The 109,862-nt window shown below is 49.1% G+C and overlaps 2 protein-coding genes across 2 annotated transcripts; both read left to right on the top strand.

Annotated features, from left to right (window-relative positions):
• The first annotated feature begins 2,609 nt into the window (after positions 1-2,609).
• LOC115651467 lies at positions 2,610-8,353 on the top strand. The gene is made up of 3 exons (XM_030562554.1): positions 2,610-2,961; positions 6,160-6,465; positions 8,165-8,353. Exons 1-3 carry the CDS (start codon positions 2,649-2,651, stop codon positions 8,200-8,202), a joined length of 657 nt encoding a protein of 218 aa, XP_030418414.1. The 5' UTR covers positions 2,610-2,648; the 3' UTR covers positions 8,203-8,353.
• Positions 8,354-12,942: 4,589 nt separating this feature from the next.
• LOC115651392 lies at positions 12,943-105,594 on the top strand. Its single transcript, XM_030562322.1, has 21 exons — positions 12,943-13,041; positions 19,196-19,298; positions 20,274-20,598; positions 29,493-29,726; positions 30,631-30,879; positions 35,648-35,815; positions 43,713-43,880; positions 58,345-58,512; positions 66,297-66,506; positions 67,411-67,659; positions 70,355-70,468; positions 83,691-83,744; positions 89,072-89,154; positions 89,505-89,569; positions 90,244-90,476; positions 96,705-96,964; positions 98,832-98,957; positions 101,037-101,178; positions 102,495-102,533; positions 103,934-104,222; positions 104,824-105,594. The coding sequence occupies exons 3-21, from the start codon at positions 20,316-20,318 to the stop codon at positions 104,924-104,926; spliced, it is 3,237 nt and encodes a 1,078-aa protein (XP_030418182.1). The 5' UTR covers positions 12,943-13,041; positions 19,196-19,298; positions 20,274-20,315; the 3' UTR covers positions 104,927-105,594.
• Positions 105,595-109,862: the final 4,268 nt, after the last annotated feature.

Raw genomic sequence — 109,862 nt, 5'->3', positions numbered from 1 at the left:
CTCCCTAGGGAACCCATTCCAGTGCTTCACCCCCCGCCCCCATCTATGTTCTCTTGATTGCAATCCTTGTGGCTCAGGACTCCAGCTGGGAGTGGGCATTCCTGTGCAGCTTGGGGCTGGAGGGAGACACAGCACAAGGCGGTGTTCCTCATCTTCCTTCGCTGGCTAGCCCCTGCCACCCAGCCAGGGGCAGGAGGGTGCAGGGGGAGCTCGTGGCAGCTCGAGCCGGTGGCAGCTAGAAGCCCCAGACAGCAGCAAAGAAAACAACAAGCCTCACCCATGCCCCTCTCCCCTGCCCCATACTAGCCACCCACTGAGCCCCCCATGGCCCTGCTTAAATCCTTCCTAGGACCCTGCGTGAGATCTGAACAAACACTGGGATAGGCATCTGGCACCATGGGCCAGCAGTGACCTCACGGCAGGTCCAGCCTTGGCCATGTGTGGAATTTGCCCCGACACGCAGCCCCGTTCTCCTGGCTGGAGCTGCCCCACCAAATAGAGATGTCAGACTATGTCTGCAGATAACACATAATTGAATGGTATCTGGGTATAAAACTGCAGTTCCCGCCTACAGAGACGGCACAGGCTGTAGACAAAGGTGCTCTATTCTATAGGTATTGTCTGCATTCCTCACGTGGCCAAGGTTGCTGTCTGCCATAAATAACTTTATTCGATTAACAGGTTTTTCTGTTATTTGATGAGCCCTTCTGTTAAAATGGTCCTAGTTACACACACAGTAAATGGAAATGATTGTGTATGTTTACACAGCAGCTCCTCTCAGCGCTGTCACTCGAACATTGAGGAATCATGAATCAGGCCAACAAATTATCTGATTGACTTTAAAATATTATTTCACCATAAAATAATACTTGGTTTTGTTTTTGTTTTTTAAATTTCCATTTTGGTTTCTGAGTCTCCAGGATACTTTCAGGTCAATTGTCAGGCTTGTATCTGTACTTATGAGGTCTAGGAACTTACTTTTCTGAAGTGAAAGCTGCAGTTCTTGCATACTGACATGACGCCAGGAACTGGGGCTTTAAGAAGGACACCAAATATAGTGATTTTCCTAATACAGTTGTGACAGTTGGCAACACCGCCTAACTTCAGAAAAATGTTGGCATTGGCTGTTTGCATGAGAAGATCTGTGCAAATGCACAGACATAATGGAGCTCTCCTATCTAGTATTTCCGTGCTCAGAAAGGGAGAATGTTCTTTGTCCCCGTTGGCTTCTCTCATTACTATCAGCGTTCTTCTAACAAACGTTTTGGAATACGAGGGAGGTAAACAAAAGGAGGGATTTAGATGACCAGCAAGTCACACTTCTGGGTGTTGTTAAATATTATATATTTGCTTCTCTATTTGCATTGCTGCCACAATCGCTAAAGCTCTGACCAAGCTATGAGCAGATACCTGCTGTTCGTGGAATTAATTCCCATTTCTCAACTCCTACTCTGGCAAACTCCCACTGACATCAGGGGAAGTTTTGCCTCAATGAGGACTGAGTAAAAATTGAGTCGAGCTGAGGATTGGCCCAAGCTTTTTCATTCTAGGTTAATTTCAGATCGATTGTAATAAAGAGCAGGGCCTCCTTTCTGTTCTCTGTTGGTGATCACATCTGGCTCCCAAGTTGTCTGTCTGACCTGTTGGCATCTCTGAAGGACAGAGATAAGTCAATACGGATCTGAAATTAACAGTTTCTCAAACCAGGAAGTGCAGTAACTTCAGGGAAACTGCTTTGCAGTTTTTATTCTGCTATTCCTGGAAGTGATTTAGTGAGAATGGAATTTCAGCATCTGGAAAGATTGTTCCTCGCCCTGACACGTAACACCAAAAGTAGATCAACACTCTAGTAACTTGCTTTTAACCATTTGGAGACATTCTCATCTAGCCTAACTGCACCAGGCATGCCTGAGATTGTAGTTCCTCTGCTGTCCTACCCATGTGTGCCTGATCACACCTGCCATGTGGCATAACTCTGATCAGATGAGTAGATGCTGTATGCAGTTGCAGGGGTAATGCCACCTCCCCCCACTCATCCCCCATTTCCCTCCCCCAGTCTCTGCCAATGGTGTTATATTAGTGATTAAAATGCCAGGTTTTGGGAAGACAAAAATAATATAGAAAACAGGAAAAATGTAGTCAGGAAAGTCCTCAGACCAGACCCTTTGGCCCAGATTGACCAAGGTATGCTGGTCATGACTCTCATGGATTTCAATGGGTACTAGGTGCTTCAGTATTGGGGGGGGGGGGCTTGGATTATTTCAGGGATGGTTTATTAAGAAGCAACACAACTCATTATTAGTGGTGACCCCTAGGAGCCCTAGTTACAGTCCAGGACCCCGTTGTGCTGGGTGCTGTTCATTATTGGTTAGTCGTATTATGGTAGCACGAGGAGCCTCAGGCATGGCCCAGGACCCCAGTGTGTGAGGTGCTGGACGCTTTTTATTAGTTGTACCTGATATTAAGAGATGGTCAGTTAAGGCACTGGATGGGACTGGGGGAGATGGGGAGAGGGCAGGAAATGCCGCAGAGCAGAGAGTCAGAGTGACTGTGGAGTGTATTGTGGGCCCCTCCCATTTCTTGTAATCACTTTCTCAGTTGCTCTTTGACAGCACAGAAGCTGTTTCTTGCTTCTGCTTTTTGCTCCCATGGCAGCTAGCACAGGAGTCGTCTGTGAAGGCAGCATGCCCAAGACAGTGAGGGATCACCTGCTCTCTACCCTGGCTAACCTGGGAGAAGCTCAGCTGAAGAATTTCAAATCTAAACTCAATGAAATCCCACTGCAGAACAGTTATGATAACATCCCGAAGGGCATGCTGGAGAAAGCACATCCCATCGAGCTCACTGACAAGATGATCCAGAGTTACCGGGAGACCTATGCAGTGGTGGTGGCTGTGGACGTGCTGAGAGCCATCAACGAGAGCCAGCTGGCATCAAGGCTTGCTACAAACACGAAAATCGGTAGGGAAAGAACCAGGGAGGGGAGATGAGCCCAGGGCCAGCACTTCCATTTAGGCGGCCTAGGCAATCACCTAGGGCGCCAGGATTATTGGTGGGCAGCATTTTGCCGGAGGGGCTGGCAGGCGGCTCCGGTGGAGCTGCCGCAGTCTTGCCTGTGGACGGTCGGCTGCTCGCGCGGCTCCGGTGGACCTCCCGCAGGCACCACTGCGGCAGCTCCACCGGAGCCACGGGACAAGCGCGCGGGGCGGCGAAATTGCCGTGCACCTAGGGCGCTAAAACTCCTAGCGCCGGTCCTGGATGAGCCCCCTGCATCTCCTTCCCTGCAACCTCCGTGGCTGCTCTTCCTGACCTGCAGGAACCTAGCATATCTGTTCCCTGCTCCTGCCCAGAGCAGCTATGGGAAGTTCAGTAGCAGGGGGACTCCTTAAATAGCCCAGGATCAGGGGCAGTGAGTTGTATGGGCCCGTGGTGCCTGTGCTCCACCAAAATGAGAGCATGGGGACCTGGCTCCACCAAAGTTCAGGGTTGGGTCGCTTCCTGCCTGCCCTCTTTGCTTTCCGGAAGGTGCTGGAAGCCGCCAGCACATTCCGGGGGGGGGGCGGTAGTCAGGGCTGGCTTTAGGAAGTGCAGGGCCTAATTCGAATATTTTCGGCTGGGACCCGGCAGGGATGACTTAAAAAAAAAGCCTTTCATTTCTTAGCAACCAGTTCCCTATAAAAAGTTCTGTTTTAAGGAATGTGCCACAGTATGTATTTTTTGTACGTCCGTATTTTCCTCCTGGATGGTGATTTAAGAACCAAAAAGCCTGACATGTCTGGGAAAATACAGATTTATGTTAACCTTGTCTAAAGTTCTTTTTAAAAAAGATGGACTGAACTAGAACTGAGCTCCATTTCACATGTGTGGGTCCCCGCCACTCCCTGGGAGTGTGCTAGGGTGACCGGATGTCCTGATTTTGGGGTTTTTTCTTATATAGGGTCTTATTATCCCCCACCCCCGTCCTGATTTTTCACACTTGCTATCTGATCACCCTAGAGTGTGCCCATGTGTGGGTCCCAATTGCTCCCTGCCCCCCTCATTGAAGCAGGTGTGCAAGGTTACTGCCCTGGGAACTGCAGGGCACCAGTGGACATGGGGCTGATTGGAGGCAGGACAGGGGCTGACTGGAGGTAGGGTCTGGCTGCAGGCAGGGCAAGGGGTGTGGGGTGGTCTGGCTGGTTTTAGGCAGGGCCACAGGGGGGTGCGACATGGGTTGGTTGGAGACAGGGCAGGGGGTGCGGGGCTCGCTGCGCGGCAGGGGGTGAGGCAGGGGGTGGCTGGAGATGGGCTGGCTGCGGGCAGGGGGTGCAGGGCTGGCTGCAGACAGGGGCTTGTGCGGGGCTTGTGCGGGGCTGGCTGCGGGCAGGGCAGGGGGTGTGGGGCTGGCTGCAGACAGAGGCTGGCTGGAGACAGGGCAGGGGGTGCAGCAGGGGCTGGCTGCAGGCAGGGGGTGCAGGTACAGGGGGCTATTTAAAGGACCAGGGCTGCAGAGGCAGCTGGAGCCCCATCCCTTTAAATAGCCCCCGGAGCCCCCTGCTACCCCAGGACACTGGGGGCTCTGGGTGCAGGTATAGGGGGTACAGCCCACCCTGTACGGTGAGTACTCCCTCCTCCTCCCTCCCCCACCAGGGTAGCAGCAGCAGCCCAGGGCTCAGGGGCTATTTAAAGGGCCGAGGGCTCCCCTTCTTCTACCGCCCCAGCCCTTTAAATAGCCACTGGAGCCCTGGAGAAGTGGTGGGGCTCCAGCGGCTATTTAAAGGGCTGGGGCAGTAGAAGCAATGGGAGTCCTGGACTTTTTAAATAGCCCTCAGAGCCCCACAGCCCTACTCCAAGGCTCCAGCAGTGGGGCTGTGGTGGCAATTTAAAGGGCCTGGGGCTCCAGCCTCTGCTGGGAGCCCCAGACCCTTTAAATTGCCTCCTGGGGAAGCTGGGCCACCCCGGTGCAGCACACTGGCTCTTGCTGGTACACTGTACTGGGGCTTGGGTGTGGGGCCCTCTTAGTGGCGGGGCCTGATTCAGGGGAATTGGTTGAATTGGCCTAAAGCTGGCCCTGGGGGTGGTGTGGTGTGGTGTGTCCGCGCACTGCCCCCACCCCGAGCACCGACTCTGCAAACTGCACCCAATGGGAGCTGCAGGGATGGTGACTGCGGGCAGCGGCATGCAGAGACCCCTCCAGCCATCCGCCTAGGAGCTGCTGTCAGAGGGGGGTGCAGGTTGCTTTTGGGAGCCGCCTGAGGTAAGCGCTGCATTGCTCACCCTCTCCTGCACCCCAACCCCTTGCCCTAGCCCAGACCCTGCCCCCAAACTCTCAGAGCCCATCCCCCACCCCTACTCCCGCCCCCCAACCCCCTGCCCTAACCCGCACCACGCACCTGCTTCTGCACTCCAACCTCCTTCCCCAGCACAGACCCTGCACCAAACTCCATCCAGGATCCTGACCCCTTCCCACTCCCGCACTCAAACTCCCTCCCAGAGCCTTAGGCCTGTTCTGGGCACCACCAAAAATTGTACAAACCTGCGGCCCTTGCCCAGGATTTATGCCTTCAATCACTTTTGTGTGTTCACCTACTATGCTCGTCAGCTGCAGCACTTTCATTGTCACCCCTCCCCCCTTCCTCACCGATTCCTCCTCACACTCATCAGTCTGGGGTGTGTTTGCTGACTGGGGGCTGGACTGGAACAGGCATGGGCCGGGGGACATTGTCAACAGGGAGGAAGTAGGGGCCTGCCACTGCCTGCCATGGTCTGTTAGTTAATCAGAGGCATCTGCCCTGGGCAACCAGAAAGGTGCATGAATGAGAATGAACAGTGGTCCCCATCCTCTTTACGCAGAGCCAGGGTGTGTCAGGTCACACCACAATGAGAGGGGGAGCATCCGGCATGCTAGATCATGTTCAGGAATAGCAGACTAAAAACTGGAAAACATTTCTGGATACTTTTTATTAATTGTGCCTAGTGTTAAGGGATGGTTTTGTGGCTAAGGTACTGGATGGGACTGGGGGAGACAGGAGAGAGAGCAGAAAATGCCACAGAGCAGAGAGTCAGAGTGACTGTGGAGTGTATTGTGGGCCCCTCCCATTTCCTGTAATAATCACTTTCTCAGTTGCTCTTTGACAGCACAGAAGCTGTTTCCTGACTTGCTCTCTGCTCCCCTGGCAGCTAGCACAGGAGTCGTCTGTGAAGGCAGCATGCCCAAGACAGTGAGGGATCACCTGCTCTCTACCCTGGCTAACCTGGGAGAAGCTCAGCTGAAGAATTTCAAATCTAAACTCAATGAAATCCCACTGCAGGATGGATATGATAACATCCCGAAGGGCGTGCTGGAGAAAGCAGATCCCATTGAGCTCACTGACAAGATGATCCGGAGTTACAAGGAGACCTATGCAGTGGTGGTGGCTGTGGACGTGCTGAGAGCCATCAACGAGATCCAGCTGGCATCAAGGCTTGCTACAAACACGGGAATTGGTAGGGAAAGAACCAGGGAGGGGAGATGAGCCCCCTTCTCCTTCCCTCCCTGGCTGCTCTTACTGACCTGCAGGAACCTAGCGAATCTGTCCCCCGCTCCTGTCCAGAGCAGCTATGGGAAGTTCAGTAGCAGGGGGACTCCTTAAATAGCCCAGGATTTATATCGCCAATAACTTTTGTGTGTTCACCTACTGTGTTCTTCAACTGCAGCACTTTCATTGTCACCCCTCCCCCCTTCCTCACTGATACCTCTTCACACTCTTAAGTCTGGGGTCTGTTTGCTGACTGGGGACTGGACTGGAACAGGCATGGGCCGGGGGACAACAGGGAGGGAGTAGGGGCCTGCCACTGCCTGCCATGGTCTGTTAGTTACTCAGAGGCATCTTCCCTGGGCACCTACAGGGGTGGACACAGCACCCAGAAAGGTGCATGAATAAGAGTGGATAACGGTCTCCATCCCCTTTGCATAGACTCTGGGTGTGGCTCACCACAGCACGACGAGCAAGGAGCATCCGGCATTTGGGACAGACTGGGCCTTTTTTTTCTGGAAAATTTCCCACGGCAGCTAATAGTGCAGCAACTGATTCAGTGTTTTCCACAGTGGGGACAATTTCAGAGGAAACGCCAGTATCAGCAGGGTCCCTGAGGCACAATCTGTCCCCAAACTCTACATGGAGCAATGTGGCTCTGCAGATGCTCTATTCAGCCCAAGGGCTCTGTCCCATTCTGGGGTGCAATTCAGCCCAATGGGGGCTGTGTCACCTCCTGCCCTGCAACCTTGGGTGCCTCTCAGTGCTTTGCTGCTGTAACTCCCAGCCTGGGCTGCCTGCAAAGAGCCTGCAAGTCACACCCTGAGTGGCTGTGTGTAGCTACTGCCCACCAGCAACACTTCAGTCACACTCTCTGGCTTCCGCCAGCCTTGATTACCACTTGCAGAGTGACCCCCAACACATGCCCAGTCCTGGATTCTCCCAAAGGACGTGTGTTTTGCACTGTCCAGGTATTAGAGGTCCATTGATCTTGTAAGGGATTAATATCCAAGAGTTTGGCACTTGAATTGGCGTTACCAAGCAATTCATTTTACACACAACCATGAATTAGTTTTGAGTAAAGAATGAAATACGTTTATTTAAGTACAAAGAGACAGATATTAAGTGAGAAATGGTTACAAGAGAAATAAAGATAAAACACTTTCCAGTAGCTAAAACTTAATATGCCAGGCTTGGTTCAAGGTACAGTTCCTACCACAAGTTCCCAGCAAGATTGCTGACCAAATTTTCAGGTCAGGATTCCACACACCCCGGTCATAGGGCATGAGTTTGTGTGTGTGTGTGTGTGTGTGTGTGTGTGTGTGTGTGTGAGTGAGAGAGAGAGAGAGAGAGAGAGAGAGAGAGAGAGAGAGTCTTTGCTCCTCACTTTTATAGTCCTGTCCTGCTTTGAAATGCATTTCCTGAGGGTTACTCCTAGATACGGTCTGTAAAAGCAACACCCTTTAGCAAAAAGGGATTTGATTACAACATTATTTCTGCTCTATACTCTGAACTCTATATATTTGGCTCTGTTTTCTTACAGCAAATGTGGAGAAGCTGCCATTTCTTGTGTATGAGCTATAATATGCAGATCAGCAAGCTAGTTCACGAAATTCTTTCATCCTACTATTCTGAACATAGTTCTTCTAACTCCTTTTTCTCTGTCTCAGGTTCTGAAAGCTCCTCAAGCAATGGCGACCTCAAATAATTTCTTTGCGTTAAGATGGGCTTCGTTACCTGCAATACTCTGTGACTCAACAGCTACTTTCAACTTGGTTCCTATTGTCAGTTACTGAGTTAAATTCCTCTCCAGGAATTTATTTATGATTTACTCATACAATAAGAACAACAATTCATTCCCCGCCCCTGCCCCCGCATTCAAGTGATTTGTAACCCAACCGCAGTCTATCACCTGGGCAACACAGCTCTGTTTGCTGGATACTTAGGTAGATTAGGTGTGAATGTAAATATAATCTGGCCCTGAAGCCTTTCCCCCTAGCCCCAGCTCATCGCTAGCTGTCAGGGAGAGCTCATTTAGACTTTGCTTACAAATCATCATTTGAAATTATGATGTTGGCCAACATCACCAAAATGAATGCACTGACATTGTCATAAAAAAACAGCTGTATAAGGAAGCTAGTCTATGTTCATACTTTTCAAATCTATTATGCTTTTTCAGATACACATAGTTTATCATACACTGCATATGTTTTTAAAGTGTATTAATGTTTCAGTTTCAATTCAAATTTCCAAACAATCACTAAATTAGCATGTAAATAGTTCACAAAACTGAGGCCGGGGGGGAATTCAAGGGGGATATACAGCCCCATAGAGGGATGTAGGGAAATCCCTGTTGGAACATCAGCTCTGAGCCCAAGAAACAAGCACCAACTGGTGGGATCGCATTATAATGCAGGCTTGGGATGATGAGCACTGGCTGCAGAATGTTTGGATGCACAAGCCCACATGCCTGGATGTGTGTGTCAAACCCGCCCCAGCCATACATAGCAGGGACACCAGCATGAGTGCTGCACTGACCAGGAAGAAGCAAGTGTTGATTGCACTGTGGAAAGTTGCAATGCCAGATTGCTACCAATCAGCCAGAGGTCTGGTCTACACCACAGTGTTGGGTTGATGTAAGGTAACTTACGTCAACCTAACTCTGTAAGCATCTGCACTAAAATGTTCCTCCCACCGATGTAATTCACCCACTACACCGACCTAACTCCACCTCTGTGAGAGGCATAGCGCTTAAATCTGTTGTTAGGTCGATGCAGTGTCAGTGTAGACACTGCATTGCTTACAACTACTGTTGCTGCCTTTCAGAAACCATCCCCCAATGCCCCACATTGGCAGTTAAATTGGTACAAGCGCTCCTGGTGAGGACGTGCACCGCTGACACCAGAAGCGAAGTGTGGACGTTTAAAGCCAATTCAATGACTGCAGTGGCTGAATGCTGACATTACTTAGTTTGACATAAGTTTGTAGTGCAGACTTGCCCAGAATATCTCAACTAAATACAAGCTGGAATAGATTGTTTATCATAAGTAGTTCAACTGGAATGATCTCCTATCATAGGAGTTAAGGGGCCTGTTAACGTCTCTCAAGTTATGTGACAACAAAACAGTGTTAGTGGGTTTCAGACTGTTGTCTCTTTACAACTTTCCTAAGTTACAGTAAAACTGTATAAGAGTTGACGATTGTGATAGCCCCAAAGCTGTGAGGACACTTTCTGACAGGCTGCAAGAAAAATGTAGTCAGCTCACTCATAATTCTGTGATGTTGTGTCTCTGCACGTGAGCAGAATGCAGGACTATCAATACCCCAGAAACATCCATGCGTGCTATGCCTTTTTTCCTGACAGTTTTTGTTATGGGCATGTTGCTCCGTTTATTCACCTGATAGCTGAGCAAATCAGGTCTCCAGGGACCTGCGGGTCCCTGACTCCAACTACACCAGGCTTTTCTGTAGGACTATATGGAGGAAAGTCTGAGGGCGGAGTGACTATTGGGGGAATAGAGTGTACAGTTGTTCTAGATAATGGCTACCAGGTCACTGTCATCTTCAAACCCTTTTAACAGCAACATCTGCCCCTGCAAACCCTAGCTGGATTGTTCGTATGTGGGTTAGGAGAGGACCAGTACCCATACCTGAGATGTGTGGGTCACATTTTGAGGTTGTGATAAATGAGGGGGGGTAGCACCCTTGTGTAACTCTCTAAGGTGCCATAAGGACTCTTCATTGTTTGTGCTAACAATGTAGCATCCTGACATTGATACTTCAGCCCAAGTGACCTGTGGGTTGGATTCATTGTAGTGGGACATGGGACATGTGGAGGCTAATTTAAACTCTATTTCCTTACGGTTCGCCTTCCATATACTTCTATGCTGGTGCGACTACCGACCATTACAGTTCATCAACTCATCAGGGAGGCATAGGCAGCAATGCACTTGTCCTGTTGCCTTGACTGAGAAAGGTTCTGATCAAAGCGAGCATAGATTTCAGCCAGCTCCTGGGGTAATATCTCATTGGAGATGAAAGGATTTGTCCACCAGCACAAACATCCCTTCTACCATCATTGCTTGAAGATGTACCACTATCTCCTGCTCCACACCATTGCTCAAGATTGAGAGCCGTAACTGAGCTGTTGGTAAAGTGCTCACATGACGTAGGATGATTATAACTGTTGCTACTGAGGATCGCAAACTCAGATAACTCTTAGTGGGAAAGCAAAGAGTTCTATTGAAAAACTGATGTGGTGTTTTTGGTGAGGTGAGTAGCTTTTTAGAGGTTCAGGCTTCTCCCATGAACAAACAAATGAAGCAGCCTAGCAAAATAAACAAACCTACCCTGCTATTTACATTAGGACGATAACTGATGTTGAGTACTGCAGGTGACAGGAGGTTGTATAAACAAGTATCACACAGATCTATCAGTCCCAGAGCTTTTGGCTCAGCTCTGCACATGGCCAGCCCAGTCACACACCCTAGTTTCATCTGACTTCTCTCACTCAGCACAAAACCAAATGCACACAAGATCACAGTTCGAAAGATGAGAGTTTCAGTTGATGAACCTGCTAGATAATAGCTGCTTATGGAAATACATCAGGGGAGTATACCAGACAGATTAAATTAATCAAGCCTTTGGACAATTTACAACGAGAATACAGAAAGTTTATAAATTGAGATTCTGCAGAGAAGTACAGGGAATTAAGAGCCAGGATTTACACTGATGTGCTGTGTAACCTTGGGCAAGTCACATCACCTTGTGCGCCTCCAGTTTCTCTTCTCAACTTTTAACTCCTTCTGGTCCAGAGGTAGCAAAGTGTGACCAAGGGGGTACCTCTGTTGCAATTTTCTGTGAATGTGACAGAGCATCAACTCCAGAACACAGCATGAGAAAGTTCAGAGGTAGCGAAGTTTTATGAATGATTGATGCCCTTTCACAATTTGTTACTATTGTGAAATCTCCATTGTAAAAGTGGACACAACTATAGAGAGGTATTTTTCAGAATATAAAACCTTTATTATTGTAACAAGATATATAAACAAGAACATTTTAATTTTCATTTCAACAATTTTTAAAAACCAAGCATCTGAACATATTCATAGTTAACACAGTTTTTCTTTACTGAAATGTACGGTAATGTTACTGTTCTCTACTTCTCATTTATATTTCAGCTGTGTTATAGGAAGAAAGCCAAAATACTTCTCTTAACAAAATCATTATACAATGTACAGTTTAGTTAAATATCTGAACTATGCACACTTGTTGCTCCTGTAGTCTTTCTTCTCATCAGTTAGGTTTTCTTCATCGGTTCCCTCTGGAAGGCAGGGAACATGTGACCACCTCTTACAAGAGTGACACTGGACCTTTGCTACGTAATAGGTGAGAAGATGAAATCACAAAACTAACAACAGTACAAATAATTTTAATTAAATGGTAAAACTTACAAAATAATATTCCTTGAACATATAATCATTCCTTAGGATACGAAATACTTGCTCCTGTGGAATTATTACAAGAATCCTGATCCTTAGGTTATTATGTTGGGTCAATAGGCAACTGGCTACATCTTTGGCCATGAGTTTTGTTCTTGTACTGCAAATAATCATATTCTCCTTACTTATCTGCTCCAACATATGGTGTATGTTTCTCATACCATTTTGTGTTTCTTACCACCATGCCATTTTTATTTTATTTTTTGCAAATCACATCATTGCAGTATAAGCAGTAATCCTCCATGCTGTCTGAAAAAAAAATCAATTACATTTAGTCAAATGATGATTGTGACCAAAACTGTAAATAGACATCTTGATTTATTCATTAGTGTCAATTACTCAAAAAATTAATTGGTTTGCAAATACTTTTTCTTTTTGAGGGTCATATTTTAAATTATATTTGGAGCCCCAGTCTATGTTTCTCCAAATTTTGGTTTACAGCTGGTGGATATAATGATATCCAAATAGATTTAACTGCTTTATCAATAGCAACCATTCACTCTGGCCACATTTTTAACAGTACTTAAAGATATTATTCATACAGATTCATGATTAAAGAACCAAATCTGTGACATCTTAATACACCTACAATGGGATAACTTTGTGACATGACTTTATTCCACCCTTTCTGTTATCTTCCCATATACTATGGCTCACTAAGTATATGTAATAAAGTTATTACCTGACTCTTTCATTAAAATAATTGCTATGTTTCTTCTAAACATACTTAGATCCTCCTGTGTGATTTCTATAGTACTGATGTCTTTATGCTATAAATATGTTTCTGCAAACTAATAACACTTCTGTAGCAAGGAGGCATGGCCCCACTCAGAAGTGGATGAGGAGGGAACGTCGTAAGCCACCAGGTGGGCGGGACCAAGAGGGTTGTGGTCCACATGCTGGAAGCAGAGGGGCGGAACGGGAAGGGAATATAAAAAAACAGCCCAGCAGCTCAGTTGGGAGGGAGCAACCGGATGAGACAGACATTTCTTCCCTGCTGCTGGACTGGAGCACCAAGGAGAATCACTGTTGCCCCAAGGACGAAGGTGAGATTCCAGGGAGCCCTGATGCTCTTAACGTGGAGGAACTGCTACCACTACCCTTGGAGTGTATCCCAGGGAGTCTGAGGATGACCCCTGGCCACAGGACATCCGAGGGGGAGAGTAGGAAGCAGCCCAGAAGAACCAGGCAATGGTCTGGTGGAGAGCGAGCCTGAAACAAGGTCAGCGTGTTGTGGGTGGGTCTCCACTGACCTACTGGTGGACCACTCTGCCACTGTCAGGGCCTGGGTTGGGATACAGTGGAGTTGGGCAGCCTGCGTCCCCCCTGCCACCTCACCCCAGGGGTGGCAGCACTCTGCCTCCTTCGGCTCACCCCTACCTGAGCCCCATAGACTGGGCTGGGGCTACAGCTCTGCCTGCAGGCCAGAGCTTTAACTGCTTGTTGCCTCGGCCTGGTGAATAGACTGCTGCAACTCTGCCTGATTGCTGGTTGCTGCCCCTCCCTGCTTAACATCTGGGCTGACAGCCTGCTACCACTTTCCCTGGCTACAGGCCAGAGCCCAGATTGTGTACTTCCTGCCCTGCTTGAAGGACAGGCCCCTTGAGAACAGTTCATTTCCCCTCCTTTTTCCCTGCTCAGAAAAGGCTTTAGCAGACCCAAACTGCGAGGAGGCATGCCACACCCCCACCACCTGGCTCTGATATAGAGAGACGGCCTGCCAGTCTACAACTTATCATTAGAAAAAACATGCCTCATTAACAATCAATATTGAACATTTGGCATTGAATACCTTTAGGACAGTGGTTCCCAAACTGGGGTTTGGGAACCCCTGGGGGGTTGCAAAATGTTACAGGGGGTTCTCGGGGGGGGGGGAATCCCCTAATGGTGGACAGAGCTGTCCCTAGGGACCCTGGGCAGCACAGGGCCAGCAGCCCGGAGCCCCTGGACTTCCAAGAGCTGAGCAGATCAAAGCCAGCATATCTATCACACTGAAGAGATTTAAACTTCACGACTCCTTATAAGAAATGGAAAGGGAGGTGGATATTTTTTGCTGTTTTTAAAATGAAATAGGCAGCTAGTCTTGTTTTTAAAATTATTATGAAGAACAAGTTGAAGCTTTGTTGTAACATGAGTTGTTTGCGTGGACTGCTCAAGCCCTGAATGCTTGTGTAGGAGGAACTCTGTGAGTTGGCTTCTTAGATACCTTTATGCTGTTTCACATCTGATACTCCGTAATTAAACATAGGAGCCTTGTCTTAGAACAGGCTTATTCAAAGTGATACAAGCTATGAAAGTGAGATCTTGGAAGAGTGGTGCCGTTTTCATAATGTAATAAAAATACTGTAATGATAATAAATAGTGTGTAATAAGCATGTCATAAAAACAAATGTTCTATTTCCAAGATCGCTGCTTTTATAATTTATACTCAGGTAAAGGAGAAATTCCCTGGAAATATTTGTTTTTAGGAGGAGGTTCATGAGACTTGACATTTTAGTGAAAGGGTCTCACAAGTTGTTAACGTTTGGGAACCGCTGCTTTAGGTTTAGTGGTCCACAGTTGTACCCACTACTTTGTCTCTTGTGTTCCACTATTTTGGTTTTCCAATTTGCTGTGAGTTTTCCAGTTCCTTGGTTGATGAAAGACCTGAAATTTAAAGGGAGGCCAGTAGCCGAATGTATAAGAGGATTTTGCTTTTTCTTTCAATTTCTGTAGGTGTTTTGTTACTCTTTCTTTTTCTACTTCCAATGACAATGTTCATATATATATCTCCACTTGGTTTCTTATTATGTGTATCTGAGTCTTATGCTTATATATATCTCTTGATCTGCTGTGGCCAGTATTGCCACTAACACCCTATGACTCATGCAAAATGCTAATATTTTCTGCCCACTTTCAATGAAGTAGTTAGCCAGGCTCAAATTGCACAAGTTCACTCAATGTCCATTATTAAGCACCGTCAGCACAAGTGTATGCTGTTTCCATTTCTCTTTGTCTCTATCTGGAAGATACCCTCGTTGTTACAGTTTTTTTAAAACAATTTTCACAACACTATATGTGAACTCTGAAAATAAGTGTCTAAAAAATCACCTCCAGTTCCTTAGGAATTTGCTTTCATATGTCATCTCATTACCCAATTTTTTGGTTTCCATTAATGTTATCTGGGAGTGTACATGCATAAATATAGGTTGTTGGTAATATGATAATTTCAACAATTTTATAATGATTTTTCTAAACATTGCATGCGGATAACATTTGTAATGTTTCACTACCCCTAGAGAAAATCATGTTGTCAATTCCTTGAATACAACAGTGCAGCCTGTATTCTTTACATTTACAGTGCCAACAGAATAACACAGTCTTTGCACTTGCATTTTATTTTCTAAACTGCAGTCCTCAGAATTTCAAGGCTTCTATTACAATTCCATTTTCATGTATTAAAGTTATTAAAACCCCGCAATACAGGAAATTGTATCACTGGTACACAGCTGTATTTGAATCTTATGTATAAATTAAGTGCAGACAATCCCAAAGTATACCAATGGAAAACATCTTAGCACAATAACCCAATGATTTGGTGCATTGAAAGGAAGCAATAATATATTACTTTGCAGAATTCCACTCTGTGATCATTGAAAAAAGAACTGAAAATGTAGTTATACTTGCCTGTGAAGTAAAGCAGTCAATGTGGATTATATTGTTTTCCTAGTTTCGGGACATGCTTACTTTTACACATTCCCCAACATAGCATTGTTTTTGCTGTTTAAGACTGCGCTTAACTGCCTTCCTGAAAATGGGATTTGCCCATGTTGGACATGAAAGCCTGTCAACATTTACCTTCTCCAGTTTCATTTGTCTTGGTCTTCTTGACAGAGGAATCAATCCAGTCACCTTCCATGTTTACAGCTATTTCAATTACCTCATCACCTAGCCATCTTCCTAGCATCAGGTCACGAAATGCAGTGTCATACAGACCCATTTTTCTTACTTTGGTGTCCACGCTCCATGTAACCTTGTGGGTTTGTACAAATTTTGCTAGAAAAAAAATGTGACGCATATTATATGCATGGTAACACAATTACCTATTCCTCTGTTTGACCATCATGAATGCTGCCATTCTAACATGGAAACTTTTAACATGCTTCACAAATGGAAATATGTTAACGAATTGTTTAAAAACAAATATGTGATAAGCAATAGCTTTTGAGAAACCGTTCTTTGTCTTCCCCATCCTCCATAAACACGGCATTAACATGGCTTGGATCTCTGCTTGCAACTTCTGCCACTAGACATTTCTCGTCTTCTGCACCTGTCATGATATAAACCCCCACTCTGAACCTTAGCGTCCAAAAGATGGGGTACCAGCATGCATTCCTCTAAGCTTAATTACCAGCTTAGAACTTGTAGCGCTGCCACCAACCAGGAATTCCAGTGCCTGGTACACTCCGGTCCCCCCCCCAAAACCTTGCCCAGGAACCCCCAAGACCCAGACCCTCTGGATCTTAACACAAGGAAAGTAAACCCTTTCCCTCACCATTGCCTCTCCCAGACTTCCCCTCCCTGGGTTACCCTGGAAGATTACTGTGATTCAAACTCCTTGACTCTAAAGACAGAGAGGAAAATTCACCTTTCCCCCTCCTTCTCTCTCCCCCTCCCAGACTCTCCCTGAGAGAGAAAGTAATCCTAATACAGAGAGAAATTAGCTTTTCTCTCCCCCTTCCCTCCTTTCTCCCCATCAATTCCCTGGTGAATCCAGACCCAGTCCCCTGGGATCTCACCAGAATAAAAAAAAATTAGGTTCTTAAACAAGAAAAGCTTTTAATTAAAGAGAGAAAAACAGTAACAATTATCTTTGTAAATTTAAGATGGAATATGTTACAGGGTCTTTCAGCTATAGACACTGGGAATATCCTCCCAGCCTAAGTGTACAAGTACAAAGTAAAATCCTTTCAGCAAGATACAAATTTGAACTCCTCCCAGCCAAATACACATTTGCAAATAAAGAAAACAAACATAAGCCTAACTCGCCTTATCTACCTAGTGCTTACTATTCTGGACATATAAGAGCCTGTATGGGAGAGATTGGAGAGAAACCTGGTTGCATGTCTGGTCCCTCTGAGAACCCAGAGTGAACAACAACAAAACACTAACAGCACACACACAAACTAACAGCACACACACAAACTTCCCTCCCTCAAGATTTGAAAGTATCCTGTCCCCTGACTGGCCCTCTGGTCAGGTGACAGCCAGGCTCACTGAGCTTGTTAACCCTTTACAGGCAAAAGAGACATGAAGTACTTCTGTTCTATTAACCCTTAACTATCTGTTTATGACAGCGCCTTCCACCTTTATCATTTTGCTGTCATCAGGCTTGTGAGATACATCGCTTCCCATTTCTCCTACCTCTTCTGGGGCGACTGTTCTCCCAGTATCTCTCACTGCAGTTTCTATTTCCATGTTTTCCTGCAATCTGTTTTCAGTGTCTAATGTTGGAGGCTCTTTAAATAGTTTTAAGTGGGAGATACTGTACATAAATCCTTGAAGTTTCCCCGAGATGGTTGCCAATGTAACTCTTTCCCCCTCAATAGTGGAGACTTTGTATGGTTCACGGTATGTAGGTTGCAGCAGCCCTCTCTTTATTGTTTTCCTTCTTGCATTCAGTAACATGACACTGTCCCTGGCCTTCAATATTATTTTCCCCATGTTTACAAGTCTTAGTTTTGGCATCCTCTATTTGTTGTTTATCTTGTGCTTTAGAAATATTACTAATAGCCAGGTCAATGTCAGCATCATTTCAATAATTCAAATTTATGCTGTACTCTTTGTAGTATTCTTTACCGAGTTCCTCAAAATTTGGTGGCTTTGTAAACAAATGGAGAAGGAGTTGTACTTGCAAAATGAACAATCACAAATAACATATGCACCTGAAAGCTGATGGTTTTTAAAGACACTTACCCTGCAATTATCTGAGACTAGGTCTGGGAATGTTGCTTCAAAGTCATACAGTAGTCAAAAGGGTGACATTTTGGTAGTTATGTTTGGTTTCGATCACAAAGAAAATGTCACCAAGAAATTCATCCCAATCACTCCCAGTGTCATCAACCAACTTCTGCAATGGTCTGTAACAAATGGTGATGGATTATTGAAGGGGCTATCTTTACTGAGATAAATTATATGGAATCCAAAAGGCATAAGGAAAAGGCCATCCTAGTGCATTAACAGGCACTGCATTCATTGCGAATTAAAGGCCATATTATGTAGCAATGATAAAAACAGATAATGATAAACAATTATCTTTGACTCTCTCTTTATAAGATTTCTTAAGTTTTTAAAGGAAGTGAAAGAGACTTGTTATCATGTATATGCAGTCCACACTGGAAGGAAGGTAAAAAAAATTTCTGAAGAAATTTAGTAGATGTCTCAAAGTCCAAAATTCATCTTTATGCTTGTCAAGGTGGTATTCAGATTTAATTTCTTTCTCACTTTCTGGCAATGCAGACATCATGAAACCTAGCTTAGATGGAATAATAAGATGACAAATTCTTTCATGAAAATATTACTTCAAGGGAAGGGATTGTACATTTTACAGCAAAGATATAATTATTATTCTTTGCAATGTAAATATAAATTTTGCATTTAAAATGTAAATGACATATTGTAGGATTTAGTTTTATTCCAGTACAGACCCAATTGGCGATGGTTTTTGTCATCCCAGGCCAGCAGTATCTTGTGCTCAGGGCCATTGTCAGTTTGACTGTTCCTTGATGTCCACCCCATAGACTGTCATGATACTGTTCAACGAGTTGTAGGGCTTGTTTCATGGTGTGCATGACAACGGTTCTTTCTTTGGCAGAATGGAAAAGTGCCCCCTCTGATAATCAGAGAAGATGGGGATGTGATGCTGACATCACCTGCTGCACTTAAGCCATGATCAGATATTTTCAAAGTCATAGATTCATTATAAGGCATATGCATATGAAAGATATCTGAATGCAGAATGGGTAATCATGCCTTTGGTAAGGTGGAGTGGGGCGGGATCAATATCTGACTATAAGTAGATGTTGAAAAAAAATAAACTAAAAGTAATTGCTCAATGAACATAAATGGACTGTTTGTAGGATATCCTGGATGACATACTTAGGAAAGAAAAATACATTTTAGGCTTTTCTGGTAATATTCCATTTCATACACTTTTGTCAGGTAACTGAGAAATACATTGCTACAGCGCCTACATATGTAGGCAAAGGAGATTTTTCTTGGAAATGTGAAGAAAACTGTGATCCTAATCCTGGTCCCAGAGAAAGTAAATTTAACACTTCAAATAATCCCCATGTTGGAGGATCAGGACCATCATGTACATGCTGAAGATTCCCTTGTGTTATGTGTCTTTATTACAGGAGAAAAAGAACCTTCCAAAGAAAAGTTTGCAGCGAATTGACACAGGTTATTATTGCTTTACTCATTCCTTCAGGAGATGTGTTATGTCTCTTATTTGTACCTTTAAGAATGGAGCCCTGGGAAGCCCATGCTGAGAGGTACTGTCTGAGGGGAAACAACCAAAAAAAACCCCTCTGCACCTCTCTCATTTTTGCAAACACTGGTGTCTCAGTCCACCAAGGTAATTTGCTCCCTCTGCCCCTGCCTGTGCCAGGATTTTGCCCTCTGTCACCCTCTGCAGCGCCTCACCCCTGGGTTTAACCGCAGCTCTTTCTTCCCATTCCTGATTTTGCCCCTCAGCCCCTATCCTAACCCAGGCTCCAGAGTGACACTTTCCCCCAATCCTAGTGAATTCCCACCCTCTGCTCAGACCCTGGCCACCCCCCTCCGATTGGCTCCCTTTGCCATATTATTAACGCTTGTAAAACTCAGTCTGCAGCAGGGCCAGCTTTGGCCTTTTTTTTTTTTTTTTTGCTACCTCAAGCAAAAGAAGAAAAAAAAAGGGCAGCCATGTTGTCCTAAGATTGGCTGGAATGCTGCCCCATAGAATCTGTCGCCCCAAGCAGGAGCTGGCTCGGCTGGTGCCTGGAGCCGGCACTGGTCCGCAGATTCTCATGCCAAGTGACGGGAGGGTGAAAGGCAGTGGTGTTAGCAGATGTTACTGAGCCTGCTCAGCTCCTGTGCATGCTGGCTGCACCCTAAGTAGCAAATTCATGCATTTTCCAGCTGTTGCTGGGCATGCTCAGACCACTCCAGCAAACCAGGAGCGGAACTGAGCAATGTGTAATTTCCTGCTGCTGGTTTCTGTCTCAGATGCAACAGCCGTTCTCTGTCTCTGCAGTTCCTGTCTCTTTGAAGAACCATCGCAAGTGGCACTGGCAGCATGGAGCAGGCCGAGAGTGAACTGCTGGCGACCCTGAAAGAGCTGGGAGAAAGGGAGCTGCAGAGGTTCAAGGACAAATTGAGTGAAATCCTGCCAAAGAAGGGATACCAACTTCTCCCCTCTGGGAGACTAAAAGATGCCGATCCCCCAGCCCTCACGGACCTCCTCCTCCTCTTCTATGGGACGGACTATGGGGCGGAGGTGACTGCAGAGGTGCTGAGAGCCATCGACCAGGGAGTCCTAGCAAAGAGAATTAAGAAACTCATTAAAGCACTGAGAGATGGTAAGGAATGACCGAGGGAGACTGGCCCCCAGTCTGTTTCTTTCCCTGCAGCCTCGCTGTTACAGGTGGGATACTAGCTAGAGCTGTCTGCAGTGCTGTTGTCACCCTGTTGGTGCCAGGGCATTAGAGACACAAGGGTGGGGGATCCCCCCTCAGCCTAAGGGGAGGATCTACAGGACCTCAAAAACTCAAGGGATTTTGGGGGACAACTAATAAAAGAACAGGAACAGGAGTGTGGTCAAAGGGTCATAAGAAGGGGGCCTGACGGGGACACCAAGCAGAGAACCCCGGACAGTGCCCACTGCTCCTCGAAGGCATCAAGGGAGCCAGTGGACACCGCCCAGAGGAACTCCACCCGGATACGTGAATGGACTAAGGACTGGAAACAAGCCCCACAGTCACCGGAGTCTCCATCGGCCAACCTCCCCTCCCTGGTCGCGTGGATGGCCTTTTTCGCCAGGGCGAGGAGGAGGTTGACCAGGAGGTCCCGGGACTTCGTGGGGCCCCGGATAGGGAGTGCGTACAGAAGGAGGTGAGGGGAAAAGTGCAACCAGAAACGTAAGAGGATGGCTGTGAGGAGCCGGTGTAGGGGCTGCAACCTGGCGCACTCTAAGTAAACGTGCGCCAGGGTCTCCCTCACGCCGCAGAAGGGGCAGGTGTCCGGGACAGGGGTAAACCGCGCCAAGTACACGCCCGTGCTCACGGCCCCATGGAGGAGCCGCCAACTGATATCCCCAGTGGGCCTTGGGACGAGGGTGGAGTAGAGGCTGGCCCACCGGGGCTCCTCACCCTCCAGAGGTGGCAGGAGGTCCTGCCACTACGTATCGGGGTGGGACACGAGGGTGAGGAAGTGAAGGGTGCGGAGCACGAGCGTGTAGAGCTGTTTCTTTGGCGCGGTTTGGAAATGGACCGGCTGCAGGTCGTGCAGCCGGCTTGCGGAGAAGGGGCGGGGGGCCGGTCGGGCCTATGGGGCAGAGGCCCGATGAAAAGGTCCGGAGGGCTTGGGGTGGGGGGTGGGTGGGGCGTGCCCTCCCGCAGGACCCGGTCGAGGTAGGCCCGAGCAGAGGGCAGCAAAGCGGCCTCCACCTCCTGGAGTACGCGCCGGGGAGTGCAAGGTCTGGAGAGCCCCATGCGGTGAGCGAGCGTCAGGGGATCCAGCCAGCCTCCCCGGTCATAGTCCAGGAGGTCTCCGACCCTGGTAGCTTCTGCCAAGGGTGGGTGTAGCAGGGTCACCAGCCACTCCAGCCCAGAAGGGGTTGGAAAAGCCCTGCTGAGGGCTGGGGCTGGGCAAGGTAAAACCCTGGCTGATTGGGGGAAGTGGCTGCAACTGGGACCATGCCCCAAACTGAGCAATAAGGCCTTATAAGAAGGCCAGGGAAGCCAGAAGGATCAGTCTTTGCCTGTGGAGGGAGATGGGCCTGGCTGCAGGGAGTGAGACACAGGGTACCTGAGTGGAGCAGGGCTGGGGAAAGGCTGGGGAGCTCCAGCCTGGAAAGCGGCCAACAGGTCCTGGGGGTTGCAGACGGCAGCCCAGCCCAGGCTAGGCTGGGCAGCAGGTCCAAACCCAGCCTTGCCAGTGATGAGTGGCTGATACTGCAGTCTGCCCCAGGGTGTGGGGCTAGACGATGACTGGCAGTAGCCTGATACTGAAGCAAGATGTGAATAAGGGTTGGGGGTTCCCCAGGGAAGGGGAGACCCTAAGACTAAGGGGTTACTGCCAGGGGGCAGCACCCCAGGTAAATGGGGCACTGGGGTCCAGGGAGGGGCACGGGGGGGCCAGAGGACAGGCAGATCACCGGCCTGCAGAGGGCGCTCCGGGGCTGGAATGAGCTAATTCCCAGAAGTCACCAGCAGGAGACCATGTGGGGGTGAGTCTGCACCTCTGCAGTGGGGGTGAGGTAATATCTTTTATTGGACCAACTTCTGCTGTTGAGAGAGACCAGCCTTTGAGCTGCATGGAGCTGTTCTTCAGCCCACAGCTCTGTGGAGCTTGAAAGCTTGGCTCACTTAGTTGGCAGCAGAATTTGTCCAATAAAAGATATTAACTCACCCACCTTGTCTCTGTCATTAGCTAGAGCAATGGTGTGTGTTTGTGGGGAGGGGGGGAACACCCTCTCAGCAAAAGAGGTCCTGGGGGAGGGAGGGCAAAAAGAAACCAGGATCCTGTGGGTCCCACAGGACCTGCTACTATACTAGCAGGAGCGGGATAAAACTGGAGTGGGTATTGCAGGGCGGGACTAAAAGAATAGCCTTCCTGTGCTGCAAACAACATGAACTCCCCAATCGGCAGCTGCTGCCTGGGAACTGCCTTCAGCAGTGACACAGGAGTAAGGGGTTTTTTTCAGTTTACAAGTAAAGGGGGGAGGGGACAAATTCCGTGAATAGTAAATGTGGGGGACGGCTCCCAAACCTTCCTGGTTTACCTACCACCCTCTCAAAAACTGGTGGGTGAAGTGCCACATGCAGATTTCTCCTTTTTGTGAACATTTGCAATCTTAACAGGCTGAATTTAAGTATCAACAGATCCCTAATAAAGTAAGTTTTGATTGTGGCCGGTCGAGTTCTGCCTGGGGAAAGGTTTCAGAGTGGCAGCCGTGTTAGTTTGTGTCAGCAAAAACAACAAGGAATCCTTGTGGCACCTTAGAGACTAACAAATTTATTTGGGCATAAGCTTTAGTGGGCTAGAACCCACTTCGTCAGATGCATGGAGTGGAAAATACAGGAGCAGGTATAAATACATAAAAAGATGGGAGTTGCCTTACCAAGTGTGAGGTCAGTCTAAGGAGACAATTCAATTAACAGTAGGATACCAAGGGAGGAAAATTAACTGTTTTGCAGTGGTAATGAGAGTGGGGAGAGTTAGAAGAGCAGGGAGTTTGGTCGGGGAACTCCAGGGGGACAGTTAAGAGTGGACATTTTTGAGCTGGTCAGGAATTTTGTTTTTGTTTTAAATAGGGAAATGTCAACTTCACAAAACTGAAATTGTCAGGAGCTGATTGATTCTGATAAAACTTTCCTCAGGGCAGGCTTGTCAGGTCCAGCCTGGGATTTCTGCACCGAGAGAGACCCAGCCTAGAATAGCCAGCTGGTCAAGGCACCCACCTGAATCAGGCAGAGTAGGGACTTAAACATGAGCCTCCCCCTTCCCCGGTGAGTGGCCTGACCAGCTGGGTTGCTCTCTCTCTCCCATCCCCCCGGTTTGTGCTGAAACCCCTTGAAATGTCTCAGTTCATTCTGATGCAGAACAGGAAACTTTTGAAACCACAGAAACAGTTTCCAGCCCAGCACTAAGGAAGTGAGACTAGGGGTATGGCTATATTTGGAATTTCAAAGCGCTGCCCCGGCAGCGCTGCGGGACCGCAGCAGAGCTTTGAAGTGTGAGTGTAGTCAGAGTGGCAGCACTGGGAGAGAGCTCTCCCAGCGCTGCATGTAAACCACATCCCATACGGGTGTAGCGTGTGCAGCTCTCAGCGCTGTCGCCCTGATTACACTGATGCTTTACAGCCCTGTATTTTGCAGAGTTCAGGGGGGTGTTTTTTCACACCCCTGAGCGCGAAAGTTGCAGCGCTGTAAAGTGTGAGTGTAGCCAAGGCCTGAGGGAGGTGATAGCGGCTGGAGGGCAGAGGGGGCTCTGGCGTGTGTGTGAGTGGGGGAAGGGCAGGGCGGGCTCAGAGGAGAGAGAGAGAGAGAGGTGGGGCGTTTTGGCTGGAATTGGGGTCTTTATTGGGGAACGAGGCAAGTTAGAGCTCCAAATCACCCTTCTTTCAAGACTTCAATTTCCGGGTTCCCCTCAGATTCCCTCTCAGCCAGCGAGATCTGCCAGTCCCACTGCTGCCCCGGCCTCTCTGTAGAGTCTTTCCCACAGATCTGCTCCTACTCTGCTCTCACAATTTCTCCCTCTTGGGTATGGCTACACTTGCTGCTGCGGGAGCGCTCCCGCGGCAGCACTTTGAAGTGCGAGTGTGGTCACAGCACCAGCACTAGGAGAGCTGCAGGTACTCCACTTCCCCATGGGGATTAGCTTACAGTGCTGGAAACCGCACTCCCAGCGCTGGGGCACTGTTTTCACTGGTGCTTTGCAGTGCTGTAACTTGCTGCGCTCAGGGGGGTGTTTTTTCACACCCCCGAGCGAGAAAGTTGAAGCGCTGTAGAGCGCCAGAGTAGTCAAGGCCTCAGTTGAGGAACCCCACAGCTCTCCTCCATGGGGCAGTGTGTGATTCAAGCAGGCTGCCTCTCTGCCCTCTCTCCTTTAACCTCTCAGTGGGGAAATTGCAGTAGATTTCTCTCTGCTTTGGGGAAAGAAGCTGCAGTGATTTACAGAAGGGTGGAGGGGAGCTAACTCCTGTCCCCACTCCATTTGTATCTCACTCACAAAGGCACCTTTAATTCAATCAATTTAGCACGTGCTAAGTACACCTTGCCTTGGCTTGACTAGAACTTCAGCAGGCATTGGTTAGATGGAGCTAGCTAACGTGCTCTAACACACCTTTAATTCCTAGTGAAGACAGGGCCAGTGGGAGGGGAAAGAACAGAACCTCCATCTCAGGGATCCCTAACAAAGAAACCCTCCCCTCCCATTCCCAGCTCGGCAATCTCCTGGGCCCTTTCATGGGCAGAACCAGCAAAAGAGACAGGAAAACAAACACACATTCCCAGAAGATGCATTGCTCTTGCACGTTACTTCTCTGCACATTTTGATCCCTGTAATAGAGCGCTCATCTGGAGCGTGGTGTGCAGTACTGCTCACCCCTTGTCAAGAGGGAGGTTGCAGACTTCAAGGGGCTTCAGAGAAAGGTGATAGGAATGATCAAGGTTCTGGAAGACTGGACAGGGACTGTTCACCTTACAGAGGTGACTTGTTCACTCTACAGAACAAAGAAGGGGATAGAGAAGAATGATCAGGGGTGTCTGTTCTCCCTCTGTCACATCTGCTACTGTGGGATTCTCACATCTTCCTCTGCAGCATCTGGTCCTTTCCACTCCTAGAGACAGGACACTGGACTTGTAGGACCTAGGGTCTAATCTTGTCTGGCCATTTCTGTGTTCCCAGAGCTTGGCATCTGTTGGTTGACATATGTTTGAGTGATTGCATGTGCCCATACCACAACAAGTATGTGTGTGCCCAATGCACAGTTTTTGCTGAAGACTTTTTTTCCCCTCACTGGTACCCATCGGGGTGGAACGAATGCCCTCTGGCACCTCACACAACTATGTGCAGGTATAAAGGGCAATATTGGTCCAGGGTCTGAACATCCTTCCGGTTCAGACAGCACCATTGACAGACGCTACCCCACTATTTGGCCATTGATTATGTCCATTCTACTCTGCGCGGAAGTCAATCACGATGGACCGTTGGGTCTTACAGGTCCATACAACTGGGCTATGCTATCCCCCTTCTCTCCTCCCCACCTACCTTATCGCTTACCCCATCCCTCTTCAGGGGCCATTCTCACTAGCATCTGCTGCGAAAGGAAGTGAACCATCTTCTCCAGCTTGGTGCTGTGGAAACTGTATCTCTGCAACACAGGGGAAAAAGTTTCCATTCCCACTACTTTTTGACCCAGAACTAAAATGGAGGATAATGTCCCATTCTCAACCTCAGGAAACACAACAAATTTGTCCGATCCCAGAGGTTCAAGATGGTCACTCTAGGCACGATTTTTCTTGGCTGGAACAGGGGGACTGGTTTTCAGGCCTCGACCTACAGAACTAAACTGGGAGGAGTGGTAGATATAGTGGAGAGTAGAGATAGGATACAGAGGGACCTAGACAAATTAGAGGATTGGGCCAAAAGAAATCTGATGAGATTCAACAAGGAGAAGTGAAGAGTCCTGCACTTAGGATGGAAGAATCCCATGCACTGCTACAGACTAGGGACCAAGTGGCTAGGCAGTAGTTCTGCAGAAAAGGACCTACGGTTACAGTGGACGAGAAGCTGGATATGAGTCAACAGTGTGTCCTAGTTGCCAAGAAGGCTAACGGCATTTTGGGCTGTATAAATAGGGGCATTGCCAGCAGATTGAGGGATGTGATCATTCCCCTCTATTCGACATTGGTGAGGCCTCATCTGGAGTACTGTGTCCAATTTTGGGTCCCACACTACAAGAAGGATGTGGAAAAATTAGAAAGAGTCCAGGGGAGGGCAACAAAAATGATTAGGGGGCTGGAGCACATGATTTATGAGGAGAGGCTGAGGGAACTGTGATTGTTTAGTCTGCTGAAGAGAAGAATGAGGGGGGATTTGATAGCTGCTTTTAACTACTTGAAAGGGGGTTCCAAAGAGGATGGATCTAGGTTGTTCTCAGTGGTACCAGATGACAGAACAAGGAGTAAGTAGGGGAGGTTCAGGTTGGATATTAGGAAAAACTTTTTCACTAGGAGGGTGGTGAAGCACTGGAATGGGTTACCTAGAGAGGTGTTGGAACTGCCTTCTTTAGAAGTTTTTAAGGTCAGGCTTGACAAGCCCTGGCTGGGATGATTTAGCTGGGGATTGGTCCTGCTTTGAGCAGGGGGTTGGACTAGATGACTTCCTGAGGTCCCTTCCAACCCTGATATTCTATGACATGTACTTTCACATTACCATACATCCCACTCACAGATGATTCCTCCTTTTCATGGTAGGCAATGACCACTATCAATACAGGGTGCTCCCTTTTGGTCTATCTACTTCACCCAGGATCTTCTCCAAGACCCTCACAGTTGTCACAGCACACCTTCGGAAACAAGGAATAATGATTTTTCCATACTTCAACGATTGTCTCCTGAAAAGACCTACACAGATCGCTGCCTGCATGGTTTTCCATAAAGACAAAATTTACCTTCACTCTCACCCAAAATTCCTTACTAAGGTGGTTCCAATTTTCATCAAGCAATTTACTTACCTACTTTCTTTCCAAAGCTCATAAACATAAAAATGAGGAAACGTTCCATATTTCAATATTGGAAGAGCTTTTGCATTTTACCTTGATCTAACCAAGCCACTAAGATCTACCTCGCAACTATACCCTGTGGTTGCAGATAGAATGAAGGGCAGTCCAGTGTCCTCGCAAAGAATCTCTTCTTCAATTTCCTCTTGCATTTTTTCATGCTATCACTTGGCTAATGTGACTCCTCTGAGTAAGGTATTTGCTCAGGCAACCTGGACTCATGCATCTTCTGCAGTCTGTCTCGCTCATGCTTGGACATCTGTAAGGTGGCAGTTTGGTCATTAGTCCATACATTCACTCTCATTATGCCATCTCTCAGCAGTCCAGGGATGATGCCAGAATTAGTTGTGTGATTCTCCAATCCCTGTCCAAGTAGCCTCCAAGCGCACCTCCAGTTTGAACTGCTTGTCCATTCCACTACATGTGACTCACATGTGCAGTCACTCAAAGAAGAAATGGTTACTAACCGAGTCATACCTGTTGTTCTTTGAGATGTGTTGCCTATGGCCATTCCACAACCTGCCCTCCTTCCCCGCTCTACACTCATCCCTCCGGGAAGAAGTAACTGAGGGAGTAGGGGGTGGCTCTTCCCTTTGTACCCGTACATAGTGGTGTGAGGCTGCAGAGGGTGCTCGTGCTATCCTGACAGGTACCGCTGAGGGAAAGAATCTTTGACAGCTGAATGCCCATAAACCTACAGTGGAATGGACGTGTGCAACACACCTCCAAGAACAACAGTTATGAGAACATTAGTAACCTTTCATCTTTCTGCTTCTCTCCTTTCATTCCCTTTATTCTGTCTTTCCCTGTGCTATGTTCTTTCCCTCCTACCCCATCTTTTTAGGTGTTGGCAGAGCACAAGTCACTTAGTATCTCAGCATTATCAGATTCTCTCTCCTCATCCCCAGTAATGAATCCCTGATTCCCAGACCTTTGTTCCAATCCAACCTTGATCTTTCCCTCTCTCTGCACTCACCCCTCTATCCCCATCTATTCACCCTACCAAATACCTACACACCACTTCCTCAATCCCCCACGTTCCTACTGCCCTCCTCAGCCAAATGCCACACACATCTCACCCCCAACACAGACCCTGTTCCCAGCATGTCCTTCTATGTGATCAGGAGCTGGGGGAGTGACGGTGACTCCTCAATGCATAATCCATCCCCAAACCCTGCTCAGATCTCCAGCTAAACAGCAGCAAAAGCAACCAAAAAAGGTGAGGGTGAGGATGGTCCAGGAAACAGAGGGGGTTCCTCTGGGGGGCAAGGATCTTAGACCCCAGACTTGAGGTTCCCTGTGTCTTCATAGCCAGCCCAAAACTGAAACCAAAACCCCTCCAGCAGGCTCTCTCCCCCTCTGTCTGTCCCCTTTTTCCGGTTTCCTGGGCAAAGGTATCGCCTTACCCCACCTCCTTCCTGGCTCAGGTTACAGGCTCAGGTACCTTCCCTCAATTAAAGTCATCCCCTGCTCTCCCGTCCTCCATGCAGACAGTCCCAGTAAAACTAGATGACATTCCCAGGTCAATCCGCCCCACTCCCTATTGCGTCACAACTCCCTTAAAAGTGTGCATGCCTGCCTAATTCTGTGTGTGTTTGTGTGTATATGTGTCTCCTCACTGCTTTGTGCCCAGCCACCAGGAGGAGGTAGTGCTGCAGCCTCTGGTCTTCCTCCTCCCCTGCAGGATCTGATCCCGGCCACATCAAAACAGCCAGCACCAGCAGCTAGGGGAGGGAAACAGACAATGGTTTGGTCCAGATAAGCATTAAGTGGGGATTCACAACAGGAGGAGGACACTTTAGAGGAAAAATTCTTTTAATTGTTTCCTCCCCAGCCACAGAGGAGGCAGAGTTGGGGGGAAAGCGTGATAAGTTGGGAGGATGTGACTACCCCATCCATTGCCCTGTGCCACAAAACACATGTTCCCTAAAATCATTAGTTCAGGATTTATTTTTAATGACTCCTCAGAGAAACATTACTTCAAGCGGCAGCTGCAGCAGCATGACTACGCAAGAGGAGGTGTCATGTATGCGAAATACACACTGAACAATGAGCAGTACCAGACAATCAGAGCTGAGAAAACCAACCAGGAGAAGATGCGAAAGCTGTACCAGCTGGTGCCAAGCTGGGATGAATGGCAGAAGGACCACCTCTACCAGGCACTGAAGGAAACAAACAGAGAGCTGGTTGAAGAACTGGAGGGTAAACAAATGACATCAGGGAAATTCGCTTCCCATGCTCCCCATCATGAACCCTGATCCCATCCCAAAGGGGACACTAGATCACCTCTCTGGCTGTTTATCCCTCGCCCAGCACTGCAGCATCAGAGCTGGGCACGGATTATTAAGTCACCCTCACGACAATATAATGTGCAGTGAGTCTGTGGGAGCGTTTGCCCCCACGTCTGAGATTATTTGGTGCTGTTGGGTCCATTCCAGACAGAGCCGGCTCTGGTTGCACAGTGCAGAGCTGGGCTGCACATTGCCTATTGGCTGGATCTCAGTTCCGCTCCCCTTCCCATCCATAGGAGCTACACACCCACTCCTGACTGGGGGATTGGGTCCCTGGGGGTTGCTTTGGCTTGTTATGTAGGTTGGAGTATTTGTAACCTGCCGTCAGATTCTAACCCCCCCAGAATATAGGAGGGGTGAAGTTTGGCCCAGGCCAAAACCCCAGATCCAATCTCTTTAACCAAAGAGGACGGGTCTGAATTAAATCAGGCAGTGAGGGGTGGAACTAGAGTAAGTGGTGGGGTTGTATTTACCTTCCCCCTCCTCTCTACCTGGGACCACCTACCTTCTTTGTTGGATAAGTGACATTTGCCCCCATCCCTGCTCATGTCTCTTTCAGGGTCTGGATTCCTTGTGGTGATGAAGCAGGTGAGGGGAGAGAAGGAACTCTCTCTGTCCCAGAGAGAGGGGCAGGGCCCATCCAGGGGTGGGGAATCACAGAATTGCTCTTCATGTGATCCTGGGGGACAATTCACCCTGGAGACGTTTTCAGGGGCAGGGAGGAGGTGGAGCCAAGGCCCTGCATGCCCCCCTCTACTCTGTGGAGCACTAAAATCAGCAATTGCCATTTATTTTAATGAAATGTCTCTCTCCAGAGGAACACTTTGTTGACCGGCACCGAGAGAAGCTGATCCAGCAAGTCTCAGAAGTGGACAGAGTCCTGAAGCTACTTCGGGGGCACACGCTAACCCCTGAGCAATACCAGAGCATCAGCACTGGGAGACCCAATGTGGAGAAAATGCAGAAGCTGTACGAGCTGGTGCCGAGCTGGCGGAAGGAGCGAAAGGACCGGCTCTACCGGGTACTGTGGATAACAAACAGCGCCCTTGTTGATGAGTGTGCAGGTAGATAATTATAATCTCTTTCCTCAAGGCAGAGTTTTCAAACTGTAGGGCACATTTCCTGCCTTCCCTCGCCTTGGGAGGGTGTGAAGGAACATTTGGGGCATGAGTGGCAACGCCAGGTGGCTAATGCCAGCCCCACACTGACTCACCTCAGTGGGGACACCCAACCTGTGGGTTAGTGTCAAAATCCACCATGACTGCACCGATTTCTGCCCCCCAGCAGCCTCCCCGTCCAGCGCTGGCCACCCTGAGAACCCGACATGGGAGGAGCAGGCATTGACCCTGCCATAGCAGCTGCAGTTACCCTTCTCTACTGGAGAGCCACCAGGGACTCTGCAAGTGGAAAGTGGTACCACAGGTCTAGTCACTGTCCTGCCACCAGAGCCCCTTACCCACCCCGGCCCATCACTGCAGATCCAGGGCACAGAGCCCTGTCCTCTGCTGGGAAGAGCCTGTGCAGGGCAAGCAGATGGGGCTGCGCTCAAGGGACGGGGACAGCAACAAACTGTGTTCCACAGGGCGCCCGTGCTCAGTGGGTGCAGCTGTCTGCTCCCCTCCTGACCCTGGCCTTTCAGCTCAGCTGAACACAGTGGTGGGTGGGGGACAGGCAGGGATGTGAGTCCAGGCACCCAAGACCACCCTAACCACTGCAGGGAGGAGAAGGCTTCCTCAACTGCCATATGGTGAGTACTCGCCCCTGGCAGGTACCAGACACCCCTTGTGGGTACAGGGCACCCCTGTCCCCTTAGAAAAAGGGGGGCATGCATGTGACTTGACTCTCCAGAAGGTGGTTCATCATAAAGTTTGGGTATCTCTACACTAGAGAGTTGCAGGCTAGTGTGCTGTAGGTTTACACCGGTTTGCCACACATTAACTGGCCATCTGGACAAGCCCGTTAACATGTGTATTGGCCCACAGCAGCCAAAGGTCCTTCTTCCCTCACCATACAAATGGGCCACTGTATTTGCTCTTTATTCCCAACTACAGTTCCACGGCAGTCGATTCATGATTCCTGTCCTAGATTCCTTTCACTTCCTGTCCTAGATTCCTTTGTGCAGTGTCGCTGCCTGACTGTTTGTCAGCTGCCACGTCCCATCCCAGAAGTGGCTGCATTTCAGCACTAGGTTAAAAGCAATTCTGTGGGTGGGTGGGTGGCAGGGGACAATAGATATTGGGCCAGATGGGCCCATGAGTCTGAGCTGGGGTGGCAGGGAGCAGGTGGGGTCCCAGGCTAGACAGGCCATAGATCTGATCCAGTTCTCATCCTCGCTCCCCAGGGCTTTATATCTATTAACTGTGTCCATGGGTGAATCCATGACAAAGGGGGCAGGATCCATTTTCCTCACTGCCCTGTGCAGAGTTCAGCAGCTTTCACTCTCACTGGGCTATGAGGAGATCCAGGGTTCTGGACTGTAGGTGACTTGTCCTCTCTCACTCGTGCTCCATGAGGAACCAGGGCCCCGTGTGTCAGGCCTCCAAGGCTCACACTATGCTCCTGAGTGAGGGCAGCCAAAGCACCAGGCAGCTGGTGGGCTGGACACCACCACAGAGATTGCAATGCCCCATCCCCTCCTCTCTCCATCTCTGCATAGGCTCAACTTACTGGGGCCATGCAGGGGCAGCAGCATCGTTGCCCCCATGGCAGTGAGCTCCTGTGTCTTTAGCCAGGTCTTGAGGACTGGAAGGGACTTGGTCTGAGCTTAACCAATGGCTCTGATGAATTGCTGGGGAGAGCCTGTGAGGGGCACTAGGACAGATCATGGTCCCCCAAGGAGAGCCTCAGTCCTAGGGCAGCCAGTCCCACCTCAGGCTCTGGGCATCCCCATCTAAGGCGCGAATTCCCCCACCCACCGAGGAAGTGGCTGGAGGGGCCCCACCCTGTAGACAGGAATGTCCGACCCCCACGCATCCCCAGCAATTTCCCCCATCCCTAGGCCAGCTCTTCCCAGTGCCTGGATGCCAGCAGAATCTGCCTTCCAGACGTCAAACCCTGGATGGTTTTTCCTCTCCTGTGATTGGCTGCTTGCCTCTCCCCCACCTGCCAGTTACAATCCTCTGTGCAATCCCTGCTGACCTTATTCTCTCGGATTGGCTGTTTGCTCCACCCCATCCCTCCATCACAGCCATGTCTCCACTGCTGAGTTCACTCCCTTTGCCCCCCCACCCCCGGCTCCTTTTCCTTTGCTGTTACATCCCTCCTCCCTTCCTCACCTTTTCTCACTCCCTCGCTCCAGTGGACCCATTCGTTCCTGCCGTCCCCCCGCATGCATGCCCCTGCCTTGTCTCTTCCTACCACTGCTCCACCTCTTCCCCCGAGCCCTGACCCTGCTTGCTCCTGTCTGCCTGCTTCCTCCCCTCCCCTCTTGCTCATACCTAAGGCAGGAAAAAACTGAGGTGTTGTGTGTGTGTGTGTGTGTGTGTGTGTGTGTGTGTGTGTGTGTGTGTGTGTGTGTGTGTGTGTGTTGTGCAGGGGAGTATAGTGTATGTAACCCTTCTGCCCCTCTGAGTTGGCAGCAACAAGGGCCGGGTTCAGTATCCAGGGGTTCTGTTTCAATAACCCAATGCCAAACCAGCTCGAGCCCCCACCCAGTGACCTGGGAAAATCTTACACACACCCCTAGGCTCCTCAAAGAGGCAATGCTTCCCCTCTCGCAAGCACAGAGTCTCGGTGTAGCAGAAAAGGTTTAATACATGAGATAAACAACAAACACTAAATTGGGAAAAACACCTCAACTAGAGTTCATAGACCCAACCGTGAGCAAAGACCCACCCCAGGAAATTGGGCTGTTTCCTCTTTCCTGGGCTCTTGAGTCCAGCAACCCCTCAAATCACCCACAGTCCCAAAAGTCCCACAATCCCAAAAGTCTCTGTCCTGGGTCAGTGCAGCCCCAAAGTTCGAGAGTTTATCTGCAGAGGTGCCCCCCCCCCCAGCCTGGGTAGAAAGGGGCACCTTACGTGGTCCAGGGCCAACTGCCCTGCTTCTCCGTGGGTTCTGCTCCCACCTTCTCCACAAACTGCTCCGCTTTACCGGCCACTCCACTCTGCTCCTCCAGCCGTCCTTACAAACTGCTCTGCTCCACCAGCTGCTCTGCTCCACCAGCTGTACTGTGGGCTGCTCCAGTTGTCCCTGCAAACTGCTCGGCTCAGTGCGCTCTGTGGGCCGCTCCACCCGTCTCACAGCTACTCTGCTCTGCCAGCCGCTTTGCTCCACCAGCTGTCCCGTGATCCGCTCCAGTCATCCACACAAACTGCTCCACTCCACCAGCCGCTCTGTTCCACAGTATGGCTTTGGGCTCCCCCCTAGTTAGCACAGTACTCAGTGCTCTCAGCTCAATAATTTCAGCTCTTTAGTGATTTTCAGCTCATAGTAGGGGAGCCCCAGTGCTAGTGCACCATTAGCCAAAGTGATTTCAGCTCAGTAACCTGTACCTAGAGTCTTGAGGGAATAAAAAAAACCAACTCTGACATTCCACAGTGGAGAGAGGAGGGGGTGGAATTGGTGATTCTGGCTCCACAAGGAGACTGCACCACCAGACACAGACACCTGTCCCCAGCCTCTCTCAATTCTCTGCATTTTGGAACCCATGTCCCTTGTCTAGCAAGTACCACCCAACTGAGGGTGAGCAATTTGTCACCAAGCAGTCCCACAGCTCGGCAGTCTGGGATAGGGTAGGCGTGCCTATGCAAATACACTCTCTGAAGTTCTTTCCACTAGATGTCAGGGTAGAGCTTATCCTGACACTGCTTACATGTAGGAAGGGATGGACAGGGGGTGAGTGCTAGACAGCCACGTAACCTGATTCTAGCCCCTTCAGAATTTGGGAGGCAGGATGGAGTTTGACCCAGGCCAAAACCTCAGATCAAATCTTTTTTACCAAAGAGAGCAGGGGTGTGAATTAATTCAGGCAGTGATAGGTGGTGTCTAGAGTGCGTAGTGGGGTTGCATGTACCTGCCCCCTACTCTCCACCCTTGAGCTCCTACCATCTTCGCTGGGTGAGCAGCATTTCTCCCCATCCCTGCTCATTTCTCTAACAAGGTCTGCATTCCTACTGCTGAAGAAGCAGGTAAGGGGAGAGAAGGGACTCTGGATCCCAGAGAGAGGAGCAAGGCCTGCCCAGCAGTGGGGAATCGCAGAAGTGTAGGACTGAAAGGGAGCTCATCATCATCTATCATCTAGTGCAGTTCCCTGTACTCAAGGCAGGACTAAGTCATAACTGGACCATCCCTGGCAGGTGTTCGTCTAACCAAAATATGGGAGCTGGATTGAGGGGCTCCCATGGGCTGGGAGAGGAGGCCAGCAAGATCCCAGGGTGTGGGATGGCCCCTGACAGGAGGAAGATCATCCCCCCAATTAGGCCCCTTGGTACTAAGATCTTTTCTGTTCCAGTGAGTCAGCCCTTGCGTGCTCTCTCTCCCACTTGCTCTCTCTTGCAGGTGCCAGTACCCCAGCACAGGAGCTGTCCTCCAGCACCAGCCCTGGAGCTACACATGAGTTATAAATCAGCCAGCGGGATTAACCCTTAGTGAATCACACTGGGGCTGTGCAGGGGAGGAGGCTGCACCATGCACATGGACATTGGGTCAGCACATCCCCCTGCTTGTCGGGAAGGGAGGGTGAGTCGAGGCACAGTTTGTCTAGGAGCTCCCCCTAGGCAGGGCAGCTTTGCCCCACCCCAGCTCAGGGCTCTGGCTAAACAGCCCTAGGTAGAAGCTGAAGGAGCCTTGCAGCCAAACCCAGTGTTTAAGTGGGTGTTTTTCTGTCCCTAGGCTCAGAGGAACATTTTGTGGAGCGGAATCGGGAGCAGCTGATTCAATGCGCCTCTTCAGTTGACACAACCCTGGATATGCTGAAGCAGGGCTATAACACATTGTTCACGAAGCAGCCAGACTCGCTGGTGCACTCACCATATGAAAGATCCACTGAAGAGCTAGAAGGTAAAATCAAATAGAGGAAAATAACTTCCCACTGCACTCCAGGAGGCTGCACCCCAAACCCTTCACACAAGGGTCCCTAGCTAGGGGTTGCCAACTCCCCCGGACCAGACGCCATTTTGTGGCAATGGTGTCCCCATTTTCAGCAATGGCGCCTGGTCCGGGAGCGTTGGCAACCCGATCACTATCTCTGCTCTAAGCTTTTACCCCACTTGCTGGGGCTGAACACTGTTTTTTAAGCAGCTGGGTGGTGCCAGAGCAGGAGCTGCAGCTTTAACTCTTCAGTGACCAAACTAGTGACTCTGAAAATATCCTGAGACTTCATGAATTCCAGTGAGCCCTTCTCTGCTGCTATTGTATTAAGTGGAAGGTGTCTGGATGCTATGGCGATGGGGGGGCAGGATGAAACTGATGACAGCAGAGATCAGCAGAGCCGCCCTGTGTCAGGTTAAGTAGAATTGGGTGGAGCAGAGAGAAAGTCGCTTCCCGACACCTGCGTGGGGTTCATAGGGGAAACAGCCACTCTGCTAAGCCCCTCGCTGTTGGCACAGCTGATGGCAAAGCAACAGGAGATCAGGTCCGATCTCCATCCTCAGCTCTTCCTACTCTGGTTCTGACACCCTTGGGCCTGCTTCATCTGTGGACTGAGTCCCTGCAAAGATGGCACAGGGAGCAGTGGGCTAGAAGGAAGGGATCTCGGGCATAGGCTCTGACTCGGTGGGTGCTCTGGGGCTGTTTGGCAGTGCAGCAAGCTCCAGGAGGGAGGGAGGAGGAGCGGGAACGTGGCACGCTCAGGAGAGGAGACAGAGAAGAAACAGAGCTGGGGCGGGGATTTGGGGAAGGAGTCGGAATATGGGCATGGAGGTGGCGGAGTTGGGGCAGGGACTTTGGGGAAGGGGTTGTAATGAGGGCGGAGCACAGGTCAAGTTGGGTTTGGGTGGGGGGCAGACAGGGGTCAGGCACCAACCAGCACAAGCAGAAGGCGGCGCCTATAATCTGGGGTTCAAATCCAGCTTGCAGGCTGTATGTTGGACACCACTGCTCTGTGCCCTTCTGATCCAGTGAGTGATGCGATCCAGAGTCCTGTTCTGATTCCCAACTGCCAAAACCTGCTGCCTTCATTTCTTGCTTTAAATTTGTGCAGTGATAGTAAATGTTTTTCATGCTCCACCCCAGAGGCAGCAGCATTTCAGTGCAGAGCAGGTAATCTCATCTGTACAGCTTGGAAAGTGATTGGAGATTGCTCTGGGTGAAAGGCACCAGAGGGATGTTTTGTTTTGAAGAACTAGATTATGTCCCTGCTGGTTGTGTGTGTTTGAGGGGAGGGGGGAAATGGAGGGGGGGGGGCCGGACACACATAGGAGTCTTGTCCCTTGTGTGCCCTGTCAAGGACTGGGGATGGGTACAGCCCCAGCACTCCAGGGAGCTGAGGGGCAGCTTTCGGTGTGACCCTGGGGGACAATTCACCCTGTCAGGGTTTTTAAGGAGTGGGGAAGAGGTGGAGCCAGGACTTGCTACCACCCACTGGCCTGTGGAGCACTAAAATCAGGAACTACAATTTATTTTTACAAAGTCACTTTCCCCAGAGCAGAGATTTTTCAAAATGTGGAGCAGCCCCTTCCCCCACTCACCTAGTGGGCCACACAGTTGGCTGGTCAATTCAACATCCACCGTGACTGTTCCCATTTCTGCGCCTGGCAGCCTCTGCGCCCAGCATTGGCCACTCTGAAAACCCGAGGGAGGAGGGGCCAAGGGACAGGTATTGTCCCGCACTAACAGCTGCAACAGCCACCACCTCTATTGGGGAGGCCACCAGGGACTCTGCAAGTGGAAAGCTGCGCACAGGGCTAGTGACTGTCCTGCCACCAGATCCCTTTGCCGACCCCGGCCCTCCCACAGCTCCAGGGCACAGAGCCCAGTCCTCTGCTGGAAAGAGCCTGCACAGGACAAGCATACGGGGCTTCACTTAAGGGCTGGGGTCAGCAGGGAACTGTTCAGCAGCTGTCTGCTCCCCTCCTGACCCAGGCCTTTCAGCTTAGCGGTTTGTTTCCCATGTGCACAGGGGCAGGTGGGGGGACAGTCAGGGAGCTGAGTGTAGACAGCCGAGACGGCCCTACCACTGCAGGGTCCAGTTGCCTTCCTCTAATGCAACACGGTAAGTACCTTCACCCAGCAAGTATCAGGTACCTCTTGTGGGTACAGAGCACCCCTTGCTCCTGCCACCTTAGAAAAAGATGGTGGTGGAATGGGGGGTGGGGTGGAATTTGCAAGCAACATGAATCTCCAGAGAGGCTTAGCAAAAAAAAAAAAAAGTTCGGGAACCTCTGAGTTGGAGAGTTGCAGGCTAGTGTGGTGTAGGTTTATACCCATTTGCCAGGCACCAACAGGCCATCTAGACAAGCCCTTTAACATGTGCATTGCCCCATGGCAGCCAAAGGTGCTTCTTCTCTCACCATACAAATATGGCCAGTATATTTGCTCTTTATTCATGACAAGCCCAGTTTGATAGAAGTAATGAGGATTGTGCTCAGCCTCAAAAACTGGTTGTTTCACACTTGGCTTTCGCTCCATGACCTAATTTCCTTTTGTGCAGTGTTGCTGCCTGGCTGTTAACCAGCTGCCTCGTCCCATCCCAGACTTGGCTGCATTTCAGCACTGGATCAAAAGCAAGAGTGTGTGGCAGGGGTGGGGGGAATAGATACTGGGCTAGATCGGCCCATGAGTCTGATGTGGGGTGGCAGGCAGCAGGTGGGATCTCAGATTCGATGGGCCTATTGATCTGATCCAGTTCTCATCCTAGCTTCCCAGGGGGGTGTATCTATTAACTGTGTCCATAACAGAGGGGGCAGGATCCCTTTTCCCCACTGCCTGTGCATAGCTCAGCAGCTGTCACTCGCAATGGGCTATGAAGGGATCCAGCCAATGGGGGACTCTGGGGTGTGGGTGAATTGCTGTCTCTCATTTGCTCTCTGGGCTCAAGGAAGAACCACGGCCCCATGTCTTAGGCCTCTAAGGCTCACACTATGTTCCCAGGTGAGGGCAGCCAAGGCACTGGGCAAGCTGCTGGGCTGGACACCACACCAGAGATTTCAATGCCCCATCCCCTGCTCTCTCCATCTCTGCATAGGCCCAACTTACTGGGGCCATGCAGGGGCAGCAGCATCACTGCCCCCATGGCAGTGAGCTCCTGTGTCATTAGCCAGGTGTTGAGGACTGGAAGGGACTTGGTCTGAGCTTAACCAATGGCTCTGATGAATTGCTGGGGAGAGCCAGCTGGGGGTGCTGGGATAGACTGTGTTTCCCTAAGGACAACCTCAGTCTTAGGGCATCTGGTTTCTCCAACTACCTCGGCTCTGGGGATCTCCATCTTGGACCCTGTTTTCCCCCTCCTGCCCTGGAAGTGGCTGGAGAGGGTGAGGCCCAGCTGGGCACCACACTCCGGAGACAGGAACAGATGCTCCATCTGCATCTCCAGCCATTTCCCCTATCCTCAGGCCAGCTGTCCCCAATGCCTGGAGGTCAGCAGAATCTGCCTGCTACAATTCAAACCCTGGATGTTCTTTCCTCTCCTCTGATTGGCTGTTTGCCTTTCCTTCTCAGCCAATCACCGTCCACCCCACCTCCTGCTGCCAATCTTATTCTCCCTGCCAATTGGCTATTTGCCCCACCCCATCCCCTCATCACATTCTTGCCCCCACTGCTGAGTTCTCTCTCTCTTTGTGCCCCCCCATGCTCCTTTTCTTTAGCTGTTACATCCCTCCTCCTTTCCTCACATTTTCTCGCTCCCCTACTCTCATGGACCCATCCGTCCTGCCATACCCCCCTCATCAATCTCTGATAATTGTAGCTCCCAAGAGATACTCATCCACCACACGTTTTTCTTGTGTAACACAATGTCTACATGAACATAGGGTGACCAAATGTCCCGGTTTTATAGGGACAGTGCCGATATTTGGAGCTTTGTCTAATATAGGTGCCAGTTACCTCCTCACCCTTGTCCCGATTTTTCACACTTGCTGTCTGGTCACCCTACATGAACACTTAGTTTGCAGCAAGCTGGGATGTAAATCTACCCTGCACTACCCTGCAGTGCACGATGTGTCCATGTGGACCCTGCTGCTGTGCACTAAAAGTCCCCTAGTGTTCAGTAGCAGTATCCACAATGACACTCAATGTGGGGAAGATTTAAACCCTGGCTTGCTGTGAACTAAATATTTGTGTAGGCAAGTCTCAAACTAGAACTTGGTTAGTGTTTTTCAGATTTCAAAATTTTAATTTCAAAATTTACTCCCAATTTTAATGAGAGAAATTGTGGGAAATGTTTTTTTTTTAAGTATGGACTAGCAAAAAATATCAAGAAAAAAACAAACCTCTTTTTAAAACTTTTTAATTTTTTAACCAAGTTATTACTATTAGAACTGTGAAAGCACCTACTGGTGCCCAATTGGAAATTGGTCACTATAAAGCTGGTGGAAATGTGTCAGATTCCAAAAGTTTTGAAGTTTATTCAGGAATCTGGAGGAAAATTGGACCATTTTTGCCATTTTATTCTCCTGTTTTTTGACTGGCTGAATTCAGTCTGGATGTTTCGTACTTGATGCCTTTGGAAAGATGTTGCTCCAAAGAGATACAGGAAGTGCTTCTAAATAATAGGAAAGCCCTCCACTAGGAGAACTTACCTGGCAAAATGGAAAATTTTCTCCATCTGGTTCCTGAAACAACAAGGTTGGCTATTAGTTCAATCAGGGTTCATCTAGCGGCTATCTTGGCTTTCCACCCTGCTGTGGGTAGAACACTCCTACTTTCCCATCCCAACGTCTGTCAGGTTTTTAACAGATCTGGGCAGGTCATACCCACAGGTAAAGGACACAATTCTTCCGTGGGGCTTGAATGTATTACTAGAAATCTGATGGATCCCCCTTTGAGCCGCTGGTGTCCTGTTTGCTGCTAAACCTGTGTATGAAAGTGGCCTGTATGATAGTGATTATTTCAGCCAGGAGAGTTGGGGAATTATGGGCTCTGATATCTGAACCTATCTACATGGTTTTCTATAAAGACAAAGTTTACCTTCAGCCTCACCCAAAATTCCTTACTAAAGTTGTTTCCAATTTTCATATTACTCAAGCAGTTTACTTACCTGCTTTCTTTCTAAAGCCTCATAAACATAATGATGAGGAATATTTGGATTTTGGGAGAGCTTAGGGGTTTTACCTTGATCTAACTAAGACATTTTGATCGACCTTGCAACCGCTCATTGCTGTTGAAGGCACAATGAAGAGCAGTCCAATGTCTTCCTGTCATAACATTTTTTCCCAGATCTGGACCTTAGCATCCAATTTATGGGTGTTAGCATGAAACCTCCAAACTTAATTACCAGCTTGGATCTGATAATGCTGCCACCAATCAGGAATTTGTGGGGTCCTCATACCCTCTGGTCCTCTCAAAACCTTCCTCCCCCTCCAGGTATTCCCTCCCTGGGCTCCTGGAGAATATACAGACTCGAGCTCCGTGAATCTAAACAAAGGGATTCCCCCCTCCCTGCTTCCAGTCCTGGAACCACAAGGTCCAATCTCTCCCCCCCCTTCACCCAGAGGGTATGCAAAGTCAGGCTAATAAATCTAACACAAAGAGACTTTCCCCCCTGACTTCTTCCTCCCACCAATTCCCTGGTGAGCTGCAGACTTAATTCCCTGGAGTCCCCACTAAAGAAAAACTCCAACATGTCTTAACAAGAAAGCTTTATATAAAAAGAAAGAAAAGGACATAAAAATGGTCTCTATATTAAGGTGACAAATACAGGGTCAATTGCTTAAAAGAAAAAAATGAATAAACAGCCTTATCCAAAAAGAATACAATTTAACATTCCAGCAACTACACACATGTAAATACAAAAAAGCAATATAAACCTATTGTCTTACTATCCTTGTACTTACAACTTGGAAACAGAAGATTAGAAAGCTTGGAGATAGAGAGAGAGATCACTCTCAGAGGTGAGAGGGTCACCGAACCAAGACAAAGAACAAAGAACTCACACCCAAAACTTCCCTCCACCCAGATTTGAAAAATCTTGTTTCCTGATTGGTCCTCTGGTCAGGTGTTTCAGATTACTGTTGTTACCCTTTTACAGGTAAAAGAACATTAACCCTTAGCTATCTGTTTATGACAGTTCCCAAGGAATCTGTTCTTTGATTTCAGCTAGCATTTTTTCATGCTACCACTTGGCTAATGTGACTCCCCTGAGTAGGGCATTAGCTCAAGCAACCAGGTCTCATGCAGCTTCTGAAGCCTCTCACTCATGTGCCTATCTTGGACATCTGTAAGGTGGCAGCTTCGTCATAAGTCCGTATGTTCATTTCTCATTATGACATCTCTCAGCAATCCAGAGACGATGCCAAATTTGGTCGTGTGATTCTCCAATCCCTGTTCAAGTAGACTCCAAGCTCACATACAGTTTGAACTGCTTGTGAATCACCTACAGTGGAATGGACATTTACTGTCACTCGAGGAAGAAGAAATGGTTACTAACCGACTTGTACCTGTTGATCTTTGAGATGTGTTGCCCATAGCCATTCCACAATCTGCCCTCCTTCCCCTCTCTACAGGAATCTATCCAGAAAAGAGTAACTGAGAGAGGTTGGGGGCAACTCCACCCTTTGTACCTGCACATAGTAGTGTGAGACTACGGAGGGTGCTCATGCTATCCTGATGGGTACCCCTGAGGAAAGAATTTCTGACAGATGTGTACCGGATGCACATAAACCTACAGGCAGGAAAAAACTGAGGTGTAGTGTGTGTGTGTGTGTGTGTGTGTGTGTGTGTGTGTGTGTGTGTGTGTGTGTGTGTGTGTGTGTGTGTGTGTGTGTGTTGTGCAGGGGAGTATAGTGTAGGAAGGGATGGATAGGGGGTGAGTGCTAGACAGCCACGTAACCTGATTCTAGTCCCTTCAGAATTTGGGAGGCAGGATGGAGTTTGACCCAGGCCAAAACCTCAGATCAAATCTTTTTTACCAAAGAGAGCAGGGGTGTGAATTAATTCAGGCAGTGATAGGTGGTGTCTAGAGTGCGTGGTGAGGTTGCATGTACCTGCCCCCTGCAATGCACCCTTGAGCTCCTACCATCTTCGCTGGGTGAGCAGCATTTCTCCCCATCCCTGCTCATTTCTCTAACAAGGTCTGCATTCCTCCTGCTGAAGAAGCAGGTAAGGGGAGAGAAGGGACTCTGGATCCCAGAGAGTGGAGCAAGGCCTGCCCAGCAGTGGGGAATCGCAGAAGTGTAGGACTGAAAGGGAGCTCATCATCATCTATCATCTAGTGCAGTTCCCTGTACTCAAGGCAGGACTAAGTCATAACTGGACCATCCCTGGCAGGTGTTCGTCTAACCAAAATATGGGAGCTGGATTGAGGGGCTTCCATGGGCTGGGAGAGGAGGCCAGCAAGATCCCAGGGTGTGGGGTGGCCCCTGACAGGAGGAAGATCATCCCCCCAATTTGGCCCCTTGGTACTAAGATCCCTTCTGTTCCAGTGAGTCAGCCCTTGCGTGCTCTCTCTCCCACTTGCTCTCTCTTGCAGGTGCCAGTACCCCAGCACAGGAGCTGTCCTCCAGCACCAGCCCTGGAGCTACACATGAGTTATAAATCAGCTAGCGGGATTAACCCTTAGTGAATCACACTGGGGCTGTGCAGGGGAGGAGGCTGCACCATGCACATGGACATTGGGTCAGCACATCCCCCTGCTTGTCGGGAAGGGAGGGTGAGTCGAGGCACAGTTTGTCCAGGAGCTCCCCCTAGGCAGGGCAGCTTTGCCCCACCCCAGCTCAGGGCTCTGGCTAAACAGCCCTAGGTAGAAGCTGAAGGAGCCTTGCAACCAAACCCAGTGTTTAAGTGGGTGTTTTTCTGTCCCTAGGCTCAGAGGAACATTCTGTGGAGCGGAATCGGGAGCAGCTGATTCAACGCACCTCTTCACTTGGCATAGCCCTGGATATGCTGAAGTGGGGCTATAACACATGGTTCACGAAGCAGCCAGACTCGCTGGTGCACTCACCATATGAAAACCCCACTGAAGAGCTAGGAGGTAAAATCAAATAGGGGAAAATAACTTCCCACTGCACTCCAGGAGGCTGCACCCCAAACCCCTGACACAAGGGTCCCTAGCTAGGGGTTGCCAACTCCCCCGGACCAGACGCCATTTTGTGGCAATGGTGTCCCCATTTTCAGCAATGGCGTCCGGTCCGGGAGCGTTGGCAACCCAATCACTATCTCTGCTCTAGGCTTTTACCCCACTTGCTGGGGCTGGACACTCTTTTTTAAGCAGCTGGGTGGTGCCAGAGCAGGAGCTGCAGCTTTAACTCTTCAGTGACCAAACTAGTGACTCTGAAAATATCCTGAGACTTCATGAATTCCAGTGAGCCGTTCTCTGCTGCTATTGTATTAAGGGGAAGGTGTCTGGATGCTATGGCGATGGGGGTGCAGGATGAAACTGATGACAGCAGAGATCAGCAGAGCTGCCCTGTGTCAGGTTAAGTAGAAGGGGGTGGGGCAGAGAGAAAGCCGCTTCCTGACACCTGCGTGGGGTCCATAGGGGAAACAGCCACTCTGCTAAGCCCCTCGCTGTTGGCACAGCTGATGGCAAAGCAATTGGAGATCAAGTCCGAGCTTCACCCTCAGCTCTTCCTACTCTGGTTCTGACACCCTTTGGCCTGCTTCACCTGTGGACTGAGTCCCTGCAAAGATGGCAGAGGGAGCAGTGGGCTAGAAGGAAGGGATCTCGAGCATAGGCTCTGACTCAGTGGGTGCTCTGGGGCTGTTTGGCAGTGTAGCAAGCTCCAGGAGGGAGGGAGGGAGGGAGGAGGAGCGGGAACGAGGCACGCTCAGGAGAGGAGACAGAGAAGAAGCAGAGCTGGGGCAGCGATTTGGGGAAGGAGTCGGAATATGGGCATGGAGGTGGCGGAGTTGGGGCAGGGACTTTGGGGAAGGGGTTGTTATGAGGGCGGAGCACGGGTGAAGTTGAGGTCGGGCGGGGGTGTGATGCAGGAAGGACTGTCTGTGTGGGGAGTGGGAGAGCAGGGGAGGACTTTAGGGGATGGACGATGCCAGGGCCTGTAACCTGAGCTAGGTAAGGGAGGGGAAAGATCAACATCTTTGCCTGGGAAGGGGACAAAGGAAGGGAGTGGCAGGAGGGAAGCAGTTTGAGTTTGGGCTTAGGGCTGTGTGGGCGGAATTCAGGGTATGCTATCTAGGATCCAAGCACCCTGAAAGCCCAGAAGGACTCGGTGGAGGGGTCCTGACTGTGCCTGCAAGCCCTGCTGTAACCTGTGTTCCTGTTGTCCAATAAACCTTCTGTTTTACTGGCTGGCTAAGTGTCACTGTGGGTCCCAGGAAGAGGGGTGCAGGGCCGGACTCCCCCACACTCCGTGACAACTGGTGGCAGCGCTGGGATATACTGCACCCCGTGGACGGCGCTTCCTGCAGTAAGTGACTGGGGAGCAGTAAAACGAAGGGGTGATTAACCCCTGGGAGTGTGTGTCCAGTGAGAAGGACTTTGCAGTAACAGGGTCCCCCAGGGGATTGCAGCGAGAGGTCCCGGGGTGGAAGAGTCTGCAGCTCAACCCTGGCAGAGAGGTGGTGACCTCAAGAAGGGCTGGTGCGCTAGGGGTCCCCCTGGAAACTGTGGGGAGCAGCGAGCACCCTGGCCTGTGAGTGGGCAGCAGGAAGATGTATGCCAAGCGGCGCAAGTGTGACCTGGTGGAGCTGTGCAAGCAGAGGGGGCTGCGCTCGGGGAGGCTCAGCAAGGACCAGCTGATTGCCCAGCTGGAGCAGGGAGACTGCATGAATGAACGGAGCCCTGTCTCTGAGGGAAGCAGCCGGGCAGATGCAACGCAGGCACCAGTGTCTGTCCCCGCTGGGAGTGGTCAGCCGGCGGATGAGGGCTTCCCGAGACCCCCCCCTTCCTAGGCCTAGGGGATGGGCAGGGAAGAGCCCAGTGCATACCGAGGGCACCGTGACACCCCCGGCCAGCAGGGGATCCTCCCGGCGAAGCTCACCCCCCAGCAGGGGATCCTTCCGGCGACGCTCGGCATCCGTGGAGCGGATGCGGCTGGAATATGAAAGGGAGCTGAGACGGGAGGAGCTCGATTTAAAGAGGCAAGAGCTGGAAGAGAAGGTGAAACAACGTAAACATGAGCGGGAGGAGAAGGAGAAACAGCGTAAACATGAGCTGGACCTGGCCCAGCTGAGGAGAAGTGAGGCCCCAGCTGCGGTGAGTGAGGGGGGACCCAAGCCTACAAAGAGCTTTGATAAGCACTTGCTGTCCCGGCGTAAGGAGGGGGAGGACATAGATACCTTCCTGACGGCCTTTGAGAATGCCTGCGAGCTGCACAGGGTTGACCCTGCAGATAGGATCACAGTTCTCACCCTCTTACTGGACTCCACAGCTGTGGAGGTGTACAGCCGACTGAAAGGGGCGGAGGCAGGGGACTACGAACTGTTCAAACAGGCCCTGCTCCGCGAGTTTGGGCTGACTCCTGAGATGTACCGGAAAAAGTTCCGGAGCCAGCGTAAAACCCGTGAGGTCACATACCTACAACTGGTCAACCGGGCGCAGGGGTATGCCCGCAAGTGGACAGCTGGGGCCCAAACTAAAGAGGACCTGCTTGACCTATTCATACTGGAGCACCTGTACGAGCAGTGCCCGTCCGACTTGAGGCTGTGGTTGATGGACCAGAAGCCGGAGAACCCACAGCACGCAGGCCAGCTGGCCGACCAGTTGTGGACAGTCAGGCAGGGGATGGCAGGGAGGAGTCTCGAAGGAGCAGGCCTGCTTCAACGCAGAGAGAGAGTCATCATGCGACCTCCCAAAGGGGGCCTATGGAGAACCCCCCCAAAAGGGGAACATCCAGCGGCAGGTCCCTCCGACCCACTCAAGGGGACCCACAAGACATGGGCTGCTATCGCTGTGGCCAACGAGGTCACATACGGGCCCAGTGCCCCAAGCTCAGGGACAGACCAAGCAGACCCAACCCACAGAGGGTGGACTGGGTAAAAACACAATCGGAGGAGGGGCTACATTCCCAGGGAAGGGGGGCTGGCAACATACCACTTGTGGATGCTCCAGGCTCCGGGTTTTTGATTTACCGGGTGGGCGCGGGGCTGCCCCTCCGGAAAGAGTGCATTGTTTCCCTGGAAGTGGATGGGAGGAAGGTCACTGGGTACTGGGACACGGGCGCAGAGGTGACGCTGGCCCGGCCCGAGGTAGTGGCCTCAGATCGGATGATGCCCGACACCTACCTGACCCTGATAGGCCTGGGCGGGATCCCATTCAAGGTGCCCGTGGCAAGGGTACACCTGAAATGGGGGGCCAAGGAGGGCCCCAAGGATGTGGGGGTACACCGATATTTGCCCACTGACGTGTTAATGGGAGGGGACCTCGAGGACTGGCCTAGTAACACCCAGAGTGCCCTGGTCGTGACTCATAGTCAGAGTCGGCAAAGGGCACTGCACCCCGACAACGGGGAAGGTACTCGACCCGAGGTGCAGGACCCTAACCCAGGGAGCGGGAAACACCCAGGGGCACGGTTCAGAGAGGCTGTGGCCTCAGACCCAGCCAGCAAGAGAGGGCCGGTCCCCATCCCTGTCCCAGCTGCTGAGTTCCAGGCCGAGTTACAGAAAGATCCCTCCTTGCGGAAGCACCGGGACCGGTCTGACCTTAGTGTGGTACAGACCATGAGGAGAGGTTGCAAGGAGAGGTTCCTGTGGGAGAAGGGGTTCCTGTACCGAGAATGGGCTCCCCCAGGGGAAGTAGAGTCATGGGGGATCAGGAGGCAGCTGGTGGTTCCCCAGAAGTTTCGTCACAAGCTGCTGTACCTGGCCCATGACATCTCTCTTGCAGGGCACCAGGGAATCCGGCGCACCAGGCAGAGGCTGCTACAGAACTTTTACTGGCCTGGGGTCTTTACCCATGTCCGACAGTACTGCCAATCCTATGACCCCTGCCAAAGGGTGGGGAAGGCCCGGGACAAGGGGAAAGCGGCTTTGAGGCCTTTACCCACCATAGAAGAACCTTTCCAGAAGGTGGCCATGGACATAGTGGGACCCCTCAGCAAGAAGACCCGGTCGGGGAAGAAATACATCCTGGTGGTGGTGGATTTTGCCACTCGCTACCCCGAGGCGGTGGCCTTGTCCTCTATCGAAGCAGACACAGTGGCACATGCGCTGCTGACAATTTTCAGCCGGGTGAGGTTCCCCAAGGAGGTCTTAACGGACCAGGGGTCCAACTTCATGTCGGCCCTGCTCCGGTCCTTATGGCAGAAATGTGGGGTCAAGCACAACTGGACCTCAGCGTATCACCCCCAGTCCAATGGGCTGGTAGAAAGGTTTAACGGAACGCTGAAGATGATGCTAAAAACATTTATGAACCAGCACCCGCAGGATTGGGACAAGTACTTACCTCACCTGCTGTTCGCGTACAGGGAGGTACCCCAGGAATCTACCGGGTTTTCACCTTTCGAACTGTTGTATGGAAGGCGGGTAAGGGGGCCCCTAGACCTGATGAGGGACGAATGGGAGGGGAAGGCCACTCCCGAGGGAGAGTCGGTGGTGGAGTATGTCCTGACCTTCCAGGAAAGATTGGCCGAGCTCATGGGCCTGGCCAGGGAGAATCTGGCCCGAGCCCAGAGGAGGCAGAAGGTCTGGTATGACCGCACGGCACGGGCCCGTGCCTGCGCCACCAGAGATCAGGTGATGGTTCTCATCCCCGTGAGGAGAAACAAACTCCAGGCCGCCTGGGAAGGGCCCTTCAAGGTTATCAAGCAACTGAATGAGGTAAACTATGTGGTGGAGCTGTCAAACTGGGCACATCACCGTCGGGTGTTGTCATAAACAGATAGCTAAGGGTTAATGTCTCTTACACCTGGAAAGAAGTGTCGTGGAAATTGACCACCAGTCAGTTGAGTTGATCAGACAGCCTGAGGCTCCTTTATTGATTAATCATAGATTACAAGCATATATGCAGGGAGAGACGACAGGACCTCTAGCAAGAGGGAAGTCGCTCTACCTTACAGCAATAATACCTGGGTTTATAAAGCTTAAAACCGCAAATTACCATATGAGCTTATACATCCGAGGATACCATATTTGGTTAATACAATGACATTTTTTAACCATTTGCAAAAACTTTTACCATTACTATACCGGTTATGAACTAATTTGCAAGCCTGCTTTTTGCAACTTCCCCTTTATACGGGTTTTTGTTAATGTCAGGACTTTGACACCTGGTTTTCGCCTACTTGCAGTGTCAGCAGCTATGTTCTTAAGCAAATTTGAGGAACTTGGGCCCAAAATGCATGTTCGGCCAAGTTTATTAGAGGTTATTTTTCTGTGTGCTCAAGCTGCTTGATAAACTATAGTAGCCTAGCAGTTGTTAGTTTATTTGGCAGTGATGGATGGGGTTTTTAAGGGACTTTATGTCAGGTTAACCCCTTATAGCAGCATTCTGTGATTTAGCAGCATTAAGTAACATAATAGTAGTGTATAATATAGTAAAATCAGAAAGTGAGCCTCAGGAGGGTTAGTATAAAATCAATGTTTTTACTTTTGCTATATGTTAGTGTGATTGAGGCCTAAGGCCTTGATGTGATTATTAACTTGATTAAGACCCGGCCTTTGGGCCTGGGGTCGGCTTTCTTTATCAGAAGTAATCTGAAACACTTGACCGGAGGACCAATCAGGAAACAAGACTTTTTCAAATCTGGGTGGAGGGTTTTTTGTGTGTGAGTCCTTTGTTCTTTGTCTTCTGCCTGTACTCTCTCGGCTATGAGAAGTGATTTTTCTATTTCCTGCTTTCTAATCTTCTGTTTCCAAGTTGTGAGTACAAAAATGGTTTGTTGTTTTGTATTTACATGTCTGTAGTTGCTGGAGTGCTTTGAATTGTATTCTTTTTGAATAAGGCTGTTTATTCAATATTCTTTTAAGCAAATGACCCTGTATTTGTCACCTTAATACAGAGAGACCATTTTTATGTATTTTTCTTTCTTTTTATATAAAGCTGTCTTTTAAGACCTGTTGGATTTTTTCTTTGGTGGGAACTCCAGGGAATTGAGTCTGCAGCTCACTAGGGAACTGGTGGGAGGAAGAGGTCGGGGGGAAATCTGTGTGTGTTGGATTTGCTAGCCTGGCTTTGCATTCCCTCTGGGTAAAGAGGGAAGTGCTTGTGTTTCCAGGACTGGAAATAGAGAGGATGGGCTCCCTCTGTTTAGATTCACGGAGTTCGCTTCTGTGTATCTCTCCAGGAACACCTGGAGGGGGGAAGGGAAAAGGTTTATTTCCCTTTGTTGTGAGACTCAAGGGATTTGGGTCTTGGGGTCCCCAGGGAAGGTTTTTTGGGGGACCAGAGTGCCCCAAAACACTCTAATTTTTTGGGTGGTGGCAGCTTTACCAGGTCCAAGCTGGTAACTAAGCTTGGAGGTTTTCATGCTAACCCCCATATTTTGGACGCTAAGGTCCAAATCTGGGACTAGGTTATGATAGGTGTACCATGTGAACATGATGAAACCATACTATGACAGGGGGAATGTGATGTTGGCCCTGTGTGGACATTGGGAGGGGCAGGGAGATGACCCCTTAGTGGATCTATTCCCTGGGACAAAAGCTGGTTCCCCCCCTGGAGGCAATTCCCCTCTCTGATCAACTGACCCCAGGCCAGCACGCTGAGATCAGGGGGGTGCTGCATCTATACCGACCGCTATTTTCCAACCAGCGTGGACGCACTAATTTGACTATCCACCGGGTGGAGACCGGGACACATCCCCCTATAAGATGCTCCCCTTTTCGGGTCACTGGTAAAACTGCCCAGGATCTTGAAAGAGAGGTCAGGGACATGCTGGCTTTGGGGGTGATCCAGCCGTCTTCCAGCCCTTGGGCCTCGCCAGTGGTGCTGGTCCCCAAGAAAGATGAGTCAATCCAGTTCTGTGTGGACTATTGAAAGCTCAGTGCCATCACTGTATCTGATGCCTACCCTATGCCCAGGCCTGACGAGCTCCTAGACAAGCTGGGAGTTGCTTGGTACCTCACCACTATGGATCTTACCAAGCGCTACTGGCAAGTGCCGCTGGATGCAGATGCCAGGCTGAAATCGGCCTTTATCACCCCTCTGGGGCTCTACAAGTTTCTGACCCTGCCCTTCGGCCTCAAGAGAGCACCGGCCACCTTCCAGCGCCTGGTGGATCAGCTACTGAGGGGGATGGAGAGTTTTGCCGTGGCGTATATTGACAACATCTGCGTCTTCAGCCAGACCTAGGAGGACCACATGTCCCAGGTTAAACAAGTCCTGGACCGACTCCGAAAGGCTGGGTTAACCGTAAAGGCTGAGAAGTGCAAGGTGGGGATGGCTGAAGTATCTTACCTGGGCCATCGGGTGGGGAGTGGCTGCCTGAAGCCGAAACCAGCCAAGGTGGAGGTGATTAGAGACTGGCCTGCTCCCCAAAACAAAAAGCAGGTCCAGGCCTTTATTGGGATGGTGGGGTACTATCGAAGGTTCGTGCCCCACTTTAGTGCCATAGCCGGCCCCCCATCACTGAACTGTGCAAAAAGGGGAAGCCAGACAAGGTGATCTGGACTGAGCAGTGCCAGGAGGCTTTCCGGGCGCTGAAGGAGGCTCTGGTTAGTGGCCCAGTTCTGGCAAACCCAGATTTTGACAAACCCTTCATGGTGTTCACCGATGCCTCAGACACGGGACTGGGGGCGGTGTTAATGCAGGAGGATGAAAAGGGGGAGAGACATCCCATCGTGTACCTGAGTAAGAAGCTGCTATCCCGGGAACAAAGCTACGGGGCCATCGAGAAGGAATGCCTGGCCATGGTGTGGGCCCTTAAGAAACTAGAGCCATATCTCTTTGGACGACACTTCACCGTGTACACCGACCACTCTCCCCTGACCTGGCTGCACCAGATGAAAGGAGCCAACGCCAAGCTCCTGAGGTGGAGCCTGCTCCTGCAGGACTATGACATGGACGTGGTCCATGTGAAGGGAAGTGCCAACCTGACAACGGATGCGTTGTCCCGGAGAGGGGGCCCTGAACTTCCCCAGGTCACTGGGCAGAGTGACCCTGCTCAGTTCAGTCTCGAAGGGGGGAGAGATGTGATGCAGTAGGGACTGTCTGTGTGGGGAGTGGGAGAGCAGGGGAGGACTTTAGGGGATGGAAAATGCCAGGGCCTGTAACCTGAGCTAGGTAAGGGAGGGGAAAGGTCAATACCTTTGCCTGGGAAGGGGACAAAGGAAGGGAGTGGCAGGAGGGAAGCAGTTTGAGTTTGGGCTTGGGGCTGTGTGGGCGGAATTCAGGGTATCCTAGCTAGGATCCAAGCACCCCGAAAGCCCAGAAGGACTCGGGGGAGGGGTCCTGACTGTGCCTGCAAGCTCTGCTGTAACCTGTGTTCCTGTTGTCCAATAAACCTTCTGTTTTACTGGCTGGCTAAGAGTCACCGTGGGTCCCAGGAAGAGGGGTGCAGGGCCAGACTCCCCCACACTCCGTGACAGGGGGGCAGACAGGGGTCAGGCACCCACCAGCACGAGCAGAAGACGGCGCCTATGATCTGGGGTTCAAATCCAGCTTGCAGGCTGTATGTTGGACACCACTGCTCTGTGCCCTTCTGATCCAGCGAGTGATTCAATCCAGAGTCCTGTTCTGATTCCCAACTGCCAAAACCTGCTGCCTTCATTTCTTGCTTTAAATTTGTGAAGTGATAGTAAATGTTTTTCATGCTCCACCCCAGAGGCAGCAGCATTTCAGTGCAGAGCAGGTGATCTCATCTGTACAGCTTGGAAAGTGCTTGGGGATTGCTCTGGGTGAAAGGCACCAGAGGGATGTTTTGTTTTGAAGAACTAGATTGTGTCCCTGCTGGTTGTGTGTATTTGGGGGGAGGGGGGAAATGGGGGGGGGGCGGACACACATAGGAGTCTTGTCCCTTGTGTGCCATGTGCAAGGACTGGGGATAGGTACAGCCCCAGCATTCCAGGGAGCAGAGGGGCAGCTTTCAGTGTGACCGTGGAGGACAATTCACCCTGTCAGGGTTTCTAAGGGGTGGGGAGGAGGTGGAGCCAGGACTTGCGTACCACCCAGTGGCCTGTGGAGCACTAAAATCAGGAATTGCAATTTATTTTTAAAAAGTTACTTTCCTCAGAGCAGAGATTTTCAAACTGTGGAGCAGCCCCCCGCCCCACTCTCCTCAGCGGGCCACACAGTTGGCTGGTCAATGTCAACATCCACCGCGACTGTTCCCATTTCTGCTCCTGGCAGCCTCTGCGCCCAGCGCTGGCCACTCTGAAAACCCGAGGGAAGAGGGGCCATGAGACAGTTATTGTCCCACACTAGCAGCGGCAACAGCCACCACCTCTATTGGGGAGGCCACCAGGGACTCTGCAAGTGGAAAGCTGCGCACAGGGTTAGTTACTGTCCTGCCACCAGATCCCTTTGCCGACCCCGGCCCTCCCACAGCTCCAGGGCACAGAGCCCAGTCCTCTGCTGGAAAGAGCCTGCACAGGACAAGAAAACGGGGCTTCACTTCAGGGCTGGGGTCAGCAGGTAACTGTTCAGCAGCTGTCTGCTCCTTTCCTGACCCAGGTCTTTCAGCTAAGCAGTTTGTATCCCATGTGCACAGGGGCAGGTAGGGGGGACAGTCAGGGAGCTGAGTGTAGACAGCCGAGACGGTCCTACCACTGCAGGGTCCAGTTGCCTTCCTCTAGTGCAACACGGTAAGTACCATCCCCCAGCAAGTACCAGATATCTCTTGTGGGTACAGAACACTCCTGTCCCCTGTCACCTTAGAAAAAGGTGGTGGTGGAGTGGGGGGTGGGGTGGAATTTGCAAGCAACATGAATCTCCAGAGGAGCTTAGCAAAAAAAAAAAAGTTTGGGAGCATCTGAGTTGGAGAGTTGCAAGCTAGTGTGGTGTAGATTTATACCCATTTGCCAGGCACCAACAGGCCATCTAGACAAGCCCTTTAACATGTGCATTGCCCCATGGCAGCCAAAGGTGCTTCTTCCCTCACCATACAAATGGGGCCAGTATATTTGCTCTTTATTCATGACAAGCCCAGTTTGATAGAAGTAATGAGGATTGTGCTCAGCCTCAAAAACTGGTTGTTTCACACTTGGCTTTCACTCCATGACCTAATTTCCTTTTGTGCAGTGTTGCTGCCTGGCTGTTAACCAGCTGCCTTGTCCCATCCCAGACTAGGCTGCATTTCAGCACTGGATCAAAAGCAAGTGTGTGTGTGGCAGGGGTGGGGGGAATAGATACTGGACTAGATGGGGCCATGAGTCTGATGTGGGGTGGCAGGCAGCAGGTGGGATCTCAGATTCGATGGGCCTATTGATCTGATCCAGTTCTCATCCTAGCTTCCCAGGGGGGTGTATCTATTAACTGTGTCCAGAACAGAGGGGGCAGGATCCCTTTTCCCCACTGCCCCGTGCAGAGCTCAGCAGCTGTCACTCGCAATGGGCTATGAAGGGATCCAGCCAATGGGGGACTCTGGGGTGTCGGTGAATTGCTGTCTCTCACTTGCTCTCTGGGCTCAGGGAAGAACCACGGCCCCATGTCTCAGGCTTCCAAGGCTCACACTATGTCCCCAGGTGAGGGCAGCCAAGGCGCTGGGCAAGCTGCTGGGCTGGACACCACACCAGAGATTTCAATGCCCCATCCCCTGTTCTCTCCATCTCTGCATAGGCCAAACTTACTGGGGCCATGCAGGGGCAGCAGCATCACTGCCCCCATGGCAGTGAGCTCCTGTGTCTTTTAGCCAGGTCTTGAGGACTGGAAGGGACTTGGTCTGAGCTTAACCAATGGCTCTGATGAATTGCTGGGGAGAGCCAGTTGGGGGCGCTGGGATAGACTGTGGTTCCCTAAGGACAACCTCAGTCTTAGGGCATCTGGTTTCTCCAACTACGTCGGCTCTGGGGATCTCCATCTTGGACCCTATTTTCCTCCTCCTGCCCTGGAAGTGGCTGGAGAGGGTGAGGCCCAGCTGGGCACCCTACTCCGGAGAGAGGAACAGATGCTCCATCTGCATCTCCAGCCATTTCTCCTATCCTCAGGCCAGCTGTCCCCAATGCCTGGAGATCAGCAGAATCTGCCTGCTACAATTCAAACCCTGGATGTTCTTTCCTCTCCTCTGATTGGCTGTTTGCCTTTCCTTCTCAGCCAATCACCATCCATCCCACCTCCTGCTGCCAATCTTATTCTCCCTGCCAATTGGCTATTTGCCCCATCCTATCCCGTCATCACATTCTTGCCCCACTGCTGAGTTCTCTCTCTCTTTGTGGCCCCCCCATGCTCCCTTTCTTTAGCTGTTACATCCCTCCTCCTTTCCTCACATTTTCTCGCTCCCCTACTCTCATGGACCCATCCGTCCTGCCATACCCCCCTCATAAATCTCTGATAATTGTAGCTCCCAAGAGATACCCATCCACCACACGTTTTTCTTGGCGAACACTATGTCTACATGAACATAGGGTGACCAAATGTCCCGATTTTATAGGGACAGTCCCGATATTTGGAGCTTTGTCTTGTACAGGTGCCAATTACCTCCTCACCCCGGTCCCGATTTTTCACACTTGCTGTCTGGTCACCCTACATGAACACTTAGTTTGCAGCAAGCTGGGATGTAAATCTACCCTGCAGTACCCTGCAGTGCACGATGTGTCCATGTGGACCCTGCTGCTGTGCACTAAAAGTCCCCTAGTGTTCAGTAGCAGTATCCTCAATGACACTCAATGTGGGGAAGATTTAAACCCTGGCTTGCTGTGAACTAAATGTTTGTGTAGGCAAGTCTCAAACTAGAACTTGGTTAGTGTTTTTCAGATTTCAAAATTTTAATTTCAAAATTTACTCCCAATTTTAATGAGAGAAATTGTGGGAAATGCTTTTTTTTTAAGTATGGACTAGCAAAAAATATCAAGAAAAAACCAAACCTCTTTTTAACCAAATTATTACTATTAGAATTGTGAAAGCACCTGCAGGTGCCCTATCGGAGATTGGTCACTATAAAGCTGGTGGAAATGTGTCAGATTCCAACAGTTTTGAATTTTATTCAGGAATCTGGAGGTAAATTGGACTATTTTTGCCATTTTATTCTCCTGTTTTTTGACTGCCTGAATTCAGTCTGGATGCTTCGTACTTAATGCCTTTGGAAAGATGTTGCTCGAAAGAGGTACAGGAAGTGCTTCTAAATAGTAGAAAAGTCTTCCACTAGGAGAACTTACCTGGCAAAATGGAAAAATTTCTCCATCTGGTTCCTGAAACAACAAGGTTGGCTGTTAGTTCCATCAGGGTTCATCTAGCAGCTATCTTGGCTTTCCACCCTGCTGTGGGTACAACCCTCCTGCTTTTTCCATCCCAAGGTCTATGAGGTTTTTAACAGATCTGGGCAGGTCAGACCCACAGGTAAAGGACACAATTCTTCCGTGGGGCTTGAATGTATTACTAGAAATCTGATGGATCCTCCTTTGAGCCGCTGGTGTCCTGTTTGCTGCTAAACTTGTGTATGAAAGTGGCCTGTATGATAGTGATTATTTCAGCCAGGAGATTATGGGCTCTGATATCTGAACCTACCTACATGGTTTTCTATAAAGATAAAGTTTACCTTCAGCCTCGCCCAAAATTCCTTACTACAATAGTTTCCAATTTTCATATTAATCAAGCAGTTTACTTACCTGCTTTCTTTCTAAAGCCTCATAAACATAATGATGAGGGATATTTGGATTTTGGGAGAGCTTAGGGGTTTTACCTTGATCTAACTAAGACATTTTGATCAACCTTGCAACCGCTCATTGCAGTTGAAGGCACAATGAAGAGCAGTCCAATGTCTTCCCAAGGAATCTGTTCTTTGATTTCAGCTAGCATTTTTTCATGCTACCACTTGGCTAATGTGACTCCCCTGAGTAGGGTGTTAGCTCAAGCAACCAGGTCTCATGCAGCTTCTGAAGCCTCTCACTCATGTGCCTATCTTGGACACCTGTAAGGTGGCAGCTTCGTCATAAATCCGTATGTTCATTTCTCACTATGACATCTCTCAGCAATCCAGAGACGATGCCAGATTTGGTCGTGTGATTCTCCAGTCCCTGTTCAAGTAGACTCCAAGCTCACATACAGTTTGAACTGCTTGTGAGTTACCTACAGCGGAATGGACATGTACTGTCACTCGAGGAAGAAGAAATGGTTACTAACCGACTTGTACCTGTTGATCTTTGAGATGTGTTGCCCATAGCCATTCCACAATCTGCCCTCCTTCCCCTCTCTACAGGAATCTATCCAGAAAAGAGTAACTGAGAGAGGTTGGGGGCAACTCCACCCTTTGTACCTGCACATAGTAGTGTGAGACTACGGAGGGTGCTCATGCTATCCTGATGGGTACCCCTGAGGAAAGAATTTCTGACAGATGTGTACCGGATGCACATAAACCTACAGGCAGGAAAAAACTGAGGTGTAGTGTGTGTGTGTGTGTGTGTGTGTGTGTTGTGCAGGGGAGTATAGTGTAGGAAGGGATGGATAGGGGGTGAGTGCTAGACAGCCATGTAACCTGATTCTAGTGCCTTCAGAATTTGGGAGGCATGATGGAGTTTGACCCAGGCCAAAATCTCAGATCAAATCTTTTTTACCAAAGAGAGCAGGGGTGTGAATTAATTCAGGCAGTGATAGGTGGTGTCTAGAGTGCGTAGTGGGGTTGCATGTACCTGCCCCCTGCAATGCACCCTTGAGCTCCTACCATCTTTGCTGGATGAGCAACATTTTTCCCCATCCCTGCTCATTTCTCTAACAAGGTCTGCATTCCTCCCACTGAAGAAGCAGGTAAGGGGAGAGAAGGGACTCTTGATCCCAGAGAGAGGAGCAAGGCCTGCCCAGCAGTGGGGAATCGCAGAAGTGTAGGACTGAAAGGGAGCTCATCATCATCTATCATCTAGTGCAGTTCCCTGTACTCAAGACAGGACTAAGTCATAACTGGACCATCCCTGGCAGGTGTTCGTCTAACCAAAATATGGGAGCTGGATTGAGGGGCTCCCATGGGCTGGGAGAGGAGGCCAGCAAGATCCCAGGGTGTGGGGTGGCCCCTGACAGGAGGAAGATCATCCCCCCAATTTGGCCCCTTGGTACTAAGATCTCTTCTGTTCCAGTGAGTCAGCCCTTGCGTGCTCTCTCTCCCACTTGCTCTCTCTTGCAGGTGCCAGTACCCCAGCACAGGAGCTGTCCTCCAGCACCAGCCCTGGAGCCACACATGAGTTATAAATCAGCTAGCGGGATTAACCCTTAGTGAATCACACTGGGGCTGTGCAGGGGAGGAGGCTGCACCATGCACATGGACATTGGGTCAGCACATCCACCTGCTTGTCGGGAAGGGAGGGTGAGTCGAGGCACAGTTTGTCCAGGAGCTCCCCCTAGGCAGGGCAGCTTTGCCCCACCGCAGCTCAGGGCTCTGGCTAAACAGCCCTAGGTAGAAGCTGAAGGAGCCTTGCAACCAAACCCAGTGTTTAAGTGGGTGTTTTTCTGTCCCTAGGCCCAGAGGAACATTCTGTGGAGCGGAATCGGGAGCAGCTGATTCAAAGCACCTCTTCACTTGGCATAGCCCTGGATATGCTGAAGTGGGGCTATAACACATGGTTCACGAAGCAGCCAGACTCACTGGTGCACTCACCATATGAAAACCCCACTGAAGAGCTAGGAGGTAAAATCAAATAGAGGAAAATAACTTCCCACTGCACTCCAGGAGGCTGCACCCGAAACCCCTCACACAAGGGTCCCTAGCTAGGGGTTGCCAACTCCCCCGGACCAGACGCCATTTTGTGGCAATGGTGTCCCCATTTTCAGCAATGGCGTTCGGTCCGGGAGCGTTGGCAACCAGATCACTATCTCTGCTCTAGTCTTTTACCCCACTTGCTGGGGCTGGACACTCTTTTTTAACAGCTGGGTGGTGCCAGAGCAGGAGCTGCAGCTTTAACTCTTCAATGATCAAACTAGTGACTCTGAAAATATCCTGAGACTTCATGAATTCCAGTGAGCCCTTCTCTGCTGCTATTGTATTAAGGGGAAGGTGTCTGGATGCTATGGCGATGGGGGGGCAGGATGAAACTGATGACAGCAGAGATCAGCAGAGCTGCCCTGTGTCAGGTTAAGTAGAAGGGGGTGGGGCAGAGAGAAAGCCGCTTCCCGACACCTGCGTGGGGTCCATAGGGGAAACAGCCACTCTGCTAAGCCCCTCGCTGTTGGCACAGCTGATGGCAAAGCAACAAGAGATCAGGTCCGATCTCCATCCTCAGCTCTTCCTACTCTGGTTCTGACACCCTTGGGCCTGCTTCATCTGTGGACTGGGTCCCTGCAAAGATGGCAGAGGGAGCAGTGGGCTAGAAGGAAGGGATCTCGGGCATAGGCTCTGACTCGGTGGGTGCTCTGGGGCTGTTTGGCAGTGTAGCAAGCTCCAGGAGGGAGGGAGGAGGAGCGGGAATGTGGCACGCTCAGGAGAGGAGACAGAGAAGAAGCAGAGCTGGGGTGGGGATTTGGGGAAGGAGTCGGAATATGGGCATGGAGGTGGAGGAGTTGGGGCAGGGACTTTGGGGAAGGGGTTGTAATGAGGGCGGAGCACGGGTCAAGTTGGGGTCGGGCGGGGGGCACACAGGGGTCAGGCACCCACCAGCACTATCAGATGATGGCGCCTATGATCTGGGGTTCAAATCCAGCTTGCAGGCTGTATGTTGGACACCACTGCTCTGTGCCCTTCTGATCCAGCGAGTGATTCAATCCAGAGTCCTGTTCTGATTCCCAACTGCCAAAACCTGCTGCCTTCATTTCTTGCTTTAAATTTGTGAAGTGATAGTAAATGTTTTTCATGCTCCACCCCAGAGGCAGCAGCATTTCAGTGCAGAGCAGGTGATCTCATCTGTACAGCTTGGAAAGTGATTGGAGATTGCTCTGGGTGAAAGGCACCAGAGGGATGTTTTGTTTTGAAGAACTAGATTGTGTCCCTGCTGGTTGTGTGTATTTGGGGGGAGCGGGGAAATGGGGGGGGGGGGCGGACACACATAGGAGTCTTGTCCCTTGTGTGCCATGTGCAAGGACTGGGGATGGGTGCAGCCCCAGTACTCCAGGGAGCAGAGGGGCAGCTTTCAGTGTTACCCTGGGGAACAATTCACCCTGTCAGGGTTTCTACGGAGTGGGGAAGAGGTGGAGCCAGGACTTGCGTACCACCCAGTGGCCTGTGGAGCACTAAAATCAGGAATTGCAATTTATTTTTAAAAAGTCACTTTCCTCAGAGCAGAGGTTTTCAAACTGTGGAGCAGCCCCCCGCCCCACTCTCCTCAGCGGGCCACACAGTTGGCTGGTCAATGTCAACATCCACCGCGACTGTTCCCATTTCTGTGCTTGGCAGCCTCTGCGCCCAGCGCTGGCCACTCTGAAAACCGTGGGAGGAGGGGCCAAGAGACAGGTATTGTCCCACACTAGCAGCTGCAACAGCCACCACCTCTATTGGGGAGGCCACCAGGGACTCTGCAAGTAGAAAGCTGCGCACAGGGCTAGTGACTGTCCTGCCACCAGATCCCTTTGCCGACCCTGGCCTTCCACAGCTCCAGGGCACAGAGCCCAGTCCTCTGCTGGAAAGAGCCTGCACAGGACAAGAAAACGGGGCTTCACTTAAGGGCTGGGGTCAGCAGGTAACTGTTCAGCAGCTGTCCGCTCCCTTCCTGACCCAGGCCTTTCAGCTAAGCAGTGTGTATCCCATGTGCACAGGGGCAGGTGGGGGGACAGTCAGGGAGCTGAGTGTAGACAGCCGAGATGGCCCTACCACTGCAGGGTCCAGTTACCTTCCTCTAGTGCAACACGGTAAGTACCTTCCCCCAGCAAGTACCAGGTACCTCTTGTGGGTACAGAACACTCCTGTCCCCTGTCACCTTAGAAAAAGGTGGTGGTGGAGTGGGGGGTGGGGTGGAATTTGCAAGCAACATGAATCTCCAGAGGAGCTTAGCAAAAAAAAAAAAACTTTGGGAACCTCTGAATTGGAGAGTTGCAGGCTAGTATGCTGTAGATTTATACCCATTTGCCAGGCACCAACAGGCCATCTAGACAAGCCTTTTAACATGTGCATTGCCCCATGGCAGCCAAAAGTGCTTCTTCCCTCACCATACAAATGGGGCCAGTATATTTGCTCTTTATTCATGACAAGCCCAGTTTGATAGAAGTAATGAGGATTGTGCTCAGCCTCAAAAACTGATTGATTCACACTTGGCTTTCACTCCATGACCTAATTTCCTTTTGTGCAGTGTTGCTGCATGGTTGTTAGCCAGCTGTCACGTCCCATCCCAGACTTGGCTGCATTTCAGCACTGGATCAAAAGCAAGAGTGTGTGTGGCAGGGGTGGGGGGAATAGATACTGGGCTAGATGGGCATATGAGTCTGATGTGGGGTGGCAGGCAGCAGGTGGGATCTCAGATTCGATGGGCCTATTGATCTGATCCAGTTCTCATCCTAGCTTCCCAGGGGGGTGTATCTATTAACTGTGTCCAGAACAGAGGGGGTGGGATCCCTTTTCCCCACTGCCCCGTGCAGAGCTCAGCAGCTGTCACTCGCAATGGGCTATAAGGGGATCCAGCCCATGGGGGACTCTGGGGTGTGGGTGAATTGCTGTCTCTCATTTGCTCTCTGGGCTCAGGGAAGAACCACGGCCCCATATCTGAGGCCTCCAAGGCTCACACTATGTCCCCAGGTGAGGGCAGCCAGGGCACTGGGCAAGCTGCTGGGCTGGAGACCACACCAGAGATTTCAATGCCCCATCCCCTGTTCTCTCCATCTCTGCATAGGCCCAGCTTACTGGGGCCATGCAGGGGCAGCAGCATCGTTGCCCCCATGGCAGTGAGCTCCTGTGTCTTTAGCCAGGTCTTGAGGACTGGAAGGGACTTGGTCTGAGCTTAACCAATGGCTCTGATGAATTGCTGGGGAGAGCCAGCTGGGTGTGCTGGGATAGACTGTGTTTCCCTAAGGACAACCTCAGTCTTAGGGCATCTGGTTTCTCCAACTACCTCGGCTCTGGGGATCTCCATCTTGGACCCTGTTTTCCCCCTCCTGTCCTGGAAGTGGCTGGAGAGGGTGAGGCCCAGCTGGGCACCCTACTCCGGAGAGAGGAACAGATGCTCCATCTGCATCTCCAGCCATTTCTCCTACCCTCAGGCCAGCTGTCCCCAGTGCCTGGAGGTCAGCAGAATCTGCCTGCTACAATTCAAACCCTGGATGTTCTTTCCTCTCCTCTGATTGGCTGTTTGCCTTTCTTTCTCAGCCAATCACCGTCCACCCCACCTCCTGCTGCCAATCTTATTCTCCCTGCCAATTGGCTATTTGCTCCACCCCATCCCTTCATCACATTCTTGTCCCCACTGCTGAGTTCTCTCTCTTTGTGCCCCCCCATGCTCCTTTTCTTTCGGTGTTACATCCCTCCTCCTTTCTTCACATTTTCTCGCTCCCCTACTCTAATAGACGCATCCGTCCTGCCATACCCCCCTCATCAATCTCTGATAATTGTAGCTCCCAAGAGATACCCATCCACCACACGTTTTTCTTGGTTAAAACTATGTCTACATGAACATAGGGTGATCAAATGTCCCGATTTTATAGGGACAGTTCCGATATTTGGAGCTTTGTCTTGTATAGGTGCCAATTACCTCCTCACCCCAGTCCCGATTTTTCACACTTGCTGTCTGGTCACCCTACATGAACACTTAGTTTGCAGCAAGCTGGGATGTAAATCTACACTGCACTACCCTGCAGTGCACGATGTGTCCATGTGGACCCTGCTGCTGTGCACTAAAAGTCTCCTAGTGTTCAGTAGCAGTATCCTCAATGACACTCAGTGTGGGGTAGATTTAAACCCTGGCTTGCTATCAACTAAATATTTATGTAGGCAAGTCTCAAACTAGAACTTGGATAGTGTTTTTCAGATTTCAAAATTTTAATTTCAAAATTTACTCCCAATTTTAATGAGAGAAATTGTGGGAAATATTTTTTTTTAAGTATGGACTAGCAAAAAATATCAAGAAAAAAACAAACCTCTTTTTAAAACTTTTTAATTTGTTTGACCAAGTTATTACTATTAGAATTGTGAAAGCACATACAGGTGCCAAATTGGAGATTGGTCACTATAAAGCTGGTGGAAATGTGTCAGATTCCAACAGTTTTGAAGTTTATTCAGGAATCTGGAGGAAAATTGGACCATTTTTACCATTTTATTCTCCTGTTTTCTGACTGGCTGAATTCAGTCTGGATGCTTCGTATTTGATGCCTTTGGAAAGATGTTGCTCGAAAGAGGTACAGGAAGTGCATCTAAACAGTAGAAAAGACTTCCACTAGGAGAACTTACCTGGCAAAATGGAAAAATTTCTCCATCTGGTTCCTGAAACAACAAGGTTGGCTGTTAGTTCCATCAGGGTTCATCTAGCGGCTATCTTGGCTTTCCACCCTGCTGTGGGTACAACCCTCCTACTTTTCCCATCCCAACGTGTGTCAGGTTTATAACAGATCTGGGCAGGTCATACCCACAGGTAAAGGACACAATTCTCCTGTGGGGCTTGAATGTATTACTAGAAATCTGATGGATCCTCCTTTGAGCCGCTGGTGTCCTGTTTGCTGCTAAGCCTGTGTATGAAAGTGGCCTGTATGATAGTGATTATTTCAGCCAGGAGAGTTGGGGAATTATGGGCTCTGATATCTGAACCTATCTACATGGTTTTCTATAAAGACAAAGTTTACCTTCAGCCTCGCCCAAAATTCCTTACTAAAGTAGTTTCCAATTTTCATATTACTCAAGCAGTTTACTTACCTGTTTTCTTTCTAAAGCCTCATAAACATAATGATGAGGAATAATTGGATTTTGGGAGAGCTTAGGGGTTTTACCTTGATCTAACTAAGACATTTTGATCGACCTTGCAACCGCTCATTGCGGTTGAAGGCAGAATGAAGAGCAGTCCAATGTCTTCCTGTCATAACATTTTTTCCCAGATCTGGACCTTAGCGTCCAAAATATGGGTGTTAGCATGAAACCTCCAAACTTAATTACCAGCTTGGATCTGATAACACTGCCACCAATCAGGAATTTGTAGGGTCTTGATACCCTCTGGTCCCCCCAAAACCTTCCTCCCCCTCCAGGTATTCCCTCCCTGGGCTCCTGGAGAATATACAGACTCGAGCTCCGTGAATCTAAACAAAGGGATTCCCCCCTCCCTGCTTCCAGTCCTGGAACCACAAGGTCTAATCTCTCCCCTCCCCTTCACCCAGAGGGTATGCAAAGTCAGGCTAGTAAATCTAACACAAAGAGACTTTCCCCCCTGACTTCTTCCTCCCACCAATTCCCTGGTGAGCTGCAGACTTAATTCCCTGGAGTCCCCACTAAAGAAAAACTCCAACAGGTCTTAACAAGAAAGCTTTATATAAAAAGAAAGAAAAGGACATAAAAATGGTCTCTATATTAAGGTGACAAATACAGGGTCAATTGCTTAAAAGAAAAAAAAATGAATAAACAGCCTTATCCAAAAAGAATACAATTTAAAACATTCCAGCAACTACACACATGTAAATACAAAAAAGCAATATAAACCTATTGTCTTACTATCCTTGTACTTACAACTTGGAAACAGAAGATTAGAAAGCTTGGAGATAGAGAGAGATCACTCTCAGAGGTGAGAGGGTCACCGAACCAAGACAAAGAACAAAGAACTCACACCCAAAACTTCCCTCCACCCAGATTTGAAAAATCTTGTTTCCTGATTGGTCCTGTGGTCAGGTGTTTCAGATTATTGTTGTTACCCTTTTACAGGTAAAAGAACATTAACCCTTAGCTATCTGTTTATGACACTTCCCAATGAATCTGTTCTTTGATTTCAGCTAGCATTTTTTCATGCTACCACTTGGCTAATGTGACTCCCCTGAGTAGGGTGTTAGCTCAAGCAACCAGGTCTCATGCAGCTTCTGCAGCCTCTCACTCATGTGCCTATCTTGGACACCTGTAAGGTGGCAGCTTCGTTATAAGTCCGTGTGTTCATTTCTCACTGACATCTCTCAGCAATCCAGAGACGATGCCAAATTTGGTCGTGTGATTCTCCAATCCCTGTTCAAGTAGACTCCAAGCTCACATACAGTTTGAACTGCTTGTGAGTTACCTACAGCGGAATGAACATGTACTGTCACTCGAGGAAGAAGAAATGGTTACTAACCGACTTGTACCTGTTGATCTTTGAGATGTGTTGCCCATAGCCATTCTACAATCTGCCCTCCTTCCCCTCTCTACAGGAATCTATCCAGAAAAGAGTAACTGAGAGAGGTTGGGGGCAACTCCACCATTTGTACCTGCACATAGTAGTGTGAGACTACGGAGGGTGCTCATGCTATCCTGATGGGTACCCCTGAGGGAAGAATTTCTGACAGATGTGTACCGGATGCACTTAAAACTACAGTGGAAGACCTTGGGCAACATATGTCCAAGAATAACAGTTACAACAAGGTTAATAACCGTATCTTTCCTCTTTCTGCCTGTCTGCCTTCATTCCCCTTATTCTGTCTTTCCCTTTGCTGTGTTCTCTCCCTCCTTACCCATTTTTCTGTCCCTCTCAGATATTCACAGAACACAAGTCACCTAGTATCTCGGCACAATTTCAGATTCTTCCTCTCCATCCCCAGTGATCACTGCCTCATTCCCAGCCCTTTGTTCCCATCCATCTCAAACTCTCTCTCTCTCTCTCCCCTAACCTAGGCCTCTCCCTCCTGTCTCCACTGCCCCCTCTATCCACACCCATCCACCCTACAATATACCTACTCACCACTTCCTCGATCCCCCCACATTCCTTCTTCCCTTCCTCAACCAAATACCACATACACCTCACTCCCAGCATGTCCCTCTGTGCGCTGAGGAGCTGGGGAAGTGATGTTGACTCCTCGAGACACAATCCATCTTGAAGCTCCCCCCGGGCCAAGACAATTTATCCGAAGCCCTGCTCACGGCTGTGGCCAAACAGAACCAAAAATGACCAAAAAAGGGTGAGAGTGGGGAAGGACCAGGAACCAGAGGAGTCATATTTGGACTGAGAGATGATTTGAGGCACACAGAGCAACAAGTAACCACTGGAGACTTCCCTCATTCCTCAAAGTACCCTTAAATGTGTGCATGTCTGCCTGATTTGTGTGTGTGAGTGGGTGGGAACTGTCTTCTTCCTGCTTTTGTGCCCACCCACCAGGAGGAGGCAGCGCTACAGTTCCTGGGCTGCCCCCTCCCCTGCAGGATCTGTGCTGCCTGCCGCCTCCCAAGAGCCAGCTCCAGCAGAGGAGACAGAGCTGTGGGGGTGGGGGAATAAGTGGGAGGGGGAACATGAGCAGCCCACCCATTTCCCTGTGCCAAGTAACACATGATCCCTAAAAACATTAGTTCAGGATTTATTTTCAATGACATTTCATAGCAACTTTTTCTCAAACGATTTCGAGAACCATCAAAGTCACCTACTGGCGGACTCCTCCAGAATCGGGCATACATACTGAACGATGAACAGTACCAGACAATCAGAGCTGAGAAAACCAGCCAGGAGAAGATGCGGAAGCTGTACAAGCTGGTGCCAAGGTGGGACGAATGGCAGAAGGACCGGCTCTACCAGGCACTGCAGAGAACAAACAGAGACCTGACTGAAGAGCTGGAGGGTAAATAAATGACATCAGGGAAACCCGCTTCCTATGCTCGCCATTATGAACCTTGATCTCATCCCAAGGAGGACTCTAGATCACCTCTCTGGCTATTTATCCCTTGTCCAGCACTGCAGCATCAGAGCAGGGCACAGATTATTACGTCACCCTCACGACAATATAATGTGCAGTGAGTCTGTGGGAGCGTTTGCCCCCATGTCTGAGATTATTTGGTGCTGCCAGCTCCATTCCAGACAGAGCCGGCTCTGGTTGCACAGCGCAGAGCTGGGCTGCGCATTGCCTATTGGCTGGGTCTCAGTTCCGCTCCCCTTCCCATCCATAGGAGCTACACACCCGCTTCTGATTGGGGGATTGGGTCCCTCGGGGTTGCTTTAGTTTGTTATGTAGGTTGGGGTATTTGTAACATTCAGTCAGATTCTAACCCCCCCAGAATATTGGAGGGGGTGAAGTTTGGCCCAGGACAAAACCCCAGGTCCAGTCTCTTTAACCAAAGAGGACAGGGGTGTGAATTAAATCAGGCAGTGAGGGGTGGAACTGGAGTAAATGATGGGGTTGTATTTACCTTCCCCCTCCTCTCTACTTGGGACCACCTACCTTCTTTGTTGGATAAATGACATTTGCCCCCATCCCTGCTCATGCCTCTTTCAGGGTCTGGATTCCTTGTGGTGACAAAGCTGGTGAGGGGAGAGAAGGAACTCTTGGTCCCAGAGAGAGGGGCAGGGCACACCCAAGGGTGGGGAATCATAGAATCGCTTTCCGTGTGACCTGGGGGACAATTCTCCCTGGGAGAGGTTTTCAGGGACAGAAGGAGTTGGAGCCATGGCCCTGCATGCCCCCCACTACCCTGTGGAGCACTAAAATCAGCAATTACCATTTATTTTAGTGAAATGTCTCTCTCCAGAGAAACACTTTGTTGACCGGCACCGAGAGAAGCTGATCCAGCAAGTCTCAGAAGTGGACAGAGTCCTGAAGCTACTTCGGGGGCACACGCTAACCCCTGAGCAATACCAGAGCATCAGCACCGGGAGATCCAATGTGGAGAAAATGCAGAAGCTGTACGAGCTGGTGCCGAGCTGGCGGAGGGAGCAAAAGGACCGGCTCTACCGGGTACTGTGGATAACAAACAGAGCCCTTGCTGATGAGTGTGCAGGTAGATAATTATAATCTCTTTCCTCAAGGCAGAGTTTTCAAACTGTAGGGCACATTTCCCGCCCTCCCTCGCCTTGGGAGGGTGTGAAGGAACATTTGGGGAATGAGTGGCAATGCCAGGTGGCTAGTGCCAGCCCCATACTGACTCACCTCAGTGGGGACACCCAACCTGTGGGTTAGTGTCAAAATCCACCATGACTGCACCGATTTCTGCCCCCTGGCAGCTTCCCCATACAGCGCTGGCCACCCTGAGCACCCAACATGGGAGGAGCAGGCATTGACCCTGCCATAGCAGCTGCAGTTACCCATCTCTACTGGAGAGGCCACCAGGGACTCTGCAAGTGGAGAGTGGCACCACAGGTCTAGTTACTGTCCTGCCACCAGAGCCCCTTGCCCACCCCGGCCCATCACTGCAGATCCAGGGCATAGAGCCCTGTCCTCTGCTGGAAAGAGCCTGTGCAGGGCAAGCAGATGGGGCTGCGCTCAAGGGCCGGGGACAGCAGTGAACTGTGTTCCACAGGGCGCCAGTGCTCAGTGGGTGCAGCTGTCTGCTCCCCTCCTGACCCTGGCCTTTCAGCTCAGCCCTGCTTGTTTCCCAGGAACACAGTGGTGGGTGGGGGACAGGCAGGAATGTGAGTCCAGGCACCCAAGACCACCGTAACCACTGCAGGGAGCAGAAGGCTTCCTCAACTGCCACATGGTGAGTACTCGCCCCGGGCAGGTACCAGACACCCCTTGTGGGTGCCAGGCACCCCTGTCCCCTTAGAAAAAGGGGGGGCATGCATGTGACTTGACTCTCCAGAAGGTGGTTCATCGTAAAGTTTGAGTACCTCTACATTAGAGAGTTGCAGGCTAGTGTGGTGTAGGTTTACACCGGTTTGCCACACACTAACTGGCCAACTGGACAAGCCCGTTAACATGTGTATTGGCCCACAGCAGCCAAAGGTCCTTCTTCCCTCACCATACAAATGGGCCACTGTATTTGCTCTTTATTCCCAACTGCAGTTCCACGGCAGTCGATTCATGATTCACTTTCACTTACTGTCCTGCTTTGGTTTTTGTGCAGTGTCACTGCCTGGCTGTTTCTCAGCTGCCACGTCCCATCCCAGAAGTGGCTGCATTTCAGCACTAGGTTAAAAGCAATTCTGTGGATGGGTGGGTGGCAGGAGACAACAGATACTGGTCCAGATGGGCCCATGAGTCTGATGTGGGGTGGCAGGCAGCAGGTGGGATCCCAGGTTAGATGGCCCATTGATCTGATCCAGTTCTCATCCTAGCTCCCCAGGGCTGTGTATCTGTTAACTGTGTCCATGGGTGAATCCATGACCAAAGGGGCAGGATGCATTTTCCTCACTGCCCCATGCAGAGCTCAGCAGCTATCACTCTCACTGGGCTATGCAGTGATCCAGCCCCTGGGGGGCTCTGGACTGTAGGTGAATTGCCCTCTCTCACTTGTGCTCTCTGGGCTCCATGAGGAACCAGGGCCCCGTGTGTCAGGCCTCCAAGGCTCACACTGTGCTCCCACGTGAGGGCAGCCAAAGCACCAGGTGAGCTGGTGGGCTGGACTCCACACCAGAGATTGCAGCCTCATCCCTAGTACACACATCCAGTCCCTCAATTTATGTGGGCTCTGGGAATCCCCATCTTGGGAGCAAATTCCCCCTCTCACCCTGCAAATGGCTGGAGGGAGTGAGGCCATCCTGGGCACTCCGTAGACAGGAATGTCTGCCCTCCATGTGTCCCGGCTATGTCCCCATCCTTAGGCCAGTTCTTCCCAGTGTCCGGGTGCCAGCAGAATCTGCCTGCTACAATTCAAACCCTAGATGGTTTTTCCTCTCCTCTGATTCGCTGCTTGCCTCTTCCTTCCAGCCAATCACAATCCTCCATGCCTCACTGCTGATCTTATTCTCTCGGATTGACTGTTTGCTTCACTCCATCCTCCCATCACAGCCATTCCCCACTGCTGAGTTCACTCTCTTTGCACCCCCGCCCTACCCCATGCTCCTTTTCCTTTGCTGTTACTTCGCTCCTCCCTTCCTCACATTTTCTTGCTCCAGTGGAACCATCCGTTCCTGTCGGTCCCCCCTCATCCATCTCTAATAATTGTAAACTGTGCTCTCTCCCTTTGTGATAGAAAGGATCATAGGTGGTGCATGAGTCTATGGCTCTTCCCCTTGCTCTGCCGAGAGGCCCTGCCCCTCCTCTGCCTCTTCCCCCAAGCTCTGCCTCTGCTTGCTCCTATCTGCTCCCTTCCCCCCACCCCATTGCTCATCCTTAAGGCAGGAAATACTGGGAAGATATAGTCTGTGTGAGGGGGTTGTGCAGGGGTATTCTCTGTGTGTGTGGTAGAGGGAGGTTGTGCAGGGCGGTATAGTGTGGGAAGGGATGAGTACGGGGTGAGTGCTAGACAGCCACGTAGCCTGATACTCCATGATCCCCTCCTTCTGCGCCCCCTCCCCCCATTTATTTCCCTGCAGAGGTTGGCCTGGGGAACTGCAGCCTGGCTCCCGGATGACCAGAAATTCAGCCCCCCTCCACCTTGAGGCACAGACTGTCTGGGAGCTCCCCCTGGGGCAGGGCAGCTTTGCCCCAACTCCAGCTCATGGCTCTGGCTCAACAACACTAGGACCAAGCTGATGGAGCCTGGCACCCAAACCCCATGTTTCAATGAGGTGTTTTTATGTCCCTCTGCTCAGGGGAACATTTCGTGGATTGGAGCCGGGAGAAGCTGATTCAACAAGTCTCCTGTGTTGATGACATCCTAGATGTGCTTCATAGTGTCAAGCTGCAACCGGAAATACAGATGCAAGGTGAGCTGATGCGGAGCTGTGGTGCCTGGCACCAAAACCTGGTGCCACGTACCTGGTGCTGAAGGCAACAAACAAAAGCCTCACTGAAGAGTAAGAGGGTAAAATCAAATATGGGAAATAACTTCCCATTGCACCCCAAGCCCCTCCCGACAGGGTCACTAGCTCTGCTCTCTGGGTTTTTATACCTCAGCCATCACTGCGGTACAGGGGCTGCACTCAGATTTTAAGCAGCAGGGTAGCGCCAGGGCAGGAGCTGTAGGTGGGCTGTAAATCACCCAGTAGCTTTAAATCTTCATTGGCCATAGTAGTAACTCTTAAAAGAGACCAAGGCTCCATTTAGCCCTTCACAACAGCTCCAGGGCACAGAGCCCTGTCCTCTGCTGGAAAGATCCTGCACAGGGGAAGCAGAGGGAGCTGTGCTCAAGGTCCAGGGACAGCAGGGAACTCTGTTCAGCAGCTTCTGCCCTCACTATACCAATGGGGCCACTGTATTTGCTCTTTATTCCCAACCTCAGTTCCACAGAACTAATGAAGGTTGTGCTCATGATTGGCTTTCACTCTCTGTCCCCAATTCCTTTTTCTGACAAAGGAAATGGAGTGGATCTAATTTACCTCGATTTCAGTAAGGCATTTGATACGGTTCCACATAGGGAATTCTTAGCTAAATTGGTAAAGATGGAGATCAATATGAAAATTGAAAGGTGGATAAGGAACTGGTTAAAGGGGAGACTACAATGGGTCGTACTGAAGGTGAACTGTCAGGGTGGAGTGAGGTTACTAGTGGAGTTCCTCAGGGATCAGTTTTGGGACCAATATTATTTAATCTTTTTATTACTGACCTTGGCACAAAAAGCAGGAATGTCCTAATAAAGTTTGTGGATGACACGAAACTGGGAGGTATTGCCAATAGAGAGAAGAACCAGGATTTCATACAGGAAGATCTGGATGACCTTGTAAATAATAGTAATAGTATGAAATTTAATAGTGAATAGTGCAAGGTCATGCATTTAGGGATTAATAACAAGAATTTCTGTTATAAACTGGGGATGCATCACTTGGAAGTAACAGAGGAGGAGAAGGACCTTGGAGTATTGATTGATCACAGGATGACTATGAGCCGCCAATGTGATATGGCTGTGAAAAAAGCTAATTCAGTCTTGGGATGCATCAGGCGAGGTATTTCCAGTAGAGATAAGGAGGTGTTAGTACCATTATACAAGGCACTGGTGAGACCTCATCTGGAATATTCTGTGCAATTCTGCTCTCCCATGTTTAAGAAGGATGAATTCAAACTGGAACAGGTACAGAGAAGGGCTACTAGGATGATCCAAGGAACGGAAAACGTGTCTTATGAAAGGAGACTCAAAGAGCTTGACTTGTTTAGCCTAACCAAAAGAAGGTTGAGGGGGGATATGATTGCTCTCTATAAATATACCAGAGGGATAAATACCATAGAGGGAGAAGAATTATTTAAGATCAGTACCAGTGTGGACACAAGAACAAATGGATATAAACTGGCCATCAGGAAGTTTAGACTTCAAATTAGATGAAGGTTTCTAACCATTAGAGGAATGAAGTTCTGGAATAGCCTTCCAAGGGAAGCAGTGAGGGCAAAAGACATATCTGGCTTCAAGGCTAAGCTTGATAAGTTTATGGAGGGGATGGTTTGATGGGATAGCCTAATTTTGGCAATTAATTGATCTTTGACCATTAGCGGTAAATATCCCCAATGGTCTGTGATGTGATGTTAGATGGGATGGGATCTGAGTTACTACAGAGAATTCTTTCCTGGGTGCTGGCTGGTGAGTCTTGCTCACATGCTCAGGGTTTAGCTGATTGCAGTATTTGGGGTTGGGAAGGAATTTTCCTCCAGGGTAGATTGGCAGAGGCCCTGGGGTTTTTTGCTTTCCTCTGCAGCATGGGGCATGGGTCACTTGTGGGAGGATTCTCTGTACCTTGAGGTCTTTAAACCACGATTTGATGACTTCAGTAACTCGGATGTAGGTTAGGGGTTTGTTACAGGAGTGGGTGGGTGAGAGTCTGTGGCCTGCATTGTGCAGAAGGTCAGACTAGACGATCATAATGGTCCCTTCTGACCTTAGTCTGTGATTCAGTGATATGATTCTGCAGTGTCTCTGTGTGACTGTTTGCCAGCTGCCACATCCTATCCCAGAAGTGGCTGCATTTCAGCACTAGGTTTAAAGCGCGTGTGTGAATACAGGGGCAGACCTGCCAATTGTTGTGGTCTGGGTTGTTGTATGGGGAGGACAGATATTAGGCTAGTTGGGCCCATGAGGCTGATCTGGGATGGCAGGCAGCAGGTGGGATCCCAGGCTAGATGGTCTGACTGAGTTCTAGTCCCAGTTCCCCAGTGTCTCTGAGTCAATCCATGACAAAGGGAGTGGGATCCGAGGGTAGGACCCATGGGACAATGCCCTCTAGTGTCCCCCTCTACAGCACAGTCTTGTTCCCCACTGTCCCGCACAGAGCCTAGCAGCAGTCACTTGCTGTCATGGTATAAATCCCCACTCTGAACCTTAGCGTCCAAAAGATGGGGTACCAGCATGAATTCCTCTAAGCTCAATTACCAGCTTAGTACTTGTAGCGCTGTCACCAACCAGGAGTTCCAGTGCCTGGTACACTCTGGTCCCCCCAAAACCTTGCCTGGGGACCCCCAAGACCCAGACCCTCTGGATCTTAACACAAGGAAAGTAAACCCTTTCCCTCACCGTTGCCTCTCCCAGGCTTCCCCTCCCTGGGTTACCCTGGAAGATCACTGTGATTCAAACTCCTTGAATCTTAAAACAGAGGAAAATTCACCTTCCCCCGTCCTTCTCTCTCCCCCTCCCAGACTCTCCCTGAGAGAGACAGTAATCCTAACACAGAGAGAAAATTAACCTTTCTCTCCCCCTTCCCTCCTTTCTCCCCACCAATTCCCTGGTGAATCCAGACCCCGTCCCCTGGGGTCTCACACCAGAATAAAAAAACAATCAGGTTCTTAAACAAGAAAATCTTTTAATTAAAGAAAGAACAAAGGTAAAAATTATCTTTGTAAATTTAAGATGGAATAGGTACAGGGTCTTTCAGCTATAGACACTGGGAATACTCTCCCAGCCTAAGTATACAAGTACAAATTAAAATCATTTCAGCAAAATACAAATTTGAACTCCTCCCAGCCAAATACACATTTGCAAATAAAGAAAACAACCATAAGCCTAACTCGCTTTATCTACCTAGTACTCACTATTCAGGACATATAAGAGCCTGTATCGGAGAGACTGGAAAGAAACCTGGTTGCACGTCTGGTCCCTCTGAGAACCCAGAGTGAACAACAACCAAACACTAACAGCACACACACAAACTTCCCTCCCTCAAGATTTGAAAGTATCCTGTCCCCTGATTGGTCCTCTGGTCAGGTGACAGCCAGGCTCACTGTTCTTGTTAACCCTTTACAGGCAAAAGAGATATGAAGCACTTTTGTTTTATTAACTCTTATTTACCTGTTTATGACATTTGCACTGGGCTATAGGCTTGGGGCTGTGCTCTTTTTTGCTTGCTCTCTCTAGGTCCCATGAAGCACTGGGACCCTGTGTTTCATCCTTCCAAGGCCCAAGCTTCCTCAGGAAGGGCAGCCCGGGCACTGGGCCAACTCAAGGACAGGACACCACATCACAGATGCCACTGCCTTATCCCCTCCTCTCTCTTCCTCCACATTGTCCTCTGTACTGGGGAACTATGTAGCGGTGACAGCATCATGGCCCCATGTCTCTAGCCAGGCCTTGGGAAATGCCAACAGCACCAATGTGGGCCTGGGGAGAGCCAGCAGGAGGTGCTGGGAGAGACGACGCTTCCCCATGGGCAGCCTCACTCCTAGAACATCTGATCCCACAAGGCATATGGGCTCTGGGGATGCCCATATTGGGCACAAATTCCTCCTCCCACCTGAGAGCTGTGCCTCACCTGGATGCAGGCCACATGATCCTCATCTCTACAGCTGGTAAATTACTTGAGCATTGATCTGGATGAAAGGCACCAGGGAGATGTTTTGTTATAAAGAAATAGATTGTGTCCTGTCCCTGCAGGTTGCATGTGGGTGGGACTAAGGATTACTAAGGACTCAGTACTGGAGACCTCAAGATTCTCAGCCCAGAGGTCAAGTGCAAACAAGGGCATGGAGGTTTGCCAGAAGATGAGGCTTTCCTTGGGGCAGTCCTTGAGTGAAGGGGTGTCACTGTCTCCACAGCATAAGATGGGCCTGTCAAGACTGTCCTCTACAGTGTTCGCCTCATCCTCATCAGCCCAACTTCTGGTACTGCAGGAGCAAGAGTTTTTTCCTAGTACAGTCTACCCCCAAGGTGCCTGTTGTAGCTCTGGAGTTGTTAAACCTGTCAGTGCCCTTTCCCTGGCTGTCCCGGTCTCCCATCCAATTCCTGTGTATAAGATGTCAATGTTGATTGCTCCTACTCCGGCTCTGACTCGCCATGCAATGGTATTGGAGTTTTCAGCTAATGTGCCTCTCAGAACGATAGAGGGAAACCGACCAGGATATCACCTGTACCTCCATCTCAAAGCTCTCACCGTAGTTCCTCAATAACTATGGGATCTGCCCCTCTTTGGACAGAGAAAGCTGATTCTTTATCAGCATTTCAGGTTGGCTTTGTCCAGCCCAGGCATGTACCGCAGCCCCCAGTGGCAGCCTACCCACTATGGTCCTGGCTGGAGCCTCAACATTGCCTGATTCACAAGCACCAAAGGCTCAGGCATAATTGGGTCCCAGTGCCATATCAGTGGCCTTTCTGGAGCCCTTGGGGTTTCCTTCTGCAATCTAGATCATGCCTTCACACCGTGCCTTTGACTAGGTTTCAGGGGCATCTGCACCAAGGACACTCTGCTCACCTTTAGTACCAGCCTGGTATTGTACAAGAGGAAATTCCCTCTCAGGAACTGCCCTTGCTGGAAACAGAGGAGGCTCTACCTATTAGGGTGTTTTGGAAGGTCCCCTCTTCCCTTCCCCATACAGTGAAAAAGGCGGAGAGGAGATACTATATACCCTTGCATGGTTTTGACCATTTTGATAAGCATCTCCCTCCAGGCTCCTTGGTAATCATAGCTGCTAATCTGTATGTGTGTGTGAGAGAGAGGCACTAGGTGTCAATGTCAAAAGGAAAAAAGGCAAAGAAGCTGGGCCTATTTGGAAGGAAGCTTTAATCCATAGGAGGTTTGCAGCTCAGAACTGTGACCCAGCTAGCTCTGCTGGGTCATTAGGAATTTAGCCTGGTGGATAATATTTCAAAGAGAGACTACTTGACAAAGTGAAACAAGAATTCACTACAGTGATGGATGAGGGCAAATTAGTTGTCCGAATGGCTCAATCAATCAATCTAGATGTGCCTGATTTTGTAGTTCGGGCCATTTCTTCTGCCATCAACATGCTGTAGTGTTTTTGGCTGCAGGCATCCACGTTCATCCAGCCATAGAGCAAACTATTCAAGCCCTCCCTTTTGAGGGCCCTTTGCTCTCTTCAGAGAAAATGGACAATCATATGTTGCATTCAAAACCATGTGTTGACAATGCCTACGAAGACTGAATCAAGAGAAGCCAGAAACTAATTGAAAATGATACTTCAAGGAAGAGGATTGTGCACAGGAAGTGAGTGAAATGTACTCAGATTATAAGGTCAACAAGGACATTGATGAAGACTATGAAGAGTTTATCTTACAGATAATCTCAACAGCTAAGAAGGCAAAGACATTGAAAACAATGGGATGCAAGCAGAGGCTCACCGAGGAAACTGTGAATCTGACGGCGAGGGGGGCACACATGAAATTAGAAGGGAAAATGGGTGAAGAATACAGAACACTGTGTAAAGATCAGTGGTTGCCAGATTACTCCCTGTTTCAAGAGACCAGTCACTCACCCAGGCTGAGCTCTCATACAATAGACAATGCTGGTAGCCAATTCTACAGTAAACTAACTAGAGGTTTATTAGCTAAGAAAGGAGAGTTATTGAGATGTTAAATCAGAGAAAGTTCGTGTACAGATCAGTTACAATATGTTATTCCAAATGGTAGAAAATATAGTAATCTGCCAGTTTCCCAAAAGTCTCTTGCGGCTACCTCAAATAGCTCTGAGGATCTCCATTTTCCCATTCAATTATTCTGCTCTGTTAGAATCCAAGCAGTGCAAAGATGAAGGATTTTCCTTTGTATCTGTATTTTAATATTTGTTCTCTTAGAACAATCTAACAGCTAACTCATGGTTTCTTCTTTGATGGCCATGAAAGAGGGATGCTTTTGGACTCTTTGAACTTGATTGCCCTAAACAATGACCACTCTGTTTGAAGTGCCCATGATGATAAGTGCCTAGCTGATAAGAGCCCTTCATTTGCAGTACACAAGACTTCTTTCACATTGGGAGAGGTTTTTAGGTATTGGGGGTCATCTACAATGCAAAATATTAACAAAATGCAGACAAGTGAAAACAGTGCATGCAAAATCTCTAGCTTTATCAAGCTTAAACACCACACACACTAACATACATTTAACAATTATTTTGATCTACACTAATACACAGGTCAATTGGCCTGGCTTCCAGCTATGCAATTGTAAGCATTCAGTGAGGCCTGAGACTTCAGCATTGTAGTAGAAAGAGAGAGCCTGATGCACGGGACTGGTGCAAGACCTGTGGCCTGAACCAAAGTCAGCAAAAGTTATGCTCGAGCAAAAGTCAGGCCCTATCAAAAACAGATGCTTGCTTGCAAGTTCAGTGTCTGGTACATGAACTTGGCATTGGTACTGCTAGCAGTGCTAAAACACAATGAATATGCAAATACATTCCAGCATGCTAACACAAGAACACCCCGACTAGTTGTATATCCGAGATTGTTTATCTCAGTCTATAAAAGTTGGGATGTTTGGCCTTAAGCCTTTATCTGGGCTGGGGGGAGAAGATAGTCCTGCCACTCTCTCAGATGGTCCAATGTAATGGGCATACGTGTTCTAGTATCCCTGTGGAATCTATAGGGTGTTACCCATGCTTTATTGACAATAAACCTGACCAAGCATGTTTGCAACTGAACCGAGCCTGTGGTCATCTTGATCGGTTTGACTGAGGTCTGCCATGCTGGCTACGTGCCCAGTGCCAGTGCAGCACACAGAGAGAACACACATGCAGACAACAACTGACAAGAGTCATGAGTTGCCTCTGATCAGCCAGCATCACAGTGGGATCCATACAGGAAGTTCCCCTGTTGCTCAGGGGAAATAATTTAATTCCTGTTACTTCCTTTTTCTGAAATTGAAAAGAGGGTCTCAGATCTATTTTAGATCTAAGAGAACTAAATCAGTGCCTAAAGAAAATAAAATTCTGGATGAACACTCTTCCTTCCCAGACTGAGAGGATAGGGGTGCTGCCCTCAACTTAAAGGACACATACTTTTATGTGGTGATCAAGAAAGCCAGCAGAAGTTCCTCAGGTTCATGGTGAGTGGACCTCACTACTAATTCACAGTGTTACCTTTTGGCCTCTCAGTAGCTCCTTGTGATGCGCCTGTGAGGGTCCTGAGTACACATGTTTCCTTACCTGGATGGCTGGCTGTTGAGAGGCTGGACCAGGTCTCAGGTACTGTCATGCATAGCTGTTATCTAGTCCATCTTTGATGCATTGGGGCTGCTAGTCAAATTGGAGAAATTGATCCTGAATCATGTATAAAAAAAAATTCTGTTCACTGGGACGGACCTGGATTCAATGAAGGCCAAGGCTTTCCCTCTACCCTTGAGATTCCCAGCATTGCAAGCTATTGCTGTAGGTCTACAGACATATCCTGTCACCACTGTGCAAAACTGCCTTTACCTCTTGGGTCACATGGCAATGTGCACTTATATGATACAGCACCCCAAGTTCCACCTTAAACTTTAGAGGTGGCAAGCATTCACTGGTCTGTCATCATTTAGACATGGTGGATTGTATACCAGTGGACATTTTGTCCTCCCTGGATTGGTGGACAGACCCGCCCCAGAAGGTTGTGTGGGAGTCCCCTTTGGTCTGCCACAGCCAGCCCTCACCTTCATTATGGACGCCTCTGGTCTGAATTGGGAACCTCTGTTTGGACCCCTGCAAACACAACGTGTTTGAAAATGCATATAAATGTCAGGGAATTAGGGACTATCTGGCTAGTTTACTTGGCCTTCCTTCTACAAGTCGAGAGACGGAATCTACTGGTGCTAACTGGAGGTGCCTGGTCCACTTGACTGTGCCAAGAGACAATTCTCCTTTGGAAGTGTTGCGTAACCAGCTCCATTCACCAGGGAGCTGCTCACCTTGTAGGGGTGCAGAACACACTGGTAGATCAGCTGAGTAGATCATTCACTGAGCACCACGAGTGGTCACTTTGTCCAGACATGGCCATTCCGTCTTTCAACTATGGAGAATTCCCCAAGAGGACCTGTTTGCAACAAGGGCCAACAGAAGATGCCATCAGTTTTGTTCCAGAGTGGGATGCAGCCTGGGTTCATTGAGCGATGCCTTCCTGCTACCCTGGTCAAACAGCCTGCTGTCTGCCTTCCCTCTCATTCCACTCTTGCCCAGAGTTTTGCTCAAACGAGGCTACACTCATCTCATTCATATAGCCCTAGCGTGGCCCCAGGAGCACTGGTTCTCAGCACTGCTAACCCTATCAGACAGACCTCCACTTTCTCCCTCACTGGATTCAGGCATCATTTCCCAGAAGCCATGCACCTCCTCCGCTCCAACCTGCATGCTGTCCACCTGACAGCGTGGATGCTTCATACTTGATGCCTTTGGAAAGATGTTGCTCGAAAGAGGTACAGGAAGTGCTTCTAAATAGTAGAAAGCCTTTAACTAGGAGAACTTACCTGGCAAAATGGAAAATATTTTCCATCTGGTTCCTGAAACAGCAAGGTTGGCTGTTAGTTCCATAAGGGTTCATCTAACGGCTATCTTGGCTTTCCACCCTGCTGTGGGTACAGCCCTCCTACTTTCTCCAACCCAATGTCTATCAGGTTTTGAACAGGTCTGGACAGGTCATATCCACAGGTAAAGGACACAATTCTCCCATGGGGGTTGAACATAGTACTAGCAAATATGATGGATCCCTCTTTGAGTCGCTGCTGTCCTGTTTGCTGCTAAACCTTTGAATGAAAGTGGCCTGTTTTAATAGTGATGATTTCAGCCAGGAGAGTTGGGGAATTATAGGCTTTGATTTCAGAACCTTCCTACATGGTTTTCTGTAAAGACAAAGTTTATCTTTACCCTCAAAGTTCCTTATTAAGGTACTTTCCAATTTTCATATTAATCAAGCAGTTTACTTACCTACTTTCTTTCTAAAGCCTCAAATATAAAGATGGGGACTATTTGGATATTGGAAGAGCTCTGGATTTTTACCTTGATCTAACTAAGGCATTTAGATCAAACTTGCAACTGCTCATTGCAGCTGAAGACACAATGAAAGGCAGTCCAATGTCTTCCCACTGAATCTCTTCTTTGACTTCAGCTAGCATTTTTTCATGCTACCACTTAGCTAATGTGACTCCCCTGAGTAGGGTATTGGCTCAAGCAAGGCCGGCGCTCCCATTTAGGCAGCCTAGGCAATCGCCTAGGGTGCCAGGATTATTGAGGGGTGGCATTTTGCCGGGGGGGCAGCAGGTGGCTCTGGTTGACCTGCCGCAGGCATGCCTGCAGAGGGTCCATTGGTCCGCAGCTCCAGTGGAGCTGCCGCAGTGGTGCCTGCGGAGGGTCCGTTGGTCCACAGCTCTGGTGGAGCTGCCGCAGTCATGCCTGCAGATGGTCGGCTGCCCCTGCGGCTCCAGTGGACCTCCCGCAGGCATGCCTGTGGCAGCTCCACCAGAGCCGCAGGTTGAGCACCGGGGGTGGCGAAATGGCCGTGCGCCTAGGGCACGAGAAACCCTGGCGCTGGTCCTGGGCTCAAGCAACCAGGTCTCATGCAGCTTCTGCAGCCTCTCTCATTCATGTGCCTACCTTGGACATCTGTAAGGTGGCAGCTTGGTTATAAGTCCATACGTTCATTTCTCATTAGGAAATCTCTCAGCAGTCCAGGGACGAGGCCAGATTTGGTCGTGTGATTCTCCAATCCCTGTTCAAGTAGACTCCAAGCTCACATCCAGTTTGAACTGCTTGTGAATCACCTACAGCGGAATGAACATGTACTGTCACACGAGGAAGAAGAAATGGTTACTAACCGACTTGTACCTGTTGATCTTTGAGATGTGTTGCCCATGGCCATTCTACAATCTGCCCTCATTCCCCTCTCTAGAGGACTCTATCCAGAAAAAAGTAACAAGGGAGGTTGGGGGAAACTCCACCCTTTGTACCTGCACATAGTGGTGTGAGACTACAGAGGATGCTACTACCTGTAGCGATGCGGGACTCACCCTTGCGGCGCCTCCTGCTGGTCATCTCAGGGAATTAGCTCTGCAGCCTCCGGAGCGCTCTCTGCAGGCCGGTGTCCTGCTGCCGCTTGCCCCCATGTCCCTCCAAGGACTTGGGTGCCTCATTATCTGAGATGCTGCCCCTTGGCAGTACACCTCTCAGTCTCGGGTTCTGCTGTCCTTGGGGAAGCCCCACTCCCTATCCCCACCTCACCTCAGTCTTAGGCTACTGCTTGTCACCAACTAGTCCCCACTCCCTGGGGCAGACTGCAGCATAAACCACTCATCACAGGCAAGGGAGTTTTGGATCTGCTGCCTTTCTCTGTCACCCAGTACCTCTATGGGGCCTTGGAGAAGGCCCTGCAGCCTGGGGAGTTGCCAGCCTGGTGCTCCCCAGCCCCTCTGGCCTTTCCCCAGCAGTGGAAGGACTTGGGCAACATATGTCCAAGAACAACAGTTACAACAAGGTTAGTAACTGTATCTTCCCTCTTTCTGCCTGTCTGCCTTCATTCCCCTTAGTCTGTCTTTCCTTTTGTTATGTTCTCTCCCTCCTTACTCATTTTTCTGACCCTCTCAGATATTCACAGAACACACGTCACCTAGTATCTCGGCACAATTTCAGATTCTTCCTCTCCATCCCCAGTGATCACTGCCTCTTTCCCAGCCCTTTGTTCCCATCCATCTCAAACTCTCTCTCTCTCTCTCTCTCTCCTCTACCCTAGGCCTCTCCCTCCTCTGTCTCCTCTGCCCCCTTTATCCACACCCATCCACCCTACCATATACCTACTCACCACTTCCTCGATCCCCCGACATTCCTTCTGCCCTTCCTCAACCAAATACCACATACACCTCACTCCCAGCATGTCCCTCTGTGCGCTGAGGAGCTGGGGAAGTGATGTTGACTCCTCGAAGCACGATCCATCTTGGAGCTCTCCCCTGGGCCAAGACAGTTTTACCTGAAGCCCTGCTCAAGGCTGTGGCCAAACAGAACCAAAAATGACCAAAAAAGGGTGAGGGTGGGGAAGGACCAGGAACCAGAGGAGTCATATTTGGACTGAGAGATGGTTTGGGGCACACAGAGCAACAAGTAATCACTGGAGACTTCCCTCATTCCTCAAAGTACCCTTTAAATGTGTGCATATCTGCATGATTTGTGTGTGGGGGGGGCACTGGGTCTCCTTCCTGCTTTTGTGCCCACCCACCAGGAGGAGGCAGCACTACAGTTCCTGGGCTGCCCCCTCCCCTGCAGGATCTGTGCTGCCTGCCGCATCCCAAGAGCCAGCACCAGCAGAGGAGACAGAGCTGTGGGGGTGGGGGAATAAGTGGGAGGGGGAACATGAGCACCCCACCCATTTCCCTGTGCCAAGTAACACATGATCCCTAAAAACATTAGTTCAGGATTTATTTTCAATGACATTTCAGAGCTATATTTTCTCAAACGGCTTCGAGAAAAATCAAAGTCACCTACTGGCAGACTCCTCCAGAATCAGGGATACATACTGAACAATGAGGAGTACCAGACAATCAGAGCTGAGAAAACCAGTCAGGAGAAGATGCGGAAGCTGTACAAGCTGGTGCCAAGCTGGGACAAATGGCAGAAGGACCGGCTCTACCAGTCGCTGAAGAGAACAAACAGAGACCTGGATGAAAAGCTAAAGGATAAATAAATGACATCAGGGAAATCACCTCCCCATCATGAACCCTTATCCCATGCCAAGGGCAACACTAGATCACTTCTCTGGCTGTTTATCCCTTGCCCCGCACTGCAGTATCAGAGCTGGGCATGGATTATTACGCCATCCCCATGACACTATAATGTGCAGTGAACCTGTGGGAGCGTTTGCCCCCACGTCTGAGATTATTTCAGTATTTGGTGCTGTCGGGTCCATTCCAGACAGAGCTGGCTCTGGTTGCACAGTGCAGAGCTGGGCTGTACATTGCTCGATAGGCTGGGGCTCAGTTCTGCAGGCAGCTCCTGTTCCCATCCATGGGAAATACAAAGCATTTGTCCTGGCTGGATCAGGACCCTGGGTACTTTGGTTTGTTATGTAGGTTGGGGTATTTGTAACCTCAGTTCTACAGGAAGCTCCCACTCCTGTCCATTGGAACTACACACCCCCTCGGGGCGGGGGGGGGGAGCGGATCAGGCCCCTGGGGTTTGCTTTGGCTTATGTAGGTTGGGATATTTGTAACCTGCTGTCAGATTCTAGCCCCTCCAGAATATGGGAGAGGGTGGAGTTTGGCCCAGGCCAAAACCTCAGATCTAATCTTTTTTACCAAAGAGGGTGAGGGTGTGAGTTAAAAAGGGCAGTGGTGCATGGTGTTTAGAGTGAGTGGTGGGGTTGTATGTACCCCCCAACCCCCGCTCTCCACCCTTGAGCTCCTATCACTTTGCTGGGTGAGCAGCATTTCTCCCCATCCCTGCTCGTTTCTCTAACAAGGTCTGGGTTCTTCCTGCTGAAGAAGCAGGTGAGGGGAGAGAAAGGACTCTTGGTCCCAGAGATAGGGGCAGGGCCCAGGGGTGGGGAATCACAGAAGTGTAGGATTGGAAGGGACCTCGGTATACCATCAAGTGCAGTCCCCTGTACTCAAGGCAGGACTGGACCATCCCTGAAAGGTGTTTGTTTAACTCAAATGTGGAAGCTGGATTGAGGGGCTCCCATGGGTAGGAGAGGAGGCCAGCAAGGTCCCAAGGTGTGGGGTGGCTTCTGACAGGAGGAAGATCATCCCTCCAATTTAACCTCTTGGCTCCGAGATCTTTTCTGTTCCAGCGAGTCAGCCCTTGTGTTCTCTCTCCCATTTGCTCTCTCTTGTAGGTGCAGGTACCCCAGCACAGGAGCCGTCCACCAGCACCAGCCTTGGAGCTACACGTGAGTTATAAATCCCCACCGGGATTAATCCACAGTGAACCACACTGAGGGGCTGTGCAGGGGAGCAGGCTGAACCATGCATATGGACAGTGCGGTCAGCACATCTCCTTGCTCGTCAGGAAGGGAGGGTGAATCGAAGCACAGACTGTCTGGGAGCTCTCTCGAAGCAGGGCAGCTTTGCCCTACCGCAGCTCAGGGCTCTGACTAAACAGTCCTAGATAGAAGCTGAAGGAGCCTGACACCCAAACCCTGAGTTTCAGTGGGGTGTTTTTATGTCCCTCAGCTCAGGTGGACATTTTGTGGAGAGACACCGGGAGCAGCTAATTAAACATGCCTCCTCAATTGACAGAATCCTAGCTGTGCTTTGTGGGGATATACTGCCCCCTCATCCACACTTTCAAGTATTGTGGAAAGTAATGTGGGCACAAGATCTGAAGAGGAGCTGTGACACATTGGATGAGAGCCTGGCGCACCTGGCGCTGAAGGCAACAAACAAAAGCCTAACTGAAGAGCAAGAGGGTAAAATCAAATAGGGGGATAATAACTTCCCACTGCACACCCAGGAGGCTGCACCCCGACGCTTTTTTCCATATGTCAATTTTCCAAGGCCATAGAAGGTTTCTCTGGTTCATCATGAACCAGATTCACTACCAGTTTACTGTTCTCCTGTTCATCCTGTCGGCAGTCTGTGGGTCTTTATGAAATATGTGGTGGTAAAGGCAGCCTTCTGGGGAAGGCGAGGGGTGCAAGTTTACCCGCACCTCAACAACTGGCTGGTCAAGGGTGGGTCTGAGGCTCAGATGAGAACCAATATTCACCTCATCCATGCAACTTTCCGAGTTACCTGCTGATAAATGAGCAGAAGTCAACACTTCTCCCAGTAGAGAGGACAGAGTTTATTGGAATGGTGCTCGATTCTACCATGCCAGGACCTTCCTCCCAGAAGCTCGCTTCCAGTCAATGGCGTCACTGATAGCACAGGTCAAGGCCCTGTGCTATCACAGCTCACAACAGCTCATTTCTGCCTCAGACTTTTAGGTCACATGGCCGCATGCACATACATAGTGCAGTATATGAGCCCGGCTCAGACCTTTTCAGGGTTGCCTGACCTTGATGTACTCACTGAACCACCATCACTTGGACTTGGTGCTCACAGTGCCTGTCCCGGTCCTTGACTCTACAAAATAAGCATTTTCTCACTGTGCAGAGTGGATGCCCTCCCTAACCCACTAGTTTTGCTGATGTAGGTGATGTTAGTGTTGTGGTGTAGGCTAAACCTTTTTCTACATTCTGTCTCAAGGATGCAGTTTACTTGTACCTTGCTTTCAGTTTTGAATTGCATGAGTGTTTCTCCTGGTCCTGTAAGGATTGCTACAAGTGCCTTTCCTTACTCTGTTTTGTAGTAAAAAAGAATGCTATGTCCCGGTTGTGACATCCTGTACTTTTCTGTTTTCATGTGCAGCATGCTCATGCAAAATGGCTTCCTTTGTGGCACTATATGCATAACTTCCCCAGTGCTGGGTGTTCCTCTTGCTTTGCCTGACACAGTCCACATCTGTGGCAAACCTTCAGTTTCACACATACAGAATGGGAAGAAACTGTCTAGGAAGGAGTATGGCAGAAAGGGATCTAGGGGTTATAGTGGACCACAAGCTAAATATGAGTCAACAATGTGATGCTGTTGCAAAAAAAAAAAAAGCAAACATGATTCTGGGATGCATTAACCGGTATGTTGTGATCAAGAAACTCAGGAAATCATTGAGGCTGTTGCTCTCCTATGAATATCACAGTAAAAGGTAGGCAACTGCATCTCCACTCCAGTCCAAGTGGGTTAGACTTCATATTTAATGTTCCAAACATTCTCTGTCCCTCTTCTAGGAGAGCTTCGATTACACTCTATAAGGGGAAAGGTGGCTTCTATGGCCTGCGTTGTCCAAATTTTAGAGAGCTGCAGAGCTGCCACCTGGAGTTCTGTTCACACTTTCATGGAGCATCACTCTCCTGATCTGGCATCTGGAAAGGAGCTAATTTGGTATAGCTATATATTACTATCACTGTTTAACTAGGACTCCACATCCTACCACCAGGAGACAGGAGTGCTGCTTACCCAACTGTCCCATGAGAGAATGTTCTGAAGCCATTTGAAGAAGACATGAAGGTTATTTACCTGGAGCCAGAGTTCTTCAAGATGCACTCTGCATATTTGCACTCCTCATCCACCTTCCCCACTTCCTCATGCCCCTAGTGACATCTTTGGACTTGAGGAGGTAGTGGAAGGAACCAAGGTGGCTGAAGAATCAGGCCCCCTTTCCTAGCCATGCCCTCAGCACATACAAGTAAAGTAAGGGGAGGGCAGGCAGGCACTTCAATGGGCACTGCTGTCAACCCTCAGATCTGCAACGTTGATATATCCCATGAGTGGGAATGTGCAGAGTCCACTTCAAGGAATTCCAGTTCATGCACACGCATGGAAATATTTCTATTGTCTTTTAGATTTACAGACTGAGAGCTCTTCATGGGCAGGGGTCTGCCCTGCCATAGACCGGTACCGGCTGCTGTAGTGATGGAATAATAGTAGTACAAGGAAATTTTCAACTGCTGTCCAGTTTCAAACCTCCGTTTTCAAGGAAAGATGTGGGCAATGTGGGAGGCAATGTTGCCTAGTGGATAGCACACTGGACTGAAACTCGTGGTTAATCTGTTTGGAGTCACTCCAAGTTTAGATCTGTGTAATTGAGATCAGAATCCAGCCCTGACATCATTGACTCAGTGGGGTCCTAGATTTACGCCGGGTTCACTGAGATCAGAATTTGGCTCAAATTGTTTGGAATTTTGTTACTTTTCATTTTGCTTTTCAGTGAAGACACTGAATCCGATCCTAGTTCTGCCGCAAAGACGGAGGCAGCAGGAGGGGGGTGGTGCTGATTCTAGCTCCGCTTTTCCCTCTCTAACATATGCACTGGCCTATCACAGCCACAAGCACTTCTGCTCTCACAGTGCCAGTGGGTCTACTTTATTCCTTGCAGTAACCATTCTGTACAAGCAACTTGGCTTATGCACAGCCTCAGAATCCAGTAGGCTCAGGGTTCTCTTTCACTTTCTGTCCCAAACTCCTATTTGTGCAGCGTCACTGGGTGGCTGTTAGCCAGCTGCTGTGCCCCACCCCAGAAGTGGCTACATTTCAGCACCAGGTGAGCAATTCCTATGTAACACTTCTGTGTGGCTGTTAACCAGGTGCCCCTACCCCAGAGGTAGCTGTATTTCTGTTCTGCCAGGCAGCTGCCATACTGCACAGACCTCCAGAGGTCATATCTGGGGTGGGAGGGATGGGGGAGGATATTGGGATAGATGGACCTGTTGGTCTGATCGGGGACAGCAGGAAGGGGGCAGGATACAGGGCTAGATGAGCTCATAGATCTGATCTATTCTAGTCCCAATTCTCCAGGTTCATGCACTAAGGAATTCTGCAATTTCACCTCTACATTGCAGCAGGTGAATCTGTGACAAAAGGGGCTGGAGGGGGAGCTCCCATGCAGGGGGCATTGGGCAGAGTCACCCAGTGTCCCCCACACAGTGAGAGCCCATTCCCCAGCACCCCATGCAGAGCAGGGCAGAAGTTGCTCATGCCCTGCAGGGGCACACTGGGCCAGGTGTGGGAAAGGGGCAGTACTGGGCCATGTCTGTGACACTCAATCTCTAGGCCCAAGATCTCACCCTTCCAAGTCCCGCTGTATGTTCCTGCATGTGGTAAACCAAGGGGTTGGGCAGGCGGGAAGCCATGTCACACCTGTGGGTGCAGGTGGCCACATAGCACTGTCCTCTGCCTTCACCCTGCCATCAACCCATCCCTGCTGTTTGTACAATCCATCCCTTCCCCCGTCCTTCATCCAGCTTTTAGATACAGTGGAAGGTTTTACTCAGATAACCCAAAACTAGAGCTGGTTCAGGATTTTTCTGATTTGAAATGTAGACCAAAAAAAGGGGGGATTTTAAAAGTCATATTTCCTATTTTTCAACCAAATTAGTAGCAGTAGCCCCTTAAGAGCCCCATCAGGGATCCATCAGCTATAGCAATGGTTGGAAATTTTGATTAAAACGGAGAAACAAGGGAAACAAAACTAGAAACAGCTTTATAATTTTCTTCCTGTTTTTGCGTTGCTGGACTGAAAAGGACTGAAGAGAGAAATGTCAAATTTGGTTTTTCAGTAGTTCTCACTGAGATTCAAACAGCAATCTGACTTTGAAAAAGAGAATCATTTTATTTCGAACACCATACAGCATAGTACTGCTGAGAGGCAATTATCCCATAGGTGGCTGCATGTGTGTCCCTGAAAGCAGTTTGGGATGGAAGGCACCTGGGAAATAGATAATAATGATGTTATTGACATTATTAATAATTCATCCCTCCCCAGGAATCATCTGCAAACAGACCCTCCTGTCCTCCACTGGATCTGCAGCAAATTGACCAGAGTTGCGAGTGGTTTGATGGGCCTCACTCATGCCTGTGCAGAAAGAAACCAAATGTCCCTTAGTCCTGTTTTTCTGACCATCTCCTGACCAGATCCAGTCCTGAAGATTACCCCCTACCTCAAACTTTTCCCCCTTATTTATACATTAGTAATAGAATGACATGTCCCTTAAAGAAACTTTGAGTAAGCAGTTTCAATGATCAAGCAAGAGGTTCCTTCTGATTATTGATTAACCAAGTATGGGTTTTTCCAGCGTTTGCAGCCTTGAGACCCCAATAGACATTCTTGCTCTTTTAAAATACATGTATCAGCAACTTCAACACAAGTCTTGTCAGGAAGGACATGGGGGCCAACCTGCCCTTTCTGTGAAACCCAACCCCAGCCTTGGTCCAGCTGAGATTGCTGAATGGCTAGTTTACAGCTTGCTGATTAGGCCGCCTTTAACAATAAGCCATAGTGGTTTCAAGCACTTTATTGGTTTGCCAAAGTCTGCCTGTACAGCACCTGCATCAGGTTTAATCTCCAGGACCTGCAGGATCTCTCTGGGCTCTCCTCTTTCTCTCTTCCACCCAACCCATGCCCTTCCCACTCCTCTCCCATTTACAGTTTGATCCTGCTCCTTTGCCCCATCTTTCCCATCCCAGCCTTTCCTCCAGCATAGAGCCACGGGCCTTGCAAGCCCAGCACTCTGTGCACAGCGGGAGTGTCAGGGCTGGGCAGATGCACAGAACAGGCCCATCCGCAGGGGAGTTTGCTGATGGAAACGTCTAGTTCCCATCACTCAGGTCAGGGGTTGAGGGCTCCTTATTCAACACTGGAAGAATGTGAGATGTGAAAGGGCCTTTCCTCCTCTCTCAGCTGCAGGAGAGACCAGCCCAAGCGAGGATCCCAGCAGGGACCCCTGGGGACAAGACAAATGTGACTTGTGTCCCAGAGAAGAGGTAAAGAATTGTGGGATCACTGATCCTTGTCTGTCTGTCCATCTCTCAGCACTTCCCTTCTCTCTTTCTCTCCCTTGCCTCAACCGTACCTCTGAGTATTTCACCAATACTCAGGGCTGGAGTGTCTTTGGTCACCTGGGAAACAGAAACCCCAGGGGAATGATTGATCCTGGGGTTGGAAACTAGCTGTCTATGGAGTCCTTTCTGCCAGCCACGCTGCCAGGGTCCCAGGCCAGGGAAATAGTCCCCAGCTGAACACTTGGCCGCAGCTGCCCAGGTTCCCTTATTAAAGAGCTTTGCAATGGGAAATCTGCAGTTGGGCCAAGATAATGCCTGTTCCTGTGTTCTAGGATCCTCCAGAAGAAATACAGCCTGAAACTGTTCGAGACCCAGATGGGAAGCAGAAGACATACAGGTGCGAACTGGGGCTGGGAGTTTGGTATCACCCCCCTTCAGTGGTTTGAGTGCACAGCATCCCATATTGGTGGGCTCCATGCAAAGAGACACTCATGTGGGTGGGTAGATCAGAGCAGGGGGTGAGGTGATTGCAAAACCAGAAATCTTGAGAGCCCTGGGAGGGGAAAGGGGTCTTGTGGGTCAGAGCTGGAGGGGAGGGGAGGGGCAATCAGGACTCATGGTTTCTATCCCCTGCTCTGGGAAGGGAGTGGGGTCTAGCATGCTATTGGGTGGTGGAGGGTTTGGGAGTGAGAATATCTGGGTTCTATTCTCAACTTTGCCACTTGCTCACTGAGTGATCTTGGGGAAGCCACTTCCCCTTCCTGTGCTTCAGTTTCCCCGTCTCTAAACTGGGGAGAAAATTGTTCCCATAGTTCACAAGGAGGTTGAGGAGGAGGCTAATGAATCCACTCAATTAGCTCCTCAGAGGGACGGGGTCTGAGAAGGGCAAAGTGTTCTCATTGTCACCCAGCTTTTGTTGTTATACAGAGAGTAATCCTGATATCAGAGCACAGGGCTAAGATGGAGGCAGAGTTAAGGGGATAAACGTGAAGGCACCTGGGATCAGTTAGAAAAGGACGTGAGAGAGATCCATCCACTAGTGTTGAACTCTTTTCTTCCCGCACTGTGCAGGGTTCATTTCCCCAGGGCAGGCTCATTCCGTTGCTCTGAAACAGAACTGGGGCTCGAGGTGAGGGCAGCCGTGACTGTCCACTATGGATATGACTCCTGGGATCAGCATCTGAGCGCATCTGAAAAGCAGCAATGGATGGTGGCCGGCCCTTTGTTCAACATCCGGGTGGTGGAACCAGCTGAGGCCGGGGCTGTGGCAGCCGTTCACCTCCCACACTTCCTGTGCCTCTCAGGTACAGTAGTAAAATACTGCTATAAGGATCATTCTATAGCTCCTTTCAGCCACACAGATTTCCATGGGCCAGATTTTTAAAGGTATTTAGATTCATAGATTCCAAGGCCAGAAGGGACCGTTGTGATCATCTAGTCTGACCTCCTGTACAACACAGACCAAAGAACTTCCCCAAAATAATTCCCTGAACCCATCTTTAAGAAAAACATCCAATCTTGATTTAAAAAATTGTCAGGGATGGAGACTCCACAATGAACCTTGGTAAACTGTTCCAGTGGTTATTTGTCCTCTATCATAAATATACCCTTATTTATAGTCTGAAATTGTCTAGCTTCAACTTCCAGCCGGTGGATTGTGTTAGACTTTTCTCTGCTACACTGAAGAGCCCATTATTAAATATTTGTTCTCCATATAGGTACTTGTAGAGTGCGATCAAGCCACTCTCTTTATTAATTTAAAGACATTTTGTTCCTTGAGCATATCACTAGAAGGCATTTTTTCTAATCCAGTAATTGTGACACAGAATTCCAGCAGAGGTTGCACCAATGCCAAATACAGAGGTAAAATAACCTGTCTACTCCTACTTGAGATTCTCCTGTTTATGCGTCCCAGGATCATATTCGCTCTTTTGTCACAGCATCACACTGGGAGCTCATGTTCATCTGATTATCCACCTTCACCCTCAAATCTTTTTCAAAAGTCCCGGCTTCCCAAAATAGAGTCTCCATCCAGTAAGTATGATCTATGTTCTTTGTGCCTAGATCTACACATTTTCCTTCTAATAATGTCGTTATGGTTGCTCCACTGTAAGGTGCTCCATGGTAGGTGCATCTGCGTCCCTGTGCTGCTGATCAGAGAACTTTGGTAGCAATGTCCATTCAGCCCGGGCATGCAGGCTCTCGCAGTGTGTTCGCTGTCTGGGAGAGAAACACATTCCACAGAAATGTGGCTTGTGTTAGCTACTGACATCTCAGTCCAGAAAAGACAAGAGAACTGAGGCTCAAACTCCTACTCATGGAGTCACCCTTCAGCCGTCATAGTCCTGGTGGGAGCTCTCACTACAATCCTCTCCTTTTAGGGGAGGTGAGCTCAAAGACGTCTGTGAGCCACTCATGAAAGGCCACTAAGAAACTACCAGTGAGTCCCCATAGCATGCCCTGATCAAGCCGAAAACAATCTCTGGCTCAGTCAATAGCATTGGTACCAACAGCACTAGAGCCATCTAAATCTGGTACCCAGTGCGTGCACAGTACCGAACCAACAGAGCAAGTGTGACAGCCAAAAGACCCAATAGGTGCAGGCAAAGCTTTGGTACTGAGTGGGCACGAGAAACAAAGATCCGCCCCTGAGGAAAGCTCCATCACTACAGTCATTAACACTGGTACTGCCAATGATACGCCAAGCACCGACAGTGCTATCAGGCCCATGTCTCTGACTCTGTTGGTATAAGCTTCGGCACCGACAGCCTCTGCTGGTACTGACACCCTCTGCACCACCAGATTTCCGGGGAATGAAAGATCTTTCGGTGTCGGATGCATCAGACTCTCGCTCTCTATTGCTCAGTACTGGGGCCCCGGTACCGAGTCCACCCAGAACCCTTGGCTTGCTGACGACTTCCTGCCATGCACTGCCCTTCTTATCAGAATCAGAGCGTGAGCATGATGACCTAGCTTCCCACCACTCTTTTCATCTGCCATATGCCAGTTTCACTATGGACAATGGGCATACCACTCCTCTGACCCACAGCCTCTGGTTTGGGCAACTGTGATTCCAACTATCGAGCCCTTTCCCATCTCAATGGGAAAATTTGCAGAGTTGCTCCCCCTAGACTCCTGGGCTGAGTTTTCACCTTGGTTGAAGAAAGCAAGCTAATCTCCCGAGCTTCCCTACAGGCAGGACTGGATGGTGCTGATGCTGCCACAAGAGTCATGGCTATGGGGTAGGGTGACCAGATGTCCTGATTTTATATGGACAGTCCCGATTTCTGGGTCTTTTTTTTTATATAGGCTCCTATTACCCTCCATCCCCGTTCCAATTTTTCACACTTGCTGTCTGGTCACCCTACTACAAGGGTGGCCATGAGAAGAGGCTCCTGGATCCAGGTCTCTGGTCTTCCGTATGAGATCTAGCAGACCATACAGGATCTCCCCTTTCAAGGTGGGACTCAGTTTTCTGAGAAGACAGAATAAAGGCTATATCTCCTGAAAGTCTGTAGAGCCACCCTCAAATCCTTGGGCCTACACACTTCTGCCATGCCATGGAAGCATTTCAGGCATCAACCTCCTCCGCGGTTCTACTAACAGAACTGACAGGACGAGGTCACGCTTAGAGCACATCCAGAATGAACTCCCAAGGTAACATCTGAATTTCACATAAATCAGCTTATTCAGCTTCCACCATTTTATCCCAAACCTCATCCCGATAATACGGAAATCATCCTCCATACACTCGATGTAAGCAGAGCCTTGGCCTTCTTTTTGTACAGGAAGAGAGCTTTCATGAAACCTTCAAGACTTTCCTCTCCATTGCAGATAGATCAAAAGGTGCAGCGATTTCAGCTCAGACACTCTCCAAGGGGGTCTTGGGCTGCATTAAATTCTGTTACCAATTGCATAATGTAACACATTCTACAAGGTCGATTGCCTCATCTGTTGCCTTCTCCAAGGGTATCCCTATATCAGAAATTTGCAGAGCAACTATCTAGGCAGCTGTACATACCTTTGCAGAACACTATGCCATCCTGGGGGATTTGCCTGCAGATGCCAGATTTGGTGCCGCAGTGCTATCATCCATATTAGACTCGACTCTGAAGTCCCAGCCTCCACTGGTAGGCACTGCTCAGGAGCTGCCTACAGCGAAGCTCTCATAGGGATACTACTTGAAGAAGAAATTATTTAGTCTGTGCAGTAATGATGGTTCTTCAAGATATGTGTCCCTATGGGTTCTCCATGACTCACCTACCTCCCCTCAACTTCAGAGTTCTAGTAGTTGACTCTGCAGTAGACAAGGAACTGAGGAGGTAACACACGCACACGCCAGCTAGCCAAGCAAGGAGCAGTGCATGTGGAGGCTGAGCAGACACTGATATTAAAGTATTCCAATCAGCAATGCAGAGACACAGACGCACCTACAGTGGAGCACCCGACAGTGATGCCCCCATAGGAGTACAAGTCTCAAAGAGCCATCATTACTGCGCAAGTCGAGTAACTTCTTCTTTACATTTAGCCATTTTAAAACAAATATAGTTTGCTTGAGCCCACTTTACCAAGCAATCCAGAGCACTCTGTATCAGTGACCTGTGCTCTTCATTATTCACCACTCCCCAATTTCTGTATTACCTGCAAACTTTGTGAGTGATGATTTTTTTCCAGGTCATTAATAAAGATGTTAAATTGCATAGGGCCCAAAACCAATCCCTGTGGGATGCCACTTGAAACATACCCGTTCAGTGATGATTTCTTATATAGAATTATATTTTGAGATGCCAGTTAGCAGCTTTTACTCCTTTTAACTTGTTTTTTAATCAGAATATCATGCAGTGCCAAGTTAAATTCCTCATAGAAGCCTAAGTATGTTACATTAACGCTATTACCTTTATAAACCAAACTTGCAGTCTCATCGATTAAAAGATATCAAGTTAGTTTTACAGGGCCAATTTTTCCACAAACCCATATTGATTGGCATTAATTATATTACCCTCCTTTAATTCTTTATTAATCATGTCCCAAATCAGTCACTCCACTATCTTTCCTGGGATCAATTTCAGACTAACAGGCCTATAATTATCTAAGTTATTCCATGCATCCTTTTCCAATATTGGCTCAATGTTAACTTTCGTCTAGTGTTCTGGAACTTCCTCGGTTTTCTAAGACTAGAAATTAAATGTTAATGGTCCTCAGACAGCTCTTTTAAAACTGTTGAATGCAATTTATCCGGACTTGCTCATTTAAAAATGTCTAATTTTACTAGCTGGTGTTTAACATTCTCCCTAGATAATAGTGGAATGGAAAGAGTGTTATCATATGATATGATAATACCATCTCTTTTTCTCCAATACAGAACACAAATATTTATTGAACACATCACCTTTTCTTCATTATTATTGATAATTCTACCATTCCTATCTAGTAATGGACCAGTACCATTGTTATGATTGTTTTTGTTCCCAATATACTGCTACTTATTGTCCTTAACTCTGCTGGCCATAGATCTCCCCTTTTATCCCTTTGCTTCTCTTATCAATTTTCTACAATTCCTAGCTTTAGATTTATATTCATTCATTATCAACTTCCTTTTTCCTACATTTGTTATATATTATTTTTTATTACTTATAACTGCTTTCACTCCCAATCTAAACCGGATCAGCTTTTTAACCAATACAGCCTTCTTCCTTGATTATGAGATTGTGACTTTGGGGGCATCTCATAAAGTGTTCTTAAACAATTCCCAATTATCATTCATGTTTTTTCTGGTTAAATTCTTCCTCCTCGCTGATTTGTTCATCATTTTTTTCAGCTATGTGAATTTGGCACAAGAATATTTATATCACTGGTCTGGATTCTGCTTCCACATTCCACAAGTCATTATTAGTAGCTCAGTTACCATTATTTTTTAGTTATGTGATCAGTTCCTCTTTATCTCCCACTGATTTAGGTGCCTTATGCCATTGATTTGTTGTGAAATCAACAATAGCCTTTCAGCCTAGCTGCTGGAGAGGCAAAGAGCCTGGCTGCTCAGCTTCCCCTGGCAGCTCTGGGAGACAGAGGCAGAAAACCTGTGCACTCAGCTTCCAGACCTCCCCCTGCAGCTTTGGGGGTGATGTGGGGAGGTAGTGTGTCAGGGCTTCCTGTGCCCCAAAGCTGGGGGAAAGATCAGGTGGCAGAGCACTGGAGCTTTCTGCCTCTCCAGCTGATGCAGCTGTTGAAGCAAAGTCAGCACTCAGGCCTGGAAGCTCTCTGGGAAAGCTTTTGTGAATTTCACTGCAGAAAGTGAAACTGACAAAAACTTTTCAGGCTGGCAGCGGAGGAGCTGGCATTTCACTTTTACAGGTGGAAAATCAACTCTTTTGTTAAAACTTAAATTTCTTTGTGGATATTTTCAGTTTTGCAAAAAGGGCATTTTTCATCAAAAATCATTCTGACAAAGAACTTTCAATGAGCTCTGGTAGTAACACTTCACAGTGGGCAATTAACAGGCTGTTGCTGTATCCAGCGTCTAGAAGGAGACATGAAGATGTATTGGATTCTACAAGGACTAGTTAGAGGAGGATGTTTGATGTCTATTGGACTAGATAGACTGTACCATGCCTCCATTTCCAGGAGTTAATTTGCATGGGCTGTGTTGTATTTGGGATTTAGCTGGGGGTAAGAGACAGGATAACAATACCAAATGCAGAATGGTCAGCTTTCACTAGGTCTGTCTGCACTAAGGAAAAGCTCAGCTACTTGTCACTTCTGGTCATCTGCGATGATTTCTGCCCAGCATAGGTAGGAGGCTTCTCCATCACACAATGCACTGTCCTGTGTTTGGAAATTACCCAGAAATCTCTGCTCCCTGAAACAATACTGGGGCTCTGGGATGGAAGCTTCGTGAGTCCCAAAATACACCACTGCAACCAAAGCTAAGGCTTCCTAAGTGGAGGTGTGTTGAAGCTGATTAGTAATAGTGCTCCTATGAGGGCACATCACGACACTCTGTAGATAATGGAGAGAGAACCAGCTATTTCTTGCAGACAAGGCCCCTTAGGTGTCGGTGCAAACAATGGAGGGAGGATACTAGAAGGGGCATTCAGAGAGTCAGTACTGAATACAAACAACCCCAGAGCTGGTTCCATGGGGAAGTAGCAACAGCTTTTGCAGGTGTGTGTCAGAGCTGTGTTTTCACAGGTGAATTGTATACATGCACATGTCTGATGGGAGCATCTGTCCATCCCTGTTCCTCAAACCCTAGTGAAGCCTGGAGCAGAGCCGTGACAATCATTACAGAGCCATGGATTCAGTGGGAAATCAGGCAAAGGTCATTTGATCTTTTGGGACAAGAATTTAGAAACACTGGTTGCAAAATGATCATCTCACTCTGGGGAGAGTAAATGAGCACTAAGCTGTCTAAAATGGAAACTTTCTCCCAGATCAGGGAACAGAGTCCTGACGCTCAGGCCCTAATCCAGTCATCAGATAGCAAGAGGAACAAGACAGGTAAAATCTCATGTTCTTTTGTTATCTTTAAACAGGAGCAGAAGCTGATGTTTCTCAGCTTCAAGTTGCCCATTTTGTTGACTGTGGGATGACCCTGGAAAGTCCAACGCGGAGGAGGCCGTTCCACGCTGTGCTGGAGAACCCCAGCTTCTCTCCAATTGGACTGCTTTGGAAACAGATCTGTTCTACGCTATTTCCTCCAGTGCACTCCCTGGTGCTGCTTTACCGGTCCAGGAGGGCTGCAGACATAACCCTCCATTTCTACCTGCTACCCAGGGATCTCTCACTAGCACAGGTAAAGGAGAATCCAATAATAATATACAGTAGATGTGAGCCAGATTTACCACTACCGTGTGCCAAGAGGAAGAAGTAAGCTGCAACATCCTTGTGCATTGTGGTGAAATAACTGCACAAGCCACTGTGGTGATGTGTACTTCTAAAGGTCAAGTGACTCCAAACAATTTCACTCCCTGGAGTGTGAGTCTACCTAGAAAATGACATAATAGATTTCTGTTAAATCTGTGAGACCTATGTACAGGTAACATGTGACTGTGAGGGGGTACACTGCCCTCCTGGGCCCTGAAGATAGCAGAGAACTTAGGGTTCCAGGTTAGGTTTATATGGTTTCCAGTAGTAACGAGTGGTAACCAGTAGAGTCTAGAAACTGAACAATTAAGATGAGTATAAATCAGGAAGGCCCACATTTGTGCTTTCTTTTAGTGACAAGGTAGCCAGAATCAAAGGAATGGAAGCTGCAACACCATTCCTTGAGTCCTATAAATTCTCAAACTACAGTATAATTAGGAATGAATCAGAGATTGATGCCACTGAAGGTTTGAAGGCACAATTTTAAAACAAAATTTTAGTGAGAGAGAAAAATATTTAGGATAATGTAACCTGAACAAAGGTTCTTCTTCGAGTAGTTTCCCTCTGGGCATTCCATTCTAGGTGCATTTTCACCCCTTTTGCCTATAATTGGAGATTTCACATAACCGTGTCTGTTTGGCCCATGCATGCATCCTACTCAGTCTTGTGCACTGCCCTGTTATATAGCACTTTGCGGGCAACCCCCCCTCAGTTCCTTCTCATCCACCTCCATCTGAGGCAGAGACTGAGCTCTGTAGCCCTTCACCTTTTTGTAGTTAGTTTATCCACTTCTGATGTTGCGTTTGGATCTGCTGTACTTTCTTCAATATTGGACTCCATGCCAAATCTCCCTCCTCCTTAGAGGGAATTGCTCAGTAGTCACTAGAGTGGAGTGTGCCCATAGGGATGCTACTCAAAGAAGAATAGGTTACTCACTCTGTGCAGTAACTATGGTTCTTCTGGATGTGTGTCCCTATGGGTGCTCCAGTACCTGCTCTCCTTCCCCTCCTCTTTGGAGTTCTCTGCCATGCAGCTTCGTAATAGAGAAGGAACTTAAGAACATAAGAGCGGCCATACTGGGTCAGACCAACGGGCCATCAAGCCCAGTATCCTGTCTACCAACAGTGACCAATGGCAGGTGCCTCAAAGGGAATGAACAGACAGATTATCATCAAGTGATCCATGCCCTGTCACCCACTCCCAGCTTCTGGCAAACAGAGGCTAGGGACACCATCCCTGCCCATCCTGGATAATAGGTCCATCAATGGCTATCTGCCATGAATCTATCTAGCTCCCTTTTAAACTGAGGGTAGTTCACATATGCAGTGCTCTATAACACTGGGGTGGTCCATTAGACTGAGTAACATGCATCTGCCAGCTGAATGGACACTCCTATGTTAAATCTCTGATCAAAGGTGCAGGGGGCACAGCACACCTAGAGTGGAGCACTCACAGGGATATACATCTTGAAGACCCACAATTACCGCACATGGTGAGTCACCTTTTCTTTGGGTTGAAATAATATGGATCCAGCCATTAATTGAATAAAGGAGAACTTGGACAGATGGGAGCAGATTTCTCTTTCCTTAGTAGGAGCAAAGCATCATAAAAATGAAAGTCTCCCGAGGCTACTCTTCACTCATTGCCTTCGTAATACCACTGCCCCTGTATTAACAAAGGCTTTTCTCCTTAAATGCTGCAGTGTAACAGTAAAAAAAGAACCATGACCCTGTCTCCTCTGGGTCCAGCCATCTGTGTTTCTAACTCCAAGAAATGACTGTTCTTGTACTTCACAGGCGATTGATGAGAATGAAAAGAATTACCAATCAATACGAGTTCGCAAGCCTTCTAAAACCAAGCCCCTGCACTTTGGATCTTGTTATACTGTGTCTGGTTCATCAGACATAGAGGTCACTCCTGATGTAAGTAAAATTGAAACTGTCTGTTGCCATGGAGGTTTACAGATATTGGGGGGTGTTTAGAGTTGAGTCGTGGTGCTAGAGGGTGCTGTGTCCTCATAGTTCGTGCTGACCCCAGTGCCTTAGCGTGGCACTAGGGGAGCTGTACTGAGGGGCAATGGTATGGGTAGCTCAGTAGGAGGCACTTTCCCCTCACAGTCAGCACAGAGCACAATGTCCCAGCGTGGCACTAGGAGATGCTTTACTGCCAGTAACAGGATGGGGGCTTACATAAGAACGGCCATATTGGGTCAGACCAAAGGTCCATCCAGCCCAGTATCCTGTCTACTGACAGTGACCAATGCCAAGTGCCCCAGAGGGAGTGAACCTAACAGGCAATGATCAAATGATCTCTCCCCTGCCATCCATCTCCATCCTCTGACAAACAGAGGCTAGGGACACCATTCCTTACCCAGCCTGGCTAATAGCCATTAATGGACTTAACCTCCATGAATTTATCCAGTTCTCTTTTAAACCCTGTTCTAGCCTTCACAACCTCCTCAGACAAGGAGTTCCACACATTGACTGTGCGCTGTGTGAAGAAGAACTTCCTTTTATTTGTTTTAAACCTGCTCCCGATTATTTTCATTTGGTGGCCCCTAGTTCTTATATTATGGGAACAAGTAAATAACTTTTCCTTATTCACTTTCTCCAAACCACTCATGATTTTATATACCTCTATCATATCCCCCCTTAATCTACTCTTTTCCAAGATAAAAAGTCCTAGCCTCTTTAATCTCTCCTCATATGGGACCTGTTCCAAACCCCTAATAATTTTAGTTGTCCTTTTCTGAACCTTTTCTAGTACCAGTATATCTTTTTTGAGGTGAGGAGACCACATCTGTACGCAGTATTCAAGACATGGGAATACCATGGATTTATATAAGGGCAATAAGATATTCTCTGTCTTATTCTCTATCCCTTTTAAAATGATTCCTAACATCCCGTTTGCTTTTTTGACTGCCGCTACACACTGTGTGGACGTCTTCAGAGTACTATCCATACTGACTCCAAGATCTTTCTCCTGATTAGTTGTAGCTAAATTAGCCCCCATCATATTGTATGTATAGTTGGGGTTATTTTTTCCAATGTGCATTACTTTACTTAGTAGGATGTTCTCTCCTCACCCTAGTCATTGCTGCCCTCAAGCATGGTATTAAGGGGAGCTGTGCTGCGCTGTAGGTAGCGGCGTGGGTAGCCCAGTAGGGGGAGTTCTCCCCTCAGTCAGTGCTGATTCAGTGTGGCGTTGAAGATAATCTGCTGTGGAATTTTGCAGCAGCATTTGGTTGAGACAGAGAGAACATAAGAATGGCCTTACTGGGTCAGACCAAAGGTCCATCTAGCCCAGTATCCTGTCTTCTGACAGTGACCAGTGCCAGGTGCCCCAGAGGGAATGAACAGAACAGGTAACCATCAAGTGATCCATCCCGTCACCCAGTCCCAACTTCTGGCAAACAGAGAGATCAGAGAAGTGGAGCTTGTGATCATTTAAGATGAAGCAACAAAGGCCTTGAGCTGGGTTCTAGCCACTGGGATGGAGAGAAGGGAAAGATCGTAGAGACTGCGTAAAGAGAAGGCAGTTGGAAAGGAGCTGAACATGATGCTGAGGTTGGAATCTAGATGACAGGAAGCCAGTGGAGCAAGTGATGAGAATGGAGATGGCAGAGACAAGGAAGAGTTTGGAAGGGGAGCTTAGGTACAGATCTCAGTGTGAGTCAGCTGCAGCACATACCAGAGTAGACAGGGGACTGGCAAAGCGGGTAGAGGGGTGGACTTGAAAACCATCAGCACAGAGGTGGGAGCTGAATCTGATGGAGGGGCAAGAATCCTAGAGATTCCCCCTCTTGCTGTCCAGTGGGGCTGTTGCAGGGAGCCAGAAAGGCTGAGTGATGAATTCTAAGGGCAGAGTGAGCCCCGGAGAAGGGACTGATTGATTGTCTTGCAACGTGGTGAGGATTATTGAGGATCCACTGCATCACTCACTCCTACTTTGCCGGCTCAGGTGGGCTCACCTCGAGGAGATGGCTTCTCTTTTTGCTGCAGGAACTGGAGTACTGCAATATGAGAGATCATCCGCTGGATCCTGACATGGAAATCTACACTGAAGACTTGGGGAACAAACTGAACCTCTACCTGATGGAGCAAAATGACGTGGAATTGGTCTGGAAGGCCACTGTGAGACCAGGTAGGCTCAGCCAGAATTCCTGGCAGATTATGCAAGGAGCTGCCCCCCAGTACCTGCTTGTGGTTGTAGGGCCAACAGTGTGCACACAGTAAGGCAGGATGCATGGGCTCCAGCCACCTCCTACGGCCCAGTGAGAATATGAACTGGGGCTGGGCTGGGAGAGAGCAGAGGAGCAAGTCTGGAAATCTCCATTGAGATCACATCACTCTAGTCCCCAAACACAAGCACCAGCATTGCGCTGTGGTTCTTCTGCCTACCATGGCCATGGAGACTCTCACAGCAACCGAAGAGGAGAGAATGTTCCAATTCTTGCTCCCAAATTCTTGCTCCCAAACTCAGCCCCCGCCTCTCCAGAGCAGCTCCACTGGGGATCAGATCTGTAACATGTGGCTGAGAGGTTGTGATGCCACCCAGGAGAGGGTTGGGGCACAGACACACCAGCCGACTAATTGCTCCCTGGCTGGCCTCTGACCCAGGGATAATACCCATCCCAACAGCCTCACTCCCAACCGAACATCAGACTAGCCTATAGGTGGAGCCTTAACCCTCATAGACAGTACTTTGGTTGTCTTGGCCTCTTCCTTTATTGCTCAGGACAGTATTAACTGCATTACCTCTGCATTCACCAGAATGAAGAGCTGTATTTCTGTGCACAGGTGCCCTGTGCTCCTGAGAATTATCACTGAGCAGAACTGAATTTCTCGGCATTGGCTGGTGCCTGTTGCACCCATAGGTGCATCATCCTTTCCTCTTGTCTCATTTCTCCCTGCTTAGCCCATAAGAATCATAGGGCTCAAGGTCTCTCAGCCACTACGCCCACCCCAGGTCCTCTATAGTCCTAGCACATGGCAATGGTCTTCAACCTTCTCAGCCATACTAAGGTGGTCATCAAAAGGACGTGGCTGTTGTCTAAACCTGTCAATCCCCTGCTCTAACTACTAGCCCACACTCCTTCACGTGGCTAGGAGAAGAACCCAGGAGTCCGGTGCCTTCATTCCAAGACCATCCTTCCCTCCCTATTCACAAACTCAGCTTTGTGGGTGCTGTAAAATGGTCTGATGCCGGTAGGTGCTGATCTCCTGAACTCCCATTGGGTAATAATGAATTAATAAGACCTCCTCTTAGCCTCACTGTGAAGAGAACCAGGGAAATTACTGCTCAGGGCAGTAGCTACAGGGATACAGAGTCAGTACATGGTAATTCACTGCACTGCCACATGACATGACTGTTTTAGCCAATCAGATACCAGATAACCAGTGGGCTCTCCCATGAGCAATATGAATCCAGTATCTCATTCCTTCTCTTCTCTCTTCCAGGGGATGTGACACTTCCTGGTTCCACTCCAGCACGAGCAGGTCAGTAGGAATTCATTGAGCTTGTGATCCCAATGTCTAATCCGAGTTGTTCTCTCAGAGGCCCGGATCCTCTTGCTTGCAGCACAGGGGTCAGGTCCCATCAAGTCCATGGCCACTGGGAGACCCAGAACAGGACTGTCCCTGCAGTCTGTTCCCCAGGGCCCTGCCCAATGGAGAACCACCATCAGGTACCCTCCAGTCCATCTCTAAACCCCAGAGAATAAACTGTGAGGGGATCATCCTACCTTGGACCGGTGTGAGGACAGGTTAGATGAGACTTGAGGAAACTTCTCCACCTTCAGTGCTAAGCTACAATTATAGGATTCTCCTCTACAATGTAGTTCTCTAGGTTCTGACTTGTTTAAGTGGCAATAGAGTTTCCCTTGGAGAGACTGTTCCCATATCCTCTCTATCTCTCTGTTCGGATATGACTCTGGATATCGGAGAACACAAGAGAGTTAAAATACACACCAGTCAAATAGTGGTGAGTTTACTGCCCTTTTCTCTACAGGCCACATCAAGTATTTGTTTTAGTGGAATACTGAAGAGTTTTTTACTGAATGTTGGTTAGGGTGAAAGACCAGAAGGTGAATGGGCTGGGTAATATGGAACTTGGCAAATACTTTTGGTAAAAACTTGAGGTGCAGTCATAATGTAACTTTGTCTTTGAAGGGGAGTAGACCATAGGGTCCCTTTCCCCCCAACTTTATTGCACAGACATAAAGTTCCTTGAATTTTAGCATCAGTGATGATTTATTTGCAAAAGTCATGCTGGGAAATGTATCGCTTCTCCTGTTTGAAATGTCACTTATCCCATCAGCCTAGTGCTCCTTGAAAGAGTAATGTAGCTGGCTGAAACTATTAAAATGTCAACAGTGTTAACTACTTGTCATTTATCACTATAGGGTTTCAGTGTTAACGTGCCCTTGAGTTGATCTGAGGCATTTCACACCTCTCTGAGCTATTGTTTAAGTTTCTCTGTAGACTGCATCTGTTTATGTGAGGGTCCCATTAAAAGATTTTCTTTACAACTATAAGCATTAGCTGGAGAGTTGTTTATTAGTTAAAATAGTGATTTATGTGGCCACATTAATTACATTATACATGGAGCCTTATGAAGAGTTTGTAAACCACCGTTGTAGAGGATTGAATACTGTGTAGGGCAAGAGGAAGGTGGGAGCTGGTATGTCCCTGTCCACCCATCAGTGGCCAGTCTCCAGGAAATCAGTCGAGTTCATGTCACCAGTTCTCATTCTCCCACTTAGCTCTGTGTCCTAGGGAGACGGGGTGAGGAAGAGGAGCTGGGAGAAGATGGAAACACAGAGGCTGAGGAGGAGGGAAGGCAGGCACTAGAAGACATAAAAGGAGAGATATAGTAACAGACAAGGCTCTGTTTTCAGCAGACATCCAAGATAAGATGCCTGAGACCTTGAGAGACGCCCTGCAGGAGACTCTGGATGAGCTGGGGAGTACAGATATCCAGAGATTCAAGTCTAAATTGAACCATATGAAGCTACCAGAGGGGTACAAGAGAATCCCCAATGGGATGCTGGAGGAGGCCGACTCCCTGACTGTGTGTGAGCTGCTGCTGCAGTACTACACGATGGATGGGGCTGTTGAGGTGGCCATTCAAGCCCTAAAGGGAATCAATCAGAATGAGCTGGCAGGAAAGCTTGAGACGGACACCAGGTGAGTGAAGGGTGGAGTTTCCATTTGCTCCTCCTTCATTGCAATTTCCATCACTTTGGTCTATTTCAGTACATCAGGCTGTGGCCTTTTCCTGGAAGGGTTTTTATCCTTCTCTCCCACACTCACCTCTGCAGGGTCTGAGTCCCTTGCAAGAATTAACAGATATTACAGTAAAAAGATCCATGTCTCTCACTCTCCTCAATGGTTGACATTTTCGGTAAAGTGTTCTCTTTCTAAAAGCCCCCCTGTCCTAAACAAATCTGGTGTCCACTTGCTTTGTTACGAATAATTCTCAAACAAAGCCAGAAGATGTAGAATGTGTGTGCGCTGAGCAGTTCCTTCCCCTCTCCATCTGCTGGTAATGCAGGAGACACATGGGCCCACATCTAGAGGTACTGAATGTCAAACTCTTGTTGAAATTAATGGGAATTAGGAGCCTAAATACTTTTGTGGATCTGGGCCCTGGTGAGCAGCTAGAAGTGCTGAGTGCACTGAGGAACTCTGCATGGGACAGGTCCAGCCAGTGGGTCCTAAATCTCTGTTATGTTCTGCCGGAGAATTTCAGCTGGCATTGATTCAGTGTGTAGCCGTTTTCCTGCAGTGGAGTTGAGATCGTCCGTCTGAAGATGAGCACACGTTTGACAGAACTGAACTCATCACAGCCAGGGCAGCGAAGTCTCTCCATTCATCCGAGGAAACGTTAGCAAGATTCAGTGTGAGCCTTTGCGTGCACCAGGCAGCCAATTACAGCAGCTCATCCCTGAGGAAGCAGAAGTCTCCTGTCACCACAGCACAGCTCCGAGGGCTGGACCCAGAGCAGGAGTCTGTTTCCCAGGCAGGAATTCCTTTGGTGCTGATCATGGTATTAGCTGAGTGAGTCACAAACATTAACTAATTGGCTCAGCACCTGATGATCTAGGGATCTTGTCCGCCTGTCACTGCATGGACTGGTTCCTTGGGGGGCTGGGGCTCAGCCGCAGTGTGCCAGCCTTAGGGTGCAACACCCAGGGCCGTAGGGTGGGAGCTTGTGACTGGAAAGCAGCCTGCTGAGAGCATAAGGACACCCTGAGCTCCCTCCGAGAGAGTCTAGGGAGAGAGGCTGCTGGGCGGAGGGCAGCTGGTAACTCTTCAGAGCCCAGAAGAGAGACCTGCAAGGAACTGGGATGAACCTCAGCTAGCAGAATTCAAAGGACTTCAACCAGAACCCACTGTCTTAGGGAAAATATAAAACAGATTTATTAACTAAGATAGATTTTAAGTGATTTTAAATAATAGGCATAAAAGGTCAGAGATAGGTACCAAAGAAAATAAAAGGTAAGTGCACAGTCTAAATCTTAAACCTTATTACGCTAGGCAGTATTTGGATCAAGCAGTTTTCTCACCCTGTCATAAACAGCTGGTTAAGGGTTAATGTCTCTTTTACCTGTAAAGGGTTAAGAAGCTCAGTAAACCTGGCTGACACTTGACCAGAGGACCAATAGGGAGACAAGATACTTTCAAATCTTGGTGGAGGGAAGTCTTTGTTTGTGCTTTTTGTTTTGTTCGTTGTTCGCTTTTGGGGCTAAGAGGGACCAGATGTACACCCAGGCTTTCCCAATCTTTCTGAATCAGTCTTTCATGTTTCAAAATTGTAAGTAATAGCCAGGCAAGGCAGATTAGTCTTATGTTTGTTTCTTAACTTGTAAATGTTTCTTTTGCTGGAAGGATTTTTACCTCTGTTTGCTGTAACTTTGAATTAAAGGCTGGGGCGGGGGGGTGGGCTTCCTCTAGTCTATATGAATCTGAATACTCTGTAAAGCATTTTCCATCCTGATTTTACAGAGATAATTTTTACCTTTTCTTTCTTTAAGTAAAAGCTTTCTTTTTAAGAACCTGATTGATTTTTTCCTTGTTTTAAGATCCAAGGGATTGGGTCTGAACTCACGGGAGATGGTTAATTCCTCTTTGTTTTAAGATCCAAGGAGTTTGGATTTGTGTGAAGCCTCTCAAGGCAACACAGGGAGAGGAAAGTCTGGGAGGAAAAGGAGAGGGATGGTTAATTTCTCCTTGTTTTAAGACCCAAGGGGTTTGGGTCTGGGTTCCCCAGGGAAGGTTTTGGGGGAACAGAAAGTATGCCAGACACTAAATTCTGGCTGGTGGCAGCGTACCAGGTTTTAGCTAGTAATTAAGCTTAAAAGTGTTCATGCAGGTCCCCACTTTTTGTACCCTAAAGTTCAAAGTGGGGGAAAAAACCTTGACACACCCCACTGGATTTTACAGTTCTTAATACACAGGCTTCCCCTATTGAACCCGGGACCAGTCTCCTCAGGTGATGTAGCCGTCTTCTCAGCAGTCTTGTTGCTTCCAGTGTAGGTGGGGAAGGAGGAAGGCCAAGGCATGATACCACTGTCCCATATTATACACCCTCGGGCATGTGCCTGTTAAACACTAGCACAGACACATCCTGTGGGCTTTGCTGAGTCGCAGAGTTGAGCGATCCCCTTGGTGTGCTCTTCTGCAACTGAGGGCTTTTCTACACTAGCAAGTTACTGTGCTGAAATGTTCTCATTGGGGGTGTGAAAAATCACACACACCCTGAGCACAGCAAGTTTCAGCGTTGTAAAGTGCCAGTTTTGACAGGCTCCCAGGATTGGGAGCTATGCCCCTTTCAAGGTGTTTTTTTTAAAGCGCTGGGAGAGCACAGAGGTCTGTGCTGCCATATCAGCGACATCCAGGGAAGCCTGCAAGCTGGTCCGGGCTACCAGTTATCTTTCTGTAAGCAAGGCCTTGAATTGTGCTCTTTTATCTTTGGGAAGGTCGGTCATAAACCCAAATAGCTTCCCATAATTATCATAATCATATTTTGAGAGGGTGCTGTAATTAGCGACCCTGAATTGTAAAGTAGACGAGGTATTGACCTACCAGCCTAAGAAGTCTAGTCTCTTGTGCTCTTTACCCTTAGGTATGGATTTGAAATGAGGTTTTTTGGAGCTATGGATGTTGTAACCACTGGGACAATGGTGGAGATCTGAGCTGGCCTCTAGGTGGTGAAGAGGTTCTGGCACAGGAGGCTCAATATAATGCCCAAAGGTTCCATGGCGGCCACTGCATGGGAAACACCATGATTGTCCATACCATATATATGTGGGTTGATTATGGTGACATTTGGCCCTCAGTGTACCTCCCACTGGTCTGTGATGAAGAGGCGAGGGGTGTTGTGGGGTGAAGATCTCTTTATCTGGGTCCTTCTCCTTGCTGTCACTTGGTACCAACAGTACCATGGGCGCAGTGAGCTGCATAATGATGCTTCTTGTGGGAGCTCCTTTGGAGCCACTGGCCCGGGTTGGTGTTGGAAATACCCTGGCTTCTTCTCCCTGTCTCAGGGAGACCACAGCTACCTGGATTCCAACCCCTGCTCTCTCTGACCCATCTCAGATCTTGCAGACAAGAAAAGAAACAGGAGAGCGGCACATGCTGCCAGGGACAGAAGGACATGACCTCACTCCTGGTAGAAGTAGACTCCCCCACCCCCTCCAAGCAGCCAGCAGTGACTCTCCCATTGCTGCAGGTACATTTAACCCTGAAATAGTCACAGTTCCATTGGAAGAGGATGGCTTCCCTATAAAGCTAATCATAAAGCAGGTGAGTTCCCTTCCCCAACATGTCCCAGACCCTACAGGCACTTCCAAAATGAGCCCACCCTTACCCCTATAGGTGCTGGGAGAGGGTGTGTGACGTTGCACTACATGTCCTTTATTAAAATATACTTATGAATATGACATACTCAGGATGGTAGGGAATGGGACACAGGGCCTTACCCCTCTAGCGAGTGCCAGTTTCCATCCAGCTTCCCCTATAAGCAGGTTATTCCATAATCACTTCACAGGGGGTTCTCTGAAGCAGCTGGTGCTGACCCGTCACTGGTTTATGGATCACCGGTGTGATCTAGTCTAGCAATTCCTATGTTTCAACATTAGCTGTGATCAGAAATGTGGCTGGGAAACCATTTAATTCTAACCTGGGGCCCATGGAGTCCTACAAGGGATGAACGTGACCACTGCTCTCCCACTTGCCCCACAGACCTGCTGTATATTGCAGTCCCCTAGCACCTGCAGGTGCCTCTGTAGTCTCTCTGACCTGGAGAATCTCTGAGCAGAGATCCCTGCAAATCAGGCTCTGCTGCAGCTGCCACCTCTCTCCAGAGAGAGACTGGCAGGGCCCTGCCAGGGAACAATTAACTAGCCAAGGAACAGGTAAAGATGTTGAGCCCCCAAAGCAAGAGGGAATCTTCTCACCAGCTCAGTTATACATGAGTGTCTGAAGCTTTGTGACCAGCTCGTTTTGGTTAACTCCTCTGAGGACGTTCATGGCCACCTGAAGAGCACAGCCCCACCCCCCGTTGTGTAGTAATTCATCATCAGGTCACACACAGCAAGGCGGTTTGCCTCCTCCAGCTTCCCTTTGGGGATTTTGGTATAGCCTGGGGGCAGCTCTGGGAGGCTGTTTAGTTTGGACTTGAATCGCTCAAAATCCTCCTTCCCCAGCTCATCCAGAACCTCCTGCAGAGCATCTTTCAAGGTCTTAAGCATCTTGTCTTGGCTGTTTGCTGAAAGTGGAACGGAGTCCTTCACTCATTCTCTCTTTTTATCTCGTTCTCTTGCTGCACTCCCCCTCCCTTTGTCCTCTTTCCTGTATCTTTCCTCTTCACTCATCTGTGTCCTTGAGTTTCCCCTCTGGTTCCCCCTGCCCCATGTTCTCTCTGCCTCTCCCTATGATCTCAGACTCCTGGGACAGAGTTGAGTGGGGGAATGAGAGCTGGTGGCCACAGACATCAACCCATTTCCTAGAATCAGGGAACTGATTGGGACAGGTCAGGTCACTGAGAGTCTGTGGATGCATCAACCCACTTTAATCACAGAGAGGGAGGAGAGACTCACTTTTAGCAAACGCGCACACACACACGCTCCCCTACCCAACTTCCTCACTGTTTCATTGATTTATTTAGATTTAGATGAGCTCTAATGAAAGAGAGGCCCATACGGCATCCTTGGCACCTCTGCCAATTTTTTTAAAGATACGCTAATACACCCAGATCCCTGACGCCAACTCTTATACAGAGCAATAATATAAATGGCTGAAATTAATCAACCACACACACACAATCCCCAGAGTCTCACACCCAGCCTGACCCAAAGTCTACCTCTTCACAAGCAAGGGAGAAAAGGTAGCTCTTGAAGCATGCCCTATGTTATGTGCATCTCATGCTCGCGTGTGCGCGCGTGCACACACACACACACATGTTACAAAAACATACAATACTCTTGCTGAAAGACTGAAATGTAGCATGACTATTTCTTAAAATTTGGAACAATAACACACATAATCAAAACCAGAGAGAGACAAAGCAGACTGCTCCCTCTGGCAGAGGAGTATAACTCACTGCACCTTGCTCTAGGCTGGTTCCCTGTAGACAGACTCAGATAGCATGACTAGTAAACCCACCTATAGGACTCATCACCATGTAATTTTGACAGGTTTCCATCACCCTTTTATGGTTTATGTCCCACCCTCCAGTCCCATTTCTGATCACGTACACGTTTGGGGCCATCAGCCATTTTGAATTTCTTTTGTTGTTGTGGGGCATTCTTGAGGTGCTTGTGT

This window comes from Gopherus evgoodei, chromosome 4 (assembly GCF_007399415.2).
Source record: "Gopherus evgoodei ecotype Sinaloan lineage chromosome 4, rGopEvg1_v1.p, whole genome shotgun sequence".
NCBI lineage: Eukaryota > Metazoa > Chordata > Testudines > Testudinidae > Gopherus > Gopherus evgoodei.
This window is presented reverse-complemented; position numbering and strand designations above follow the sequence as displayed.

Bases quoted from the DNA above. Each gene is read 5' to 3' on its own strand.
- LOC115651467 (XM_030562554.1), top strand. From the start codon at position 2,649: ATGGCAGCTAGCACAGGAGTCGTCTGTGAAGGCAGCATGCCCAAGACA. The intron at 2,962-6,159 runs GTAGGGAAAGAA...CTCCCCTGGCAG, and splicing joins TGCTACAAACACGAAAATCG to CTAGCACAGGAGTCGTCTGT. The intron at 6,466-8,164 runs GTAGGGAAAGAA...TCTCTGTCTCAG, and splicing joins TGCTACAAACACGGGAATTG to GTTCTGAAAGCTCCTCAAGC.
- LOC115651392 (XM_030562322.1), top strand. From the start codon at position 20,316: ATGGAGCAGGCCGAGAGTGAACTGCTGGCGACCCTGAAAGAGCTGGGA. The intron at 58,513-66,296 runs GTAAAATCAAAT...AACGATTTCGAG, and splicing joins CCCCACTGAAGAGCTAGGAG to AACCATCAAAGTCACCTACT. The intron at 89,155-89,504 runs GTAAAGAATTGT...CCTGTGTTCTAG, and splicing joins ACTTGTGTCCCAGAGAAGAG to GATCCTCCAGAAGAAATACA.